Here is a 144179-nt window from a genome sequence, read left to right as displayed (position 1 = left end):
TCCAAAAAAATAAATAAATAATAATAATAATAATAAAATCAAATATAGCTGCAAGCAGCAATTCGGGGCCAATCACCAGAAAAATGTTTGGGTTGTAGCACAGTGTGGAGCAAGAAGGGCAAAAACAGCAGAAACTGAATGTACATGAGAAAAGCAGAAGTAGAGGTGAGAATGAACTCAAAATCAACAAAATAAGAAATAATAAGAAAACTGTCTGGGTTGTAACGCAATGCAGAGCAGGAAGAGCAAAAAAGAAAAACACCAGAAGCTGAGATGAAAATGAACACAAAATGAACAAAAATAGATTTATCTCTAATCAGAAGAAGAAAGACTAGTACAAAACTTACTAATACAGGAATTGAAATGACACATTTCAAACAATTTTATAAAGTTGCAGGACTCGAACCCACAGTCTCTATCAAATGCCCTGTCATGAATTATGTTGCGCCACTGGGCAGACACTTTCACACACCTGAAAGAAAAAATTTTTTTTCGGTCATTTCTGTGCGGCTTGGTCCAAAGATGGGCCAGTTGTTCAAAAGTAATCTGATCGGATTCCGGCTTTCGGATTGGATCAAATCTTGAAAATGGGTTGTTCAAAAGGAAAAAAGGATTCTGAAATCAGATTAGATCACAAAATCCTATCCTAGTTTTAATCTGGATCAAACCTTCAGTTTGTGTTGTTCAAAACTTGTCAGCAGGATTTGGATAACTTTGATCCAAAAAAAAAAAAACAGGTATTATCCCGATCCCAACAGGGGGTAGGATTTCAAGGTGGATTCCAGGAGGAAAATGTAGTAAAACTTTAAAACCGGTCAAAAAATACGACATTTATATCATGTAATATACATACACATTTTTTTATTTTGCTCTTGATTAGTTTAACTGTTAAATAAATTAGAAGTAGACATTAACCTACATATTTAGCCTTTCGGTAACCTACTGTAAAGTAAAAAAGATTTTGGTGCCATAAAACAATCCCCAAACAGCTGTAAATACCCAACAAAAATATTATATTTAATTCAAAACCTATATTCTCTCTCTCATCATGTCCCTTTAGGGGCTCCGTAGAGCACTGGGAATCCAGATTTGGTAATCTGGAAAAGTGTGTATCTGGATCATGGTGATCCAATTTCTTTGAAAAACCAGCACAAAAGTAAGATGGATTACCTGATCCTGGATAGCAAAACATGGGATTTACAAATCCAGAACATTCTGATCCAGATTCAACTTTTTGAACAACTGGCCCCATGTGATCAAAGTTTGGACAAAATTGGACAAAAATTGAAGGAGGAGCAGGAAAAAATGAAATACTGTACTTTTCAAAATGGCCGCTACTGTAATGGGTGGAGTCTTAATGTAAGATGTTGAATGGCATCAGCATGAAGAGAGGAATCAGATGTACTAAATTAGATTTATCTAGACCAAATGGTTCAAATGTTAGAACCTTTAGAAAAGCGAATTTTTGAACTGGTGGTGGCGCTAAAGAGTTGGTCATAGAGACTCCAAATTTGGTCCAATGACTTTTCATGACCATCTACAATTATGCCAAACTTGATCATTTTCTCATGTTCTGTTGATAGGGCTGCCATTGACTCCAATTCAGGAAGAATAATAAGCAAACTAACGGATACAATAGGTGCCTTAGCACCTTCAGTGCTTGGGCCCTGAAAAAAGGTTCCAAAAGGGGGTTTTCACAGTGATGCCATAGAAGAACCATTCTAGGTTCCCCAATTTAGAAAATCTTCTCTCTAATCTGAATAATCAACTATAAAGAACCCAGTTTTCTTTGTGTTCTTAATAGAACCATTGATGCCAATAAAGAACTTAATGGAAAGGTTCCATGGATGATAAAGGTTCTTAATAGAACCATTGATGCCGATAAAGAACCTAAGAGTGTACTAGAGTTAGAAAAACCTCTTTATCCTTTTCTTCTCATCAGAAACAACAGAAATGGAGCTTAAATATAAAAATACGACAAAAGAGTGATGAATGTAAATGAATAAATTAAAAAATAATACTAAAAATAAGTATTAATTGTTAGGAACACTACAGCACTCTATACGGCTGCAATTATCCATGTCATCTTTACTTTCTGACATTATCATGTCAGCGTCATGTTGATGTAATAATTGATGGATACAACAGCTGACAGATCTGTGAACGTTTTTAGAAAGCCTACATTATGGGAATTTGAAGACCAACATAAGCAGAAAAGAACATCTTAATGGAGGCCTTTTCATCATTATTATGCCCTCAGATATAGCAACGATGTTATTTTATGATTGTCTCTAATAGTAATAATAATAATAATGAAGGAATTCAGCCAAAAAAAGGTTCTCAGCCCAGAGGGCAGTGTGCCATGAAATGGAGGAGCGACTGCACATCATTCACGCCGGTAGGGGAACGTATGCTTAAGATCAAAAATATTATTTACTTTGAAGTGTAATGACCCAAGTAGGGTCCACATGCCGGCCTCTCACACTGAGGAAAGAGAGGGCTCTTTTTAATTTAAGTGAGGGGTGGGCGAAGGACACATCATGTCTTTTTTATCTACGCTTGGCTGGTTTGGTCTTAATGACGTGAAGTCAACATAACGACAACACCTACAGATGAGAGACCGCGGTAGCAGCAAAGTCATTTTGTTTTCGACACATTGAACATTTGAAGCCTGCAAAATATAAACATTTTTCAGTAAAATCAGTGGAGAAAAAGCAGTAAATGTAGAAACACATTAACCTTATCAGCCTGGCTCATGAATATTAATAAGATGACACTGTTTTTCTCCAATAGTCATAACCAAGCACCTAATATATTAATATTGAATGCCGGCAACATTCTTCTCACTGTGACCAAACAAAACAAAGCTCTTAGTATTTGCCTTAACTTTTTAGGAATTCAGAAAAACTGCAACAAACTGCATTGTTGGGATTGAAAGGGTAGGAAAATGCTGTTTTTAAGGCTAATAAAATTGGATTGAATGCATTATTGTACATTTCTAATACAATTGTTTTGGGGTGCATCTTCGTTAAAGGTGCCCTAGAATGAAAATTTGAATTTACCTCGGCATAGTTAAATAACAAGAGTTCAGTACATGGAAAAGACATACATTGAGTTTCAAACCCCATTGCTTCCTCCTTCTTATGTAAATCTCATTTGTTTAAAAGACTTCCGGAAAACACGCGGATCTCAACATAAAACCGACTGTTACGTAACAGTCGGGATCATTAATATGTATGACCCCGATATTTGCATATGCCAGCCCATGTTCAAGGCATTAGACAAGGAAAGGCAGTATTAACGTCTGGATCTGTGCACAGACAAGGTAAGCCAGCAAGAACAACAGTGAAAAATGGCAGATGGAGCAATAATAACAGACATGATCCATGATAATATGATATTTTTAGTGATATTTGTAAATTGTCTTTCTAAATGTTTCGTTAGCATGTTGCTAATGTACTGTTAAATGTGGTTAAAGTTACCATCGTTTCTTACTGTATTCACGGAGACGAGAGCTGTCGCTATTTTCATTTTTAAACACGTGCAGTCTGTATAATTCATAAATACAACTTCATTCTTTATAAATCTCTCCAACAGTGTAGCATTAGCCGTTAGCCACAGAGCACTATCAAACTCAAACAGAATCAAACGTAAACATCAAAATAAATACTTTACTCACATAATTCGAAGCATGCATGATGAACATCTTGTAAAGATCCATTTGAGGGTTATATTAGCTGTGTGAACTTTGTAAATGCACTGTAATATAGTCGAGAGCTTGTGTGGCAGGAAGCACGTGATTTAAAGGGGCGGCGCTGCCAAAATCAGTGTATAGTTAATGATGCCCCAAAATAGGCAGTTAAAAAAATTTATTAAAAAAAAATCTATGGGGTATTTTGAGCTGAAACTTCACAGAAACATTCAGGGGACACCTTAGACTTATATTACATCTTTTAAAAAAAAGTTCTAGGGCACCTTTAAACTGAGACGTTTTACAAAAAAATATGAATGTTGCAATAATGCATTTCTTCATTGTCCAGTTTAATATAATTTTATAACAGTATTTATGCATAACACAATTTTTGAAAATTTTTTTACTGTATTTTAGATCAAATAAATGCAATAAATGTAAATTTGATGCGAAAAGCAAGAACACAGTTATTTAATAAATAAATATTAGTATTCAATATTTCATTAATATTAAATAAAATAGTATTTTTTTGTTACTGAAGCTATTTTATGCACTCAAATAAAAATCTCATTGTACAAATATTCCTTCATTACAACATACTACTGAGGGTTAAAATATAATGATTCTTGTTCAAAAGTGGGATATGAACTTACAGAAAGTAATAAGTCTTTGCTAACTGGTTTAATAGCGGTCCGCTTTCTCTGTATCAAATGTCTCCGTACACAGCACACACAAAACTTGAGATGCTTTGAAGCACCATTTACTGTACAATTTAGCCATTTGAGAGTTGCTAGCTTTTGAACTAAACCATTGCCTTTTATTTCATCAAGCCCCGAGGCAGCAAATCATTGTCACTAGCCTGAAATCCTCCACAACCCACAGTGAGCGCGTTTAAGCTCTTGTGATGGATTCAGGGTAGCTATATTCCTGATCCAGCTGGACTTTTGTTTATTTAGCCGCGGGGCCTTTAGCTTGAACATAATGGTATTTAGCTACAAGCGAAGAAGTATGTTTCACCTTAAAAGACTGCAGGTTCAGTCCAAGGAGTCATTACAGTGAAGGCAATGGTTTGAATTCCACCCGTGGCCCGTCCTGTTACTTATGCATCAAATGTCTGAAGTCGGAGTCTCTCTCAGAAGACTGATGAGGTCAAATGCTGCAGACATCAATATTCAAGTTGACTGCAAATCAAAAAGTGATTCAAAGGGCATTGCTCATTCATCTAAAAGTTCAGATTGAACTTAGAAATCGCAACTTTCAACTTTATCTATTTAATTCTCCAGATTGTGTGTAACTCCTTAATCTGTGAAACTTCAATTCAAACTTCTTCAATTAATCATGTATTCAGATCTTCAGGGCTGTCTGGTATCTTCAGGGAGCTTCTTTAACCCAGTAGGGTATGAAGATGTACTCATGTACTGTTAACATTGTTCGGCTTTAAAAAAATTGGAGGGTTCGTTACGTGTGATGCAATAATGATGCAATTCAGGCTGGGAAATATTAAGATACTTAAAAATTAACCGGTTTTAACAAGTTGCCAAAGTTTCATGTGGTTATTTGAAAAATAAAACAGCTACACATGGCAAGAGAGCATGAAATCAACCATTAAGCATTATAAAAATAAAATAGACTTCATAAATAAATATTGCTAAATACACTGTAAACCCAAATAAGTTGGCAAAACTCAAAAAAATTGAGGCAATCGGTTACGTAGGTTTTAATTATTCTTAGCTTGAAAAGATCGAGTGATTCATACAACCCGAACTCTGGAAAAGTTTTGAATAAAATAAAAACTAAAAGTCTTTCATATCACATTTTATTCACAATAGAACATAGATAACATAAAATGTTTAAACTGAGAAATTTTACACTTTTATCCACTAAATGATCTCATTTCAAATTTGATGCCTGCTACAGGTCTTAAAAAAGTTGGCACGGGGGCAACGAATGGCTGAAAAATCAAGACATTTTGAAAAGATTCAGCTGGGAGAACATCTAGCAACTAATTAAGTTAATTGATATCAGATCTGTAACATGATTAGCTATAAAAGTGATGTCTTATAGCATTCTAAAGATTGGAGTCAGTAAAGCTGGGTGCACACTGTGCGATTTATAACAGTCCTTTACAATTGTTGCTTGTCAGACTGTAGGAACATGATCCTCGTGTCACAGCTGTCCTATATGTCAGACTGTACAATAGTCAAGAGGCGTTAAAAACAGACGCACGCTTCTAAACTTTACATCATCAACCCACACACATTCAGTGACAGTGAGCTGCATTACACGCGGGACTGAAATGGTGGCTAACAAAGAAGTCTCTAGCGTTAATTTTGATCATGGCTTATGTTGAAAAATGAAGACAATTTGACGTTTGTCATAGGAGAATTCACACTGCAGGACTGTGTGCCAAATCTTATGACACTGCCAGAATTTCGTCAGAGGTAAAATTTGATCACAACGGTCATTAATCGGCTGTCGATGAACATGTCAAACTAGTGATCAAAGACTACAGATTTTTAAGATAATAGGAATCTTTTAGGATTCTCAAAATTTGTCTGAGATGACCAAATTGTGGCAAAAATTACACAGTGTGAACCCGGCTTAAGAATGTTTAATGCTTTTCAAAGACAACTTTTATGCTCAGAAAGGCTTCATTTATTTGATCACAAACACTTAACAAAACAATGAAATTGTTAAAATATTTTTACAATTTCGTACTGTTTTCTAATGTATTAATATATTTTACTACGTCATTTATTCCTGTGATGGCAAAGATTCACATGATCTTTCATTTAGACCTTGTTTTGAAAGACCTATGGTCAAAATGGATACATTCATTCGATCAAAAATACTGTAAAAAATAGTAAAAATGTGAAGTATTATTTGTCACAGTTCTGTGAGAGGACCCAGACACAGAATGAGAGGGGGGATGATATTTATTAAGCAGGATATGATCAGAGAGTAAGTTGCGATGGCTACTTACATACTCTGAAAGTATCCATTTTTGGAACTAAAAAGTTGAATAAACTTGCCAAGATATGTCACGTAACCTGCTTTCTGGAATACCCCACAGGACCCTGACATTATTATTAGCATTATTATTAGTATTATTCCAGACTTCAGTATCACATGATCCTACAGAAATCATTCTAACATGATGATTTGGTGCTTAAGAAAAAAGTTATTATTATCAATAATAACAGTATTTTTTTTTTTTTTTTTTTTTTTTGATGAGTAGGATAGGAAATTCATAAAGAACAGCATTTATTTGAAATAGAAATGTTTTGTAACATTATGAATGTCTTTACTATCACTTTTGATCATCTATTATAAAATAAAGTATATATATTCAACCTAAAGTAATAATCTAGCTTTATCTGGCCTGGATTATACGTTTTATCAGCTTTAACAGCATTTGAAAAACGTAACATATTTACTTTTAGATTTTGAGTCTGTGTGAGACATATCCACAGTAAAAGCATATTTTGACAGTTCTAAGAGAAAATATAACATTTGGCAGACATTGCCAGCTAACTCTGTGTCTGCATTTGAGTCTATGTGTGTGATGTGGTCCTGGTAAACCCTACATTAATAATATAGTAATACCAGTAATTTTAGACCTTGTGGGGATATTTTTTTGGTCCCCCAGAGGAAAACTGCTTATAAATCATACTAGATGTTTTTTGAAAATGTAAAAATGCAGAAATTTTGTGATTGGTAGGTTTAGGGGTAGGGTTATAGTATAAGGGGATAGAATACAGTTTGTACAGTATAAAAACAATTACACCTATAGAGAGTCCCCATAAACCACATATGTGTGTGTGTGTGTGTGCTTTAAACCTGTCAGTGTATTAACTGAAAATGCCACGGCTGGTGCGAGTCTCCAGAGCCTTTGTGAATTGTGAATGAGAGTGAAGTGGAGGGTGACCCTGCCCTGACCACACACTGACACCGAGTCAATTAGTAGAGTGAAGTTTGTCTGCAGTCCACGAACATCCACAAACACACACTTTTCGCTCCCAGTTCGCCTGACCTGATGCCACATCACACACCACTTCTGACTAAAAGATAATGGGTCACAGAGGAAAACAAACACACCTTGTCTTCCCTTTTCTCTTTGAGAACTAAAATAGAGCACAAATCCAAGTCTTTTGCTTGGTGATTTAACATTTTCTGTAGTTTGGCACTATAATTAGTGCTAGTTCTGTCAACTTGAGATCTGAATCAGTGACCGATGGAAGTAGTTCTGCAAAAAATACTCAGTTGTTGTTTCTTATTAATTTACACACTTGTGCCATCAAATTGTTGTATAAATGCAATATTGCACTTGTAGCCGTGCTAATATAGAGTGATATCGAATGGCTACTTATGTGACTATATATATTTATATATTTATATTATATATATATATATATTTATATTATATTATATATATATATATATATATATATATATATATATATATATATATATATATACATACACTCTAAAAAATGCTGGGTTAAAAACAACCCAAGTTGGGTTGAAAATGGACAAACCCAGCAATTGGGTTGTTTTAACCCAGCAGTAGGGTTAAATGTTTGCCCAACCTGCTGGGTAGTTTTATTTAACTCCACTATTGTTTAAAAATTACTGTATTGCATAATTAAAATTAACCCAAAGTATGTTGGACATGAACATATACTAATGTTCAATGCATAATTATTAAACAATAAACATTTATTAAATTGCTTTAAGCTATTAAACTATTAAATTTATTAATAAAATATTAAAGCTTATTAAACATTCACCTTTTGTCTATTATTGTTGCCTCTAATTGCATCTGGTTTTTAATTTCCCAACTATTTTGGGTTCATTTTAAGCTAGCCATATAGCAATTTTTAAACAATAGTTGGTTTAAATAAAACTACCCAGCAGGTTGGGCAAACATTTAACCCAACCGCTGGGTTAAAACAACCCAATCGCTGGGTTTGTCCATTTTCAACCCAACTTGGGTTGTTTTTAACCCAGCATTTTTTAGAGTGTGTATATATATATATATAAATATAAATTCAAAATTTATAAAGCACAAAAAAACAACAGTAGTTGACCACTACAATAAGCATAAAAAGTAAATATAAACAATAAAGACCGCAATGCAATGAGAAAAGAGGAGTACATCAAAACACCATTAAATTATGGGGCCTGGGAGAAAAGATATGTTTTTAACTTAGATTTAAATTCAGATTCTGATTAAACTAATCTGAGGGAAGACTATTCCAAAGTTTTTTTCCCAACAACAGTAAAAGCACCGTCGCCTTTCAACTTTAATCTAGATATAGATATAGACCATCAACAATCTTTGTTCAAAAGACCTCAAAAATCTAACAGATGTATTTGGATTTAAAAGTTCAGAGATATTAAAGAGCTTTAAAACAAAAAGTAAATCAATTCTGTAACAGACCAGCAGCTAATGCAAAGAGCACAATACAGGGGTGATATGATCAAACTTCTAGGTGGCAGCTGCATTTTGAACCATCTCATGTCGATTTATATTAGATTGATTTATTCCAATATAATGAGAATTACAATAATCAAGCCAAGATTACACAAATGCATGGATCACACTCTCAAACTCTGGAAAAGATAAAAGGCTCTTAGCTTTAGATGGCAATCTTAATTGGAAAAAACTAGATTTAACTACAGAATTGATCTGTTTATCATATTTGAGTGCAGAATCGAAAATGACATCCAGATTTTTCACAGGTTTTAATCAAAGGTGTCAGAAGGCTCAAAAACCATGACCTCTGTTTTGTTCTCATTGAGATGCAAAAAAATTAAAAGAAAACAAAGACGTAAAGGATTAGGTCACCCAAAAATGAAAATAATGTCATTAATTACTCACCCTCATGTCGTTCCACACCCGTAAGACCTTCATTCATCTTCAGAACACAAATTAAGGTATTTTTGTTGAAATCCGATGGCTCCATGAGGCCTGCATAGCCAGCAATGACATTTCCTCTTTCAAGATCCATAAAGGTACTAAAAACATATTTAAATCAGTTCATGTGAGTACAGTGGTTCAATATTAATATTATAAAGCGACGAGAATATTTTTGGTGCGCCACAAAACAAAACAAAATAACGACTTATTTAGTGATGGCCGATTTCAAAACACTGCTTCATGAAGCTTCGGAGCACAAATGAATCAGCATGTCGAATCATGATTCGGATCGCGTGTCAAACTGCTGAAATCATGTGACTTTGGCGTTCTGAACCGCTGCTTCGATACGCTGATTCATAATGCTCAGAAATCGGCCATCACTATATAAGTCGTTATTTTGTTTTTTTGCCGCACCAAAAATATTCTAGTCGCTTTATAATATTAATATTGAACCACTGTACTCACATGAACTGATTTAAATATGTTTTTAGTGCATTAATGGATCTTGAGAGAGGAAATGTCATTGCTGGCTATGCAGGCCTCACAAAGTCATCAGATTTCAACAAAAATATCTTAATTTGTGTTCCGAAGATGAACAAAGGTCTTACGGGTGTGGAACAACATGAGGGTGAGTAATAAATTACAGAATTTTAATTTTTGGGTGAACACAACTAAGGAGTCTGTTTAGTCATTATGCTTCATGGGCAAATCAAATTTGGGTATCATCAGCATAGAAATGAAATAACACCCCATGCTTGGTAAAAATGGACCCCAAGGGAAGCATATATAGCGAGAACAAAACAGGTGCCAAAATGGAGCCTTGAGGAACTCCAAACTTCAAGGCAGTGCTGGATGAAGAAAAAACAAGACAAACAGAGAAAATTATATCATCAAGATAGGATTTAAACCAGTCCAGAGCACAACCTTTAATGCCCAAATATCGTTCAAGGCGTGAGATAAGGATTTTGTGGTCGGCAGTATCAAAATCTAAAAGTAGAAGCTTAAATCTAAGAGTAGAAGCATCACTGAGTCTACAAATAACAAAATATCATTTAGAACTTTGAAAAGTGCAGACTCAGTACTATGCTGCTTCCTGAACCCAGATTGAATTTTTTTCAAAAGTATTATTTGACTCTGCAAAACTCTGCAAATGTACTAAACCATCCTTCTTAAAATAAATAAAGTAAAATACTTTTTAAACTACAAAAATATAACACCAGTCGTCATGCAATTATCCGAGTTTGAAAAAGACATCTTGTCCTCAACTGTGTAACTCCAAAACAGTCACACGCTACAGCTCAAGTGTTTATTTATTCAAGCAATGAGTCAAAGACAAACACAGCAATCCACCGAGTGCTGTCTCTGACACACGTGATAAGTCATCAAAGTCTGAGACGGAAAGGAAAGAAAGGGAGCGAGAAAAAAAACAGGAAGAACCTCCACAGAATTCCCCTTCCTGACAAGCAGTCAGGCATTCAGTTATCAAAGTCAAAGGAAGAGCTTGCTAATCATGTGTGATGTTTCATAATGTGTGTGTTTTCAAAGCGAGGCAGCGCTGCCGACTCTGACAAACGGGGAGGGGGGCTCTAATTCTGTTGTTCTTTTTATGTGGTCTCCATTGCCGTAAGTCTCACATCACTCTATGACGCGTCTTTATCTGTCGTTAACGGTACTTTTTCTTCTTCTCTCATCTACCCCTCCGCCCTGAAGCACACGCTCTGAGCGCTGCTTCTAATAGAAGCATTTTTGCTTTCTCACTTTATCATTCTCCAGCTTTCTGTTACTCTCTCAAATTCTGAACGAGAACATACACACATTCACTTTACAACAGCCAAGACTACATATTTGTAGTCTGCCAAGCTCCAAAAAAGGAGAAAAAGGCAATAAATGTACCACAAAAGTAGTTCATATGACTAAAATCTTGTGCGCCATTTAGCACTTCACATTCCAGTCCAATAGGTGCCAGAAATTAACATTTTCAATATTTTGCACATTAATTATATTTTCATTTTAATCAACATGTTTATGAAATACACAGTGCAGAACTGAGACATGTCGTTGGCCAGATTCAAATCTGTAACTGGCTTTTCAGAAACTAAAATGTATGTAAAATATGCTGCATAAATAGACACACATAAATCCTGTAACAGATCTAGGCAGGTGGAGTTGGGGAGGTGGAGGGACTCTGATAATGCGCTGCAGGACTAGCCTACAACAAACACTGAACCAGACTATTTAAATGTTGAGCAAGCTATCTCATTGGCTGCAGGATCAGTAGAGGCCAATCAGCTTGTGACATACGGTAACGATGTGATTGCTTGCAGACTGCATGTAAAGGACCTATCAGCCTGTGCCATCTAGAGTTTCATGACTGAACTAGATTTAAATATAAAAAAGGTAATATTTATGTGATATGTAAACAATAAGGTACTCAAGGCTGTGCTGTATCATGAATAAGTCACGGCTGAAGGGCGTTGTTAGGCACGTCGCAAAGCGGCCTGCAACCCCTTCAGCTGTGACTTATTCACAATACAGCACTATCCTCGAATACCTTATTGCTTTTATAAAACTGTCATCACACAGTATAAATATTAAAGCCAAAAATATGTATCAATGCAACTTTCATGAAGTAAACTTTCACTAAAAGCCTTCCTTCCGCTGGAAAAAATAGTCCCCGATCGTGAACAGCAACAGAAGTTACATTATTATGCCATTAGATGGCGGCAAAGACTGTCTTTATGAGTGTGTCAGTCAGTAGCAAAGACTTTTATATTGAAAAGACTGAATTGTTGTGAACATGGAACAAGATGCAACTGACAAATGCTTTGACTAGTGCTGTCAGTCACGGGAAAACCTCTTAAATGGTAAAAGGACAAGATAATACATCGGACATTTAAACAGATGTTTTATTATGAACATAGGACTGACCTGTAGGAAAATGCTAAATCTGAATGCAGGTAATAAACTCGCTCAATTGATCTCTTTCTCACAATACTCTTCTACATAATACAATAAGCTTCAGAGGCAAATTAATGCCTTAAAGTTTTGCACAAAAATAACATTTTGCAAAACAACAACAACAAAAAAAGAATTGAGCAATAAAAAAATGTTTTGCAAACAAAAATAAAGAATTGTAAAGGAAAAATAAAGTATTGAGCAGAAACAAATAAGTTTTGCAAACAAAAATAATAAATTGCAAAATAAAATAAAGTAGTGCAAAAATAAAAATATAATCAATTATAAAAATCAGTGACAGCTGTAATCCTATTTTATCTTTGCCACATATTTTTCATGCTCAAACCAACTAAATCATTTGCAACGCTCATTTTATGCTGCGTTTCAGTCAAGCGTGCGCTCACGATACCGGTTTTCCTTTACGCTGCACTTTTCTGTGCGGATCTCTTTATGGCGCTGGTTTCACGTGGGGGTGGAGTCAAGAAATGGGGGCACGCCTCCGCGAAACACGTCATCGGCAGGAGATGCAGATCGGAACAGATCAAGCATAGAGACAGAGCGCATTTATTATAATCTGAAAACCACGCCCACCAGGGGGGAAACAATCCAACAGTCTCCATTGACTTTGTATTGCGTGAGGCTGCCTTCTTGTCTTTTCTGACTCATTACAACAATGCCTAAAGCTGCTGTGTGACAAGGTGCACAGCTAACAAGCTAAAAAACCCAGAAATAAGTTTTTATAAGCTGTCGACCCCAAAAAACGAATGTTTAAGGACACAAAAGTGGATACAGGCAGTAAAACAGAACGCAACGGGTCATATTACTATAAGAAATGCATTGGAGGGGGTCGTAATCGGCGACAACATATGCTAAACAAACCAACAAAAACAAACCATTCATTATTTTTAACCATGTCAAAGAATTATTTCACCTGTCACCTATTATTTCGCCCCAATTACGTTCCCCTCCAATGAATTTCGCGGGGGCGTGCCCCCGTTTCTTGACTCCACCCCCGCGTCAAACCAGCGCCATAAAGAGATCCGCACAGAAAAGTGCAGCGCAAAGGAAAACCGGTATCGTGAGCGCACGCTTGACTGAAACGCAGAATAAAATGAGCGTTGCAAATGATTTAGTAGGTTTGAGCATTAAAAAATATGTGGCAAAGATAAAATAGGATTACAGCTGTCACTGATTTTTGTAATTGATTATATTTTTATTTTTGCACTACTTTATTTTATTTTGCAATTCTTTATTTTTGTTTGCAAAACATTTTTTTATTGCTCAATTCTTTTTTTTGTTTTGCAAAACTTTATTTAAGCCATTAATTTGACTCCATACAGTTTACGTTGCTAAGAGTGGTTGCTAAGGGTGTTGTGTAGTGATACACAGAACCGTTGAAGCGGTCATTGCTGTGTTTTATCATGAATACGAGAGTGCGAACAGAACCACATTTTACCTCCTGCCACTTCCTGTATTCACAATGGAAGAAGAGAATGGAAGGCAACATGATGTGATGTGCTTTCCAGCACAGAACGCTTGCCCCTCATGGCCATATCTTCAGCGCAGCGGGCGGCCCCTCATCTCGCTGTAGAGCAGATATCTTTACTGGTGCTTTCTATCAGCATGTGTGGCCAGTAAGCTTGTTTTAGTGGAGCCATGGGTTTCTGCTGGGTGGAAGCAAGCAGTTACAGAAGAAATATGAAAGGAAATGTAGGCATAATATAGGTTCTCTCCATCTTCTTTCCTCTTATTATTATTTTTTTCCCCCCATTTTAACACATTTAGTATGCATGATTGAGTTAGGAAAGCACATTTACACAAACTTGTAAATTTAACATGACGGCATTAACAGGCAGTGCTATGAGGAGGGACGTTACACTGGTTAAAATTGCAAATTTCTCTGGTTTTAAACATTTTTGGAATCATTTGGGGTAATGCAAGTACACAAGTGTACAAAATATATGACGTGCTACTATTTTAATGCAAAACTCTTACGTATTGTGTCTTTGAAGACACGACTAAACTCAACTGAGATGACTTTACCTTCATAAGCAGTTGCACTGCATCTGCCCTTGAAGTTAATTTGGTTGTCGGTGGAGAACGTGTTTTGGGGTTCCTCGCAGGGGTTCTGAATGAAATTGGGAAGTTATCCAGAGCTTTGTTTTCCATAATTTTGGCAGATAAAGAAATGTAATGTAATTGCAGTTTTCTTTCTTGCCTAAAACACATGCACACAGACATTCCACATCCTTCAATCATCTGCATTTGTGTTGACTTTAGCCTTTGCTGTTGAAACTGTATAAACGTATTCATCTTCGATATTAATATCTCACATTAATCCAGCAGTTAAAAGGATCCTGGGAGGATTCAAGATCTCATTCACAGCCAACTGCAGAACCCATAAACAATACAGTTCTGTAAAGCAGAGAATGGGGGGAATATCAATTAAATATAAATTATACACAATGAAAAATACAGTAAAAACTGTGATAAAAAAATATTTTAAAGAACTGTTTTCTATTTTAATATATTATCAATTTTGAAAAAACATTACTATTATTATATATACATATATATTAGGGCCGTAACCACCATTTGATCCCCCAATATTTGAAGTTACAATTTTTTTTAGTTTGGTGACTGGTCTGCCTTAGCGGTCTAACAGCGCTTCTCAATCTCATAATGATTGAGATGGCCAATTAAATCAAAGTAGGCGGGGTTTAATGTTCACAGCCAGTGCGAAGCATCAGATTAATATTGAAAGAGTGAGGTAAGATCTAAATAATGAAACGTTTAAAACACTACGTTTTGCGATAGAAATGTTAAAAGACTGACAGTAACATCCGGCTATGCAAACGATTTTTCTTAAATATGGCCGTTTTGAATTGAAAATATGTAATTGGTAGCCTACATGTGTGCATATTTTAATGTAAATTAATATAAATATTATTTGCAAATAGTTAAAAAATGATTATTTCCCAACTAGAATTAGACCTAGAATTTCCTTCACTGTTCTGTTTAAAAATTGCTCTTTTAAGTTGCAATAATATTTCACAATATTACCGTTTTTCTGTATTTTTGAGCAAATAAATGCAGCCTTGGATAGTATAAGAGTTAAATGTTTAAAATTCTTAATTATCCCAAACTTTTGTGTCTTTATGTTCTTCAGAATCAGATACAAAGACTCGTTCTCTGGCTGCCTTTTCTTTAACATCAAACCAGGAGCCCCTAGCTCAGTGCTGAATTATAAATTAGGCTGTCAGGCGACCCACTGTTTATGAGCTTGGGGGGTCATTTAAATTTAATTTGAAATGGGATTTCTCTTTAGGGTCTGTCTGCTCAGCAGAACAGCACCAAAATAAAGGAAAAAACACACTGCAACCCCTCAACCTACAGGTCTGGATGCTCCAGAACAAGGGAGGGGGAACACATTGTGTTGTACAGGCAAAAGTAAGTGAGCTGTGTCACGGTGACTCGACTGGAGCAGAACGGGCTCGGTATTAAGTATCTGAAAAAGTGAAATAGAAATGCAGGAAAGAAACCTAGAGAAAACTTCTTTGTAGCTGCACATTGGGGGCAAATCCAATGCTTTTGATTTGGTCCATTAGGGTTCATTAGTGTGGAAGGAGAAAAAGGAAATGCGCAAAACAATGTATCAGTTTTGAATCTGGCCCAAAATGAACTTTTTTTTTTTTTTTTTTACACAATGCAAGTAAGTGAAAGCGGAGAGTATTGAGTTGTCACACAGTATGGTTTATGTCATTTGTAGCAGATAATTGTTGGAATACTATATCAAAGCTTGACATACATAGCGCAAAAATAAAAACATAGACGTTGGAACAAAATATGTTTCAACACTCACAGTTTCCCTTATGAATAAAACCGTTCTTGAGTTTGGTGCAGATTAATACATCACCCGTAACGTTGAGGAGGATTGATCTTGCATGTAAAACCTCATTATTGAAATGTCTGGTACTTACAAATTGGAATCAAGTTGGACATGAAATGTCTTCAAACAGCTGAACATTGTATGCAAATTATCCAGACATATGGCTTGTTCACATCAGGTCTTGTTCACATCAAGTCCAATGTTAAAATCTTGTAGTGATTTTGGGGAGTTTTGAAATAAAGATGAAAAATAAATGTATTTGAGTTACTTCTAAAAGTTCAGGAAAATAACTTATAGCAGATATGCAAAAACAATTAACACTAACCCAAAATTAATTAATTAAACATGGTAAAATAACCATAATAAACAGCAATATTTGCCCTACTTATTGCTTAATTGAAACATTTTGGAATGTTTAATGTGCCTATGTCAGGATGGGACCACATGATCATAATCGTAAAAGAACCACTGAATCATTGTGAACCAGTTTATTGAATCTGTTCAGAAAGGTTCCGTCAAAGACTATAGAATAACAAGACGTGTCACTCGTATTGTTTTGAATGGAAGAAAGTGTAACGTGTAATATGGCGGAATAAGTCCCGCCTTCTAAATAAGAGCCAATCGCCGACTGATAAAGTCACCGCGTCACTTCAGTGGCCGTTAGAATCACCGGTTTCTATAGAAACAGTCAGACGCGCGCCTCCGAAGAGACGCGCATTTAGGTCTGCGCATTAGATTGATCCAGCCTGAAAAATACAGTTTTTTTGTCATGATTCGAGCGTTTAAAAACTAAATTTATGAGCCGGTTGTTGTTAGATTTCATTGGTGATTTCAAATATGAAATTTAATGATAAGGTTGGCGAACAGTTTTGGAGAATTTGATGTTTTGCCCATTCAAAGAGATTGCATGATGCCCAGGATGCCCGAGAGGCGTTTCAAAGATGGCCCCCGAGTGAAATGACTTTGGGACTTTGGTTCCGTTCAATTGAGTCTTCGCCAGGAGTTTGATTGACAGGTGTTCTAACCATATCTAATCATAACACTGAATCTGCCATTTTGTCCAAAAAAGCTGCAGGGGAGTTAGCAGGTAGTTAACGTAGGTGGACTTGAACTTGAAAAATGTGTGTACTGGCATCTTTCCGCGATTGAAACAACATTCGGACCCACTTTATATTAAGTGGCCTTAACTACTATGTACTTACATTTAAATTAAGCATTCGATACAATGCACTTATTATGTACATACATGTTTTTACATTGTATTTATAGTTTAAAGCACCTGCATGTAATTACATTTGTAATTAATTTCTGTAATTACATTTATAATTATACTGTTGACCCATCCCTTAACCCTTACCCCAACCCTTAAACCTACCCATACCACCAAAGCTTTCCCTAACCTTACCTGTATCCCACCTCAATAGCAGCAAAAGTGATTTGCAATTCAATATGAACCCAATAAGTACATTGTACCTACTTTTTGATATAAGTACATAGTAGTTAAGGCCACTTAATATAAAGTGGGACCCAACATTCCTTCTGATGTTCATTCATATTTATTTGATGCTATAAATGAACTAGTAGGAAGAGATGATTGGTTCACGAGCCGCTTGAATTAAGGAGATACAGCATCTGTCACGACACATTAAAGAGCCACAAAATGGTATTTATTGTTTACATTTTTTTAAAAATGGCAAAATTTGAGACTTTGTTTCATATCAAAAGTATCCTGCTCTGTCATATCAATGGTCAGTTAACCCTTTCACATGCAAGTTTAAAATATTCTATTTGAGCCACCAGTGTGAGTTTTTCTAGGCAACTGTTATTTATAACGTATCGCTTTATTGTTTCCATGGCGACGTGTCATTGCTTGTCATGTGACACACCGCAACCACAATGACTGATGTTTTGCTTTTATTTCATTTTAACTTTTTTTATTCAAAATATTCCCAAACTTGTTAACTATAACATAAAATATGTGATATTCCGATTATCAAATATGTTTAAGTGGATGTGTTTTGTTGTTTTAACACCTTTATAGTTAGTTGAGTTACTGTATATGCACAATAGGTGCGGCCATGTTAGTTTGCGCCACAGTTCAGAGAAATCGCAATTGTTTGATTCATAACACGTGAATTCATCCACTTCTCTTGAAATGCATGAAAGTGGCTGGTGAATTCACTTCCCCCCATCTACATTTACCTGCCAGTATTGAAAATCGAACTCACAACCTGTGGGTTACCAGCCTGACTCTCTAACCATTAGGCCATGACTGCTCCTAAAAAAATGTTCTGCACTGGCTGGGAATCATCAGCCAGAAAACCTCTTGAGAACAGGTTAAAATAGGACATTTCAGTATCAAAATCTCTTTTTCAGACCAAATCCCTCCTACATATTCTGCATGTAGCATGTCCTCCTACATACCAAACAGTGACAAGTGACAAGAGCAAATAAGGTATCAGGAACTCTGGGGATGTTATAACGCTATGTAATCTGCATAAATGAACCATGACAAAATGCATAAAATGACAACTAAGAATCAGAATAAGCCAAAAACTAAATGTCTTTTTGTGCTTTTGGGACGGTTAATATATTTAAAGGCCAAACATAGGAAACTTTTTCTTTTTTTTTTAACTGGGTTCCAAAAATCTGGAGAACAAAAATTTCCCTTTCTGAAGGTCTCAAAAGGTTGCAGCTCAGAAGCCCTGCCAGCCAATCCGCCTGGAGATTTCTTGCATGTCAAATGATTGTGATGCATTTCAATAAGCACAGTGGGAAGCTTCCTTTTCATCATCCTGCCGGTGTGCACTGATTCCCAACTCTGAATGCTGCATTTCTTCTGCGTTCTTTATTCGTAGTAATCATTTATCTATGCAAAGCATTTGTGCTATGAATTTGAATATAATAAGAGTTTATTGTATTAGTCAGCACGTCCAGAGGGCTAAGAGTTTGCATCATTAATGAGATTTCGCTGCTAAAATATTACAAACAAATGTATAAGTCTGCTACAAGTAAAATTATATAATTAATATATAACTTATATTACTTTATGCTACAAGTAATATGACTTATAGCAGACTTATATGTGACAGGACCAGTCATAAGTCACACGGGTATATTTATAGCAATAGCCAACAATACATTGGTAAGGGTCAAAATTATACATTTTTCTTTTATGCCAAAAATCATTAGGATATTAAGTAAGATCATGTTCCATGAAGATAATTTGTAAACTTCCTACCATAAATATATCAAAAATGTATTTTTGTGAGTGTATATGCATTGCTAAGGACTTCATTTGGACAACTTTAAAGGCAATTTTCTCAATATTTAGATTTTTTTGCACACTCAGATTCCAGATGTTCAAATAGTTGTATCTCAGTCAAATATTGTCCTATCCTAACAAACCATACATCAATGGAATAAGCCTATTTATTCAGCTAAATAAAGAATAAATTGACCCTTATGACTGGCTTTGTGGTCCAGGGTCACATATATTTGTTTCTAATGTTTCATGTCCCATATAAAGTATATATGTATTATAATACATTATTATTATAATAATATGTATTATAATACATATTATTATTATTATAATACATATTATTGTATTATAATATGAAGTTTGAGTATATGGAATGGAAATTGGAATATATAATGAAAGACATTTATTCCATATACTCAGACTTCATTTTATAAATACAATTTCCTGAACAGCATGCCATAATATTATATATTATTATATTTTATATATATATATATTATATATATATATATATATATATATATATATATATATATATATATATATATATATATATATATATATATATATATATATATATATATATATATATATATATATATATATATTAAAAATGAATTATATTTAATTAAAATTGATTTAAAATATATTTACATATTTTACAGTATTTTTATGTTTTATACAGTACCACAGTAATATTGTGAAATATTTTTTTACATATTTTTCTATTTATTTTAAAATGTTATTTATTCCTGTGATGCAAAGACTCCAGTCTTCAGTGTCAAATGATCCTTCAGAAATCATTCTAATATGCTGATTCGGTGCTATAGAAACATTTATTGTTACAATAAATGTTAAATTATTTTGTTGTGGAAACCGGGATACATTATTTTCATGATTCTTTGATTAGCATGTTCAAAAAAACAGCATTTATTTGAGAAATAAATTTTGTAACAATGTAAAAGTACTGTCACTTTTGATGAATTTAATGCATCCTTGATGAATAAAAGTATTGCTTTATTTCTTCTATAGGCTATACGTTAGCATAAATATGGATTATAATCTGTGAGTAAAGAAAGAAACACATGGTGAGCGGTCTGTCAGCAACAGTTCAGTCTGAGTCTGTAGACCTCTGAGCCACAGTTTGAAATTACCAGCAGAGAGATGCCTGCAGGACTCAACCCCTGGCCTATGGTCACCTCTGTGGCCTGTGCAGATGTCATTTTCAAAGAGAAGCCTTTGTCCAAGAGCGCATTGACATGTGTGCCACAGAGTTAAAGATGTCGAACAAAACATGAGACATCTGTCAACAGTCAGAGTATCAAGGGGATGTCCTATTCAGAAATGTGTTGGGTTGTCGAGTGAACCTTAAAGCCGCTTCACATTCATATAAAAAAGGCGGAAAATTGGTACTGGTAAAAAAAACAAAAAAAAACAAAATGTGGAGCCTATATGAAGAAGGACAAAAAAATCATGTTTTTTGAATAGAGAAACACGCTTGTTATTTTCTCCTGTTGAGGCATAAATTAGTCCTTGCATTGAGAGGTCATTTTGACAGGGCTAATTATCTATTGTACCGGCAGAGGGCAACAACATTACCATCATCTGGAGAAACATATGGGAACTACTTACTCACACACAAATACTCTCACAGTCAAATTAACCCTGGGTGAAAACCAAGAAGGTAATACGTGCTTCCATAAATAATATTAAAATGCCTATGCTTTGATTCTCTCTGCACAGCCTACTGAATTATAAGAAGATATGTTTTATGACTCTATATTAGAAACAAAAGGAGTGAACTGTGCTTTTGCATTCACAGACGGTAATAGAACACTAGCCTCTAATATTCTGCCAAGTCGGTCTTTTATAACGAAATGCACCAATGTGATTAAGCTTGAAAAATACAGCAGGGGAGTCGTTATTTAATGGCCACTTTAATTAAGCATTATAAAAAATTACTGTTACTTACCAACCAGAATTCATAAATCAGAGAAAGTGTGGATATCTCTGTGTGATAGCAATACCTGACTGTGAGAGGGTTTTTGAACGCGGAGACTAATTACCTGGGGACAGAGGTTGGGTTATTAACACTATTTACGGATTAAGCAATTGACTTTTAAGCAGAATTTGGCCTCCGTTTTTTATTAAACGTCAGATTAACAGCCGTGCGAATGAGTCTGGGTCAGTCAGGCAGTTGCTAAATGTAGATCTTAATTTTAAGTTGCCTCTTGGAAATGTCAACACAGTGAAGGACAGCCTTATTTCGGGACAATCGAATTTCTCTGACTGTACCGCTCTTCAATGGAGAGAGTAATAAGGGAAGAAAAATACCTCCTCTCACAATAAAAACACCCGCATTAATATCAAAGACCCGCCAGAGAGAGATGTGAAATCGCTGCGGCTTTGCAGAGGAACGGTGACAAAAACTCAGTGGGGTGGATATTTAATTCCATCTCAGACCTTAGAAGTGAGAACCATCTTTCCGCTAATACATCAAGCGTGGGAATTATTGTGAAACTTCGTTCAAATTCCCATCTCCTCCCCATCAAACCGACTGTTGGCTTTATTTGTTTGTCAGCTAACACATGCTCTCGACGTTCCAGCAGCATATAGATTGGTTGGCTGGCGTCAGACCGCAGGTACAGGCATGTGGATGTGTGGTGTTTGACTGATAGCATCTATAACCACTGGCAGCACATAGACTCAATTCACACTCAGAGATGGCACGACAGCAGGCTGCAGGCAAGTTATTTCTTGAGGATGAGGAGAGCGAGCCTGTGGCACAGTAGCCAGTCGTGTCCTCGGAGACTGATGCTCCTGCCCCAAGGTCTACCTGAGATATCATACACCTCAGTCTCATACCCAAGTTCCCAATAAATCTGCTTCATGTACTTCTCTGAGCAAAATTATATATTTTTGCTTGCTAAAATAAGCTAAATCTTCCTTTATTTTGCCTGTTGTAATAAGCTTCCTAGCATTTCCATTGTTGATTAGCTACATTTTAGATGAGTATTATTTTTTAATCTACTCTGCTGTGTTAGCAGCTTGCTATCTGTTTTAAGTTATCTATTTTTCAGGTTGTTCTGTCAGCACTTCTGTTGTTGATGTTGTTATCAACAATTATCTCTATTTCAGTCTGCTTTGCTCTGTTAAAGTCCCCCTGGAGTCAATCATTTTATTCCTTAAAACTCATCACCAAAAATAGCTTAAATGCAATGCTACAGCCTTGCTTCATTTAGTACACAGAACCATGAATATGCAAATTAGCCCCGCCTCCACTCCCTCATGCCAGCTCAGAGAGCCACTTGGTCAACTTAAGTAAATTCTGTACACATAACGGTACTTAATATGATTAGCCTTTTACTGTTATCAAACAGCTAATAATGTGTTGCTAATGTTACACAAACCATGTTCCCGTCTCGAATCAGCAATTTGCACATATTGAAAACACCACATACACACAACACAACATTAAAAACTTGATTTTCACCACAGGGGGACTTTAACAATAAGTGCTAGCAGGCTGCTAACAGAGTGAAAATATTGAGTAATACTTAGCTAATATATGAAATCAAGATGTGTGAGCAAGCTGTTAATTTCAGTAGTTAGCCATTTTTCAATCTGATTTTCTGTTAGCCATGTATTTTAGATCTCTTTTGCTCTGCAGTAACTTGTTAGCGCCTCTGTTGTTTATTTTGTTTATCAATTTTCCAGTCTGCTCTGCTCTGTTAACAGCTTGCTAGCACATCTATTCTTGATTACAAATATTAGCTAAATATCACTCAATATTTACAGTCTGTTAGCAGCTTGCTAGCATTCCAGTAGCTATTTTTTAGATAAGCAGTTTGCTAGCATCTATTCTTGATTTCAGTAATTAGCAAAATGTTACTCAATGTTTTTACTCTCTGTTAGCAGCTTGCTAGCATGTATTTTTCAGTCAGATTTTCTTTTAGCAACTATCACTTCTATAGTTATGTTAGCTTAGTATTTTTTAGATCTCTTTTTCTCTTTTAGCAGCTGCAAGCACTTCTGTTGTTGATTTTATGTTACTTATCTATATTTCAATCTGCTTTGAGGTGCTATCATCCATACTTAATTTCTTATTTAGCTAAGTATTAGCCTACGTGATCTTTTTCACTCTGTTATAGTATGTGGCGACACTTTATTTTGATGGTCCCCTTTAGACATTCTGTTTACTATAAGTAATGCTGCACCTACATGCCAAATAACTCTCATTAGAGTATTAGTAGAATGTTAGAGGTAGGGTTAGGGTTAGTAGAATAAAGGGTTGGGGACCATCACAATAAAGTGTTAGCAGACATTAAGCAGACAGTCTATTAATACTCTAATGAGAGTTTATTGGCATGAAGGTGCAACATTACTTATAGTTAACAGAATGATTAAAGAGGACCATCAAAATAAGGTATAGCCAAGTATTTTTTGATACTGTCTACATTTACATTTGGGATCTCATTGTGGACAGGGCTACCCGACATGACACAACACAATTAGATGCTAACCTGCCAATGAAATGTCCTGTTGCTGGCTGAAGTCGTATTTGAATTGCAGAAAATTTCTGGAAGTAGACCTAATAGTTATAGCGTCACACATAGGACACATTTTGCATGTTCTTTGGGATTCAAATCCATGACATTGGTGTTGGCCATGAGGCTGTCAAATTTGTTTTCACCGACTGAATTATTTGCTTTAAAGGTGATAGAGAGGATTTTTTAGTTGACTGAGAATCCAAAGACTGTTAGTGAGTTTTTGAAATGATGCGTAAGAACAGCCCCCCTCCTTCACAGCTCACTTCAAAGGAACGCCTCCCAAAAATCGTGCACGAGTATTGGAACACGAGTGTTTACTACCGGCATTCTCTGTGTCGTGTTTTTTGGATTCATTATGTCGGACTCACCGCAGGTAACTCATAATCTGCAGTTGTTACTCCTGTCTCCTGACAAAAACATTGCATGCGGCGCCTGTGGTGTGTGGAAAGTTACTGGAGCGCGCAGCCGCGCTCGTCTCTCACAAGGAACGTCACGGCCACGGATTGGCTGATGTTTTTAAGGCCCTACCTCGTGCACAGATGATGTACATTAATATTATTACTTTCAGTGCACCTAATAGTCTTTTATCTGTTAGTAAAGACAGTTTCAAGTAATATTGCAAAAATGTATAAAACAAAACATCCTCTTTAGCACCTTTAATTACCAGGAAAACACAACTGAGTTGTCAAATAACTCTCAGTCACTGTTTTGGATATCAACCAAACATTTACCTTCTCAATATATAGTCCTATAAATGTATAGTAGTATTTATACTAGTACAAACTAGGTGGACAGAAAATGTATTCCAGAAATGTGACGACTTTCCAAAACAATAAAGCCTTCAGCCAAACTTTCACATAGCAACAAGTAATCCGCAGAACTGAATGCCAAATGACAGATTGCTTTGACTTGGCAGGAGATGCTTGATAGCGTAAGATTCAGATCTTCCATTTATAGAAAGAAAATCTGCGTGTGATAATACAGTCTTGTATTGTAAAAAAAAAAAAAAAAAAACACCTGTGTGCAGGGTCTATTTTGGGATTGGAGCAGTCAAGGTCATCCATGTGGAGACAAATTGTGTAGGAGGTACGGCTAACAAAGAGAATATGTTAGTGCTTTCCGCAGAGCTCGACACACAGACAGGTGGATCTAAGAAAGAGACCTGCTGGGAAGAGAGCTAAAAGACAGGAAAAGAAGTCTATCAGTTACCGAGCAGGAGCCATTACGCAATCCGGGCATGCAAACAGTCTGTGAAACAAAAACGTTTATGAGGGAAAGATGAGGCAATACTCTGTGAAGGGGTTAGGCTGTTTTGGCATTCCTGTGATAGCAAACAGTTGTTAAAGATGTGAAAGACATTGTACTAAGAAAACAGTGAAATAGAGAAGTAAAATACAAATTCTTTGTACAAGTATTTTTTTTTTACTCTGAGAAATAAGAAGCACAGTTAATGCAGGGCTGAAAGTGACTATATAATATATATATATATATATATCGACCTTAATATCGATTCAACATTATAGTTGGAAGTCATATGCTAAACAATGACCTATAAAATATATTTTGGGAAATATCTGAAGACATTTGAATATGTATCTTTAATTTTAATTAATGGTTCCCACTTCTGTTCGAATCATAACCGGAAAATGATTTGCGATTCAGTGAGGGAGTCATTTGCAAACTCATTAAAGGATTAGTTCACTTTTAAATAAAATTTTCCTGATAATTTACTCAACCCCATGTCATCCAAGATGTTCATGTTTTTCTTTCGTCAGTCGAAAAGAAATTAAGGTTTTTGATGAAAACATTCCAGGATTATTCTCCTTATAGTGGACTTCAATGGCCTCCAAACAGTTGAAGGTCAAAATTACAGTTTCAGTGCAGCTTCAAAGGGCTTTAAACGATACCAGACGAGGAATAAGGGTCTTATCTAGCGAAACGATCAGTCATTTTCGAAAAAAATACAACTGTATATGCTTTATATAAACAGATGATCGCCTTGCACGTGCTTCCGCTTTCCGCATTCTTCAAAAAACACTGTATGTCCAACACCTTGAAACTGGCGCCGTGTTCGTTCCGCAAGTAAAATAGGGAAGACACACAGCGTAGGCTTTTTGAAGAATGCGGAAAGCAGAAGCACGTGCAAGATGATAATTTGTGTTTATAAAGCATATACAGTCATATTTTTTTTGAAAATGACCGATCATTTCGTTAGATAAGACTCTTATTCCTCGTCTGGGATCATTTGAAGCTGCACTGAAACTGTAATTTTGACCTTCAACCGTTTGGTGCCCATTGAAGTCCATTATAAGGAGAATAATCCTGGAATGTTTTCATCAAAAACCTTAATTTCTTTTCATCTGAAGAAAGAAAGACATGAACATCTTGGATGACATGAGGGTAAGTAAATTATCAGGAAATTTTTATTTAAAAGTGGACTAATCCTTTAATGGCTCTAAATGATTCACTGAGTGAGTCTGATTCAAATCGCATGAGTGGATTTGAGATTACATGTGAATCGTTCTGACCGACTCGCTAAAAAGAACTGATTCATAAATCACTTGTTTGTGCTCTGTGCGTCTTGCCTTCCTTTTGTAGTAGTAGTTTTGCCTATATATATAAAACTGAATATTTAAGTAAATACCATGCTAGCCTTTCAAAGATATAAGATGCAGCCTGTCAAAGACAGATTCCACAAACCTCAATCACCAGATCTCATCACCTCATCCTCCACTCTCTCGTCTCCAGTGGCCTCATGTGACCTTGCCCGCCTCCGCCCTCTTCTTCCCACTGCTGCCCTTTTGCCGTTGGAGGCCTGTGTGGCCCCATCACTCTTAGTGCTGGTCTCTCTGCCAAACGCCAGGGCTAAAAATATCTGTGCCAACAAGGCAGAGTGGGTTCAGCCCTCGAACAGGAATAGCAGAGTAGCAGTCAACTGCTGTCTGACAGAGTCGCTGGAATTGTCAGCTTGCGAGAAGCACGATGCCCTCTCTTTCTCTTTCATTTTCTCCCTCTCTGTTTTCCTTCCATAGGTTGGACAACATCTCCTTCCTCTCGGATTCATGACATGTTTCAGACCAGACTGCTGCAGAGAGGGGGAGTTGTTTAGGCAAAGGAACGTGCAAATAAATACACCATGCTGTTCATTTCAATGGTGTCAAAATATGAGCACATACCAAGCACTTAATCCACCCACAAACGCTACATTAATCACACCATGGACCTTAATTGGGGCTAATTTGACTGATTCATTTATTAGTTGAACCCCTTGGTGTTTAACCGACAAAACATAGAAAATAAGACTTTCTGACAAAATACTACCAAAGATATCAGTTGGGAAAATCAGACATTTGCAAAAAATGTTGCAATCATCTATAATAACCTTAATTCACATAAAAAAGAGGTGTGAAAAGAATGATAATGTCTTCATTTGATTAGTACTATTTCAGCATTTAGCACCTGGTTAAACTATGTCTTCTTGTGTATTTCGCCCCTAAGACTGTACTTATTGAATGGACAGCCTGATTTTCATTCACAATAATTTACATATAGGCCTTAGTCAGAGTACAAGCGACTATATATGAGCTTGCAATGATTATTTTAGTCTATGAATGGTGTACATCAAATCTGACTTCTTGAGATAAGAAATACGTGTTTCTCTTTTTCTTCTCATATTTGTGAAATCATTGCAAGTCTGAGTCACTCTCTGTTCTACTGTGGTCATGGTGAAATATTCAAATACCGCACAAGAATTTAGAAAGCTAACTATTGCCACCTAGTGGCAAGATAAAGAAAGACAGTAACAGCCAAATTCAAGCTCATGAATAATTAATATGATTGCATAAACATAACATTGCATAAAATCACAGTGTAGTAGGTGAAATAGATGAAGATTTGTGATGTGTTAATGCTTCTGTATCACTTTGATTATGCTTCAAAAATGTTAAACAGTCAACACAACTGTTTCACTCATAAGACTGGTGTTGTGTTCTACCTGATTGCCTAATCTTAACCCCACCCCTAATCCTAAACCTAATTATCTGGAAATTCGACAACTGGCACTTCAGTCTCTAAAAACCACAAATGGTCTGGGTTTCCGTCAAACCACATGGGGGTGCTGTCATGTGGCTGAAGGCTTTTTCTTGTTTGTTGTTGTGCATCAAATAGACCTCCAGATACATATTCAAAAAAATGAGTGCTTATATAACATCCTTGAATGAGAATTTAATTCCTTTTGTTTTGGCTTCTGCTGTGTTAACATCCTAGTTTGACTCATGTGCAACGGATCTCCACACAAAAACTCTATGACTGACTACATTTAATTAAATGGTCAAACAGCAGGAACCGTGGGGATTACAGTTAATGCACATTGAGAGCCTTTGTGTTAGCGCTGTCAGGAATATTTATTTATGTGTAATTGTAGCTCCCTTCTTGCGCATTTCCAATAGACCTCATGTCAGCTTAGGAATTATTCATATTAAAGGATTTAATGCTGAATAAACTGTCTTAAGCATGTGTTTAATATTGCTGGCAAACAATAAATATTGGCTCACACTTTATTTTAAACACCACACAGAATAATGAAAAGCTAAGTATAACGAACACTGTTTTTTAATTACATCTTAACCTAAATTTCTAATTTTTTTTTATTATTATTATTATTATTTAGTAGATGTGCCACCATGCAAGTGCATTTGTAATGAAGACAACATTATAAAGCGAACACTACATAGGAAGGTAGGGTTTTTTTAGACATAAATATAAGTCAGAAAACCTGTCAAACTGCATGTGTTTTAACTAAAAATACCTGACACAGCATGGTGTTATTCTGCGTTTGAGGATAAACTCCCAGATCTCATCCTCCGGAGAAGGCTTCCCTAAAAGTAGAGCAAGAAATCAATAACTTGAATCATTAGTCTGGCTCATGTGGGGCAAATTATATAAACATTAATTGCATATGTCAGAGAAAGATTGCTTTCTGGCCAGTTCCCATAATCATATTTGGTCAAGACAAGCAGCCATTGTTGGGTTTTTACTGTAAATACAACTGTGCATAAAGATAAAAATTGTGTAAATGAATAATATCATATCATATAAAAGTATAAGCCCTTATATTCTGTTGGAATTGATTTACTGTTTTAATATTGGGGTTCCAGAGACTACAATGATGTTCATGTAAACATAATTTTTTTAAATCTCTAATTTATCTTTAAATTCTCATAATTATATCCTCTGACCTAATCAAAACTAAATAGGCAGATTTGATCAAAGCTGTGTGTATCCGCTATTTATACCAAAACTAATCATGCACTTTTTAATAACATTCTTTTTGGAGTCAATCACATTAAAAAAGAGTGGGTTTATATCATATGCTTGACAACGTATCAATATCCTGTTTGATATCCTCTGCACATTAAAGAACACCTACTGTGATCAGCACTGCCCTCATCTGGCCTTAATGGAGAAAAGCACTGCAATGTGTGCATTGACTGACGGCATAAAGTGACAAAAGACTTCACGAATCCATGGGAAATCTGCTCAGATACTCATAAAAAGAAAATTCAGGTGTTATTTTTCTTCCCTGGTTCCTTTTAAACATGATCAGCATGCCTTTATTATGAAGATCCACTTGTTCACATATGCGCACTCACCACATGGTGGCAGCACTGCACTAGTCATTCCGACTAAATGTTTTCAACCCTACTTTCCGGCACAGAGGCTCACCGGGGTAAAACCCACCTGACTCAAGGCCTATTAATACAGACAACGCTTCACTTTCATCCATAATGTGATTATGCCATCCTGGGGAGCAAAACGATACCACCGACCGCAAACTGTCAATACGAGTCTCTGTGTTCCTATTGTACCGCCGGGCACGCGTTGTGTTCTCGCCGTCCCCCGCGGCTAGGTACAGGTCACATAAAGATTAGTCGGGTCTCCTCTCATCAGTAGGGGTCCCATCAGGAGGAATACGCTTCTTCCAGGGAGGTGACTATTATAAACAGGTGCCTCGTTTTATTTTGTGTGTTGACACAAGGTGGTCTAATTTCGCCTCTGGATCTTTTGGCACCATATTGTTTTGCCTGTTCTCTTTTCGCGCCAATGTTTCTCTCACGATTTTTTCACTCGCGCGAGTTTTTTTTTTTTTTTTTTTGCTAATATTAATAGGTCTTACTCATTTTGCCTCCGCCTCTGTTTCTGTCAGATTTGTCTGCTGTGATAATTGGGCTCAATCAGAGATTATTCATGTCGCTCTCAGACATGACCGAGCAGCTTTGTTTGCCTTGTGCCTCTCTGACAGAACCAACCCACACGTTCGGCTTCGAACATACCTCAATGAGTACCGCACTCATCCTTTTTGTGGTGCTTGCATGTCCTTAATTACGACCAATTAACGCGTGGACGCAAACGAGGTAAAACATCCTACTTCTAAATGGACATACCCTGGAAAATAACATGGCAACCTCATAAAAAAGGGGGGAAAAAAGCGAAGCACATGGTGCATCGTGCAGCAAAACAACCCCCTTGAATGTTGTAGTATTTATCAAAGAAAGCAAATAGCTGATATTTGCGAGTACATCTTCTTGAAAATAATTACAGCAGTAATGACTTTTTCCCGGTAATGCCGGGAGAGGAGGGAACAGAAGCCGGAGACATGTAGGCCGATAAAATATCAGCGGCCAGGCCTCCCGGTGCGCTGCCCTCCGCAGCCCCACTACGGTCCTATGTCTACACGGCTGATAAACCATTAGCCGGAGCCATGACTCACTCGTTGATCGTAGTGAAGTGCGCTAGCGGACAGCCTGGCCCAATACTCCCAATTGTTCCCCTAATATCTGTCTAATGGCCTCCATTTAATCTAGGGAGGATGATTATTACGTATCCGTCCCCCCCTCCCTTTTCCCCTGACCGAACATGCAGACACACAAAGCAGCGGTCGTAGCAGATGAATACATCTCGGTCATCAGTGTAAAGTAAAACATAATCAGTGCATTTCCCTCCAGTGCATGAGTATGCTAATGAGTTAGCTTCGCTGCGTAATTTTAGATTATGCTCCGATAGCGACATGCAGCGAGGGTGTTTGGAGGTTTGTCTCGGGTGCGTGTTGCGCGATCGTTCTCCGCAGTTTTCTCCCCATCCACTGTGAGGGTTTTTATGGGTTTACGGATTAATTGAATGCAGATTATTATCCTACATTTAACTAGAGAAAATTTGGCAACCTTTATGGTCCAAAAATCCTACTGTACTGGTCGCTCTGCCTAGCCAACATGGTTAAGATAAGCAGTTTCTATGGTTTTAGATGGGTTTTGTTCAGGTGGTTAGGCTAGCAAAATAGCTAAAAACTAGCTTGGTTGGGATGAGAGACCGGTTAAACTAACTTTAACCAACTAAGAGCATGGTTTAAATAGTGTTTTTTTTGTTTTGTTTTGTTTTTCAGGGAAACAAGGGTTGTTATGGTCCCTCTTATTCTGTCTCCTATTCAATTCCTTTCCATTCTTTTCCCTCTTTATTGGACTTATTGCTTATTTTCCTTCCTTGCTATTTGACTTATTTTCCTTCTCCTTGCCTTCCTATTTGTTCTCCTTCCTTCCTTTCTGTTTTACCTTCCAACTTTGTTTTTCTTCCATCATCCATGCAACTTTCTTTCGTTACTTCGTCTTTCTTTCCTCCTCATGTCCCTTTCTTTTTCTCCTTCCTCCATTTTTTTCTTTCCTTCCTACTTTTTCTTCCTTCCCCTTGAAACTTTTTCTTCCTCTTCCTTGCCTTTCTTTCCTTCCACCTTCCTCCTCTGTTTTCCTTCCTTCCTACTTTTTCTTCCTTCCCCTTTGCAGCTTTCTTTGTCTTCCTACTTATTATTGCTTTCCTTACTCTTGCTCCCCCCCCCTGCTTTATTTTTTCTTCCTTCCCATTCCAATTTACTTTGTCTTCCTTTTCTCTTTGAAGCCTTTCTTTCTTTTTTCCCCTTCCTTCCCCTTTCCCCCTTACTCTTTCCTATTGGTTTTTCTTCCTTCCTACTGTCTTTTTTCTTCCTTTCCCCATGCAACTTTCTGTCTTCTCACTTTCTTCTTGACTTACTTTGTCTTGTTTTTCCCACTTTTTGTTTTCCATCCTTCCTTCCCCTTGACATGCATCTTTCTTTCTTTACAGTTCTCTCTCTCCATTGTTAACGCCAAATCAGGTGTGGCATCTGGGAAGGAAATTAAGTCAGTCCCACACTCGCTACAACACCCTGGACATGAACTAGCGTGCAGACCTTCATTCGCAATTCACAGCCGGCTTGAGCTCCCGTACAGCTTGACAAAATCCGAGGAACAGCAAGCCCTAATCAAATATGTTCTGTCAATATTTAGGCTTGTTCCACTTTTTTTCTGCCTCAACAAAAGTTTCATTTTATTGAGTGTCTTTGCAGGGTTTTCCGTCTCCTTGCAGGATTTTTGAACAATCGACCCTCGAGGTGCTCATAGAAAATGAACTGCAACTCTCAATCAATATTGGTCATATGAAGAAAAAGACTACCATGGATGATATTAAATGTTGACAGAGTGTTCAAGACATGAGGTACAAATATTGTGCCAGAATTTTGGGATAAAAAAAATGGCCAAAATATGATGCAGAGATGGATTTCATCTGTTCTCTTGGTTTAAGATACTGTTTGAGGTAGGTAAAAAAAACCTCACAGGAGCAACAAAGACAGATTTGTACGACAGAAGTACCTCTGTATACTTTTCAAAACTAGCAATATTCTCACAGCAAAATAATATTTTGAGACAAAAACAGGTTGAAAAAGCGGAAAAGAGTATGTGAGCGTAGAAAATTTCTTTCTATTCTTTCTATTTGATCAAACTCGTAGGGATATATAACTGCAACATACAGAAATATTGAGAATATAGCTATTATATAACACAAAGCAATGCAGTCCATGAATGAGTAAATATATCACAATCCTCACTCCATCATGACCCAAATATGGATATAATACCTTACCGTATGTGTATATATACCAGTTCAATTGGAGCTTAATGTATCTGGAAAACAAAACAAGAATAAAGGCAGTGTTTTGCAGATCCAAAACTATTTTTACAGGCATGTTGACTTAGCTGGACTCCAGTGTTGCTTATTTGTTTAGTTAGTTGTTCATCTATAAAAATGGAAGCACACAGCAGAAGCCGTTTGTGCTATTATCCCACTTAACCATGTTTCCAGCATTTCGAAAAAATAATATCATCCAACTCGTATGGGCTCATTAGCTCCAACTATGACCTTGTGTGCATTTTTAAAGCAGGAACAATGAAGGTAACACTTTTATAAGTGCTCTTCACTCTGCATACTCTAACAGAGAACTATCAAATTACCTTGATTTCTTGGAGCGCAAGCCTCGGTTAGCGTACCTGACACATGTCGCGGTGCATTATTGGGGCAGTTACCTTTCAGACATGTGCTGAGGAGTGAACAGGGAAAAGGTTAGAAGGTTTCATTCACCAGTTAAAAATAGTAGAGCCTTGGTAATGGGGGAATGATCATTTCCACCGTGCAGCGAGGTCTTCGATGGCTGCTGACAGCATTAAAGGCGTAGCAAGGATGTGAGGTACTTCAGAAGAACCTAATCAAGCGCGATACGTCTCACTGAAAAGGTTTCGGGTTTTGAAGAAGGCTGCAAATGGAAATGGAGAGCAGGGGAACTTATTTAGAAACATATCTAAACATTTATACAGCGACCAATGCACGTTTTGTTAAGAGGTTGGCGAAGGTTCTAGCATATGTTCGTTAATCAGAAACAAGGATAGTAATGGCATACATAAAACATTTGCAAGAACAAAGCATTTGTAAAAGTACTATGGATTTGCTTTCACAAATTAAGTGTGCACGACCAACTAAATATTCTTTTACATTAGCTTAATGGACCCAGTTTTGGCCATAACAATCTAAATTTAAAGAGACAACTGAAAGCATACATCAAAGCTGCAGTTTTAAATTGTCTGCCATACACTGAGATTCATCTTGAGTTGGTGCTGAATGCAAATGTTTCTGGATCAGAGTATGGGTGAGATATGGCTAGTTTTGATGTATGCATCTCATTATGACTGTATAAATTACTTGTATATGACACATACATGAATTCACACTGAAGAGAAAACAGTACCACAACCTCCTTACGCATATGGTTGGTTTTAAAACTCAATGTTCACTAAATGATCTCTGGAGAAGGATTTAGCTTTTCCCTAAGCTACAGTTTCTCAGAAATGTTTTCATACTAAACATAGACTTAAAGTGTGAAATGTTTATAGCATCCCATTTATATAGAACAGTAAACTTAAATGAAGAAATTTGGGCTAATTTACAAATATTGTGGGAGAACAATGAAAAAGTACAATACAGTGTTACTTGTCAAAATTGCCATACTGCATCATAATGTAAGCCTAATGATTTAATCAGTTTGTTTTAATGGGACAAAAAGAGAAAGGGACGATAGAAAAAAAAAAAAAAAATCCACCGTGTACCCTTAAACACATTGTAGCTATAGAGACAGAAATCTTTATTTTAAAGTGTTGTCAAATCGATTAATCGCATCTAACATAAACCTGTATATATGGGTCAATGACTTCAGAGTAACCAATATACTGTAAAGGGAACGTTTTGGATCAATTCATGCGGTCAATATCATGTGACAGGAGGTGACATCATTCAGACACCTGAAAAAGGCCACATGGTTGTGAAGCAAAGTAACTAACTCTCATGTTTTCACTTGCTCATACGCATGTCCCGAAACATCAAGTCATTCAATGCAATTGCTATAAAACAAGGAAAATGTTGTAATATTTTAGAAACTTGTACTAAATATAAAATTTTTAATTGTCCTTTTGCTAGCTAGCTAAATATCAGCCTGTTAGCATTGTTTGAAAATATCGTCATTTGGTATAACCAAAAGTGTCATTCGGTAAAACCGAAATTTTTGTTAAACCAAATGACTTTTTTAGTGACAAATTTTGTCCATCATGTAAAAAATATATATATATATAATAAAACTTCAAAATTAATTGTTATTTTTTTTTTACACTTTTAAAACCCTAATTTGCCAATGACCCATATATATGTGCACAAACACATTATATATTTATAAACTTTTATGTTTAATGTGATTAATCACAATTTGACAGCGTTATTTTAAAGCAGTAGTTCACCCTAAAAAAAAAAAAAAAAATTGGCATTTACTCACCCTCATGTTGTTTCGAACCTTAATGACTTCTTTCAAACACAAAAAAAATTTGTTTGAAAATTAGGCTTTTTTTTTTTTTTTTTTTTTTGATGAAAGCAAAATGAGACTAGGTCTATTAAGCTACAAAATTACTAAAAAAAAGCACCACAAAAGTATTCTAAAAGTATAAAAGTGGGGATGTTTGGGCATAAAAGTATGTGCTTTTTGTCATGGAGTGCTTATTCGCTTTCATTTTATGGAAAAGATTACATTAAATAGTATTAGCAGCTTATTAAATAATGTTGGGACCATTTTTAAATCAGCAGCATATATATATCAAGAATACATAAATACATTCATATTGTCATTTTATGCAGCAGTTTTAAGGTACAGTGGGCTAATTTTGTACATTATGCAAAGAGTTACTGCAGAATTAAATTAGGTGAATTATTGGACTAAACATGCACATTACACTCATTGTCTCCTCTGAATGATGATGTGCACATCTCACTCGGGTGAAAATCAGTGTAGGTCCTCTCTATTGAATTACACGATAACACACGATGCTACACCAGAGCAGGCCCTTTCCGTTTCATATTACACTGCTGTCTAACAGGTGGCCGGCAGCCCATAGTCGAGCTTGCGCTGAAATAAGTGTGATCTTGTAAGGTCAGGTGTGTTGTCTCATTTTATTCAAACCCCAAATACAAAGATTGAAATGTAGTCTTGTCTGCCAAAGGAACGGCTGAAGGGGGAGGCTGAATTCTTCTAATGAATACATACATTTGTTGCAGATTGTTACCCATTTTTTCCAGATTACATTGGGCACCTTGTTGCCAAGACAACAGCAATTAGCAAGAACTGGGTTACCAGGCAGACAGCAGCTGCGTCCCAATTCATAGGCTGCATCCTTTGAAGGCCACATTTGAAGGTCGATTGCGTCACAACAGCGCGACAAAAACTGTCCCAGGGCACCTTCAAATGTGGCCTCGAAATGCATCCTTCATTTTTTGGGCAATATATATATATATATATATATTGTATCTTACTAAGATGCGATTTTATATAGTTTTTACTGTTTATTATGTATTGAAATGGACCAAGGTGAACATTTAGACTGTAAAAAAGGTGGACGACGCACCTTCACTCACTTCCATTGTAATAAGTGAAGCTGCAAGTGTGCCAATATGGCGCTGACATCTTGAGTCTCGAGTCTGCGCAGTAGTGAGCGGAAAGTAGAGCTGCGATATCAAGGTCCCACCAACATTCCCGCAGAATCGGTTAATACAGTTTACAGCAGAACATTTCATTATGCTGGTGTGAAATAAACAGTTCTGGAAATGTAGAAATTAAAGTTAAAGCCCTAATCTCCTCCCGAAGAACCAGAAAAAAGTCAGTTGGTGCTTCAGTGACTACTTCGCTCAGAGAATCTGTCAATCATGACGTCAAAATCTGCGTTTTTATAGTATCAAATATCTAAAACCAAACTTATTTAAAGAACGAACACTTGAACTAACATCAGCATGATAAAAACTGCCTAAAAAGACAGAAACCATCTTTGGGAGAAAAAAAATTGATGTGTAATTTGATTGTTTATTTTGTCTTACATCCCTTTACATTAAATGTAGAGGACAGGGTTTATGACCTATACTGCCACCTGGGGGTGATCGAGACGCTTTGGCTTCACGTTTCAGGACTTGTGTTGCACGTTTGATTCAGACAGGTTAGGAACATGTTTTGTTTTCTGACAGTTGAATATAACTTTCAAAAACGTCTAGTACAAATGATGCTGTTGCTCGTCAGCTGTCACAGTTGCTAGGCGACAAGAGCAATCACCGTCCCACTTAACTCTTTTACCGCCATTGACAGAATTTTCTGACTTTTCGCGCTTTCACTGTTAAGCCGCAATCACACTAGACTTTGAAAGTGCGAAATTTTATCGGATGCTGCAACGGTCGTGATATGACGCCACAGTCTACAGCGTTTTGTTTTTGATTAACATGAATTCAACATATAGTAATACATTCAAAATGTAAAAATATACAACCTACTTGACTTTACTGCAAAAATGTCATTCTTTTAATTCAGGCAAGAGGTCATGCCATGACGAATCAATCTTCTACTGGTCGCACATGTTCACGTGATGCGAATTCGCAGGTCAGAGTTCACCAAACTTGAACTTTGAAATGCAGCGAAATGCGAAACTTTCAGTATGGGCTTGCGTTTCCGGTTTAACGAAAGTCAATGGGACGAAAAGTGCAGTGTGACCACACCTTTATATGTTAGAGTGCCTGTTACGCAACTTCTGAAGAATCTCCAAATCAAAACACAGGCAAAAAAAGTAGAAACAAGCAATAAAAGCATTGCTTAAGCACTGCTTGTAGTCTGTGAAAAAACACAATTTTCTCACCCTTTTGTTCAAAATGTTGCTTTTTTTTTAATTGAAACCTACCATTCAAGTGTTGATTAAAATAAATGCATGAAGCTAGAATAAAATGTTTTTTGTTTGATTAAAAGGAGTGGCTCTGTTCTTCCTTTTGATATATTGCATATTCAAATATTTATACAATAAAATATTCTGGGGGACATGAAACTTTTTTGTGAAAATTATCAAAAATGCTGGCAGTGGCTGGCAAAAAGACACCAGTAGGGAAAGAGTTAACACCGCTTGGTCCGAACTCCGCAGACTTCAAAGGTGTGGCCTTTGAAGTCTGCTTCCTTCAAAGTCCACAGCCTCTGAATTGGTACACAGCTGCTAGCGGCTACAACAAAGTACACATCGTAACCATAGTAACCAGGGTCAGGCCAGCAGCACAGGCTTGTCTTCACATATAGCATGTGGTAGGAAATGTATGCATTTTGCCCTCCTCATAAAGACTGATAACACAAAATGCATACTGCAAACACTAACATATGGTCCATGACCTCTCATAATTAACCTCAGGTTAATGTTTTACCATACCAACTGACTGACACATGAATTTCTGTTGCTATTTGTACTGCCCACTCACCGTTAATTCAAACATTGACCTTATTTGAAACCTTTTACCCAGTATGAAGTAAATAGATCTGCAACATTCTTTATTAACAGATACAGACAGCCATTACTAAACATGCAAGCATCTCTTCATATAACTGATATAATACTGATAGGCCTATCCATTTTTATTAAGTGATACATCCATACATGTGAGGCCCGTGTATACATGGGAATATATTTTAATATAAATATATATATATATATTTTTTTGCATTTAACATTTTTATAGCCTATATAAAAATGTATATAAGCTATGCCTTTCACTAGCAGTAATCAGTCAGTACCTAATAAATTTCACAAACCATTGCTGAAAGGGTTAGTTCAGTTCAATTCTATTCAGTGAAGGATTCGGCAAACTGATTTAAAGGTAGGGTAGGCAATTTTAGCAAGCTAGCTTTGAAAGCATAAGATCCCACCCTCCCTTCAGAAACCACGCCTCCTTCAAAAAACAGCACAGTTTGCAAAGCATCACGAGGCGTTAAACTACCTAGTGTCTCAAAGCACATAACATTACAATAATAATGAACATAACTTAAAGGGTTAGTTCACCCAAAAATGAAAATTATGTCATTAATTACTCGCCCTCATGTCGTTCCACACAAATTGAGATATTTTTGATAAAATCCAATGGCTAAGTGAGGCCTGCATCGCCAGCAATCACACTCCCTTTTTCAATGCCCAGAAAGCTACTAAAAACATATTTAAAACAGTTCATGTGACTACAGTGGTTCAACTTTAATATTATGAAAGTTACCATTTAGTAGCTTCCTGGGCATTGAAAAAAGGAGTATCATTACTGGCTATGCAGGCCTTACTGAGCCATCGGAGTTTATCAGAAATATCTTAATTTGTGTTCTGAAGTTGAACGAAGGTCTCACGGGTGTGGAACGACATGAGGGTGAGTAATAAATTACATAATTTTCATTTTTGGGTGAACTAACCCTTTAAAAAGCTCTTGTACCACCTGACTGCTGCAGATTCATATAGGGTGGCATTGATAGCGTTGCCATTGAAACGCATAAATGAGTCACAAATCGCTCACAAACATCAAACATTTTACATATCTCGCAATTCTGACTTTATTACATGCAATTGTGACTTTATATCATGAGTCAGAACTGCGAGTTTATATCACACAATTCTGAGAAAAAAAGTCAGAATTACAAGATGCGAAATCTCAATTGCAAGAATAAAAGTCAATTGAGATAAAATGTCGCAATTACCTTTTTATTTTTTATTCAGTAGCGGAAACGAGTTTCCATAGTTATACGTCACAATAGGGAAGAAAAGAGTCACAACTTCTGTGCCAATTTTAAAGAACTAGAGTAGTTTTGTTCGTAAAGGTTTCGTCATCAGACTTATTCAAACAAGTAAATTGAGACTTAAATGATTCATTCAAAAGAACTGTCTCATTAATGTAATTTTGATGATTTTTAAAAAAAAATCTTCCTAAGAGTAAATAATAGGTTGTTCAATGTGGACTACAAACTCACAAAACGATATGACAGTCTTTTCAGAGATGCGTTACCATTCAGGTGTACCACTTCCTGGAGAGATTAAAGGCTCAAAACCTAAAATCTAATTTATTTTTAAATGGTTCTGTCTAGTGAATAGAATGCATGGTTTTATAGTTTTGTGTTAGCTCAAAAAGCAAATTGCATTGTATTTTCTCCTTTTTTTTTCTTTTTTTTTTTACAATAGGGGTCAGTATACTTTTTTCTTAAACCACACATGGTTAAAGCTAGATCCCTCCCACTCTCATGTCCAGAGGCTTTCCCCAGGTGTCCAGAGGTCGTCAGAATGTGTTCAATTAGCTTGTGTAACCAGAGGCAGGGCGGACACTTAATCCCACAGCACCTGCTGCCTCTTCACAGGTTAACCCCAGTCTGCCATGTCACCGACAGAGGCAGGATATCACACGTTAGCCCAGCTCAGTGGCCCTGGATTTACTTGGCCGTCTGATTGGACGTGATCTCCAAGCTGGCCGACTGGCAAGCAGCTGGACACCTAATTAGGAGGCAGAATAAACCCAGATGAAGTTTTTCAGGTGACCCGCGCCCTCTCCGCATGCTAGGTTGCTGCCATTTGTGCAGACCTAATTAACGCAAAATAAGTGCCTGATTACAAGTTTGAAGAGTCTGTACTTATAGAAAGTGGAAAAGTGTTACAGGGCATATCAACCACTTGCCACCTGTGTCGTTTAAAGGGCTAAAGGCACAGGCAAATTCAAGACACAAAGGCAATCATAAAATTAATGTATAACTGATTAAAGATATTAAAAATTATACATAAAAAATTATACATCTTATATTAAAATTATACATATATATAAAAATTATACATCTTATATTGTACATATTAAAAATTATGTACAATATATATAGAGGAGACCGAAGCTAGGTGGATTTTTAAATGGACACATACCAAAAACACCATTAAACATCTACCATTATTAACCAAGAAAAAGAATCAGGGCATGTAGTCACACTCTAGGGGTAAGTTGTCACAACGGAACCTGCCATTTAACAGCCTATTAAACGGTTTTGAGTAAAATGTAAATAATAGTTATGAAAAACAAAATTAATTGGACAACAAAAATGTAAAACGTACAAAATCAAAACAGCTAATAAAATCCATTAAAATGACAACATATAAGACTTGCCACAATCTGACATTTATGAAAAACACCATAGTCGTGATAAGTTTTGAAAAAGACAAAACATAAAAACACCTTTCTTATGTACCTTTGAGTCTTGCCTGAATGTATGTTATTTTAACTTGTCTGATTTATCTATAAAATTAAAATAGTTTTGACTTAAGTCATAAATTAAGACTAAAAAAGTCCAACAGCTGTTTTAATTTATATAATTAGTTACAATTTAATTGCCTTAAAAAAATCTATAAAAATTAATTTAAATAGTTTTGACTTAAATCAAGTCAAATTAAGACTAAAAAAAAAAAAATCCAACAGCTGTTTTAATTTATATAATTACAATTTAAACAACTTAAAAAAAAGCAATTCATATATATATATATATATATATATATATATAAAATATTAGTACTAAAAATATTGTATTTATATAAAAATATTATATTTAAATATTAAATATATTTATATACAAAACTGTAAATGGACTATCGACTACAGACATTCCAGTTACTGAGACGTAGCCCTTGAGACAACTTCTCTATGGAGAATTTTAAGTGTGCACTAACGTTCGGCTTAGTTGATTTGTCAACATTTATATTATTACAAAGTACAAGCATGCTAAAATTAGGCTGAACTAAATTTCTAACCACCGTTATGCCATTATTAAGACTATCAGTACGTTTCACTAAAAATAAATCTTAAGTCTTTGCAGAACTAGACTTGAAATCTGCAGTTCTTATACATGTCATTCAGAAGTAAGAACCAGCCAGACATACACTGTCATTGTAAGTTTTAGACTGCAAAATACTGCAACTAACTCCAAATTAGACTAGAAGGGATTGTAATAGCTTTGTGACAAGTTAGAGGAGAATAACACCTAGGGAGGTAGACAAGTGACCTATGCAATGAGCTCTGCAACTTTACATGAGGCCAACGCCGCTATAAAAACCCCTGAAGCAAGTTGAAATGTCAAGCCGCTTTAAATGTTCCTTCTAATAAGTCACTATAGGTTGGAGGAAAAGCACAGGTTTTCAATTGACAACACACAGATATCCCATGTTTTACAAAGCGCACCCATGATGGATGGTTCGGGTTCAGTAACACCTTTTAAACCAGAGCGATAAAGACTGCAATGAAAGACGCACTGTCTCTTTCTAACAGCCACAACAATGACAGCTATTAAAGCTCGCGACGAGGTCGGACTGAAAGAGCATGGCATAACATCTCTGTCAGCAACCAATTTTGTTGTGGTAAATGTTTTAGTTCTTCTCTCTCTTTATCTAATTAATTCTCTCATACCCGGAGCAATGTGGATCATTTGCGATGGGGACAGGTCAACGCGACGCATAATAGGAACACAAAAGAAGGAAGAATGCGATGGAAAACGTTGAATAATGCAATCACAATTCACAGCATTTCACTTAATTTTCTCCTCAATCAAGTGTTCCGTGCATTTCACCTTTTTTTTCCCTCTCTTTCTCTCGCCCCTCCCCCCGCCCTTTTTTTCTCCATGCAGTGCAAAACTGAACTGATTGCGCAGGGAAATTATAACCCCGGTAAGATTTTTTTTGTTCCGTACCGCGGCAGCACCATTACAGATGAATTAAATGAGAGAGAAGCCCTACGAAGCACAGTCGACACCCTCCCACTCCCGCCCACGCCGAACCCTAGGATCACACTTTTCAATCCAGTCCGCGGCTAAAAGCATTCATTCCTGCGTTCAGGGGCCTCGCACACAACCGCGCCTGGAGCACCTACAAGAACGCGGTCATCTTGCCGGACGGGAAATTTCTGTCAGTAACTAGCGGGATATCAGGGATTCGTATTCATAAAGCCTTGAGAGAATGATTACACTTACAGTAGTTGCACTTAGGGGTCCACTCAAAAAAAAAATGGCACTCTGGGGAACTACAAGAAAAGAAAGCTTTTAGACTGGTGGGGGGAGATTTGACATACTCCTTTCCCACAGAGACAGGCGACTCCAAACATGAGTCGTCTGGGATTTACGTGTTCGATTTATTAGTTCTAATTGTAATTTTTCTTCATTATGAAGGGGGGGGGGGATCTTTCCCCTCTGTATGGAAGTTCACAAAACAGCCGTTTTAAAGCCGTCGCAATCTGCCGTATTGAAAATTGTCCTTCAATCAGCGCTGAAGTGCTTGTTAAAACAGATGCATTTTCTTCAACCTCTGCTCTATCAACTGAACAATCGTATTCCCACAGGGAAGCTTCTCACTTAGTAAACTGGCTATAATGAATCAATTTCAGAATTAGTTTTTGTTGTTATTATTGTGGCATTAATGTTGGTGTGGTGTTGTGTGTTTCGAACCCACCTCCGTTTTTTGGTTAATGCTGGTCGACTATGTGGGAGCTGACTAGGTAATGGAAGCTCAACTATTTCATTAGGCTTTTGAGGGGGGGGATCTGCTAAAAGGGGGCATTACCATATTCTATACTTTCCCTGCTATTTAAAAATGTCAGTAGATGAATGTGAACTGAGTATCTTAATGTTCAAACATCTGTTTTGACAACAACCTTTTCACTTTCAGCGAGAAAAGACAGGACAGTGGATCGAGCAATACTGTAATATAAATATTACAAGTTTTATTTTTGAACATTGCAACTTAGTAAAAAAAACATGAAAAAAATCAAAATATATATATATATAAAAAAAAACATTTAGTGTAAATGCATAAAAGACATTACATTTGTAATAAATAAAACTTTAATATAAAAAAGGATGTATAAAAAGACTCCGATTCCATGAGTCTCTCCAATCACACGTCTGTACTCACACATGCAATATCATACGCATCCGTGGCGCATGTGAAAGTTGACAACGTATTCAGCATTGGTGCGCTGCACAGAGATGGCGAAGGGCTCGAAGGGATGGAAGGTGAACGCGACCAGTCTCCTGACCGCGTGGTTAATGGGTCTGCCCAGCAGGCCTGCCTGGATCTTAAATTTCAGCAATCCCGAGTCCCTCGCGTAGAACCTGCAGGAGGAAAAAAAAAGCAGTGCCAGTTTATTATGATTGCATGGCGACAGCAAGACTCTGATGTGTATTTTACAGCATAAGCGAACTGTTGTTTGGTACATCAGAAAATTATGGTAACATAATTTTTGAGAGCTCTCAGGAAGTGTTTTAAATATCGCCTGTCACGGCATGAAATTACACTTCAGTGTTTCAAGATTTAACAAGGAAGTTGATGCAGACCTCACGCTGGGCCTCGTTTTTCACTATACTGGAAAAGTGGGCGTACATTCTGGCCTCTTCTGCAATTCACTGACTTTGACAACAATCTTTAGACTGTGTGTATCTCTACGTTTAAGGATAAAAAAACTCAATAATACTGAGGAATGCTTTAAAAGTACTTAAATAATATTTCAAGAAAAGGTACAAACAGAAGGGACTCTTAAGCTTAAAGGTACCGTATGGGATGATCGCCACAGGTCTTCGGCCGTTCCATGACAGACACCCACTTGTCATCGTAGCTGAAGAGGGACAGATCCAGATACGGGCTGCTGCTGTAGGACTGAGCACTGATGGGCAGCTGACCAAGAAGCCTCCTGACCGCCTCTGTGTGCCCTCCGTATTTGGCATTCACGATGGTGTCTTTGAACCTAAACACAAACAAAACAGTCCACAAATAATGTGCTCTGTGCAGGCCAAGTGACTCACATTAATTAAACAGAAAACCCCCTTCGGTGTGGGCGGTGCTACCAAACATGATGGCAAAGAAATAGAAACCAAGAAACAGCTGCTTAGGACAAAACCTTGGATCAAAATGGAAGAGAGATCATGTCACCTATCAAACTTTAAAAGGGATTTTTTTGTACCATTTTTATTTGTACCAAAAGTAGAGAAATTACAAGATAATGAAGATATATGTAAAACAGTGCGGAATGAGACTGACGATTTATATTTAGTCTAATAAATACTTTTGTCAGCAAAAAATTACAGTCCCCCTGTGGTAAATTTTTTTAATGTTGTTTATGTCTATGTGTTTTTTTTTTTTTTTAAATATCCTTTAGACAAACCATTGCTGACTATTTTCTCTTTAAAACTTCAGTGAACCAAAGACAGTCTCTAAAATGTGGTTTGAAATCACTGGTACGTCTGACGTCACAAACTACCTTGTAACCAATCACGTCAGAGCCAGTGGATCTCTGAGCAGGTGTGATTGAGTGCAGGCGGGGCTAATTTACATATGCACAGAACTGTGCATACTAAATGAGGCAAGCGTCTAGAGTTACATTTAAGCTTGTTTTATTTTAAGCCATGAAGAAACGTTTGAAAAAAACGTTTAAATATGTCATTTTAGTGATTAAAGATGAGTTTTAAGGGATAAAATTATTGACTACGGACTTTAAGGGAAAAAAATATATATATTTTATGATTTGGACACTATGTACACTACTGTGGGGGTTGGGTTTTTTTTTTTAAGAATTGCTATTTTTTCAGCAAGGATGCATTATATTGATCAAAAAGCTCTTTATATTGATCAAAATTGCTATTTCAAATAAATGCTGTTGAACTTTCTATTTATCAAAGAAAAACATTAAGAAGCACAACTGATTCTATCATCAATAATAATAATAAAGGTTTTTTCAACACCAAATCAACATCATATGATGATTTCTGAAGGATCATGTGACACTGAAGACTGGTATAGTGGCTGCTATCACTTGATTATGTTATATTTTAAAATATATTTTAATACAAAATGGTTATTTTAAATTGTAATAATATAAAGAATATTATAAAAGACTTCTTTCAAAAACCCACAGAAATCTTACTAACCCCACAACTTTTGTATGAACGTGTCTACCTCACTTAAGGTTTTTCTTAGAGTTTCAGAATCTTTTTTTTTTTTTTTTTTTTTTTAAAGCAGCCTGCATTTTAGAGACACAATTAGTGTTTTTAACATCAAAAGGTGTCAGCATGAGCGAGTTCTCACCCAATATGTAGAGCAGCAAATTTTATACGGAGTCATTGTGAGGGTCTTTTGTGAGAAAGTGAGGCAGACCTCCTCTGGCTCAACCATCAATTTGTGGCTTATGAATTGATTCTCTTGATTTTTATATCTCACCTGCGTTGTACCTGACGGGCAAAGTTGTTGCTGGAAGCAGAGCAGGGGAACTGCACGGCCTCGCTGTGGAGTGTGGCGTTACGGAAGAGGTCGCAGAAGTTTTCAAAAAGCTCCAGAAGTTTGTCAGAAGTGTTCTCAAAGACTGCTATAACCTCTGTGGTTAGCATATTGTAAACCACGAAGAAAGAGGGCTAAAAATCAAGAGGAGAGGATAATTGAGACGGTAGTTTACACAATGATAGTTTACTTTTGAAAGCACAACCGATCCAACAAAAATGACAACACAAATCCCACCTGTATGGAGGTTCACAACAAAACCATAACAAACATTACATCTTACACTACCTAAGATTAAGGTATGACGCCAGCAAGGGCGTATCTGATTCAGTCTCCGATTACTCCAGTGCATGCGTGTTGTGGGTGAGATGGTGTTTTTTTTTTTTTTTTTTTTACCTGCGAGGGGTCGGTGACCCTCAGCGTGACCACATCTTCACTAGTGTACTTGATGAATAGGTGATGTTCGTCCAGGAGCTGCATCTTCCACATGCGCAGCTGCCTGAGCTGATCGAAGAATTGAAAGAACCGCCGTTTGGCCGTAGCGCTGCCATCCTGCTCTGCCCTCCTCCACAGGTACACCAGCAGACGGTGCTTCAAGGAGTTGATGGTTTTCTCTTTATACAGGCGGGAGAAACCAGGCTGGCCTTCAGCCTGGGCCTCGGGGTAAACTGCAGACAGCGTCAGCAGATCATCCTCGTAACAAAAACGACCGATGGTGCGCACGTCAAGGAAGGTTCCTTCTGGTGTCACCTGGACAGGAGGAAGGAACAAAAATGAATTTCATTTAATATTTTTGTTAAATAATAATGGGTGGGGGGGAACAAAAAACAACACTTTTTTTTTTTTTGGGTCGTTTTGCCATTTTTAGTTGTGCAAACAGTAGAGAAATTACAGAAAATTATGGAAAAAAGAGAAGGAAAATTAATTGGACCAGTCAAACCTAACAAACCAGGTTGAAACCTGTCGCCCGCCTGAGCAACACTGACTAATAAACGATTATGTCAATGTTGAGAATATAATTTAAATTTAAAAATATAGGGTCTCATACGGAAGGCTGCATCCTATTGAGGCTGTGTTCTTCCCTATCCAGCCCTTCTGAGGCGTGTAGGTTTAATGCTAGAATGTAAAGTAGGGCTGCACGATATATCCCATGAGATTGTCACGCGTATTTCGTCAGTAAAGCCGGTTCCCTGATTACCGTTAAATCTCCATCACCTGCTTTCAAATGGAGTGGCATTTAATAGACAGAGCCGTAGATCACTGAAAAGCCACGCAATATCGCATTCATTATCGAAGTCGATTCATCTGCGATATGAACACGATATTGCGTGGCTTTTCAGTGATCTACGGCTATGTCTATTAAATGCCGCTGCATTTGAAAGCAGGTGATGGCGATTTAGCGGTAATCAGGGAACAGGCTTTATTGATGAAATGCGCGTGACAATCTCATGCGATATATCGTGCAGCCCTAATGTAAAGCCCAGAATACACCAAGCCAACGGTCGGCTGTCGAGGAGTTTTTGTTCGTCGGCCGACTAAGTTTTCTCAGTGTGTTCCGCACCATTGGCTGTAGTTGGTCCTGCTTTTTTTCTGGCCGATTCGACATGTTGAATCGGCGTCTGTCAGTCGGGCCATCTGATCATTCTGATTGGCTGTTCAGCTACTGCCACCTGCTGGTACGGAAAGGCATTTCTTCTTACGCAGGCTCAGAATGGATATGCTACTTGGCCGTTGGGTGTCAAGCATCGGTTTGGTGTGTCAGGGCAACTTTGGACCCAGACGCTGCCGACGTAAGCCAACCCCACAGTCTGCTTTCGTCGCCATCTGCGTCGGCTTGGTGTGTTCCATGCTTAAATGCAGTCCTAGTAAGTGTGCATGGCTATGTCACACGTTCCCACCCCCATGGTCATGGCACAAAATACTATTAAAAATTAATTTGGGAAAAATACTTTGTATTGGGAAGGCTGCCTTCCAAGGATCCTTTAAATTGAGATGGCTTTCTGCGGCTTCTTTTCTTCGAGATATGCAGCCTTACTAGGGTATAGCCTTCCATTTGAGAAACACCCATACACTCGCCAACCACTTTATTAGGCACGACTGTTCAACTGCTCATTAGCGTAAATGGCAGAAACTCAATGCATTTAGGCAAGTAGACACACGGTCAAGATGATCTGCTGAAGTTTAAACTGAGCATCAGAATGGGGAACAAATATGATTTAAGTGACTTTGAACGTGGCATGGTTGTTGGTGCCAGATGGACTGGTCTGAGTATTTCAGAAACTGCTGATCTACTGGGATTTTCATTTTTGGGTGTACAGAGAATGGTCAGAAACAAAGAAAATATCCAGTGAGCGACAGTTCTGTGGGCCAAAATGCCTTGTTGATGCCTTAGGTCAGAGGAGAATGGTTTGAGCTGATAGCAAGGTAACTCAACAGTAACTCAATCACTCGTTACAGCACAGTTCTGCAGAAGAGCATCTCTGAACACACAACACGTCAAACCTTTAAGCAGATGAACTACAGCAGCAGAACAACACACCAGTGCCACTCCTATCAGCTAAGAAAATGAATCTGAGGCTAAAATTACTGGAAGTCATTGCCTGGTCTGATGAATCTCCATTTCTGCTGCGACATTCAGATGGTAAGGTCAGAATTTGGCATAAACAGCATGAAAGCATGGATCCATCCTGCCTTGTATCTACAGTTTAGGCTAGTGGTGGTGGTTTAATGGTGTGGGGCTATTTTCTTGGCACACTTTGGGACCCTTAGGACCAACTGGGCATTGTTTAAAAGCCACAGCCTACCGGAGTATTGCTGCTGACCATGTCCATCACTTTATGACCACAGTGTACCCATCGTCTGATGGCTACTTCCAGTTCCAGCAGGATAATGAGCCATGTCACAAAGCTCAAATCATCTCAAACTGGTTTCTTGAACATGACAATGAGTTCTCTATACTCAAATGGCCTCCACAGTCTTCAGATCTCAATCCAATAGAGCACCTTCGGGATGTGGTGGAACGGGAGATTTGCATCATGGATGTGCATCTGACAAATCTGCCACAACTGCGTGAGGCTATCATGTCAATTGGGGCTTTCGCACCGAATAGATAAGAAACTCAATTATAGGAACTAGCCACTAGGATAGCTCACCGAGAACTAATTTCTCCCCCGGGCCATGTTCCTGGTTGCATTCGCACTGGGAATAGGAACTGTGAAGCGCTGTCTTTAAGCATAACATTTACCAACGCTAAAAGCCGGTGGATGGAGGATGCCGTGATCTGAGCTGTGTTTGTTGTGTGTCGTGGGTTTCGTGATAACGGAGATGGAATGTAAACGCACAATTTACGCGACTGAAATAGCAAAAATTGGGGCTAAGAGACGAAATCTCCTATGACAACTTTCAGTATCGAGGCGGAAAAGAGAACACAACCCTGCAGACAACAGGTAAATGCCATTATCGCTGTTTTCCATGTTTGTGAAATAAATACATTTACACGGCTTTTTAAAATGCCAGGTGCCGGTGTTTGACATGCGTTTGAACCAATCAACATACACTTATGTCACTGATAGTTCTTATAGTGCTGGTTTAGACCCTACTCTGAAGTAGGAGCTAATTTAGTTCCCCCAAAAGCATTTCCTAGAACTAAAATCATCCCTAGCTCCTGTGGTGCGAACACGCTAAAATCCGGGTACTTCAGCCAATAATTCTAGGTACTATGAAAAGGTTCCTCTGGTGCGAAAGCCCCTAATATGGACCAAAATCTCTGAAGAATGTCTCCAGCACCTATGTCATGAAGAATTAAGGCAGTTCTGAAGGCAAAAAAAGGGTCCAACCAGGTACTAGCAGAGTGTACTGAATAAAGTGGCTGATGATTGTAGATTTATCTCTTTATTGGCATTTCTTTAGTATTTATATTTGTCTAAAATGTACAGAAATGACAAGAAATTATGTGAATGAATGGGGTGATGGGGCTGGCAAAATGACAACCCAAATTCAAACCTGTGTCGACACCCTTGGGCACCATGGTTTGATAAAGAATCATTTCAATAAAATATTTAAAATTTTTCTTTAAGATATTTTTTAATACTTTTGTCCTAAAAAGTGGAGAAATTACAAAAAAAGATGAGTATAAAAGGGGGTAATGGGACTGGCAAATGACAAAAACCTGTGCCGCCCACCTGAGAAACATAAACGGACTAAATAAATTTAGTTGACAACCAATTGTCTATAATATTTTTTGGGAGGGGGGGTTGAATAAAAATAAGACACAAATACAACATGTAAGACACAGTTCTGGGTGATTTGTGCTGTACAGTGAAGTCTTAGACACAGTTACTCTTACCTGAAATACATGTATGGTCTGTTGCTGCACAGAAAGCACCGCCAGTATATTTCTGTACAGGTACAGTCCTTGATTGTGTGACAGAATGATTTTGTCACACTTAAAGGTGCGTGTATCACACAGTCGGCCTGTGTGAAGGTCTATGATGTGCAGTGAGTAGTCCTCAAGAGGTGAGCGAGGGTTCGGTGTCACAGATTCGTTGTTTCTGTACACCTCAAAAAAGTGCGGATGAGGTTCTTCAGGCAAGTAGGCAGCAGAGCCGACGATCACATAGCGGCAGTCGTCGGTAAAAAGACTGCACTCTCTATTCAAGTGCTCACCGTTGGAGGCCACGTTGGTGACGTGGAGCAGGGAGAAGAAGCGTTCGAAGAGTCTGCCTCTGATGTTGAGGGAGCGTTGGTCATTCCCATTGGCAAGTGTTTCTCCCTCCTGACCCTGGAGAAGATCTTCAGCGGCTTGGCATCCTTGATACTCGTAGATTTCCAAGGAAGTCTGATCAGAGGAGAATGCAATAAAGCATCGTCCGTCAGGGGAGAACTTACGCAGGAAGCAGGGCGGCTTCTCCACGTTCACCACTGTGAAGTTGGGGAACATGTTCTGGTGGAAACAGCGCACACGGTACCAATGAGCTCCGAGTGGACCTGAGCAGATCCGACGCCTTTCAAGCCTGTGGACCACATTCTGGTTCTGGATGCGTCTCGGCTTCAGAGTGGGGAAATCATCCTCTGATGTAGTGTTGCGGTGAGCAGCCATAATAACAGCTTTACCACTGTAAATGAGAAATTAAACAATCAAGTTAATAAATGCAGAGCAGATCTCCCTACAAAATTATTTTATAGGCTATATAAAACAAAAAATAACAGCTGTATCACCACAAATGAGAAATTATAACATTATTGGATGAGATTATAATAATAAAGTTAATAAATACAAAGCAGATATGATCTCACTGCAAAAGTATTTCATATAATACTTTTTATAATGCAAAAATGTAAACAAATAGGGAGACAAACACTGTTTTTGTTGCTTTTTCGCATTTATTTTATACTTAAAACATAAAAACAAGCTCGTTTCAAAAATTAATCACAATAAAACATCAGTATAAACACCAAAACACACGCAGCTGATATCTCTTACCTGCATGTTAATTTAAGTACTTCTCATGTTAATATCTGTGCAGCTTTAACTCTCTGGGAGTGCAAGCATGGACAAGAGACAACCTACACCAACATAAAATAAAAAATGAGAGCAAAAACGTTTGAAAGGGAGGTACAATGCGATTTAAAAGTTTATTCGCGAGTGTAAATAAGTTTAGAGGTCTGTTCGCTTTCCAACCGGCGGAAGTAACAGGCATCGGCGAGCTCTGCGCATAAACAGTGGACTTAGGGTGCACAGAGTGTCAGAGCGCCCCCTTCAGCAGCGGCGAAACATCGCAACTACACCACTGTGGTAAAACGAATGAGATTCTTTGAGCGATTTGGTTTGATTAGATGGCCTGTCAAATACACCGTTAAAATCATTAGCGCTGCGTGAATATGTAGGATAAGGATATCTACAATGCTAGTTTGGTTTTCTGAGGAGATTATTACTGTTAGTGACAAAAGCTACAATAAATTATTTTGGAAGAATTCCCTGCTTATAAAAACCGAACTGGTTTGCTGGTCTCTTACCCGTTTTTAAAATGGTTTGTGGCTCTTTTCAGGTGGTCAGGCTAGGAGACTAGCTTGCTGAACTAGTTTAAACTGATTTAGGATCGTCTTTCAGCATAAGTATTGGGACAAGGTATAGGAAAGGATTCAGGATTGGGCTAGTGAGAGCACTAAACCCCTGCTTAAACCATCCTAATCTGGTTTGTTCTTAAGCGGTCTATGGCTAGATTTAAAGAGGTTTTGGGAACTTTCCAAATGGTCTCATCTGGTGTTGTCCATGTTCTTTACTGTATTTTGGGAAACATAGAGAGTGTTAAGAATTAGAGTGCATAAAAACAAAATGGCCACCCACAGATAACAGCACTGAACATCATGAAATGCATTAGTATTTAGAAGGTTGTGAAGTCTCTGGTTTTTACAATCAATTAACACTGCTTTTGTCATTTTTTACAAGATGTAATAAATCATTCAAAACCAAAAAAGTAATTCGGCTGAACCAAATTAATACAATTTCGGTTTTACCAAATGACACTTGTTTATACCGAATGACGATATTTTCAAACAATGCTAACAGGCTGATATCTAGCTAGCTAGCAAAAGGACAATCGAATATTTTATATTTAGTGCAAGTTTTTAAAATATTACAACACTTTCCGTGTTTTCTAGCAGTTGTACCGAATAACCTGATGTTTTTTGACATGCGTGAAAACATTAATTTTTTGAATAGTTAAAAGAGAGTTAGTTACTTTGCTTCACAACCATGTGGTCCTTTGTAGGTGTCTGAATGATGGCACATCTTGTCACATGATATTGACCACATGACTTGATCCAAAATGGCATCCGAATGACATCAATGAAATTAATTTTTTCAGACATTCTTTCTCATAACAAAGCAACGACTTCTACACATAATTTTAATACCATTTTGCACTATGTTGATACATGATGTTATAAAATCATGCCAGAATAAAAAATATATACATTTATTACATTTTAAGATACTTTAATCACAAATTAAATGGCAGTATTGGCCTTTAGGCGGTTAAACCAAATGACCTTTTGACACTTCAAAAACTTTAACATACCTTTATTTGTAGCAAAATATAATTAAAACCTTTAAAACATTTTGGATTCAATAAGAGAAATCTAGTTCTTTTTATTATCTAGTTCTTTTTATGATCTAGATCTTTTTATTATTATTAAGTCCTTTGGACATAAAAAAAAAAAAAAAGACCTGTCACGTGATTGACCCGTATAAGATTACCTGATGATTAATAGAAGGCTTTTAGCTGAAACTTTTATTTCCCTATTGTAAATGGAATAAAGAAACGTTATTTTTAGTTATACTCACCTAAGGCATACATTAGTATGGCCAGCATTTTTTTCAGCAGGGTTATTAAATTTACTTTTCAGGTAGAAGAAATTTCTTGGTCAGGGTTTGGTTGGTGAAAGGTCTAACAAAAAGGAAATTTAGAACTGATAATTAGGGACAAAGCACTTCCCATTTATGTACCCATTAGCAGAGTACACCGAAAAGGCAAAGCAGTGACAGATGAGGTCATCTCACTCTTTTGTCTTCCCTTTCTGCCATAGAAAAAAAATGACAAATGCTCAAAATGCCTTTTCGCTTCCACGTTTTATGGAGCATTTGGACTTTGTAAATACACTTTTAATTCCGTATTCAATAGGCTGCATGCTCGTCTTCCAGAAAATGTTTAAAATTATGATATTAACAAACCATTTTTAAATGTCAATTGACAGGGTAGTTTCATAATGATTAGGACAGAGGTCAATAAATCGTTACAGAACACCACTAATGGAGGTGCTTTCCTGGTACAGTTTTAAATTATTATGGTGATTTTTATTTTTTTTATTTTTTTTTTGAAGCAATCATTCCATAAATGAAATTACACAATAAAAATTAGGGTACAAACGTTTAAAAAAAGTATATATAGTATAGGTTATATAACATATAATATATACATATATATAATTTTATATATATATAAAATTCTAGAATAAATTCAGACCCTGAGTGAGCATACATTTTTTTTTAAATGACTTGAAGTTGCAAGACAAAGATTACTGACATATGTAAACACTATTTCAGTGTTTCTACTTTAAAAGTTCATATTTTTTTCAATGTGTTACTTGCCATTTCTTTGTAATTATTTGCCAGCAATTTCTGATTGAAAACTGTAAATCCTACACCATTTTTTATCCAGTGTAAATGAATATAGTGTTACATACAGGCTGATTCCTACATACATGCGTTTGTTTGACCGAATAAGATATTAAGCTTAATCTTGCAGTACTTCTGATGTGGAGCTCCAAAAAGGAACATAAGATAAAGTCTAATTTGCCCAAATTCATTTAGTGTTCTTTCTCCAAAATGGATTATGAGGGCTGAAAAATTGAAAAAGAAAAATGAATAAGAACTGAGCACAGAAGGAAACCTGTGTGCTTGGCCTTGAGAGTATCATAATGGATTTGTACCCAATTATCCTCGACCCAAGTATGTAGAGACCCAGTTGGTAGATTATATAAGTTGTAATCTTCAGTAATGGCAGGTTGTGAGCATGAAAGGTATTCCAGTGGAAAAACATGGAAAAAGAACATTAGAGCCCTCCAAATGCTACGTGCCAGCGTTTTGAGTGCACTCTCTACCCATGGGCCAAAGCGCTTCGCTTAGGGGCCAAAAACATGGCAGCTATAACATTATGGTATAGGGTTTGCATTTGAGATTTTTCCAAATAATGGCCTTTCATTCGGCTCTTTTCTCTTTGTCAAGGGTCATCATCTTCCCTTTCAGGTTTTGTTTTTGGTTTTTTATGTCCCCCCTCCTCACTCTCTGGCAAAATGCATGAGGAAGATTCATTTCCTCTGCATCCAGAGCCCAAGTGGTAGATGGAGGGTCCTTAAGGCTTGTTTTTAGACTGATATGAGGGCCTAATGCCGAAGAAGCAAAACAAAGAGCACAGGGAAATCACAAATTCTGTAGTAATGAAACTTTCACTGTCGATTTCAAGCTAGGAAATGGCCAGGCCAGTGGAAACTCCAAGTACACTCAAACCGGTGGCATATAGCCTTAATTACGAACCTATTGCATGCTAGCCGTAATTGGAAAAAGCAGTTTTAAAAGGTTGCTTTTTGCGCAGAAGAAGTGAAGATGGTGTTTTTTTTAACATTTCTGAAAATCTACGTTGAATAGAGGCTGTGTTTGACATTTAAAAAGAAGCTTTTACCTTCTCAATATAGTTGGTACTCAGCAACATAATAGAATGTTGCCGTAATTGTAGCTTCCTTCAAACTTTAGGGGGATTTTTTTTTTTCTTTCCACAATTCCTTTTCTTGATGTCCAATTGATCGCATATTCCACAGGCACCGTGACTTATTCATTTCTCTCCAGGCAAATTCAGCAAGATTCAAATGTTGCTCGATCACTGAAAAAAAAAAAAAAGCAAAATTATTTTGCAGGAAAAAAAATCTAATAACTCAGATCAAAAAGACCACCAGGGAGCTAACAATGACCGGTTTGGGGGAAAAAAATCTAATTATGATAAGTCATGACTGTATTTCTCATTGTTTAAAGTTCTAACACATTATGACCAGATTAAGTATCTGAGATCAACAGGTTGCATTTTACTGTTTCCATATTATCATGCTTCATATCATAAAGCTCTAAAATAAAACTTTATTGTAGAGTTTCATGCCATTTTGAGTCATATTCACAGAAAAAGGCCTTTATGGACCGAGCAGAATTATGTAGATCTGCCTGCTGGCTGCTTGGTCAGTGTGTGTAAATATATTCTCCTAACACTAAACCCTCACAGATAGAAATAAAGCCGTGTGCTCCCTCATTGGCTGACCAGAATACATGGCTGCATTCAATTGGTCGTCCTGATCAGCTGACAGGATGCTGTTGCTTAGAAACATTGTTTCCTACCAAAGCCAACCCTTCTCTGCAGCCTTGCCAGTCCAATCAATGTGTCCACAGACTGGTAGCTTAAATCTCATGCTGGATTTCAAACATGTCTATGTGTTGCTTCTCATAAAATCATCTTATAATTAATTCAAGTGCCTCACTTAAATGATTAAGTGTCTTAAAATGTGATGTTTAAAAGATGATCAATACACTTCCTGCATGCAATAAACATATGTTTTGTAAGCAAATGAGTGTCGTGGTAATCAGAAATCTAGTTGTTTACATGCGATACAGACTACAGATGCTGTACAACACACATTTCAGCCTCGTCTTTAAGTATCAGGCAAATTCTAATTCTGGTTTCCGTGGAAACCTCTCAGAGCCAAACAATGGATGAAGGGTAAAGGACAAGTGCAGGATGCCGATCTTTCTTTTGTAGATGCGTGTGTGAGCGTGCATGTAAGAAGGCTTGTGTGCGTGTGTGTTATGGGGGAGGGAAACATTCTGGACAGGCATAGTTGGGTCCATAATGAGCGCGTACAGCGTGTCATGGGACTCTACGTGTAAAGATTGCTCGCATCTCCTTGTACATCAGTCCTCGTTGAGAGCCGGAGACTGCAGGGCATGCAAATCAGGAGTTATTTCAACACCCTCTGCTTCATCTCCACCACGTATTTTGCCAGATTTTAAGTTTGTTTACTCCTTGTCATATTTCGCTTTCAGCAAATATGCCCATGCGTACCTTTCTTATGAATTCAGTCTTTTTTAAAAAAGACCGTGAATGACGGTTTGTAGGCAACAAGACCCACTTGTGATTATTTCTTTATGGAATTTACTCTTAAAATAAAGGTTCTTTATTGGCATTGAAGGTTCAATGTAGAACCTTGCCACTGCACAAATGGTTTATAGCAGAAAAGCATTCTTTAAATATTAAAAGGTTCTTTTAAAGGGTTAGTTCACCCAAAAATGAAAATTCTGTAATTAATTACTCACTCTCATGTTGTTCCAAACCTGTAAGACTTTTGTTCATCTTCAGAACACAAATGAAAATATTTTTTGATGAAATCTGTGCGATTTCAGTCCCTCCATTGACTGCTGCACAACTGACACTTTGACCCTTCAAAAAGTTCATAAAGAGATTGTAAAACTAATCCATATGAATTGAGCGGTTTAGTCCAAATTTTCTAAAGAGACATGATCGCTTTATACACTGAACAGATTGAATTTAGGCTTTTATTCACATATAAACGATCAGTAAGCATAGAAGCTCAACCGAACATGCTTGACGCGTGAGAACAAACCTCTTCTGGAAGCTCAAACATGCTACGTAACACACGAGAATGAACCTCATTGGTTCTTGCAAACATCAAGCAAACATGCTTGAGCTTCTGTTTACCATAACTGATATGTGAGTTGATGAATGTTTATATGTGAATAAAAGCCTACACTGTAAAAAAAATCCCAGTAAAATTTACGGTAAAACCGGCAGCTGTGGTTGCCAGAGCTTTACCGTAAAAAAAAAATACAGTAGCAATGTAAAAAAAAAAATCTGTTAAATTTACGGTAAAATAACGTATTTCATTAACTGATATAATGTTAATTTACCAACCTAATGAAGTACTAATATCTGTTTTGTACCTTTATAATACACTGACAGCATCAAACACAGTGGTGATAAGAGTCACATGATGAATCAAAGTTTATCACAAGCAGCTTTTCCACAAGCTGAGGAGGACAATACTAACATATAGAAGGTGCACACAGTGTCATTCACACACACACACACTAAACACCATCATGGAACCATGCATTTAATTTTAAAAATGCAATAAACATTAATTTAACAACATTAGATGTAACATAAAACCCTAATTTACATAACGGATTAGAAAAAAATGAAAAAAACTAAGAAGAAACAGTTATTTCAACGAAAATATATCAAATGTGAAGTGTCACGCAGGGAATTGTGGGAATGTCAATTTACGTTTTTTCACTGTAAATTTTACAATGAATTGTTATTTTTCACTTCCAAAAACTGAATTTAACGGTATTTTACTGTAAAATTGCATTAAATGTACCGTTAGATCTATTACAGTTATTCACCGTATATGGTGCGGAAACTTTCTGTAAACCAATTGACAGTTTTTCACCGTAGCATTTTTACAGTCTTTCACTGTTAAAATCACGGTCATTTTTTACAGTGTAAATTCAATCTGTTCAGCGTATAAAGCGATCATGTCTCTTTAGAAAATTTGGAGTAAACAGCTCAATTCATATGGATTAGTTTTACAATCTCTTTATGAACTTTTTGAAGTGTCAAAGTGGTAGCTGCGTTCTGCGAACTGTTCACTGCAAGGTTCTTTTGGGAATCCAAAATGATTCTTCTATGGCATCTTTGTGAAAACACGCTTTCGGAACCTTTATTTTTAAGAGGTTGATAAACCGCAACTTCACATCCTGCAAGACCTTGAATTGGGTCACCTGAGGTTCCATGAAGACCTTGTAACATCTATTGGACCTTTCCACTGCAAAAGGTTCTTTAGAGTGGAAAAAGCTTCTTTAGATTATTCAAATGTCATTACATTGAGAAAGTTCTTTTAGAAACTGTTCTTTGGGAAACACAAAATGGTTCCTCTATATTTTAACAAATAAAAGGGTTTTCGCAGCCATGACATAGAAGAACCATTTAGGGTTCCCCAGTGAACCTTCTGGAACCTTTATTTTTATTCCAGGAAGAACCTTTCCATTTCACAAAAGGTTCTTAATAGTGGTTCCTAAATGGTTCTTTTCATTGAAATGTTCATTGGGGAACCCTAAAAGATTCTTATATAGTTTTTAAAAGTTGATACATTGATACGCCGCAACAATGCCGTAAAGTTGCAATCACCCAAGACCTTGAATTTGGTCTCCCGGTGCAAAGAAAAGGCGGGAAAGAATCACAGCAGATGATGTTGAAAATGTTTTAGGCGAGTGCCTTGAAATGCCTTTTGTCTCGCATTTCTGTAATTGCGGCCACTCTCCTTAGTACGCACTGATTGCTTTGGGAGCCCTGTTTTCTTGTTTTTTTGCTTGTATGGATCGCAAATTTTGAGCTTTTATGGGGCTCCAGGGGCCAAAGTGGAAGAGCAAGTAGGACAATATCTGCCGCTTTTCAGAGAGGACACCACTCAGTTTAGGTCAGCAGAGATGGACCAGAAGTTTGGAAAGAAATGATTTCACCATTTCATCAAAACACGCTCTTTAAAGGCAGGCAAAGAGAGGTCAAGTGCAGAAACCACACTCAAGCAGAATTACCTTCTCACCCCTTAAGAAAGCTAAGGGGGTTCTCAGCAGGGAAGCCTGGGCACCGCACCACGCCTGCGCCAAGAAAGCCGGCCATCAGTGTGCAGCGGCAATTTCTGCCACTTGGGGATCACAGGTGAAAGGAAATTGATGGGCACTTTTCTATTATTAGTGCCAGTGAAGGAAACATTAGTGTCAGAAGAACTTGTCGAGCTGCTTGTGGTTCTCTCTCCACCCATATTCCCCAAAGGACTTTATACTTTTCTTGCCAGACTTGACGCGTGGGTGCCAGAGTTTGCAAAATCCCACCCGAATGTGAATGCTGGGAAAATAATCTTCAGCGCTGAGATCATTAGCTGATTAGCACGACTACCTGGAAAGGCTGCACCTTCTGCCAGGTAATCGGGGTTTCCTCGCAGGGGCTGCCGAACAGATGCTGCTTCTCGCTAAATGCAATGAATTACTTATGGGCCGCTTAGCTAAACAAGGAATCGCTCTGTACAGGTTTGCATAACACCGATACGGACATCTGTCAATGTGACTTTTGAACTGCCTCTGCCTCGGCCTGGCAGGTAACCTGACGCTTATCACTGTGCCGTTGGGCCGCGGGGTAGATTAGGGCCACCGGCAACCATAGATCTCTTTAATGAATAATGTAAACACCCTTAGCCCAGGCTGACCCTTAAAATCAGGAGATTTCCTTCGCAGTTAGTGTATATAAATTAAGAATTATGTGTATAAATAAAAAGTCTAAAATATATGAACACATTCATTATATCACATTAGCTTTGCCCTAAAGTAACAGTATTGGTGATTACCAAAATGTCTGAATAATTTTTGGTTTGACTGTAAATTTAAGTTTAACTGTGCATGTAAATATATAATCCATTCTATTTATTTATTATTATTGACTCATTTTGGCCATAATTTTGAGCATGTGAAGCAGCTGTGTGATCTGACCCTTTTATAATTTTTAAGAAGGCACTTTCATCCCTGGAACAAATTGGATCTCAAATTGTCCCTGGTTTTCCATGCATGCAGTTTGACAATTACATTGTATACCAAATGACAATTTGTGCATATTGAGATTATTGGTTTTAATTAATTGATTGCAATCTCCATGATAAATACCCTCTTAATTTGGTCCTAATTACCCACATGTCATTTGTGTGGCGTGACAGCAAAAATACAAATTAATAGTGATTATGGAGGACACAAATCTCCAAACACTTGTGCCCTTTCAGACATGCTCTTTGTTAAGTGTTCACATCTCATATTTACTCTTAAGATCGAATGATACTGCTACAGTATTGTTTACAAACCCTCTTAACAACCGTGCACTTCAAATCTGTGATCTGCGTGCGCAAAAAGAATCAGGGATTCACGCTACACTGTTTTAAAATTGCTTCCTTGCTAAATCAAATAAACAAATGACAGTACCTACACGATGACCTCTGTCGTACAAGCAGCCTTGTGCTAAAATAGGTAGAAGAAACATGGTTGAAATACAAAAACAATCATGCAAATGCCTGATAATGTACAGTAGAATTGCACAGAAATGCACAAAGGCCTCACAAAACAACATGATGAACCAAACATTTCAGTCCCGGAGTACACCAAAATAGTGCTGGGAACACAATGGGGGGACAAATAGCACATTTGTGCCTGAAAATACACCTCTTGTGGCTTTTTCCAACCAAATTATGGAAATGTAAAATGGCTGTCTGCGCTTCCTTGCAGCTGCCGTCTCCTAAGTGGATAAAATTCATGCTAAGGTAAAAACATAATTTCCCAATTTCTTTGTTGAGCATAGACAGCACTTTAATCCCATTTATTATTGTGAAGGAGATTCTGGCATTTAAAATTGGTCCATCTTATGAAGCACACAAAGGTTCTGAGCTGAAACAAGAATGTGTTAAATTTAACGGAAAAGAGGTTCAATTTAGTTGGGGAAATATGACAAACTAAATGTTACTTAAATTTTTAGAGGAGAAGTGTACAGTCCTGCTGCATCTGTTTGAACATAAAGCCACCCAAATAAAAAGCAGGATGTACTTTCTTCATTCTAGATCAGTTGTAAGGTGATGGACACATGAACTACTGATCTAATGTCCTGTGGAATGAATCAAAGCCATTACGACTTACAACCACAAATTTGTGTAGGTTTTGTAAACGAGTGAGACTGGCATATAAATAAAGTCGAAGCAAGAACGGGGCACCTCCTCTGCGGACTCATCAGTGTCTTCTCCAATTGCGTAACATCTTCACTTCCTCGGCACACACTGAGGACTCACATCGATCTCACTTACTGAGGACAAACTGGCATTAGGTGTCCATTTAATGAGCTTGGAGATCAGCATCCTGGGTTTGTCACATCCTAAAAGAAAGTACGAATTTAGTGCATGCTTTAAATATATATATTAAAAAATGCATTTAAAAATGCAACATTTCTTGAAATAATTTCAAGCAAACAGCTTAAATATCTGAAGTTAAAAGCTCTCATGATAGAGAGTCTGATCAGGTTTACCTGAAAATTATTCAGCACCAGAAAAGAATGGTACAAACCAGATTAAAACTCAATTATTGATTTAGCCTCGTTTTGAGGGAAAATGTGGTTGGGTTTCATAAAAATAATGAATAAAAAGGCTAAGCAGAGACTGTTTATATTTGAACCTGACGATGCCTGGCCCATTTACAGTTAGTTAGCTGCTTATTACTAGCCTAAGTTACATAAAAACTATTTATATCAAAGGTCTACTTGCTTACTGTATGGTGATCCTTTTAAAATCAGCCCATCCTTGTGTGTAAATGTGGCAAAATTAGCTTGAAGGAGGCAGTATTTGCAACAAACCGAAATTAAACATTAATTCATAAATAAATATTAGCGTCCACACAAGCGGATATCGTTCTGTTTTTCAAGCTCGCATGGCAGTTAAATGCGCGAGCTCGTAAAAGCAGGATGGATTCTGATTGGCCGTCAATGTTTTAATCGTTCATAAACCGGGAAAAATCGTTCTGAAAGTGATGCCGCGTTCCAAGCAACCCGTAACCCGTGTTTTTCCAACCATCTACCCGTGAAAGTGCACTGGAACAGCAGTCAAAGCCGTTACTTCCCACCCGTGAACTCGTACTAGATCGATGTACTCCCAGTTACGGGTTCTGACGTCACATAGCCCGCAAAACAACAATGGCAGCCCCCATGGGTGCAGTGTTTATGCAAGCTAGTGCACGGTATAATAAAAGGTATAACAGCTTCTCTTGCCTTATGTGCCGTTTTCCTCCTCTGTTTCCCTCAAATAAGCAAGGAGTAAGCACCTTTGGCGATAGAAATAATTAATGAGCATAAGCCCCGTACGGTCCGCCATGTTTTGTTTAACAGTTACACTTTTATGCAGTTTGACGTGACTTTCCTGGAACGCTACAAAGTCGTGAGTCGTGATTTGAAATCGTGACTTACGGGCTCAAAAACCTGCCTGGAACGCAGCATGATTCCAACGATATCGTTTCCCTGTGTCGTTATCGTTATAGTTGCGATATGGATTCTGCTGTTCTTTTATATTTAAAACTATGTTTAGAACTATAGACCTTATTCACAACAACGCCATCTTTGTTTTTTAAAGGGAAAGAAAGCGAAGCTGTGAGGCATAGACATCTATATCTCTTCAGTGGGTTGTACTATTAAAGGAACACTCCACTTTTTTTGAAAATAGGCTCATTTTCCAACTCCCCTAAAGTTAAACAGTTGAGTTTTACCGTTTTCGAATCCATTCAGCCGATCTCCGGTTCTGGCGGTACCACTTTTAGCATAGCTTAGCATAGTTCATTGACTCTGATTAGACCGTTAGCATCGCGCTTAAAAATGACCAAAGAGTTTTGATATTTTTCATATTTAAAACTTGACTCTTCTGTAGTTAAATCGTGTACTAAGACCGACAGAAAATGAAAAGTTGCGATTTCTAGGCTGATATGGCTAGGAACTATACTCTCATTCCGGCGTAATAATCAAGGAACTTTGCTGCCGTATCATGGCTGCAGCAGTGCAATGATATTACGCAGCGTCTCTCACAAACGTCTCCATGGTTGCAAGGCACGTTCCCTGTGCAAGCAGGGGCTCACGGGTGCTGCGTAATATCATTGCACTGCTGCAGCCATGGAATGGCAGCGAAGTTCCTTGATTATTACGCCGGAATGAGAGTATAGTTCCTAGCCATATCAGCCTAGAAAATCTCAACTTTTTATTTTCCGTCGGCCTTAGTACACGATTTAACTACAGAAGAGTCAAGTTTTAAATAGGAAAAATATCAAAACTCTTTGGTCATTTTTAAGCGCGATGCTAACGGTCTAATCAGATTCAATGAACTATGCTAAGCTATGCTAAAAGTGGTACCGCCAGAACCGGAGATCGGCTGAATGGATTCGAAAACGGTAAAACTCAACTGTTTAACTCTAGGGGAGTGGGAAAATGAGCCTATTTTCAAAAAAAGTGGAGTGTTCCTTTAAGGGGGTCGCACACCGGACGCGAAGCTCGGCGCCGCACAGCGTCGCGTCTCTGACAACTCACAGGTATCGCACACCGGCCGCGCACATTATATACGTGCGAGCTCAATTTTGAATCGACTGCTGATAGAAGAGCTGCACAATGGGAGTGTTTTGTGTCAACAGGGAAACGTTACATGCCTATGCTTTAATATTTCGCACTGAGGTTAGTGTACATGGAAAAATGGCACAACATAGCAAAAGGAAAGAAAAATGCTACGTTTATTATACATGTTTAGACTTTATTCAAGCTGTTAAACTAAGAATGTGAAACTGATGTATCTTGCAGCGCAGGGTGAAGTCAGTATGTACATTAACGACGATTTGAGAGAAATATAATATACATTTAATGTAAAACAATGTACATGGCGCTCTGTGGCGCGGCAGGATTTTAAACAACTTCCTGAGTCGTTGCTGGGCGCCGCGGACAGGCGCCGAGCTACGCGTCCGGTGTGCGACCCCCTTTAGGCTATTTAAAGGGTTAGTTCACCCACAAATGAAAAATCTGTCATTTATTACTCACCTTCATGCAGTTCCACACCTGTAAGACCTTCGTTAATCTTCGGAACACAAATTAAGATATTTTTGTTGGAATCCGATGGCTCAGTGAGTCCTTCATAGCCAGCAATGACATTTCCTTTCTCAAGATCCATTAATGTACTAAAACCATATTTAAATCAGTTCATGTGAGTACAGTGGTTCAATATTAATATTATAAAGTGACGAGAATATTTTTGGTGCGGCAAAAAAACAAAATAACGACTTATATAGTGATGGCCGATTTCAAAACACTGCTTCAGGAAGCATCGGAGCATAATGAATCAGCGTGTCGAATCAGCGGTTCGGAGCACCAAAGTCACGTTATTTCAGCAGTTTGGCGGTTTGACACGCGATCTGAATCATGATTCGATGCACTGATTCATTATGCTCCAAAGCTTCCTGAAGCAGTGTTTTGAAATCGGCCATCACTAAATAAGTTGTTTTGTTTTTTTAGGCGCACCAAAAATATTCTCATCGCTTTATAATATTAATATTGAACCACTGTACTCACATGAACTGATTTAAATATGTTTTAGTACAATAATGGATCTTGAGAGAGGAATTGTAATTGCTGGCTATGGAGGCCTCACTGAGCTATCGGATTTCAACAAAAATATCTTAATTTGTGTTCCAAAGATGAACGAAGGTCTTACGGGTGTAAAACGGCACGAGGGTGAGTAATAAATGACAGAATTTTCATTTTTGGGTGAACTAACCCTTTAATGTGTTTTTGGGTTGTTCTGCTGGCGAAACACTGCAAAAATATCTTTCCACGAAATTTCAGTAAAAAACACACACACACAGAAAAACATCAACGGCTCGCTAAGTCTATCCGTCACAGCCTCGCTTTCATTCCTGTCATGGCGCTGCTCTGAATAAGGTCTATTGGCTATATCTTTATCGTTAGTTATCGTCCGTGGTATGAACGGGTGAGTGATGCATATTACATTTGCTTAATTATACACGGACAACTAGTTTCATAAAACCCCTTAAGCTGCTTGGTGCTTTTTAATGTTTTGACAATGTGCCGAAAATCTAATCAATCAAGCAAAAAAGGACAGTATATGAAATCATGGTGGGCTACTAATCAGAAGCAGATCATTAACTTGGGCCGAATCCAGTCAATAAAATCAAAGTGAAAATTGGAATGATAAAAAAATATCTCCGTTCTGTGTTTAATACATGACTCTTTGTATACGAACTGTAATTAGTTGCCCAAATAGGACCTAAGGGATTATTTTGTGCATGTCTCTTCTGCTAAAGCCACCAATGTACCTCCCCTGACACTTGTAAAGGGAACAGTGCAAGCCTAAATAAATAAATAAATGCTGCTACCCATTTGCTTCACGCAGGGCTCCGGTGCACCCAGACCAAAGTTAATCAAAGCCCTTCAATAGGACGGAACAGTTCATTGTGCATTGTGCAATTTTAGGACTGTAAAATTTGAGGTCATTGTAGCAGATAAAGGTTTCAAACAATAATCTTAAAACCTGATTTGCATCCATGCAGATATATATTGAAGTACGAAGAATTTTGTTTTAATAATTTTTTATTTACTTAAATTTTATCATTTAAACAGCTCGTAAACATACTTTATCACTAGGAAAAAAAATGAAATAACCCATTTAACAATCATTTAAGTCATTTCTCCTTTTTTGGCATAAAGAGTTCTTTAAAATTGAGTCAAGAACCCTAGTGTTCTATATAGAACCTCACTGAATCTGAAGAGTGTAAAAAAACAGTCATTTTAAAACCTAAAGGTTCTTGGATGGTTCTTATGTTACAGTACATAGCTAAGAAAACCCCATTTTGGAACCTATATACATCCATGGTTTGGATTTGTGGCTTATTTAATGCACATGATTTATATAATCAGATCATTAGAACAGGTTCCTCGACCTGGGCGTGTCAGATAAGAGAGACATCCAAAACGAGGATTGATATATAATAGTATCAATGTATGAACAGAAAGAAAATAGCCTATATATAGCCTACTGTGTTTTATACAAAGCAAATATCCTTATATTGTGGTTGTGACTAGACAAATGTACAGGTGCCAAGGAAAAGCACGATGCCAACTGACACGCTGTGTGCATCTAAATCACTCCGTGAGTGGGTGGACGCTTTACATTACAAACATTAATTGCATGTTTTTAACCTTCACATTCTTCCTGGCTGCTGATGTTGTGTCATCTATTTATGGTGGTGAGCTAATCAAGCAAACAAACAAATAAACAAACAAGTAATTAAATAAAGAATCAATTCTGGATAATCAATAAGATATATGCTACGGAGTGGGAGGGGTTAGGGTTGGGGGTATTAATTAGCCCATTTTTTTTTTATTCATTTTTTTTATTAAGATTTAAATGTTTTTTTTTCCCTTCACTTTAGTTGAATATTTAATATATATTTCATTTTAGTTTTAAAATTTATTTTTATTTAATTAATGCAATAATAGACATTATTTAAATATTTTTAATGTCATTCAATTTAGCAGACATTTACCTTATGTGGGGAAAAAAAATAAATAAAAAGTTATTAAGAGATAAATGGAGTATTAGAAAGATAAATAGCACATGAACACACTTGTGTGCTTTCCTCGTGTTTATAGAAGGTGAGTTGTAAAGGTTAAAACTGAATAGTGTTTCAAAAACAGAAACTAAATATTACTTGAAACTAAAAGTTTTTTATTTTATTTTAATACGTTTTGGAGTCATTCCTGCTAAGATAGATAGATAGATATTCGGACAAATGATAGATAGATTGATTGATTGATTTGATTTAATTTGATAAATTGATAGATAATGTTTTCATTATAATGTTTATGTTAACAATTGCTGGTCAGGCTGGTTTTTAGAATGGTTTTGGGCAATTTTAGCTGGTCACAAAAAAAAAAAAAAATTATAATAAAAAGCCAGGCAGGGTAATCTTAAATAAACTAAAACAAGCAACCCCTCTTCGGTTTATTGACTCAAATAAAACCGCGAGTGACTTTTATTATGAAAGTTGGCTTACAGCTTTTTCAGCCATGCGGTGACGTCATTCAGATCCGCTAAATTGACAGGCCACCTGCAGGGATGCAGCAAGGCTTTAAAGGGACAGGCATCAGATGCATGGGATGCTTTTGTTACAGCACATGGCGAGATGAAGACGGGCTGTCATCTCCTGCGAAGCGTCCTCCGAAGAGCATCAGCAAAGACACGTAAGATACCCTTCATTTCATATCTTTCTGTTACCGAAAAAAAAATGTTATCGAGAGATTTAGAGAAGACGATGTCAAACGAAAACAAAGTGATGAGGATAGAGTTAATTTAAGATTTAAAAACATATTTCTTGTTTAAACATACAACGCCCTTAAGCGATTCGAACGATGCATTCTGATGGATTTCTTTTACATCCAGAAAATATTGTCTTTCTGATCAAACTGTTAGGAAAATAATGATTCGAATTTGTTCCAAAATGTGTCTAGAATATAAACTACAAGAGATTGTGCTGTCGGAGCCGAATGCATTTGCTGTCAATCGCATTTTTAACACTAAAATAAAATGAGTTTTGTAGGGAAAGTTGCATCAAGTGTTGATGATCCTGATCAACAGGTGACAAGAGCATCAGCATGTCTTCTTGAAGTCACTTAGATGTAATTTGCGGTGGGATTTGCATGTCGAATGTCTGTGTAAAACATGATGAACGCCTATTGTGAAACCAGCCTATGAATGCAGCCCTTTATAAATGACTCAACAGTGTTTTTCAGTTGAAAAGGCAGATTTTTCTTCCATTGAAAAACCTCAGGGTCAGAATCGGCGATATTATTCATTATTGTTAATTCTGTTCTAGCTCCTATTCAATCAAAATAATCGCTCTCCCCCCAAGTCAATATGCTTTTGCAAAACTTCTATTGATTATAGGAGAAGAGCTCCTTCAAGATCCCTAATTCCCCAGCTGGTGTGTTGAGCGAATGACTACAATTAGATTTGAAGAGCTGTTTATTACAGTTATCCTTGGCAAATCCAATATCAGAGCAGTCCTCAACATCCTCATTTTTCTGCCGGTGCTAATCATATAGAGGTGGTCCTGGTGGCCTTCCCTCAACGTTTAGCTCCAATGTATTCCGATGGCAATTTAATGCAATGAAGTGACATGCTCTCCTGGCTGAACTCCAGCCCTCGGGGGGAATATGTGAATTCACACATCTCCAGGTGGGCTTGTGTGTGGAGTCCTTCATGTCTTGTTCAGTACGCAAAGGGGAAAAAAAGGCTTGCTTAAAGGGATAGTTCAGGCAGAGCATTAAGATTCGAGCATTTACTCAGCCTCATGTCATTCCAAGCTGACTTTCTTTATTCCGTGGAACACAAAAGCAGATATTAGGGACTGACGGCATTCGTTTTCATTCCATCTTGCTCCATACACTGACTAAGGTTGCCTAACATCTCCTTTTGTGCTTCATGGGGGGGAAAAAAGAAAATGGCTTTGGAATGACGTGAACGAGTTTTATGTTTTACAACACAAAACCCTTCTAAAACATCTGCATCAATTAGGTTAGGGGTAATCGTTTGTATATGCATTTTTAGGGCATATACAAATTGTTCACCCAGATTATATTGTGGTCCTGGGTGTGGAACACAAGCTGAATGTAAAAAAGATGGGGGTTGGGAAAAGGGAGAAGCATCAAGGAGGTGGATGAGCTCTTGTAAACATTGAAAACAACGTGCTCGAATGCCCACTCACAAAAAAAAAAAAAAAAAAAATGCAAGGAAAAGGGCACATATAATTAGCTTCCGCCGGATATGCACTAGGCGTCTGCGCTTCGATCAATTTCAGCACCACAGTGGTGGACAGTTCCCAGTGTCGCCGCACAGAACGAGGGAGTCGATGGCAATCATTTCCAACAGCACGGGATCAGCCCCCAGGACAATTTAGCAAATGAATGATTTGTTTGGAAGTAGACACACTAATGTTAAAGCCTCCCTGAGCAAATCGTAGGTTTCACCCCCAAGTATTCCTCCTGTTAGCTTTTAGTTCATGAATGCATTGTTGGTGGATATAGATAAAGGCACTATTTAGTGCACTAAAGAATTTCATCCCACTAAAATTAAAAAAATTGAATTTTTAAAGTGAAATCAAAGTGGTTCCAAAGTTTAATGCACCTTTTGGGCCACTTTTTTTACATTTACTGATGAAATCGATGTTGAAATGACTATTTAAATGGGCGAAACAAAGATGTTGTTGTGCACACAATGGAGAAAAAAAAAAAGGACAAAATAAAGCTTTTTTTCTAGACGAACATAAGATAGACTGAGGTGTAGGCTGGTTAATCTAGTCAGAATGAATTATTTCTTGCGTGGGGCTTAGTGACAAACCTCTGAAGCACTGAACAGATGTTCTGAACCACCTGTTAGATGCTGACATGTTCAAAGTACATATTGTGAGATCCTTAAAAATAATTCTACTGTTGTCCCAGTGTTCGCTCATCTCTTGGAGATGCTCTATGCAATATTGTTAACCACCTTTCATTACAAATATAATAAATAAACGGTGTTATCAGTCAGGAAATTAAATTAAGTATGCTGTATGTAATTATGGCAGGTCACCCTTGTGGTCCTGTCTGATTTACAGATATACATTATGTGTGGGAGAGAACGAGGAGTTGTAAACCTGTCCATTTTACCAATTAGAAATGATCTATAGGGGAAAAATGTGTATGTGTATATATATATATATATATATATATATATATATATATATATAAATATATATATATATATGTATATACCACCACCCTTAAGGTGAGAGTTGTAAATTGTATGTGCGAACCTTCTTTTTTTTTTTTTTAGGGCACGAAAAAAACAATTTTGAGGTAAGAAACACTGGTATCATCCAAATCAGCAGGTTTAGCATCCACATGCATGTTAAAAACTCAAAATATCATGGCAGACAAGGGGGGTTGTAACAATTTCCAGTGTACTTCAACTGGATTCACAGAATGATAAACACCACATGGACACACACAATATAGGTTAGCGTATATTTTATGGGTTTTTATATACATTTTATTTGCTTTTTTTTTTTTTTTAAAGTATATTTGACTACCTTAATTCATACACGTCCATGTTTTCTAGAGAAAGGTTGTAACAAAAGCACACTTGACATTAATTTACACCTTTTAGGGATAAGTTGTATATTTCTATACCACATTAATTAGAAACACATAAAAGTAATGGAATATTATATCAAAGTTTCAACCACAAACACTGAGGTACAGACGTTTAAACACATTTTTACACTCCCCGCTTTCATGTAGACAAAGTAAAAATCTTTAGTACTCCAATGGTCATGCCAATAAAGCTTGAATAAACCTACTAAATAAGTCTCCCAGCCTGTAAACTGACAAACAATCGCAAAAAACGCTTTAATTGAAGATGGCAAACAGCGAAATTATCGATGATTCTCCTCGCTGTTTTATACACAGAACTCATCGATCACGTGCGGATGCTGTGGATGCGCGCGAGCAGGCGGAGGTGACAGGTTGTCTGTGAGCGTCGTGATGACACATTTACATGGAAAAACACTTCCAGAAATGGCAGCCCAAATGGTTCGGTGAGTGTCGCGGTCTGTACTTCGCAAGCAAGAAAAAAAAAATCGTTTACAGCAGGTGTTCAAACAAGAGGATATGCGCAATTAATGCAATTAGATGCAGCTTGGTTACCAAAATACGGGAGTAGGTCGGAGTAAAATACAATGTGTTGACTTATCACATGTAGATAAAATCACCAGAGCCACTAAACAAAACGCTAAACGTGGCTGTCTTGTGTCTTTATCGTTTTCAACAGATGTTTTCAGTCATTTAAAGTGACAGCACGGTGATTAAACAAAACATTTTGTGTTGTTGAGGCATTACATGTCTCAAACGTGATAAATATCCATATGTGTTAGCTAAAAAATAAATTCAAGTACTTTAGAAATGTAGTTTGAACGGTCTAAATTGATATGAAGCACAAAGAGTGCTGTTGTTACTAGCAATTTGTGGAAGATTTACATTTAATTCCTCTCCCATCACCATTTTAATTTCATTTTAAGCATGACTATATGGCAAACATTTAATTATAAAATGGAGACATGCACAAATCAAGCTAACAACTCTAAAAATTAAGTTATTCGTTTTTTTTACACGAGAATGTGTGAATGTTGTACGTCAAATTAAAACCGAAACCCGAATCATATCAATCCTTTTACTTGATATAAGGTTATATTTCTTACCCCAAAGCTGTTATGTTTTTATTAGGAAGATGTGGTCATGTACGATAGTGATTTCTAATCTGACAGTGTTACGACTCCCCTCGTGTTACAGCACTCCCCGGTCCAATATCAAATAACAGCTGTGTAAATATATATAAATCTTAAGAGAGCCACTGCTTACTTAGTTCCCCAGCAGTAACAGGTTCCTCCTAGATAGTGTTTGACTTCACAGTGCTGCACATTCGAACCGTTGCTCTGAATTGGATTTGAGCTTCAAGAGGATTTGGCTCCTCTTGTTGGTGTTGATATTTCAGAGTGATATTAGACTGCAGGGTAGCCCTGTGTAATATTGTGGAATCTACTGAAGCATCATCAAGACCTCAAGGGCCTTTTAACGCAGCCGTTTTCACGTTGGCCCCTAACCTTGAAGATGGCAATCCGTTTTTCCACACGCGCATTTTCCAGAGTAGGTTGGACATCAAAACGTGAGAGAATCTGCGTACAAGCGATGGCCATTTGTGGCTGCGTTTGAAGTGTGAATCAGCCACTGCCAGTGACAGTCTAGCAGTGGGGGACGCGAGGGTGGATGTGGAGCTGTGGAGCAGCTGTCCGCTGAGGGACCGGAGGCGATGGGAGGGGTCGGTACGAGGAGCGCAAGGCCTTAAACTACACCCACTGGTACAATGGTAGCGATTAACAGCTTTTCTGTCCACTGTTATACTTTGTCTAATAGTGGAATAACTTCTTCAATATATTAAATTAATAAATTAATAGTGATCCAGAAAAACCTTCAATGAAGGATTCTGGTTTCAAAACGAATACTTATTCATGTGTCATTCGCCTCCACGGAGAGCCAAGCACACGGATCCCAAGGGTATGTAGGCTAAGAAGCTCTGCTTTCCTCTCGGTGAGAGAGTGTCTGTTCGGCCATGCAATTGAATTACAAAGCAGGAAGTGAGCAGGACTAAGATTGTGCACAACAGGGTTCGGCCGCAGTGGAGGAGACTGTGCATGTATGCTGTGCAAATCAGAGCAGGTCTCGGGAGAGATATTGCGATATGTCTTTTCCGCTCTAGTTTTAATTACAGATAAACATCGACCACAGAGACTTGAAATGAATGTAGAATGGGAGTCGATATGTGCATTTATCCATTATGTAACCATGAGATTTCTTTTTCAGGTCTTCACAAAACAACTCTGGGAAGAAGCACTGAAGTCCATTGGTGCTGTGTGAGTATGTATTTGATAATGGTTTTTTTACATTATATATAAATATATTTAAAATAAGGAGGCAAAGTCCTCACATTTTTATAATTTATGTCTGTTATTCTTATTTTTCCTGGTTAAATAAACATTACAATATATATTACTTGTGAACTAATGTTAAGCTTCTATTTTTAATAGTCAACTTATTTTCAGCAGTCATCAAGCTTGTACGCACTGGTCACAGGCATGGAAATGTACCTTTAATTTCACCAAGCTGATTGCTCACTTAAAAACCCCACAGTCATCATGTTTTCAGGCCATTTCAACTTTGATTTTGACGTGACATAAAGAGTTGTTTACTTACTTTTTAACTACTATTCGCATTAACGCCATCATAGTTTTCATTCAGGCCGATGAGAACATGCACGAAAACAACAGACGGGATTTATTGCATATCCAATCATAACCGATCATATCCAATATCCAAAGCGTGATGGACACATTGCCTCCTCCCATGTGACTTTCCCCCATTCATTGTCAATTAACCCCCACTAAACCCACCGCACGCATTAGGGTGTCTGTTTTAAGTCAATGGGAACAGAGGAGGCAAGCCTCCTGCTGTAACTTCACCTGCGGTTGTCGCTGTTGGACGTCACTTTTTAACGTCACATTTTGTAATATTTGTGTTTTATTTTTTGTAATATTTATTATTTTCTCATCCAGTTTTTTTTTTTGAGGAGACACTGCCTCCTCAGAGGAAATGCCCCTGAGATATATATATTATATATATATATCGGCCCATACCAATAATGAAATAATCTGATTTTATGTATATATTTCAACCGATATTAAATATTAATTTATACAAACTGCACAATTCCCCTATTTTTACATTTAGATTACCTTTGCTGTCATCAGTGTTTTAAACCAATAATTTAATAACACTGTTAACTGTAATATTTAACAAATCTTGAAATGACTATCCAAATTTCATACTGTACCTTATAACGTTGTGATGCCTAAATTCACTTGCAGATGATTTGAATGATTTTAGTTTAGCATTTGTAGTTTTTAGTATTTTATATACTACTATAGTGTGTGTGTGTGTGTGTGTATAAATTTTTTTTATTTTTTTTTCCTAAAAAAATACAGATAAGCTGGAAATTGTTTTTAAATACTATTAATTATCCCCCGGTTTCACAGACAAGGCTTAAGCTAGTCCTAGATTAAAATGCATGTTTGATCGGTTTTAACTAAAAGCAACTTGTACTGACAGATCTTAAAATATGTCAGTGCCATTGTTTTGTCTCAAGATGCACACCAGTAATGTTTTGTTTCTAGTGTACATTTATAAAATATACTTAAATACCCTAATTGAACTAAGACCTAATCCTGGCTTACACTAAGCCCTGTCTGTGAAACCGGACCATTATGTTATAGTCAATATTAACATTTACATTTTATATATAATATATATATTATAATATAAAATACATAAAATTTAAGTGTTAATATTGACCATCCATCAGTTATAGACCATAATATAGTAATTAAAAACAACTACCAGTTTGTCGGTATTGGCCAAATTTTTATCCTTACCCTTTTCATTTGTACTCCAATATAAATCCTGACCTATGCTGCCTACCTAAGCCCTACCTATTGAAACAATGCATTGAACCTTTTCGTCCTGGTTGCCCTGGTTACGGCCACTTATCAAGGAGAGGTCTTAAAGATCAAACAGGTGTGGTATCCAGCTGCCGCGATCCTCCCGTTGCTATGGACCTTTGTTCGGCGCCAAGCACAGGTGCTGCGGAGTGTACACAAAAACATGATGGAGGGACAAAAAGCATTTCGCCTCACCGCTGAGGTGCCATAAACTGCCCAGCGACCTATCTGTGCTTCAGAAAGAGGAATGGGGGTGGGGGGCAGGAGGATGAAGGGTGGAAAGGAAAGGAAAGGAAGGGGGTTGGAGAGGGAAAGTCAGAGTGAAATTCGACATCAGAGGTGGGCACAGCGAGGGGTCCTGACGCAGATATATCTACTGATCGCTAACACCGTCCCTAGGAAACTCCCCTCTAGCACTTCCCCCACACTGTCATGTGACTCATATTGTCATGTTGCCATTTTTAACAACCGTCACTCAATTTGAAGCAGCTGTCTTCACCATCCTTGCAGTCTCTTTAGATTTTAGCGCTAGAATCCGCTATTTCACCAAATCCATAGCGGCAGGTGGCACGTCCAGGAAACTGTGTTGTATTTCGCTTAAATCTCCTTGAATGCAGCCGAAATGTGTTAAATTAAATTTCTACCTATTGATTAACAAGATACGTGCCTGTTTCGAATCGCACAGCCATTCAGGCATATTGAATTGACGACGGTGACTATAAGAGACAATCAGATTCGATTTGAGCACAATGGCCATGAGGTCATCAGACTTCATTGCGACATTCTGCAGTTTAGAAAATGGCAGAATTGATTTTTGATGCTATAAAAGCAGGCTTGGATGGTTTGCCATGGATGCACAATCGAGGTAATCTGATTGCAGCCGAGGAAATCTTAACTGAATCAGAGGTTTTGCTACATGAAGCACATTCTGTATGCAGGTGTTTCCTTAAAAAGATCAGACCGTTTCCATACAGGAAGTTTTTGGTGTAATTTGCCATGGATGAGAAAGCAAATCTGCATGTATTCCCATCTAAAAATGGAGAATTATCACAGACGAATCAAAAAGAGTAGATATACGCACTCTCATACGACTGTCAGTTGCCTCCACCGAATATTTTTCAACATCCCTCTGACAGGCAGATTGGGGGGTGTGGAGCAAATTCACCACCTCCACATCTCTCCAATTTCAGCACTGTAAAATAAAAGGAAAAAATGGTAAAAGGTCGTTTTGACTGGGCTCCTGGGAGAGAGCATGTTCAGGTAATTAAGTGTAGCTTCACTCAGCCCCCTTGTCAAGGCAATTACCGTAAATCATATGCTCTTACCCGCGTTAATTACCGAGAAATCGGTCTGTACACCACTGACTGACAACCACACTCTGGCCTGCACATATTTACAACAATAACAATTATCCGATGTACCGTTACATCTGTAACAGCTGTGGTCAAAACAGATATTGCTTGTGAAATGTAACCAAAGCTATTTAAATTGGGGGAAAAGAGGGGAAAGTTCTGCGATTATTAATTTAACCTATTAATCGTTTATGATAGTTTCAAATTCAGATAAATAACGTATTTACTGAGGTTAGTGTTTAAAATTAAATGGTAATAGTATATACTGCATTTATTATGATATATTGAGCTAGATTACAGGCAATTAAATGAATTGCAGCTACATGGAAAACTTTGATTTATATAAATATTATAATCACCAAAAGAGTCCAAATCTGGCACTTCATTTAAACATGAAAATAAAGTTTAATTATTTTGAAAAGGTTAAAACAAAGATGGCTGGAAAAACTGACAAACTTAAAAAAAATCAAAATGGCATTTAAACTACTCGATTCCACTGTAAATAAAAAAAAAAAATGTACTCCACAAATTTTCAATTTTATTTAGTGTATTTAGTTTATTTAAAGTATTAGTTCACCCAAAAATAAATTCTGTAATTTTATTACTCGCCCTCATGTTGTTCCACACCTTGCAAGACCTTCGCTCATCTTCGGAACACAAATTAAGATATTTTTGATGAAATCCGATGGCTCAGTGAGGTCTCTTTTGCCAGCAATGTCACTGAATCTCTCAAGATCCAGAATACATATTTAAAACAGTTCATGTGACTACAGTGGTTCAACCTTACTGTTATGAAGCGACGAGAATACTTTTTGTGCGCCACAAAAACAAAATTACTTTTCAGCTATATCTAGTGATGGGTGATTTCAAAACACTGCTTTGAAGCTTTACGAACATTTTGTTTTGAATCAGTGGTTCGGATTGTGTAAACGAAGCCTCGTTTACTGAAATAACGTGACTTTGGTGCTCCGAACCACTGATTTGAAACAAAAGATTCGTAAAGCTTTGAAGCTTCATGAAGCAGTGTTTTGAAATCATCCATCACTAGATATTGTTGAAAAGTCATTATTTAGTTTTTTTGGCGCACAAAAAAATATCCTCGTCGCTTCATAACATTAAGGTTGAACCACTGTAGTCACATGAACTGTTTTAAATATGTCTTTAGTAGCTTTCTGGATATTGAGAGGTTCCGTGACATTGCTGGCAATAGAGGCCTCACACAGCCATTAGATTTCATCAAAAATATCCTAATTTGTGTTCTGAAGATGATCGAAGGTCTTACAGGTGTGTAATGACATGAGGGTGAGTAATAAATGACAGAATTTTCATTTTTGGGTGAACTAGCCCTTTAAGTCTGATTCTAGACTGTATATTTATATTGTAGATTTGTAACTACAGGAATGGTGCTGAGGAACCACAGGCACCGTTTGCAGCTCTCTCAACCCCACAAAGCTGCACTCACAGCAAATCAGTAAGAGATGGATTCAAGCATCTCTGCAGTGGTTCTTCCTCAAAGATAGAGCGAGACGGGGAGAGAGAGCGAGTAGGAAGTGGGAAGTCACCTCCGTCACTGTAAGTCACCCACCTAATCAGCTCAGCTCAGTGCCTGGGGAGAGAGAGTCAGAGAGAGGAAAAGAGTGAGAGAGGTAACAATTTTAAGGGGTGACTGAACAGCCACGTTAGGTGTTCCTGCTATGTTCCCTCAAAGGACGGGTTCAGTAGATGTGAAGTGAATCAAATTAGGAGAGGTGGCCGGCCGGGTTGGGGGCCGATGTTACTGTGGTGTTATTGCATTAAAGAAATATATCAGGTAGATTTTTTTTGATGCATAGTGTTAGCGAGCTAACAAGCGAGTTATATATGTGCTCACACAGTGAGTAATACATTTTTTGAAGTTGTTTTTTGCATTATGGTTGTCTTTTTTTTTTTTTTTGGTCAGGATTTGATTCAGAATTAATATTTAAATATATCATTTTTATAATAGTATAAATTAAATTACAAAATATATTTATATATATATATATATATATATATATATATATATATATATATATATATATATATATATTTATATATATATATATATATATATATATATTATTTCTACTATGTCCTTAATTGCTTGCAAACCCTACTTTACCCAACTTTCCCCTCCCTTTTTTTCTCTGAAGTACAAAAACAGATTGCTTATTAAACATTTAGTCTTGTCTGTTTCATGTAAACCTTCAGTATTTGCTTTAAAAGCTTTTTGAGTTTTTGTTTTCTTCAAATCGAAAACCAATTCGTACCTGAACTCTCTGAGGATTTATTAATCGCTTCAGATGGGAAAAGGTGTTTTCGTAGTTACTGGTTGAATAATTGCATTTTTTTTTTTTTTTTTTGCAATTAGTCATTATCACGCTCCACATCTGCTGTGGAACATTTTCATTTAAACATCTGAATGTGAGTCGAACACGTCTCTGACAAGATTTCGAAGCTAACTGACATCATTATCTGCCGTCTAAGCTCCATAATCGGCCGCCCTAATGCATTTTTTAATTGTTTTCTTTCCCCAATACATGTTCCACACATGAGTTGAGAAGCAAAAAAGTACTATCTATTAAATGAACATCTCGTCATCTGCCTGACCAGCTATTTCAGGTCTCTCCATTAGCGAGACGCGATGAATCCATCTGACGTCCAAACTGTCACATCCCCGAGCCTATAAAGATCCCTATAACATGCTCAACAATCCAAAAAATGGAGACAATTGATTTTCGCCTGCCAAGAATGATCGTAATAAAGTTTTACAAGCATGACGAATCCCCGAGGTTATGATCTATGCACATTCTCAAAGGAAAGAGATTTCTCTCTCTCCATCGAATCATCTTTAGACAAATGGTGGCGACAGTATAATTGGACATTAGTCTTAATTCGCATGTTACAGGAGCTGAATTGAATGCTCGCTCCTCTTGGCTGGACACCGAGCTCTTTCTCTCCACGTGGCGCGTTTGGTTTTTCTAATTGTGCCCAGTGAAAGGCGGCCATCCTAAACTGAAGAGCATAATTTAACTGGCCTTAATAAAGGATTACTATTCAACGTAGAGCCCATTATTTTCCAGCTAGACTCCCGACAGGAGATAAATAGGAACGGTACTCTCACCTTTTTTCTTTCTCTCACTTGCTCCCACTTCTCTGGAATCTTAAGTAAATGTATAAGTGCGTGCGGAAACGGGTTCGGCTACTTAAAGAAAATGAGAGGGGACCGAAAGAAAAAAGGACGGCTCGACTTTATTCATACAAAGTGAGGAGCCTATTATGGCTAATATGTTTTTTTAATGGGAAAAACCATAGTTGATCCGAGCTAATTTCCCTTGTGCGGCTTGGGCTCTGAAAGTAATCCATCACCTCAGTATGAGGCGGTGGCGGCAAGTAGCCACGTCTCTAATGAAGCTCTCCTTCAGAGGGCTAAAGAATCGCGCTGTCAGTCTCCGCTCAATGCAGTCTCCGACACAATGGCCTCCCGATTGTTGCTTTCTCTTTGTATGTGCTAACCCAAGCAGGGCCTTATACAAAATGAATGGGCCGATGTAACTTTAGCTTTGACGGTCCCCTGCCATCCCAAAACACCTGTCACTCATGCTTTTGTTGTCCGCACAGGTGAGTTTGACAGAGCACGCCGTCGTCCGCTGTACATATTTCTGCGCTAAGACTCTCGCGGTTCGTGTTACGTCGTGCGGGTGAGGAAGCTTTTTAGCTGGATTTTGTTGTTGTTTTTTGTTGTGGAGCCCTCCGCCCTCCGGACTGAAAGCAAATAGAGTGTTTCCTTCAGAGAGAAGAGGGCACAGTCCCGTCGCTCGTGTCTTCTGAGGAAGGTAGAGCTAAATGCACTCAGCTGTCCTTCTTCAAATGTCACTATCAAAAGGTCTAGGATGTGTGTGTGTGTGTGTGTGTGTGTGTGGAGAGAGAGGTTTTAGCGAAATGATGTGCAAGCTATAAGAAAAGGCCAGCTCGCTGCACCTTTCCTGCCTCGCCTTTGCTGTCGCTCTCTCTTCCGTGCATTGATCTGTCATTTAAAACTGATCACTTCATTATCTCCTGAACGGTGGGCGTTACGTGGGAGTCGTGAGCATGCTTAACTGAGTGCTTTCTCGTTTATGACCAGCTTTTATACCCAAGGGTAACTACTTCGGTGGCTAATGGGAATTTGGGGAACATAGGATTGATGGGACCATAGTTTAATGCTTAGAAATACCAAGTTTCGAGGAAAATGTTTAACAGGATTTTGGACCACTGAGATTTGGTGGGCGGGGCTATGCGGTGCTTACATGGCTGCACTAAATAAAATGAAATAGTTATACAAGGGGTTAAAATTAACATTCAACAAACAGCAGATGCGCATAAATTGGCTTTAGCTATTTTTTTTTTTTATCTAATATAAATGATTTGAATTATTTGTAAAGCAAGGATATAGATGTTTATTAAAATATTGGCTAAGTGACAGCTTTGATTGTGGAAAATTTCTCGCAATAAACAAATGCAAGAGAAAATCAAATGAATAATCGCAATATAATAGCAAAAATATAATATTTTTAACATATACTAAAATACATTTTGAAAATATAATAATAAATGTAAAAATATCTTATAATATAGGTAACACTTGGTTTCATTAGTTAACAACTTTAACATGAATTAAGAATGACCAATACTTCCACAGCATTTATTAATCTTAATGTTAATTTCAACATTTACTAATGCATTATTAAAATCAAAAGTTGTATTTGTTAACAAATGCACTGTGAACTAACATGAACAAAAAATGAACGATGGTATTTTTATTAACTAACATTAACAAAGAATAATAAATACTGTAACTAATGTATTGTTAGTTCATGTTAACAAATGAGACCTTATTGTAAAGTGCAACCTATATATTTTATATTTATGTATAGAGAAATAAATATTTACTTGTGTGGCAATCATGCACAAGACTTTGACTTTTAATTCTGCGTATTGCATTTGTAATGCATGCATTTCTTAAAGGTTTCTACTTGTTAACCCCTCATTGTGTGATTCGCACCTAAAGCTTTTTTTCTAGGACTTTTCGAGCAGACCTGTTATTCGAACTAGGGGATTGTTGGCTGAATCATCTTTCATTTTGATCCTCATCAGACCGAACACGAGGACACAAGGTTGCCACAGTAGCCTTCAGATACGGGCGACATTTTGCAGGGTGTATGAAGTCTTCTCAATGGAAAGGGCAGGTATGCTTCAAGTAATACCACATTATGAGCTCCCATCAGTCTTGGATTTCTCCGGATTCACACTCTGGGTCTCTGGGGAGCTTTAGCTCGTGTTTCTTCAGAAGCTGAAAGCACACATATAGAAGAGCTCTTAATAAATATTCATCTTCATAGGCAGTAAATCAATTCCATCTCCTTTAAAATGTGTTGGGCATGCTGCTGGTTTTATCCCTCCACTGATATTGCAGAACATACATCCAATATATTGAAAAAGATTACAGAAAGCCCTTTCCCCAAAGATATTGAAGTAAATCTCAACGCCTTCCACTAACGACGACTTCGGTTTCAGCAGATGTTGGCTTGGGCCGCTGTGGAAGACTAGTGATTTTGTTGTTGTTCCTTCTGCTTTCTGACAACAAGTCACAGTCTACCTCAGCGACCGGGTGCTTTGGCTAATGGTGTGGATACACTGAAGCCTTCTGACCATGCCCTCTGCCAAATGAGAGGCTCATCTGTGACCGGATGCGTTGGTTTTCCCCTTCATTAGACAGGTAAGTCGTGTCTGATTGTTGCTTGTAGCTAATGCTCATAATTAACCATGTTTTGGACCCATGAACATGCTGCCTAACAATGCGCCTGATTAACTGGCTTTGGTTACGAAAAATGTCATTTTGAATATTCAAAAAGCGCTGTTAGCCATGTCTTTTGTTTTGTATGTGTAAATGCGCAAATAAATTCAGCAGAGAGTTGGATGTTATTTCTGTTGTTGCAAACGTAGCCCTGTAGGACGCGATTGCGCGGACCAACTTAAGGTGAATGTGTTTGTGTAGGAGGGTATGTTTCAAGGCCTCGAGCTCTGAGTTGATCTTTTATTCATGCAAACCTTGTACACTTCTGATGAAGCAATTATCTCAGTAGCAAATCGCTTTTGTGCTGTCTGTTAAACGATATGCAATCGCATCAATATTTGTCTTTCAAACTGATTAAAAACGTCATCCTGATACCTGCCTGAGTTGCCTCCTTTTTTCTTCTCTACACAAGTTTGTCAGAATGCAAACGGCGTAGAAAATGTAATCGTGCTTCCACACAAATCAGATACACTCCTGTTGCTTTATTAATCACATCACCCGAGGTTATTAATCTAGTCCCTCTTAATTAAGAGGCCATAGATAGGTGAATTGCAGCATTTGTAATGGTATTGTGCAGCTGATGGATACACAGACCAATAAAAGCCTTCGGTAATGGCTTCGCTGTGTCTATGAATATGCATTAGCCCAGCGAACGATGAACAATGAGAGTGGGTGTTACCTTCAACTCTCAGCAAATGGTGTAGGATGTTTCCATGGTGACCACCATGGCAACGCTGCGCTGAATTACTAGCCTCGGCCTTGAGAGGGGCTGTTGTCGACAATACTCGCCGCCTGCTTTTATCATGCTAAAACTATAGAGTGCACTAGGTTATTACGACTCCATTACTTTAAGAGTAATTCATTTAATAAGATATTGCTCCTCCCAAAAAAACCATTCAGGGTCATCCACGGATTGATCTGAATGAACTCGTTCAGTGTTATTCAAGGGGAAAAAATGGGTTGGAGATTGAAAGAGAGCACCATTTTCATTTGCAATGATGCTTCACATTATGATCAAATCTTTCCCTCGGTCCTCCAACCCTGGTGACGGGTCAAAGGATTTCAATTACTGCCGCACAAGCTCTCAACATCCTGGTCTACAGAACAAGGTTCAACAGGTTCATCAGCTTTTCATTTCCGATTGCACCTATAAGACCTTGGTTAAATATTTTAGGAAGTAAATAGCATTTTCATTCTGAAACATACTGCATTGGACATAAGATGACCCTAAAGGTTTATTAGAAATTATTAAATCACAAAGGGGGAAAAAAGACCTTTTATGATCCTTTTTACTTCACAACGATAATGGATATATATATAAATATATACACACACACACACACACAAACTTTTATATTAGATGCGATTAATCGTGAGTGATTTGACAGCATTAATTTTTATATATGTATGTGACCCTGGACCACAAAACCAGTCATAAGTCACATGGGTATATTTGTAGCAATAGCCAACAATACATTGTTTGGGTCAAAATTAGCGATTTTTCTTTTATGCCAAAAATCATTAGGATATTATAGTAAATATCATGTTCCATGAAGATATTTTTGTAAATTTTCTACCGTAAATCTATCCAAAATGTATTTTTGTGAGTGGATATGCATTGTTAAGGACTTCATTTGGACAACTTTAAAGGTGATTTTCTCAATATTTTTAATTTTTTCACCCTCAGATTCCAGATTTTCAAATAGTTGTATCTTAGCCAAATCCTAACAAACCATACATCAATGGAAAGCTTATTTATTCGGCTTTTAGATGATGTCTAAATCTCAATTTCAAAAAAATTGACCCTTATGACTAGTTTTGTGGTCCAGGGTCTCTCTCTCTCTCACACACACACACACACATATATACAATATTTTATATATATATATATATATATATATATATATATTAGTGTGTGTGAGACCCTGGACCACAAAACTAGTCATAAGGGTCAAAATATATATATATATATATATTATATATATATATATATATACACACACTTGTGAGAGTTTCACTTCTGTCGACTGCAATAGAAAATAGTTCCATCACCACGTTCATCAAAAACTTTGAATGCATAAAAAATGAAAGGGAAAAAAAAAAAAAGCATAAATAAAAAATTAAAAAATAACGACATAAAGACGTTGGTTTTAAAGTAAAATCACACTGTTTTACAGCGCACGTGTAACACTGCATTAAGAAAATCTAATGCAACAAGTGCTTTTTTTTCCCTTTATAAAATCAAAGTTATAAATGCTAATAAAATCAGATTGTATAATTAAGAACAAGATGCACAATGCAAATAGAGAAATTATACTGAAATATGACACTGAATTATGCAAGAGATTTTCATGAACGATTCTACGTGATGCGTTCAGGATCATAATGTTGGATTAACAGGATTAAATCTTTTGTTTTGCAGCTTTAGTGTTTCTGAAAGCCGAAAGCAGGCTTGTTTGAGAGGACGTGTCAGAAATAGCAGGCTGCCTCTCACACAGTCCCTTGAGAAGCTCGACTGTAATCATGATGGGCAGCGATTGTGCAAGAGCGCCACCTGCTGTACACTCACAAATCCTACAGCTCGCGCATGATGTCATTTCATGCAGACGCCCAAGCATCTTATGGACAATATGGACTTCTCTATGAGGCTAATTGCGATTTTATAATGAATACAATTACGAAACACCTTATTATGCTGCGATTTAACAAGATTCTACGCATTTTTTGGATCAACCCGAAGTTGAGACTCTAAAAACTGAGATCCGAAATATTGAATATTTATACCATGACACAATGCCAACGCGAGATAACGGAGAGACATCGCAGATAAACCCGTGCCAACTGCACTTCCTACAGGACAGCTGCCATCAGTTGAGTGCCCAGCCGTGAGTGAGCCTGCCCACCATCTGATGGCTGGGAGAATGACAGGAACACAAAGTGTGACTGGGAGTGATCCATAACACACACACACACACACAGAGAGACAGATCAATGCACATCTCTTTACATCAATGTCATGTGGTTGGTAAGAAAATTGAGATGTGAATATAAATGAACTGTCCTTCTTGGATGTACTTGCAGTTTGCTTTACTGTCATGTTAGTCTCTGTCAAGTTTTATATGGAGATCGTTGGCTGTATACTTAGTGGAACAGATTTTGGTTCAGAATACTTAAAGGGTTAGTTCACCCAAAAATGAAAATTCTGTCATTAATTACTCACCCTCATGTCTTGCCACACCTTCATTCATCTTCGGAACGCAAATTAAGATATTTTTGATGAAATCCGAGAGCTTAGACAGCAATGCAACTATCATTTTCAAGGCCCAGAAAGGTAGTAAAGACATTGTTAAAATAGTCAATGTAACTAACCTTAATTTTATGAAACGACAAGAATACTTTTTGTGCGCAAAAACAAAAATAACGACTTTATTCAACAATTTCTTCTCTTCCGTGACACTGTTCATGTATGCACCATGACACATGCTTGTGATGCTGGCCAATAATGAGTCTGCATTCTGACGTAGAACCTGGAAGTGCAGCACTGTGTTTACAATGTAACAGCATCAGAGACTGACACGGAAAAGAAGAAATTGTTGAAGAAAGTAGTTATTTTTGTTTTGTATTTTTTGCACACAAAAAGTATTCTTGTCGCTTCATAACATTAAGGGGCCGTTCACATATCGCATCTAAAAAATGAGATGAGAAATAAAAACCTGACATGTACAGCTATGATCAGCTGTTTGGCTGAGCTTTCAGTGTTGTTACAGAAAGGCTGAAGCTGATTGGTTGGTTCTTGTCACGTGACCTGCGGTGTGCTTGTGGCATTCTGAAAAGTTGAGACATAGGCGTGCCTGGATAAAACGTGCGCACCGCATGTGCGTTGCGACCATTTTGAGTGTGCTAGCCGCGCGCCTACATTTGAAATAACTAACTTGCGCGCACAAAAGACACGATATGTGAACGGCGCCTAAGGTTGAACCACTGTAGTCATGTGGACTATTTTAACGATGTCTTTACTACCTTTTTGGGCCTGGAAAGTGAAGTAATTGCATTGCTGTCTATGAAGGAGTCATATATGTGAGATTTCATTAAAAACACCTTAATTTGTGTTCCGAAGATGAACAACAGTCTTACGGGTTTGGAACGGCATGAGGGTGAGAAATTAATGACAGATATTTCATTTTTGGGTGAACTAACCCTTTAATATTCTATATTATATAAAGTCTTTAATATTTTTTCTTGATTATGATATACTGATTTTTAAGTCGAACCATCAAACAAGTATGTTAATTCGAATAATTCTGTTTTTTCCAGGCCTAAACTGGAGGGGGAAAAATGGTTTTGTGGTGCCCCATTCACCCTGTTGAATAATTAGGGCATTGTTTGACTGTTTGCCACTTTAAAGGGTTAGTTTACCCAAAAATGAAAATTCTGTCATTTATTACTCACCCTCATGCCGTTCCACACCCGTAAGACCTTTGTCAATCTTCAGAACGCAAATTGAGATATTTTTGTTGAAATCCGATGGCTCCGTGAGGCCTCCATAGGGAGCATGACATTTCCTCTCTAAAGATCCATAAAGGTACTAAAAACATATTTAAATCAGTTCATGTGAGTACAGTGGTTCAATGTTAATATTATAAAGCGACAAGAATATTTAATAATAATAACAAATTATTTAGTGATGGCCTATTTCAAAACACACCTTCATGAAGCTTCTGAGCGTTATGAATCAGTGTGTCGAATAAGCTGTTCGGAGCTCCAAAGTCACGTGATTTCAGCTGTTGGCAGTTTGACACGCAATCCGAATCTTGATTCTACACACTGATTCATTGTGCTCCAAATCTTCCTGAAGCAGTGTTTTGAAATCGGCCATCACTAAATAAGTCGTTATTTTGTTTTTATGGCGCACCAAAAATATTCTCGTCACTTTATAATATTAATATTGAACCATTGTACTCACATGAACTGATTTAAATATGTTTTAGTACATTAATGGATCTTGAGAGAGGAAGTTTCATTGCTGGCTATGGAGGCCTCATGGAGCCATCGGATTTCAACTAAATATCTTAATTTGTGTTCTGAAGATTAAAGAAGGTCTTATGGGTGTGAAACGGCATGAGGGTGAGTAATAAATGACAGAATTTTCATTTTTGGGTGAACTAACTCTTTAATTTACACATGTTAATTTTGTCATCACGTTTTGCTAACATGTGTGATGTCAGAATGGGTTTTTCCTTAATACAATCATACATTATAGGTTGTGGGTTTCAAACATTTCAGTAAAGATGAATATAAGTTAGTCTATATTAAAGGTTAGCTAGCGCATATTTTAACCTGTCACCACAGGCAGACAATAGTCCTGGTTTCACAAACAAGTCTTAAACCTAGTCCCAGAAATGCATTATTGATCTGTTTTAACTGAAAGCAACTTGCACTGACACTGACATAAAATATGTCAGTGCCATTGTTTTGTCTCAAGATGCACACCAGTACTGTTTTTTCTAAGGCATGTTTATTAAATTTCCTATTTTAACTAAGGCCTAATCCTGGCTTAATCTAAGCCCTGTCTGTGAAACCAGGCCTAGAAGTCCGTAACTTGTGCATTTTATTTTAAATGTCTTTGTTATATAATTGGTTTTAGTACTTGATACATTGTGCCCTGCAAATGACTTTTTCATTTACATTAAACTACCAATTCCTGAGGTTTTTGTTTGGCATGTTAATGTTTTAAACATACATGTTTTGTCTCATAAGCCCCTAATCGAAAACCTGAGACTGAGATTAAGAACATAATTTAGAAAAAAACATAAAGAAAAAATTTAAATTAAAGAAATTAAAAATAGTTTAGTGTATGGTGCTGAATCTGAATAAGTATTTTTACACAGAAGTTGCAAGATATTATTTTCCAGAGGAATGTATACTGAACATCTGGATGGTTTTAATTTGAGTTCAAACCTCCAAGGAAACAGATTTTTACTGCGGAAATACTCATGGAATATGGATGACAATGTGTTGGATGGGATTTTTTCCAAGACATATCTCACAGATGCATCTGCTGTGCAAATAATAACATAATAATTATAATAATACTTTTTATGTACTGTCTATTTATGCATCTTAAAGTCTCCAAATAACCAGTACTTTGAACTGGGGTATGAAATATAGTTTAAAAATAAATAAATTAAAAGCCAGTTAAGTCTCCAAATAAGATTAGGTGAATTCATATTTATTTTCAAACTAATAGCATAAACACATATTTAAGATCTTACTTTTTCGTGAGCCTGCAAAAATGTCTAAAAGAAAAACATATGCTAATGTGCAATTATAGCACAGATGTTTCAGTTGCAAGTGAACCGCATCCAACAAACCAGAAGGTTAATGGGAAAATCTGTTTGAGAGGGGAAAAAACATTCATATGTTTACCTATTAATAGCCTGTAGGATTAATTATCTTGTCTACTATGCAAAATGATAGGGCACTGATGTCATTTGAATCATAAAATGTAAAAATAATAAAATGTAGCCTATTATGTGACTCATATGGCAAGTTCAAAACAACTACAAAAAACATTGTTGAGTTGGCCAAATTCCCCTCAAAATGTTTTTTTTGTATTTTTCACCTCATAATGCTCTGCTGTTATTAATATTCTGCTGCAATTCATACAATCCATTTAGTATTCAAGAGGTTCAACTTGATAAAATTAGAAGCCTAGCGGCTAACAATGCTGAACTGTCAATATTGTTTTCACTTACATGATCCCTGCTCACCTAACAACAGAGATAAACATACAAAACAGGCCTTATCAAGCCCAGTAACTTTATCACATATCTAGTTACTTTTGATCACATGGGCCCTTTTTACATCTGTACTACATCTCAACAAAACAAAACAAAAGTTAAAGTAATTGTATAAAGCAATTTTGGCTTTGTGTCCATGTGTGTGTTTAGGTATCAGATTGCTTTTAAAATTGTCATAAGTTACATTGATAGTGGCTTCATGGCTTTAGTTTGTCTACACTAATTCTGTATTGCTTGATATTGCTACAGTATTGTTGTTATGCAAATGTTTACAGTAGCAACAAAACATAACATATGGCATTATAAGCTTAGCTATAATCTTATCTATTCTGAAACATTTATGAAAGACAATCCAATAAAGTGGCTGCTTGCATACAAACAAACAAAAAATACATAAATAAAAGTCACAAATCTATTTTCTTGAAATTATTCATTACTCAATCTCAACCCCATGACCATTCTGACTCATCTCTGCACTACTTAAGGGGATTATTTAAGGACTTAGGTTTTGAGTCATCTGGAAAAGCATAATAGCTTGTGTGAACTGCAAAATCTATGCAAAACCATAACTGTTTTGCTGTTTAAATACTTTCTGAAATGCATGTGCCCATTCATGTAGCAAACTCACCACATATAGTGTGACTGCATGCCTCAACATGTGTTGAGTGACTGTTAACTTATCCTGTGAGTGAGAAATATCAAAGTCAATTTATGACAAGTCATCGGCGGCCATCTTTGAAACGCCTCTCGGGCATTCAAGTGCAGCTCCTAACTCTTTGAATGGGGAAACACCAAATTCTCCAAAGCTATTTGCCAAGCTTTCAATTAAATTTCATATTTGAAATCACCAATGAAATCTGACAACAACTGTGGCATAAATTTTGTTTCTAAATGCTCGAATCATGACAAAAAAAATGTATTTTTATGCTGGATCAAGCTAATGCGCATGCGCAGTCCTAAATGCGCGTCTCTTGTGCCTCATTTCGGAGGCGCGCGTCTGACTGTTTCTATAGGAACCGGAGCTTCTAACAGCCGCTGCAGTGACGTGATGACTTTACCAGCTTTCAACAGGCCATGAAAAAGTTTGATTCTTTCCACAGCAATAACGGACGGATTAAATAACTATAGTGATATATATCTGCATTATGTAATATAAGCTGCCTTAATAAAAAATGTTCATGAACTTAAGCATTGCGTGATCTCAAAGTGATTTCCGTCATTTTGACAGATAATAAATTGTATTTACCTGTGAAAACAAACCTGGAAAGAGGCTTTGAGGAGAAAAATTAGAGATTATTCGTGCATTCCAGTGAATTATTAATGGGATATTAAATTATATCGGGAGACAGACCACAAATGTGCAGAATATGTTGTCTTTTTTCATATTACAGTGGTATGCAAAGGGACAAAAGAAAATAATCACATAAAGCAACGGCTGAAAAGAGCTCATGCCATAAATATTCTTCTTGTTACGTTACGTTAAAATACCAAGCGTTACGTCTTATGATGTCTGAAAATAAAACACGAAAGAAAAATTGCCAGCTCATTCAGCCAAACTGACGGATAAGCTATATTTGTAGGGCAACCAAGATTTTGAATGAAACGATTCGTTTCAATCTTTTTAACGGAAGTTCCCCAAACCGGAAGTGCAACCCATAATTCGAAACGCAGTAGGCTAGTCAGGAATAAGGTGGATAGTCTTTGGAAACATTCAGTTAGCATACAAAAATGATTATTTTTCAATAAATACTTGTGTTTGCCAAGCTTTTTACAAAACCCTATTTGTTTTCAAATATTATGAATTCAGTAAGTATATATAAAATAAAAAGGAACTGGCAAAGACACAAAATATCCTAAAAAATGCCCCGGTGAGGGGTCAGAGAGTGACTAACCTCAAGCTCTTCCCCTTTCCCTTATGTCCACAGCATACGCGCCATGACGTCACAAGTCAGCTGACTGGTTTGTTTTGCTGGGGTAAGACAGACTTCACAGGACGAAGCAACGACACGCAACTGAAACATACGATTTCGCATTATAAAACACATAACAGATTAAGATTTGTTCAGGGACAGAAAAGAAACGAAACTAGGCAGGTTTGCCTAAAGAAAACGGTGTCTAATTTGATTTTAAACATGCCTTCGGAAAAGACATTTAAACAAAGGAGGACATTTGGTAAGTTCATCGAGTTCATATCATCATAGTTTCGCTTTTCTACTGTATTTCTTATATAAAAACCCTCAGTATTGATTTCACAGCATGACACTTTACATTAGACTATATTCTGGGAAAGTTAATGGCTGTCCTTCATTTATGAACGTGTATACCACTAGTTATTGTATTGAAGTACATGTAATACACGTCTTCTATTATAATTGTACACTGCGTTATAGAAAAATATGTCTTGTCTTGTTGCTCTAGAAAACAATTTAGTCAAACTGGGTTATAAGGGTGTCGGCCGTGTATAGTCGCTATCTTAATGTTCAGACTGTACAATCATCGAGACTGCAGACTCATAACAGTGTGTATTTATATATATATATATATATATATATATATATATATATATATATATATATATATATATATATATATATATATAAATACTCTTATTATTTTTAACGTATTAAAACCAAAATCTATGTCGCAATGTCTTTGTTTGTGGGCAGATGTTAGCGAAACACTGCGCTGCAGGATTGGGGGATGGGACTCGTCGTTTAAGGTTATTTGGAAGGACTCGAGTAAACAAACAACGATGCCGAACTGAATATTAGGAATATTTCATTTAGCAACATCGACCGTTTAAAAATAATATTACGGGTATTGTCATCGTTGCGCTCGGTTGCAGGCCTGTTTGAAGGCGAAGTGACGATGTTTAGCCTAATTGTTTCCTTTTTCATAACCGTCACACTCTTATTTCCATCCCGTTTTGGGACTGAAGTGGAAAATAGAGGATAACATAGTCAGAGACTTGCTCAGACAACATATTAGGCTTTGTATTCATCACATAGCCTACTTATTCGACCGAGTTTTTTACAAAGGCCACTGTTTCTTGATGTAAATATTAAATAAATAATTTATCAGCCCGTAAATGACCCAGTTAATCTTCAACCAATGTTGTGATAATATTAGTTTTAATAATGAATCGATTCACAAAACCGTTCTAAATGATTCGTTCACAAACCGAACCGAACGTTGATGAATCGGACTCTGGTTCTCGAGTCGAACATGTTTATGACTTAATTGTATTAGAGTTTTATGAACACACATACCAAACATGTCATTTTACCTGAGTAATTGTATGAAGGTTTTTACTTTGTTTTTATAAGAACTGAAGAATCATGACTTGAACTGGTCCACATTAATCTACCTCTTGTTAATGAAACGCCATAAAAAAGCATGAACAAGGTCTTTAAAACGAAACTAAAGAAACGTTGTACGGAAATGACTGTGGTTAGTTAGTTGTCAGCCACCGAAATTACCACAGTTGCACAATATGCACGTGTTAAACATAAGTAACGTGCTCAAGTTTATGAACATCACTCGCCCTTTTCCTAAAATATCAATGCATTAGTGCTTTCTACAATCGTTGTTTATTGTTTTATGATTGCTGTAGATATTGTCTTGTCATCTCATGCTGAGTCATGTCTTTCAAAGTCTAGTTAGAATGGTACACAAAGTGCTTCCTTGTTTCTTCTTCATTTCTGTTCATTAACTCTTTAAGAGAAAATGATGTGGAACAAATGTTTATACAACAAAGAAATAAACTAATATTCCAAGCAATTTAACTTGGAAGAACAGACATAAACACTGAAGTTCTTAAAGGGAGAGCTGACCAAAAATGAATATTTTGTCATTATTTACACACTCCCAAACTTGGCTCGTATGCCAACAGAACAATTTCATCTTCATTGCATCAATGCCTTTCCTTGTTTGGTTGAAACTGAACCACAGAATAGAGCTGACAAGTTTAACATGGACCTGTTAAACACAATTAAACTTGGTCCTTAAGAGAATTGATTGATACTTGAGACCCATATCCAGCCCAGTAAAATGTCTATGGTTTAATGCATCCTGTATTGTGATCCGCCTGTATCTAATATCCGTTCCCACTTCCTTTCTACAGAGCAGCGGGTGGAGGATGTACGGCTGATCCGGGAACAGCATCCAAACAAGATCCCGGTAAGAAGATGTGTGTGTCTGTGGAGCTGGAGATGAAAATTAAAATTGATAATCAATTACAAAAGGCTTAGTATGAAAGACGTTTTTTACCAGTACAGACCCTTGAAATGGTAAATAAGTAAATGTAAATATTGTTATTAGAATATGGTCATATGTTTCATGTTTGTTCTAGGTGTGCCTTTTGTGAGGAAGTAACACAGAATTGCTCATTTGCATCTAAAACACTGGATTTAAGGGATAGTTCACTCACTCGGAAATGAAATAATGCTGTTTCAAACCTGTATGATTTTCCTTTTCTGTAGAACACAAAAAAGATATGTATATTTGAAGAACTATTTTCGTTCTTACAGTTAAAGTCAATGACATTCATTTGTTAAATTATCTTTCTTTTGTGTTCTACAGAAGAAAGAAAGTCATACTGGTTTGAAACGAGCACAAGGACGAGTAAATGATGACAGATTTTCATTTTTGGAAAATTAAAGAAATAAAGTAAATGGCCCAAAAGCAGATGGCCTTTGGATCAAGACTGTTATGTAAAAGTTTCAAACGTGTGTGTTGAAACTGGGCATAATAGGTTAATCTTATGGATAATCTCAAAAGGATAGACCTAGTTAAACAACTAGCATATGAATGCCTGCATTTGCATGTATGTATGGGGTCTTTATCAGGCTCTTAAAGACCTGTCATTGGTATTGTAGCCAGGTGTCACCTCTATTGACAGTGCCTCAGGGTTACCAGAATCAATTGTTATTCAAGCTGACCAGGATAGAGTGGTCAACTTCCCATCTGCTGAACAGACACAAAACATCACCCAGAGCAGGTCTTTTGAATGGGAATGTCTGGACACATAAATGTTAAACTTTAAATGAAATGTTTCTTAAATGGACTGGAAAGTGGTGTACTAATCTAATCTAATTAAAATTGAAACTGTCATTTAAAAATGACATATATATCGTTTAAAAGTTTGAGGGACAGTTTATTTTAAATAAATGAACACTTTTATTCAGCATGGATGCATTAAATTGATAAAGCAACAGTAAAAACTTTTATAAAGTTACTAAAGATTTCTATATTAAAGGGTTAGTTCACCCAAAAATGTAATTTCTGTCATTAATTACTCACCCTCATGTCGTTCCAAACTCGTAAGACCTTTGTTCATTTTCAGAATACAAACTAATGCTGGGTACACACCACAAGTTAATTGTGCCGATTTCTCCCCTTCCGACAATCCTAGGTATTGTCCCGATTATCTTGATGGTTCTACAGATTATTTTATCAGATTTTATTGTGGTGTGAGGTGTCAACATGTTGAATATTTACGATCAGAAATCCTGATGTGTGGGGGGAACCCCGAGGACAAACGCGCAGACGCTCTGGAGTTTATCACGTGAAATGAAACAATATCCAATCGGAAAGCGAGCTGACAGAAGACGGAAGCATAACAAACACAGTCATGGCGCAGCACAAATTAAAGACCATGTTCCTGCCATCTCTACGAGATTTCCAGTGTCCACAGTCGGGACTTGGGTTGAAAATCTGTTCGTGTGTTGTGTGCGGTCTTTGTCTCATCACGGCACACTACACATTATAGGAGAAAAATGGTTAAATCTATGATTTTTTTTGTCCTCATGTTTTTGGAAAATCTTTTAAGTTTTCAAAAATCTTTTAGTGTGTACCCAGCATTAGATATTTTTGATGAAAGAGCTTCGCCCCCATAGACTGCAATGTTATTACCACTTTCAAGGCCGAGAAAGGTAGTAAGACATTGTTAAAATAGTCAATGTGACTACAGAGGTTCAACCTTAATGTTATGAAGCGACGAGAATACTTTTTTTATGCACAAAAAAAAAAAAAAAAAATGACATTATTCAACAATTTCTTCTCTTCCGTGCCAGTCTCTGACACTGTTCACATTGTAAACACAGTGCAGCACTTCCGGGTTGTAATTTTAATATATTAAATGTATACTGATACTGACAGTATCAGTATACATTTAATATATTAAAATAATATATTATAATAATATCTCATAGTATGATGTTTTACTAAATTTTGGATCAAATGAATGCAGTCATGCTAAGCATGAGACATTAGTTTAACACATTAAAGGTGCCCTAGATTGCATAGTTGAATAACAAGAGTTCAGTACATGGAAATGACATACAGTGAGTCTCAAACTCCATTGTTTACTCCTTCTTATATAAATCTCATTTGTTTAAAAGACCTCAGAAGAACAGGCGAATCTCAACATAACACCGACTGTTACGTAACAGTCGGGATCATTAATATGTACGCCCCCAATATTTGCATATGCCAGCCCATGTTCAAGGCATTACACAAGCCAGAATTAACGTATGGATCTGTGCACAGCTGAATCATCAGACTAGGTAAGCAAGCAAGAACAACAGCGGAAAATGGCAGATGGAGCAATAATAACTGACATGATCCATGATATCATGATATTTTTAGTGATATTTGTAAATTGTATTTCTAAATGTTTTGTTAGCATGTTGCTAATGTACTGTTAAATGTAGTTAAAGTTACCATCGTTTCTTACTGTATTCACAGAGACAAGAGCCGTCGCTATTTTCATTTTTTAAACACTTGCAGTCTGTATAATTCATAAACACAACTTCATTCTTTATAAATCTCTCCAACAGTGTAGCATTAGCCGTTAGCCACGGAGCACAAACAAACTCATGCAGAATCAAAAGTAAACGTCCAAATAAATACCATACTTACGCGATTAGACATGCTGCATGACGAACACTTTGTAAAGATCCATTTTGAGGGTTATATTAGCTGTGTGAACTTTGTTTATGCTGGTTAAGGCAAGCGCAAGCTCCGTGGGCGGAGAGCATGAGAATTTAAAGGGGCCGCGCTGCATAAATCGGCGCGTTTATAATGATGCCCAAAAATAGGCAGTTAAAAAAAATTAATAAAAAAAAAATATATGGGGTATTTTGAGCTGAAACTTCACAGACACATTCAGGGGACACCTTAGACTTATATTACATCTTTTGAAAACATGTTCTTGGGCACCTTTAAAAATCTTACTGACCCCAAACTTTTGAAAAGTGTATATATACATATGCATAGCATATATGTGTATATTCCTTCACTATTTGGTCCAACGTATCAGCTTAAAGTAAATTATACTTATGCATATATGCTAAAATTTTACTTGATTCTGTTTCAGGTCATCATTGAGAGATACAAGGGAGAGAAGCAACTGCCAATTCTTGACAAAACTAAGTTTTTAGTTCCTGACCACGTAAACATGAGTGAACTTATTAAGATAATCAGGTAAAGTCTTTTTCCCTCTTGCCTGTCTCTTATCTCTTTTAGTATTGTTTTTGAAAAAACAAAACAAACCAAAAAAAAAAACAAAACACTTTGCTAATGCATTTCTGGTTTTAATAGGAGACGCCTCCAGCTCAACTCCAACCAGGCTTTCTTCCTGCTTGTCAACGGTCACAGCATGGTATCTGTGTCCACTGCCATTTCTGAGGTCTACGAGCGCGAGAGAGATGAAGACGGCTTCCTGTACATGGTCTACGCATCCCAGGAGACATTTGGATCTGCGTGTCCTCAGTAAAAAAAAAAAATGGCAAAACGATTGGCATTCACTCTCGGACAATGATACACCCTACCCTGAACTCTAGACCTTTCCTCTACATATATCCCTATCAACTTTCCCGTCCCCATCCAGACAGGAACCAACTGAACTTTTAGTCATTTGGCTCAAATTCTTCACCAATTCCAGACATTATCCAAAGCTCAATCCTAACTTCCTATGTCTCAGCCCTTTAACCTCGACTTCCTTCCATTAATTTGTGATTTCATAATGGATTAGGAGTCATTTGTGTTTAGCCAGTAGGACAGGTTAAGGTAAGTTGGACTAATGCTCCAGGTTTACTCAACAAAAAGCTTGAACGAAAGAGTTCTTAGCGGTTGAATTTCCGAAATGGCATCTAGTGTAACATTAGGTGGCCAAATAGCTTTGGAGGTTATTCGTTAGGTCCATTTCAGCTTGGAGGGGTCCTGTTGCTGCCAGCACACTCTGGTGAACTTTAACCCCTCCTGTTGCCCGTTGAATATCTTTATTTTTAGAGTTTGACAGGCTTTCCTTACCCGTAGGAGTGTTTTCTGCTGTTCCATTTTCCTGTTAGAAGCAATTCAGTCTTTTCACCTCCCCCTCGAGCTTTTTGCTAATTGGGTCATGAGCGTTGAGGTTCTTGGATTTCACAACTCATTGGCTAAGTCAAGGTTCAAAACGACGTCCTACTTAACTTGACATTTGAAGTATGATCCGGTGGGACGTACCTGAGGAAATAAATAGTAAGCAATTTAAAATACAAGAAATTCGCCTTTGATTGTAGTGTGAAGCTTTAAAAGTGCAAGCTTAGGAAGAAAAATAGAGTTATAATCAATGGTACATTGAGCGAATGAATGTGGCTTTAGCGATTGTTGCCTCAATCCATGGACACGGGTGCTTTCTGAACATCCTTGCTCTTGTAGATGCACGCTTTTAGACTTTCAATTTTATTAGAGGATTATTTACACCTTTATAAATACATAACCGTGAGCTGTCGTAATCTTTCCATCTGTATGTCTTACAGTAATCTGTACAAATAAGTGTAGATGCCTGAGCATTTATTTGCTCTTATTTAAAGAGGTTTTTTTTGTATTCATGTAATAAACATTCATGTGTGATACTATTGTGCAATTTACAAAAGTGACTGTTTGAATGAGAGTTTAACTCATTATCGAACTAAGATCATTTCTGTGTTTCTCCTGCTCAGATTTACAGCAATATCACACTTCTATTTCTGTTATTTTAAAAATAAAAGAGGAATATGCATCCTGTTTGGCCTTTTCTTTGAAACTTTCCCCTTAAAAATGTTAAATTATTTTATATACTTAAAAAAAAAAAAAACTTTTATTCAGCAAGGACACATTAAATTGATCAAAAGTGACAGTAAAGACATTTATAATGTTACATAAGATTTTAGTTTTGAATAATTGTTGAAAAAAATACTGAATCATGTGACACTGAAGACTGGAGTAATGATGCTAAAAATTCAGCTTTGAATCACAGGAATAAATTACATTTTAAAAATATATTCAGATAGAAAAGAGCTATTTTAAATTATAATAATATTATAACAATGTTATTACATAACCCTTATCAGTTAAAACAATCCACTTAAACAGGAATTCTCAAAAACTTTTTTAATTCATTTTAAAAAGTGTCAAATTGATACATTATACAAAAATTCAACAATCAATCTTCAATAAACATTCACCTCTGAATACAAAATGGCTGCGTCAGCATTGTCGTTTTAGCTCAAAAGCTTTCCTGCGATAATAATACTACACATAATACATACAGCCTGTAGTATTTCATGATCAGGCAACATGCATATCCAGCAACTGCAAGATCTATAATTAAAAACAAATGTTCTGTAAAAGGCAGCTAGACACTGAAAAACACAGATCATAAATATCACCATTTGCTTTGAAACAGCAACAATGGAATGGCATCTATTGGCTAAATGGGTCTTGTGTAAGTCCGACTTTTTCAACACTGGAAAAAGTATATGCCCATGTAATTGAGAAACATCATGGAAAAACCCACTGTTTTGACCTTTTTAGTGTTTACTCTAGTGTTCAGTTCTCAGTTCAGAAGCTGAAATTCATAAATCTGGGAAACAATTTCTTCTTTTTCATTACAGTTTTAATAATGCTAGTAAATTAAAAAGTTCTACTTCAACGGTCTCGAGTGCTTTGACTGTATAAATGTCTTTTATTGGAGTGTCACCCTGACATGACACCTTTATGGCAAAGAGAACATTGAACATGTAATAAAAAATATAATGCAAATGTAGCAAAAACCAGAACATTAACAAATATACCATGAGAACAACAAACAGGAACATAACACATGATGATTAAGAAGACTTCCGGTACTCAAAAAGCTAAAAAATGACCTCTTGAGATGGAATACAACATTTCCACTTCCTCAATTGTCAGTTTTTCCTTTCCCATATGAATTTCCAGAAAGAAAAAAAAAAATAACTGCCAGTATTTTATTCCCAAAGGTTGACTTGTCACACCAAGAGCAAAAAGTCTTGGTCATAATTGCACGTTATTTGGCAAGCAAACTCTGTCAGTTTACCTCGTTGTTTTGCTTCCAAGAATGACATGTGCGATCAATGTTCACTGATACACTGCTGGCTGCTCCATAGTGACTTGCTCAAGCGAGTCTCAAGTGAAACGAACGGAGTGAAGAGTAATGAAGAACACAAAAAAAAGAGTTCTTCCTTGAACATCCCTTTACAAAGATCCACTGTGAAGTGATTCTTTGGCACAAGGCTTTCATCGAAGCCATAACTGATCAAACTCGATCACTCAATCTTCCTTTGAAGAGATACTGTAGTGTCTTTGCTCAGCGGGGGTCTCACATCAAGTGTCTTTACACACTGAGGAAGGTGCAGGTCCAAATCTGTCCATACACATCATTTAGTCCCCTGAGTCCTGGCTGTCTGACTGCGGAGAATATTTCAGACGAAACGTCCCTGCAAAAACAAAACATGTTTTTGTTTGTTTGTTTGTTTTTTGTGTACACACAAACACAAAAAGTGGTGTCAAAACGATAAATCACAATTAATCGCATCTAACAAAAGTTTGTATATATAATATATATATATATATCATCATGATTAATCGCATCTAACAAAAGTTTTTGTATATCGTGATTAACACAAAAGTTTGTAAATATATATATATCGTGATTAATCGCATCTATCATAAAAGTTTGTAAATATAGTGATTAATCGCATCTAACTAAAGTTTGTGTATATATATATCATGATTAATCTAACACAAAAGTTTGTAAATATATATATCGTGATTAATCGCATCTATCATAAAAGTTTGTAAATATATATATATATATATTTACAAACTTTTATGATTATTTTGAAGTGGATCAAAACCTTTCATCAAAGCCGTCCTAAAACCTTCTTCTTAGGACAACTTTTTTGATCCACTTCAAATGTTGACTACTGTATATTGTGATTAATCACATCTAACATAAAAGTTTGAAAATATATATTGCAATAAATCGCAACTAACATAAGTTTGTAAATATATATTGCAATTAATCGCAACTAACATAAAAGTTTGTAAATATATATTGTGATTAATCGCATCTAACAAAAGTTTGTAAATATATATTGCAATTAATCGCATCTAACATAAAAGTTTGGAAATAAATATATCATCATAATTAATCGCATCTAACAAAAGTTTGTGTGTGTGTGTATATATATATATATAATCGTGATTAATCACATCCAACATAAAAGTTTGTAAATATATATTGTTATTAATCGCATCTAACAAAAGTTTGTACATATATATATCGTGATTAATCGCATCTAACATAAAAGTTTGTAAATATATATATTGCAATTAATCACATCCAACGTAAAAGTTTGTAAATATATATTGTTATTAATCGCATCTAACAAAAGTTTGTATATATATATATATATATATATATATATATATATATATATCGTGATTAATCGCATCTAACATAAAAGTTTGTAAATATATATATATATTGCAATTAATCACATCCAACATAAAAGTTTGTAAATATATTTTGTTATTAATCGCATCTAACAAAAGTTTGTACATATATATCATGATTAATCACATCTAACATAAAAGTTTGTAAATATATATATATTGCAATTAATCACATCCAACATAAAAGTTTGTAAATATATATTGTTATTAAACGCATCTAACAATAGTTTGTAAATATATAGTGATTAATCGCATCTAACATAAAAGTTTGTAAATATATATTTCATGATTAATGTCAGCGCATTTTTAACACATTTCTCTGCATTTGTTAGAATGGTGTGAGTGGTTTCCAGGTTGTTTCTATGGGGTGGTTAATGATTTATGGGTGTTGTTTTGTTAACGCTGCTCTATGCTTGTTGGAGTGTACTGAGTGGTTGCTAGGGTTATTGTAGACAAGGTGCAAGGTGTTCTGGGCAGTTGCTTGGGCATTGCTAATTTGTTGCAAGGGTATTCTGGATGGCTGCTAGGGTGTTCTGGAGCATTTCAAGGGCTTATGTGCTTGCTTGGGTCTTGTTGAGTGGTTTGTAGTACACTGCTCTATTGTTCGATATGGTGTACTGTATGGTTGTTATGGTGGTTCCTGAGGTTTGTGGAATGGTTTACAACACATTTTTCAATTTTTGTAGGCGGTGCAATAAGTCTATGGTTTTTAGAGTGTTTTGGGTGGTTGCTTGAGCGTTGCTAATTTGATGTTAGGCCGTGTGTCCAACACATTTTTTTTTTTCAATGGGAGCGCTGCGTTTTTAAAACACCAGGAGTGTAACGAGGTGCTGAGCGTCTATTTCACGCCATTTTTTACCATTCGCCGAGAGTTGAAGAATGGTCATCTTTGGGTTAAACGCAGCGATCATCACTGTCACTTTGTACCCAGCCATCCAATCACAGAGGAGGAGAGGCGGGACAAATAGAACACAGACCAACCACCACATTCTACTTGTACAACATCAACAGATGACAACAACAAGCATAATAACGGATCAAAATAATTTAAAACAAGAGCCAGAGCAAATATTTAAATTGTATCGACATTTTTATATGGAAACAGTACAGAAACAAACTATCTGTGAAATGAGATACAAGTAACACTCCTGCGGATATTCCATATTATAGCAAGCAAAGTGTCTCAACTAAAAAAAGTATGCGCTTAGGAAGATTTTCACACATTTTCAGCTGGCTAAAAATGCTTTGCTGGACACACGGCCTTAGGGTGTCAATTAGCGAGTATTACTAATAAACAATGCTGTTACCTTGTTGTGCAGAGTCCATTGCTGGTTGCTTGCAGTCTTGTGCACGATGCCCACTCAGCCCACAGTTATAGCAGGACAAATTCCCTGTTTTCTTATGCCCAGAGCTTCCGTTTCCCATGATTCCATGGGGCTGGTACACACCGCCCCCTCCCCCAAGAAAACCCTGCACTGAGGGAAGCACAAGATTCTGTTGTGAGTCATGTGATAGGCTGCTGTTGTAGATAGGTGGGGCTACCAGGGGGTAGGAAAAAGGGGAGGCGGTACCACTTCCTGTGAGGAGCGGGCTGAAATGAAGCAAAGGACCTAACGTGAACACTGATGTTCCTGAGAACGGATGTGGAAAGTAGCCAGCGTAGCTTGCCGGAAGTGCCCCATAGGAGCCACAATTACGGCTACACCCGCAAGAGCTACAAACGCATAATGAGGAACTGGAGTTAATGCTGTTTGCTTGCACAGAGGCGTAGCCACTATTCTCTGTGGACGCTGGGCTAGAACTGGGTGTGACCACGGGTGTACTGTTTATGCAGTACGTATTGCCGGGTACTGCCGCCATGGGAACGCTGCTGGCCGTTCCTATGGGTACTCCACTGACAGGTGAGAAAGAGGGTCTGGTGGAGGAACATGATGACGGGCAGGAGGACGGGGTAGAAAAAGGGTACGATCCTGTGCGTGGTACAGAAGAAGACACTTGTAAGTGTAAGGGTGGGTGGGAGACATGGTGGAGGGTGTTAGATGTGGCAGTGAGAGCAGTGCTGGTCTCCACCATGAGACCTGGAGGGGAACGAAGCACCGCAAGGGGCCCGCGGGGGGCCGACATGTCTTGGTGTCCCGGGGTACCGTCAAGACACAACCCAGGAAACATGTTCTCAAGTCGGACACCCACAGCAACCCCAGACCCCACTGGTTTGGGACGTTCTTCTGAACAGAGAGGGGGTGGGCGAGGTTTGCGGGGAGAGTTGAGAACCCGGCCTGGGGAGAGAAGGGGCAGGGAGGGAGGGGGCAAACTCATTTGGGAGGGACAGAGGGAGGGATCATTCTGGACTGGGAGGACTTGGGCAGTGGGACGGCTAGGACCGGTGGATACCACAGGATTGAGGAGAAAGCATGACCGCTCTTTCTCGCCAGAATCCAAACCAGACTCCAAACCTGAAAGAAGATATAGACTAGAAAAAGTGAAATATGCAGTAATTTAATTAACAATTTATATTTATTTAAAAAATATATGATGATAATAATAATAATAATACAATTTAAAAAATATTTAAAGTTTTAATTTTAATATATGTATTAATAAATAATAATATAGATTTATTTATTATTATTTAGTTGATTTATTTAATTATTAATAATTTAATTTAATTAATTTCACAGCATGCTAATTTTCGATATACTTTGAAATACACAAATTACCAACTACTAGTGGTGTGAAAATGAGCTTTTATTTATTTTTTATTTTTTTCCAGTTTAACGTGTTAAAAATATTTAATGCAATTAACGCAGCATCCATTTTTTTCCGTCATAATTTGGCTTGCGTTACATTAAAACATCACTCTCTTATTCACGCAAATGCTTTTAAGCCATTCAAGCACCACAAGACAAATGAGAATGCGCTGTCTGTGAATGTCGTGTGCACGGAAAGAGAGATCTCTTTCACGCTTGAACAGACAATAGCGCACATCATTAGGCCAAAATGCCCATTTTGTCAAGTATCCTCATAGGAGCAGTCATACATGAGTTAAATAACATCATAAATGAACTTAAAGAGTTGTAAGAAAATGAGATGCGCATCAGATCCGCGTCATGTTCGGCAGGTCTTAAAGTGACAGCAGCCTAAAAAACCAGACGTCTGTCATTAATTTTAATCAAAGAACAAATGTAACAGAATAAATTGTAGCTTCAATAAGGATTAATCTATATTTAATTTAAAATTTATGCAGTGAAGAATGTAAAGTGTTTAATAACTTTATTCAATGTTTGTATATGGAAGGCCATAGGTAATATGACATTTCTTATAATGGGTTTATGCGAAGATTGTTTGAAGTTCAGTTTGTATCATAGTGTACTATATGTATTGTAGACAATTTAATATCCATTATAAAAATATGTATGGTTAAAAAAAAGGTTCTTACGTCTATGAGGGTCTTTGACACGGTCGAAGGAAGTGTCACGTGAAAAAGGGGTCATTGGACTGGAAGGAGCACTGGAATAGCCAGAGGAGGAACTGCTGTCCCGTGGAATAGGCAACGAGCTGTTCTCGACGTCTACCCGTAGCTCTTAACACACACACACAAAAAAACATTATAATCTCTTGCAGTGTATTGCACTTCAAAAAATTAGGTGGCAATACTTTAATGTTTTGGATATTTTAATTTAAATGCAAAAAAAATAAAAAATTTAATTAGTATGATTTTTCAGGAGTGTGTGTACCAGTGCCACTTCCAGGGTGTATGTGTGTCAGGGGTCCGATGTGACTGGAAGGGGTCACTCTGGCAACCCCACCACAGGAAACAGGAAACTGAGACACCACATATCTCTTCTCCAGCTTCTCTCTGACAGACAAACAAAAAATAAAAGTTTATTATATATATATCTTTTATAATAAACAATGACTGGATCCTAAATGTCAAAGATTTTTAATAGAACATGATTTCCCTGCAATGGCGCCTAGATGGCGCTGTGTACAAAAACATCCCAGCACTCAGTGCATGTGCATAATTCTGCCAGAAAACTGATCATCTTTGTGGATACAGACAGCTTTGCTTCAAGAGTGATTTTAGAAACAAAGTTGTCTGATTAGCAAGACTAAATATTTTAAAATATAGTCAAAGTCTGTAAAATTAGGCTGGTTCAGGACTGGACACATTTCTTACAGGGCTTTTCAGTTTAGAAACATTACCATGTGGAGTAAAAATAAACACTAAGTCTCAGTAAGTGAGAACCGTTTAATTAAGAATGAGACCCGTGAACCAGTATAACCTTGCATTTGTTGTTGTTTCCATGCATGGAAAACCTTCTGAGGATTATTTCCTGTTATCTGTTTGATATCTTCGCTCCCACAGCTCTACCTGAGCAATGGAAACTTGCTGATGTGAGAAATGGAAAAAGAATTAGAATAGTGTGTTTTCACCAAGGAATAGTGGTTTGCTCCGCTTCCGTGCTCATAGTGAACTCTCAACGCCAAACTCTTATCTGAAGGAAGCGATCTGCTCTGCAATAGTGTAATTGGCCATTTACCAACATGCTCTGTTAATAGCTTGAAAATTCACAAATTGGTAAAATGCTACAAATACGAGTCAACAAATATGTTAAAGAAATAGTTTGGTAAAAGTATCATACCTTGACAGGCTACTAGCCGAAGAATTGGTGAATAAATACTCAGCCTATGCTTCAGCGAGTTTGCAGTTGTTTCCCTTTTACTATACTGCATTTTTCTTCAACTTGCACCTCTTTAGATGTGCGTTTGTACGGAAGAGGATTAGGGCCAAGCAATAATAAAAAAATAAAACCATCTTGAGATTAAAGTTGTTACATTTCGAGAAAAAAGTCGTTAAATTTCGAGAAAAAAAGTCGTTTAATTTCGAGAAAAAAAGTTGAGATAAAATGTTGAGAATAAAGTCATTAAATTACGAGAAAAAAGTTGTTAAATTAGGAGAACAAATTCGTAATTTAACGACTTTTTTCTCATAATTTAATGAGTTTATTCTCAACATTTTATCTTGACTTTTTTTTCTCGAAATTTAACATCATTTTTCTCATAATTTAACGAATTTGTTCTCGTAATTTAACGACTTTTCTCGTAATTTAATGACTTTATTCTCAACATTTTATCTCGACTTTTTTTCTCGAAATTCAACGTAATTTTTCTCATAATTTAACAAATTTGTGCTCGTAATTTAACAAGTTTTTTCTCGTAATTTAACGAGTTTATTCTCAACATTTTATCTTGACCTTTTTCTCGTAATTTAACAACTTTTTTCTCGTGATTTAACGAGTTTATTCTCAATATTTTATCTAGACTTTTTTCTTGAAATTTAACAACTTTAATCTCGAGATGGTTTTATTTTTTTATTATTGCTTGGCCCTAATCCTCTTCCGTACGTTTGCTATGCCTTATTCGCCCTACTAAAGAAATAGTTTGACCAAAAAATAACTAAAATTACCATCACGTCGTTCCAAACTTACATGCTGTTATTTTTTCTAACTAGGAAAAAGTAACTATTAACAGAAATGGGCTGAATAAAAGTATTAATTTCTTAAAAAGAAAAAAAAAATCTTACAGACCCCAAACTTTTGAATGGCAGTCTATGTATAGACAGTATATTTTAAAATATTTTTTTTAATTCTGAGTAAAACAATGACAATCCAGAGTCATTTGGCACTTTTGCATAAAAGAATAAAAGAATCATTTCTCGTAATCAACATGTTGGATGCTAGAGAAATGGGCAGGAATAAAGATCTGAGCGACTTTGACAAGGGCCGAGGCGACTGGGTCAGAGTATCTCTGAAACGGCAAGGCTTGTGGGTTTCTCCCGGTCAGCAGTGGTGAGAATTTACCAACAGTGTTCTGAGAAGGGACAAACCGGGGACAGTGTGTTGGGCGCCCAGTGCTCATTGATGCACAAGGGCAATGAAGGTTATCCCATCTGGTCCGAACTATGTCACTGTGTCACAACTCAAGTCACACAAAACTTAAATGATGGTCACTGCTGCGTATGGGCTGCATTGCCACAGTCCAATCAGAGTGTCTATGATGACCCCTATCCTCCATCGAAAGCAACTACAATAGGCATGTGATTATATATATATATATATATATATATATAGTTTAATAAGGTGCTAAATGTGCTAACTGCTTGTGTTTTATACACCCATGAAAAGCAGACGTAAAAGAGACATTTGTGTATATTGAATGAATGTTTCTATGGAGGTTTGTCGCACTATACACTATACATTTAAATGTATCGGTGTCATATTATGAGCACAAACCACACTCACTTCTGAAGCTCTAGCTGAGTCTTCAGTTTCTTCTTGGCCCCCTGAGTGAGGTCGTACTTGTTGAGATCCTCTTCTGTGAGAGCGAGGAACTGAGAAAGTGAATAAAGAGATCATAATTTAGATAAGTTGTAGTGGGAGAGAAATGTTAGGAAGGAAAGATGTATTTCTTGGCTGCAATATCCAAAATCTGTTCTCTAAACATCTTTTCCAATAAATTTAATCTCTTATCTGAGAGATGATTCTCATAACTCTAAGGGAAAGAGCCACTTTAATCACGTACCTCCTCCATGGTTAGCTGTTTGAAGACAGGGTAATATTTATGCAACCGCAGTTTACGAAGCCAGTCCAGGATGCCGTTCTGCTCCGGGTTGGGCTGCTGGGATTGGGCTCCAGGGTTTGTGAGGTGTGTCTGTGGTGGACTGCCCTCCCCCATGGGTACAGCAGTGCCGGGGAGGATGGCCACTGCTGTCTGAGGGGGAAGAGGGGGCAGGTGGGCAGGGGAGCTCTGCGGGAGGGGGGAATGGACGCTTAGAACAGGCTGGATGCTGGCGACACCACAAATGGGCCTGGAAAGAGTGAAAGAGGATTATGGATGGAGAGAAGAGAGATGTGTTAGTGTTTGGGATGAGGGGTTGTTAAACTCACCTGCTCACTCCCCTATACTGAAGCAAACAGCCCAGATCTGAAAAACATGGTGAAAAAGTGTGATTAAGACTCATTTGACATGGAAAAAATTCAATTGAATGAATTATATATATATATATAGTACAGTCCAAAAGTTTGGAACCACTAAGATTTTTAATGTTTTTAAAAGAAGTTTCGTCTGCTCACCAAGGCTACATTTATTTAATTAAAAATACAGTAAAAAACAGTAATATTGTGAAATATTAATACAATTTAAAATAACTGTTTTCTATTTGAATATATTTCACAAAGTAATTTATTCCTGTGATGCAAAGCTGAATTTTCACCATCATTACTCCAGTCTTCAGTGTCACATGATCCTTCAGAAATCATTCTAATATGCTGATTTGCTGCTCAATACACATTTATGATTATTTTCAATGTTGAAAACAGTTGTGTACTTTTTTTTTTTTTCAGGATTCCTTGATGAATAGAAAGTTCAAAAGAACAGCATTTATCTGAAATACAAAGCTTCTTTAGCATTATACACTACCGCTCAAAAGTTTGGGGTCAGTAAGAATTTTTATTTTTATTTTTTTGAAAAGAAATGAATACTTTTATTCAGCAAGGATGCATTAAATCAATCAAAAGTGGCAGTAAAGACATTTATAATGTTACAAAAGATTAGATTTCAGATAAACACTGTTCTTTTGAACTTTCTATTCATCAAAGAATCCTGAAAAAAAATATTGTACACAAATATTTTGTACAATTGTACACATTAAATGTTTCTTGAGCAGCAGATCAGCATATTAGAATGATTTCTGAAGGATCATGTGACACTGAAGACTGGAGTAATGATGCTGAAAATTCAGCTTTGCATCACAGGAATAAATTACTTTGTGAAATATATTCAAATAGAAAACTGTTATTTTAAAAATTGTAATAATATTTCACAATATTACTGTTTTTTACTGTATTTTTAATTAAATAAATGTAGCCTTGGTGAGCAGACAAAACTTTTAAAAACATTAAAAATCTTAGTGGTTCCAAACTTTGGACTGTACTGTACATTTTATTTATTTATTTATTTTTTTTGTAATAAAATAATGTCTATTCAGGACCATTAAAATGTAAAAAATTTGAAAGCATTAATTAAGCACATTTTACCCCCAAATACTATAATGCACCCAACTGTTTTTAAATTGATTCGATTAGAATTTTTCAAATATTAAAATAGTTTTTGCCGGGATTCGTGAGCTTTCGTTCAATCTCAGTATGAAAGTGTTTAGTCAAAGGACCAGACTTATTTATTCCCCTCTTCTACACTTAATTTTTGAGCTTTTTTCTCCCCATGAGCCCAATTCAAGGGTAAGGCTACAAAACCAATGTTTTAAAGCTATAAAAGCAGTACAGGCCCAGCTCTGCACCAAATGGACCATTTGCACTTATATTATTCCAACTACAGGCTATTGAGATGTAAACAGTTGTAATAATTATAGTTCCCATAATGATTTGTTTGTTTCTTATTGTATTTAATGGCTAATATAGGTGAAAAATACATCTGCAATGACTATTCTACAATACACATAATAAAGAAATAAGAATTTTGCACTTATTTCTATGCAAGGGGGTTTCCGTTTCCCTTCCCCCACCACTAAAAATAACATCACAGACACACATCTAGGTTCTAGTGGCCTTTCGTCCTATTAATAGTTTCCCAAGATGAGGTCACTTCTGAAGCATCTCAGCACAAGCAGGTCAAATCAAATTCCATCTTAGCTGAAACAAACTCCAACCCCGTTTCCCCAAGACATGGTGTGGTCCTGAAACAAACCTCTATGGCGACGTGGGAGGGATGAACCATTGCGAGTGGGGAGTAAGGGGCTTACTTGTGCTAGTAGGGAGCTGCGGTGCGGACGAAGTGCTGAAGAAGAAACGGACTTTGTCGTGTTTGAGAACATGAGGCGGAAAAGAGGTCAAGCATCTGTGGGATTGAGGAAAAATCCACAAATTTAATAAACTTTTTATTAGGTTTTAATATAGCAAAAACCAAGTCTGGACAAATACAAATAATATACAAATATACAAATGATATATTTACTTTATTTAAGGGGTCTTTAACTATGTACTAACATTTCGATACAATGCACTTATTGTGTACAGAAATGTTTGCATTGTACTTATATTTAAAAAATACCTGCATGTAATTACAGCAGTAATTAATTTCTCTATAATTACACTGTTGAGCCTTTCCTTACAACTTAACCCACCCTTAAACAAACCCATACCACCAAACCTGTTCCTAACCTTACCCGTATTGCACCTCGATAGCAGAACAATTGTTTTGCAATACAACATCAACACAATAAGTACATTGTACTTATTTGTTTATAAGTACATAGTAGTTAAAGACACCTAATATAAAGTATGACCTACACACACACCTGGGCAAAACACTAAGCATTTAATTGTCTTAACCACAAATTATTGGTCAGGAATTAGCAAAATTTAAGCAAATGCACCACATAAAGTGCCATTGCGGTCTCTGAAAAACATCAGGCAGAATGAAGTTTTTGGCAGAATATGGCAATTTTGATTCATAGTGGATCAGCAGAGTTGTGTGGAATGATGAATCAATGAAACACAAGTCGGATGGTGATGCTCCACGTGGTGTCTTCGGAAATCTGGTGAGAAATATAATAATAAATGCATCTCTACCACAGCGAAGCATTGAGGAAGAGGTGTTATTGTGCGGGGAGCCTTCTTATCTGCTGGTATTGGTGAACTACTTCACTGTGAAAAGTCATTTAATGCTTTGGAGCACAGGAAAATATTGCAGAATGGCTTGCTTTCCACACATGAAATGTTGTTTTTCAAAGAGGAATGATGTTATTTTTAATCACACTGCAAAGACAACAAAGAAGTTGCCTGAGAACAGGTCCATCAGGCTCATGTTTTGGCCTGGTCATTTGGTCTCACATTAAACTAACTGGGAGACATTTTTTAAACAACTCATACACTATTTGAAGCCATTAACATTGAGTGGAACACCACCGACTCTTCTTCCAGTAAGATGCTGTCTGCAAGTTTTATACCCGCACGGCTTAAACATTTCTAGAAAACAAAGGGGAAGGCTATTTCGTGCTAATTTGCTTTATCTATAGTTTTTGTGCAATGCTTGCTAATTTCCTGACCAGTGATTTGTGGTGTGTGTGTGTATGTGTTCAAGAAACATTTTCATATCATCAATGAAAGTAGTGCTATTTAATATTTTTGTAGAAACACATTTTTGTCAGGATTCTTTGATCAATATAAAGTAAATAAAAAACAGCATTTATTTAATTTTATACAAATATTCTTGAGTTATTTTTGATTAATTTAAAGCTGCAGTCTGTAAGTTTTGCCTCTGTCGCCATCTCTGTTTGAAACCTGCAATTGCAGTTATTTGTGGTCATCTTTACGTGGGTTGTGCGTCAGCACGGCTCCTCAGAGCGGATGAATCGAATGTTTCCGTCGAAGTCGAATGTCACCGAAAATGTCATCTGAACAAGTAATAACATGTCTGCAACTTTTGTTCTGACCAACTGAGAAAAAAAGCATTACAATAATTCACGCTGCCAATGGTGATTAAATCTAACGATCGCTTAGCTCGAATCACATCAAACCGTGCATTATTATAGTTATACTTTGTTCTCAAATTGTTAATATTAACAACATCAGCATTGTGTGACTATTTGTACTTTGTGTGTATTAGTGTTACCTGTAGATTTCAATTTCTGTAGCCACTCTGCAGTCCGAAGTCTTTTGCTTTTGACTACGGGTGAATCTCCAGTTGTCACTGATGATTGTCATTTGGACCTTTCTGGATTACAATCCGCCATCAAATTGATAAATTTAATTATTCCAGCTGCTCTGAGAAAAGGCTATAAATTATCCGCCGCCGGCAGTATCCTCACATGCCATATAGCCTACTAGCTGGGACTCCTTCTTTATGTAAACAGACGTGACGTAATGACGCAAAGACGAACGGCTGCATGCTCGAATTTCCTGTGAAAACCCACCAGTACCGATTTTATTATAAAACATTATACAAACAAACCGTTGTGAATCATGCTAAGGTAGGAAGATAGATTTGAACACTGGCTGGTTATGTACTTGCTTAAAAACTGATTTTGGATCATTTTAACCAAAAAAGTTACGGACTGCAGCTTTGAAAAAAAACTGAATTTTAAATATATTTTAAATATTAAATTTATAACCCATCCCTGGTTAGAAAAAACAAACAAAAAACAAACAAACATGAGAATAGGTGTATCTGTTTGTGCATGTTAGGATTCAGAAGCAGAAATACCGAGGATCTAGGTCATGAGTGGAATCAAGTCCAGGCATCTGAGGCAGAAGTTTCTCCAGACATTCATCAGGAAAGAGCTGAGAGAGCTGAAGAGAGAGAACAGAGACACAATCACACTGTTTCCCACTGTTCATTGTTGAGTGCTGACAGGTTGTAAAGATTCAATTGCTTCCACTTTCCAGCACTGATTATTCTTCAAAGTCAAAGCACATTGCGACTATGCAACTTTCTTCAGGAACAGGAATGCTAATGTTTTATTTTTAAGACATTTTGTCTTAGCTCAACTTTTCTCACACGCATGTAACGACACACACATGACTGTCACTCACCTGGGAGATGAACTCCAGCACTTCCTGAGGGGTTTTGCTGACAGTCGACAAAGTGGAGTCGGACCACAAGGCCTTCAACCAAGAGAAAAGTATGACAAACATGACATGCCAATTACATTTTGGCAACAGTAATTCTCTAAAAATATGACACAACTATAGAAAGGACCTCTTTTTGCCGGAGATACAATATCAAGAACATGCAGGAGATTTTGATCAAACTTTCAATGGTTTAAACAACGTTTTTTACATCTGTACTAGAAACTGACACAAAACTCACCTCCAGGATGTATTCTGTTGTTTTGTCTGATTTGTGTGTAACTCCTCTTAGTTCAATTCTTTCAACATAAACTGAAAAAAGACAAGCAAAAAAGACAAGCGCCATGGGTATAAAGTTCAAATCTGTTTGTTTACAGAAGACTTTTACATTGTTGCATATGTGAGAAAATCCTCCAGAACTTAAAGGGATAGTTCACCCAAAAATCATTTACTCGCCCAGAATACTCAAAACATTTGAGGAAACTTATTACCTCAAAACATTTAAGTAAACTAACTCATTTTTTTTAAAGTTGGTAGAACTTAAAATATTTGTGACAAGTGGGGCGGGGCTGAGAGCCATGGAAGCGGATCAGTGTGGTGCACAGGTGTCTCTCACAAACAATCCCGTCACCAGCATCCCTTTCCCAACTCATCATAATGTTAATTACATACAGTTAATTTACATAAACATCACATTCAGATCTTGGTTAAATGTTACATAGCAAATAACACACGCTATATAACTATCAGAGAGACATTATCAGAGAGTCATTACATACTTGCATGTATGTAATCAAACAACATATGTGGTCTTAAATGATTTGCAGATCATCCTCAACCTAACCACAGGCTCTACTCTTCACCACAGTACAAAACTAACATAACAGAAGCCCCCTGAATCCCAACATAACACAACATTAAACATTAACTTATATCTCCATATGTTAATCTTGTGCAAAAACACACAAAGTAACACTTAATTTCAACAGTTATTTATATGGTCTGACGCAAAGCATGCTGGGAATTAGAAATCTGCTTCAGCTCAACTCAATCATATTAAGTTCAGCTTACTACAATGAAATTTTGAGTTCATGCAACTTTTGTCTATTAAGTACAATGAACTTTCACTATTATTTGAGGGAAACAAACTCATTTAATTTAATTAATTTCACTGTTCGGTTTTACAGTGTAGCCTTTGACTGCCAGAGTATTATTTTCCTATGGAATTCAATGGCTATCGTCAACTGTTTGGTTACCAACATTCTTCAAAATATCATCTTTTGTGTTCAACAGAAGAAAGAAACTCATAGAGGTCTGGAACAACATGAGAGTGAGTAAATGATGACAGAATTTTCATTTTTGGGTGAACTATCCCTTTAAATGCTGTTCTTTTGAACTTTCTATTCTTCATAGAGTCTTTTAAAAAATGCATCATGGTTTCTACAAAAACATGAATCAGCGCATTGATAATAATAAGAAATGTTTCTTGAATACCAAATTAGCACATTACTTTTCAATACTGAGTATATTTAGCATGAAATCCCTCTGAAATTGGAAATTATTTTTTAAGAGGAAACTAAGCAATATCTTGCTCTAGCTTGCTAGTATATAAAAATCATATTCACTACAAAATTGAGATTTGTCTTGAAGTGCTGGATTGTTTTCACTCTTGCATTCCACGCAACAAAATATAGTTACATTTGCCCCAGATAACTGAATGAGTTACATTCACTCCTCAAGCATTGAATAAGAATTAGACACATACTCTCCGAAATGTATTATGGTAGTATTATCACAGATTGTTTGGATTCTATTAGAGGAGAGGAGTATGTGAGAAAATCCTCCAGAACTTAATAACCTCTCAGATGGTTTCTGACAGGTTGGAACTCATTTGAGCATATTTAGCTAAGAAGGAAGAACCTGAGAGGTGAGAATTCAAGCCTCCAGGCAGTTCATTTCACAACATATTGTGATGGCAAACCAGGAAATTTATAGCTTTGAGATGAAGTTCTGATGTGAGCATCAGAGAGTGAAAATAAGGAGGGACAGAAGACAATAGATATTGTTTCATAACTTTGCTATCTTTAAAGGGTTAGTTCACCCAAAATTTACTCACCCTCATGTCATTCCAAACCCATAAGACCTTTCAAATTAAGATATTTTTGATGAAATCTCAGTTTTTTTATTTTATCCCCCATAGAAAGCAACATAATTACCGTCATTCAAGGTCCAGAAAAGTAGGAAAGACATCATTAAAATGGTCAACGTGACTACAGTGGTTCAACCTTAATGTTATGAAACGACGAGAATACTTTTTGTGCCTAACAAAACAAAATAACAACTTTATTCAACAAATTCGTCTCTCCCGTCATTCTCCTACGCTGTTTATGTTCAGCGCTTCCAGGTTCTACGTCAAAAAAGTATTCTTGTCACTTTATAACATTAAGATTGAACCACTGCAGTCACATGAACTATTTTAACTAAAGTCTTCACTACTTTTCTGGACATTATATGACAGTAATTACATTGCTTTCCATGGGGGATAAAAAAAAAATCATCAAAAATATCTCATTTGTGTTCCGAAGATTAATGAAGGTCTTACGGGTGTGGAACGGCATGAGGGTGAGTAATTAATGACATTATTTTCATTTTTGGGTGAACTAACCCTTTAAATGGTTTGATTTTTGCTATATACCACTGTTCAAAAGTTTGGGGTCAGTCAGAGTTTTTTTTCAGTAAGGATGCATTAAATTGATCAAAAGTGACAGAAAATACATTTAAAATGTTACAAAAGATTTCTTATTCAAACAAATGTTGTTCTTTTGAACTTTCTATTCATCAAAAAATGGATCAACATTCAGCTTTACAATCACAGGAATAAATTACATTTTAAAATATATTCAAATACAAAACAACTATTTTAAAGGTGCCCTCGAATGAAAAATTTAATTTATCTTGGCATAGTTAAATAACAAGAGTTCAGTACATGGAAATGACATACAGTGAGTCCCAAACTCCATTGTTTCCTCCTTCTTATATAAATCTCATTTGTTTAAAAGACCTCCGAAGAACAGGCGAATCTCAACATAACACTGACTGTTATGTAACAGTCGGGGTGTACGCCCCCAATATTTGCATATGCCAGCTCATGTTCCAACATTATGAAAGGCATTAGACAAGTGCAGAACGTCTGGATCTGTGCAGAGCTGAATCATCAGACTAGGTAAGCAAAGAAGGACAATAGCAAAAAATGGCAGATGGAGCAATAATAACTGACATGATCCATGATATCATGATATTTTAAGTGATATTTGTAAATTGTCTTTCTAAATGTTTCGTTAGCATGTTGCTAATGTACTGTTAAATGTGGTTAAAGTTACCATCGTTTCTTACTGTATTCACGGAGACAAGAGCCGTCGCTATTTTCATTTTTAAACACTTGCAGTCTGTATAATTCATAAACACAACTTCATTCTTTATAAATCTGTCCAACAGTGTAGCATTAGCCGTTAGCCACGGAGCACAGCCTCAAATTCATTCAGAATCAATATACAATCAGTATACAATACTCACGTAATCCGACGCATGCATGACGAACACTTTGTAAAGATCCATTTTGAGGGTTATATTAGCTGTGTAAACTTTGTTTAGGCACTGTTCAAGGCAAGCGTGAGCTCCGTGGGCGTGGAGCGCGAGCATTTAAAGGGGCAGCAGCATAAAATGAACTCATATTTAGTGATGCCCCAAAATAGGCAGTTAAAAAAATTAATTTAAAAAAATCTATGGGATATTTTGAGCTGAAACTTCACAGACACATTCAGGGGACACCTTAGACTTATATTACATCTTGTAAAAAAACATGCGATGGCACCTTTAAATTGTGATAATATTTCACAATATTACTGTAATAATACACTGTTTTTCTTTTTCTTTGTTTTTTAAAGCAGCCTTGGTGAGCATAAGAGACTTCTTTCAAAAACATTAAAAAACCTTACCAACTCCAAACTTCAGAATGGTAGTTTATGTGATATTCATATATTACAACTGTGCCTCTCAAGTGTCCAGCTTAAGTGTGTACATATGCACACACAGACACACACACATGCAAGCAGGAACACATCCGGAGTCTGCTCACCGTAAACATGGGCAAGCATGTTAAATATACCCTGCAGTGTCAGCACTTCCTGTAGTGTGTGTGTGTGTGTGTGTGTGTGTGTGTGTGTGTGTGTGTGTGGACAGAGAGCTGAATGTTATCCTGTGAGTTCTATGTATCATGTCAAAAGATCCGAGAGCAGTAGATCGCCTTCAATTCTCTTATTCTGAGATTAGCCATTTCTAAATATAAGATCGAGCAACTAGCACAAGAAAAACATGTGGTCCTCAAAAAAGACAGTAAGTCATAGAGATTTGGAATGACATGAGGGTTGGTAATCGATCACAGAGCTTTCTTTGTTGCTGCACCGACACACTGACGTTTAGAGCTTTTTCATGGTCTCATCTCATTCCGCATCTCCGGCAGGCGAGTGTGAGCTCATCTGGAATGTTCCGGAGAGTAGGAGGCTTTTCCCTTCGGCAACGAGAGATGCCTGTCTGCTCCTCCCAAACCACCCACCAAACCCCTCATTACACTGTGTGTTTTTATATGTATGTGTGCGCCATGGAGTGAAAGTGAACCACAAACCAAGAGAGAGGTCACTGTCAGAGGAGGAAGAGGTTTCTGAAGTGGTTTGAGACGACACACACACACTGCAGACGGACAAATGCGAATGTGTGAAGTACAAAGCGTTTTTCATCTCGAAGAAAATAAATCATTTTAAGAGTGTTTGCTCAACTGCACCAGCACTAAAACATGTCGGATGTTACAATTATATTGAGATGTTTTAATGCTGTTTACGATTAAGATTGCATGTGAATCAAACGATTACACACAAATATGATTAAAATAGAATGTGATTTTTTTTTTTTTTTTAATTTATAAAGTATTTGCTTTAAAACACTCTTCTATCACACTAAAAATTTAAAGGTGCCCCAGAGCAGTGGTTCTCAACTCCAGTCCTCGGGACCCACTGCTCTGCACATTTTGTATGTTTCTCTTATCTGACACACTCAGTTCAGTTCATGCAGTCTCTCCTAACGAGCTGATGATCTAAATCAGGTGTGTTAAATAAGGGATACATACAAAATGTGCAGAGCAGTGGGTCCCGAGGACTGGAGTTGAGAAACACTGCCCTAGAACCAGTTTTAACAAGATGTAATATAAGTCTAAGGTGTCCCCTGAATGTGTCTGTGAAGTTTCAGCTCAAAATACCCCATAGTTTTTTTTGTTTTTTTTTAACTGCCTATTTTGAGCCATAATTAACTATGCACCGATTCAGTGCGCGGCCCCTTTAAATCTCACGCTCACCCGCCCCCGAGCTCTTGACTGCCTTAACCAGCATAAACAAAGTTCACACAGCTAATATAACCCTCAAAATGGATCTTTACAAAGTGTTCGTCATGCATACTGCATGCATGCGTCGAATTATGTGAGTATTGTATTTATTTTGATGTTTACATTTGATTCTGAATGAGTTTGAGGCTATGCTCTGTGGCTAACGGCTAATGCTACACTGTTGGAGAGATTTATAAAGAATGAAGTTGTTTATGAATTATACAGACTGCAAGTGTTTAATAATGAAAATAGCGACGACTCTTGTCTCTGTGAATACAGTAAGAAACGATGGTAACTTTAACCACATTTAACAGTACATTAGCAACATGCTAACGAAACATTTAGAAAAACAATTTACAAATATCACTAAAAATATCATGATATAATGGATGTGGCGACCAGGGCCCTAGTCGCCACAATGGATCATGTCAGTTATTATTGCTCCATCTGCCATTTTTCACTATTGTTCTTGCTTGCTTACCTAGTCTGATGATTCAGCTGTGCACAGATCCAGACGTTAATACTGGCTGACCTTGTCTAATGCCTTGAACATGGGCTGGCATATGCAAATATTGGGGCGTACACCCCGACTGTTACGTAACAGTCGGTGTTATGTTGATATTCACCTGTTCTTCGGAGGTCTTTTAAACAAATGAGATTTATATATTGAGGAGGAAACAATGGAGTTTGAGACTCACTGTATGTCATTTCCATGTACTGAACTCTTGTTATTCATCTATGCCGAGGTTTACTTTTAACCACATCAATTCTCCTGTTGGCTATGCATTTTTACACTATTGTTGTAACAAAGCAAACTATAAACAATTTAAATAATTCATGAAACACAAACAGCCTAAAAGAAGCAGCACATAAAGCATGAAAATCCAGTAAAACAGAAAGGCAAAATCGTTTAAATATTACACATTATTTTATATTATTTTTTTAAAATATTAATAATAATAATAATAACAATAATAATGTTGTTTTATAATATATATATATATATATATATATATATATATATAAAGCATATATTACAATAATGCATGTTATAAATTATCAACGTACCAATATATCAATAAAGTATTAATATATATTATATATAATGTATACATATTAATATATATTATTATTACTACTAATAATAATTTTTATTATCGGTATATAAAAATTGGTGTAACATTAAGAGAGTGAGAACTACAGCAATAATATTCGAGGACACAGCACAAACACATTATTCATTATCCTCCCCCTCCCTCTGACCTTTCACAGCAGGCATCATTGCACTTTTCAACCTTCGCTCACTGCGCAGGGGCATTATGGGTACACACCTGCCATCTCTCCTGTCCTCCCACGTGAGCTTTCAGCACTGGGCTCTAATAATACATGGATATGCACAGGTGCAGCTGACCTGAACAAGTGTTTTCTTTCATCTGTCACTTTTTGCTTCTTTCTTTCTTTCTTTCTTTCTTTCTTTCTTTCTTTCTTTCTTTCTTTCTTTCTTTCTTTCTTTCTTTCTTTCTTTCTTTCTTTCTTTCTTTCTTTCTTTCTTTCTTTCTTTCTTTCTTTCTTTCTTTCTTTCTTTACCTGTCCTGTCTGAACCTTCTGAAATGATAGAGGTTGATTGTCTATAAGGCTACGTTATACTGCTTTGAATGTTTTAAATAACATTATGGAAACGTTTCTTGATAACTACCATTCAATGGTTTGGGGACAGTACGATTTTTTTTTTTAAAGAAATGTACATTAAATTTATATATATATATATTGTTACGGTTGTACTGGTTTGAAGAGATGAGGCAGGTACGGATTTCCACACTACACAATACTTTAATCCAAAAGGCTAGGAGAACCAAACATACAACATAAACATAACATTAAGACGGACGAGGAGTGAAGGGAGTGAGTGCAATATAAAGGGAGTGCAGATAATAGAGTCCAGGTGCAGGTGATCCGTGATGATGAGGAACTGACGAGGGAAGTGAGTGCAGGTGTGGAGAACAGGAGGATCATGGGAAATGGAGTCCAGGGGAACAAGGGATCTGTGACAGTACCTCCCCCTCCCGGTAGGCGCGTCCTCGCGCCGTAAATAGAATAACCGGGAGGGGGGGCGGGCGCCCTGGAGACCTCATGCAGGTGCCGGGGGATGAGTGGACTGGAGTGGAGGTCTCCAGGGCGGATCCATGAGCCACGGCGGGTCAGGAGCCTTGGCAGGCCACGGCGGGTCAGGAGCCTTGGCAGGCCACGGCGGGTCAGGAGCCTTGGCAGGCCACGGCGGGTCAGGAGCCTTGGCAGGCCACGGCGGGTCAGGAGCCTTGGCAGGCCACGGCGGGTCAGGAGCCTTGGCAGGCCACGGCGGGTCAGGAGCCTTGGCAGGCCACGGCGGGTCAGGAGCCTTGGCAGGCCACGTCAGAGGCCCACCCACATGTGTGGCGCCCACATGTCCCCCACCCACGGGTACTTGGCCCCCCCCCAAAAAATACTTCGAGAGGTTAAGGATCATATAGAGGAGTCCAAGGAATAAAGTCAATGTGTGGGTGGAGGAGCATGGAGCTGGTTTGGCGGCGGAGACTGGAGAACTTGGCTCGGCGGCGGAGACTGGAGAACTTGGCTCGGCGGCGGAGACTGGAGAACTTGGCTCGGCGGCGGAGACTGGAGAACTTGGCTCGGCGGCGGAGACTGGAGAACTTGGCTCGGCGGCGGAGACTGGAGAACTTGGCTCGGCGGCGGAGACTGGAGAACTTGGCTCGGCGGCGGAGACTGGAGAACTTGGCTCGGCGGCGGAGACTGGAGAACTTGGCTCGGCGGCGGAGACTGGAGAACTTGGCTCGGCGGCGGAGACTGGAGAACTTGGCTCGGCGGCGGAGACTGGAGAACTTGGCTCGGCGGCGGAGACTGGAGAACTTGGCTCGGCGGCGGAGACTGGAGAACTTGGCTCGGCGGCGGAGACTGGAGAACTTGGCTCGGCGGCGGAGACTGGAGAACTTGGCTCGGCGGCGGAGACTGGAGAACTTGGCTCGGCGGCGGAGACTGGAGAACTTGGCTCGGCGGCGGAGACTGGAGAACTTTGCTCGGCGGCGGAGACTGGAGAACTTGGCTCGGCGGCGGAGACTGGAGAACTTGGCTCGGCGGCGGAGACTGGAGAACTTGGCTCGGCGGCGGAGACTGGAGAACTTTGCTCGGCGGCGGAGACTGGAGAACTTTGCTCGGCGGCGGAGACTGGAGAACTTTGCTCGGCGGCGGAGACTGGAGAACTTTGCTCGGCGGCGGAGACTGGAGAACTTTGCTCGGCGGCGGAGACTGGAGAACTTTGCTCGGCGGCGGCGGCTGGAGCGGCAGGCTCGGCGGCGGCTGGAGCGGCAGGCTCGGCGGCGGCTGGAGCTGAGGGCTCGGCGGCGGCTGGAGCTGAGGGCTCGTAGGCGGCGGCTGAAGCTGAGGGCTCGTAGGCGGCGGCTGGAGCTGAGGGCTCGTAGGCGGCGGCTGGAGCTGAGGGCTCGTAGGCGGCGGCTGGAGCTGAGGGCTCGTAGGCGGCGGCTGGAGCTGAGGGCTCGTAGGCGGCGGCTGGAGCTGAGGGCTCGTAGGCGGCGGCTGGAGCTGAGGGCTCGTAGGCGGCGGCTGGAGCTGAGGGCTCGTAGGCGGCGGCTGGAGCTGAGGGCTCGTAGGCGGCGGCTGGAGCTGAGGGCTCGTAGGCGGCGGCTGGAGCTGAGGGCTCGTAGGCGGCGGCTGGAGCTGAGGGCTCGTAGGCGGCGGCTGGAGCTGAGGGCTCGTAGGCGGCGGCTGGAGCTGAGGGCTCGTAGGCGGCGGCTGGAGCTGAGGGCTCGTAGGCGGCGGCTGGAGCTGAGGGCTCGTTCATTCCCTCAAATACAATTAAGATCCCCACAGGCACTGGAGCTGGCTCTGTGGGGACTGGAACGGGCTCTGGAGAGACTGGAGCGGGCTCTGGAGAGACTGGAGTGGACTGTTTCCTCCTCCTCCGCTTTCGGGACCCAGTTGAGGAGTGTGGGTTCCGTGTGGGACAGGAAGGACGTTCACTGGAGGGGTAAGCGGAGGAATACGGAGACTGACTAACTGGCCCGGCTGACCGTGTTTCTGGACGGACTGAAGACCAACACTCATCCACATAGAATTGGGAATTATTCAAAAACAAAATAAAATTGATAGTTTCGCTTAAGGAGAGACGATAATCAGGTTCATGGAAACGGAGAGTGTTGTCATCCAGACCGTCCAAAAACAGGGCGATTAAATTAGCTTCGGACCAGTCAGACAGATAAGCCAGCTCAACGAACTCCTCCACATACCTCTCCAGTGAACGACCAACCTGAAGAAGCCCGATGAGGCGATCGCCGGCTGACAGATGAGAGAGAGGCGTAGGAGGAGCAGGAGCCAGGGAGCCGGTGGAAGTCTCCATTATTCTGTGGAAATCCAGCATAATGGGTCCGTCTTTCTGTTACGGTTGTACTGGTTTGAAGAGATGAGGCAGGTACGGATTTCCACACTACACAATACTTTAATCCAAAAGGCTAGGAGAACCAAACATACAACATAAACATAACATTAAGACGGACGAGGAGTGAAGGGAGTGAGTGCAATATAAAGGGAGTGCAGATAATAGAGTCCAGGTGCAGGTGATCCGTGATGATGAGGAACTGACGAGGGAAGTGAGTGCAGGTGTGGAGAACAGGAGGATCATGGGAAATGGAGTCCAGGGGAACAAGGGATCTGTGACATATATATATATATATATATATATATATATATATATATATATATATATATATATATATATATATATATATATATATATATATATATATATATAAACAGGAATAAATTACATTTTATAATATTTTAATGTTTACTGTATTTTTGATCAAATAAATGCAGCCTGTGCATATAAGAGACTTCTTTCAAAAACATTAAAAAATATTATTGACCCAAAATGTTTTGAATTGTTGTATACATCATGCCAACAACACCATCAAAAAAAAATCCTTACAAATGTAGTTTTTAAATTATATATTTTAGAATACATTAAATGTTATTATACACAAAACATACATATGATTATATAAATATTAAATGATAGTAATAATTAATGTTTGAAATGTCACCTATAAACATTTTATCATACAGTTCATTATTTTCCAAATAATTAACCTTTATTCTATGAGTAAACATTTAATTTCCCCCCCCAAAAAAATTACCCCAAATTTCTTTGTCAGTATTGATTTTAATAAAGTTTAAAAACAGTGTGATCTGTTATAAATTTTTTGATGTGATTGAACTTAGTTTAGAGAGAAATATGTATAATATGTTGAGAAAAAAGTATAAATGATCAAGAAAAAAACAATAATATAAAAAAATTAAGAATAATTGGTTTAAAACTTATGATGTGATGATCATTTGTTTAGTCACAAAACTTTTGAGTGACTCTGTTGAATTTCTTTGAAATGCAATTCAGTAATTTCCTTTTCTCCTTTCATTCCAGTTCAAAGTCAACATCCTGTCAGGCCAATCCAATCACTCATGAAAGGTCTGTTCATGACTCAGAAAGAGGAACTTGAGTCTCCGTAATACTTCTGCACTCAGTCGTACCACACAAAATAACTACTCTTTTTTTTTTTTTTTTTTTTTTTTTAGATAATGGACTGGGATCTCAATAGTTCTAAATCACTTTTTAAATAGCACAAAATGCCTGCAGTACTTCAACCAATCTGTTATTTGATCTTGAAAGTCTAAGTCCATAATGAAAGGTGCACCAGGTAATGAGACAACAAATTTAGCTTTAGTTTCTGTATTCAACAAATGTCAAAATAAATGTGAAACATAATTTTTTTTTAAAAAGTCAAAGTGCATTTGTCAAGCTGCCCTAAAAGTTCCTGTCAACAGCCCACAGCATTTGAGCATACATAGGATTGTCACGATACAAATATTTCGGTATCAATACCAGTAAAATTTCTGGGTTCTCTGTACCAATTTCAGTACCAGAGCAAAAGCGGTTAAATTAAATACTTTTAGAAAATTTGTCTCATCCATTGGCTATTACAGTCAATCATCGTAGTTTCTGATTTAATCATACATTTAAATATGGTTGTCAATCCAATACAATGACTGGGTAATAAACAAAAAGCAAGAGAAGAGACTCCCTTTATAATCACTAAGACTGTCATTCTCTAAAGCACAAGCTCACTCAACTCTGCACTCTCACGAAAACTCTAGTTATAAAGAAGCTTTCTTAATTGCACAAAGAATCTCTTATTTACATTGTTTACACTCTTCGTTGGTTATAATGAAAGGATTCGTGAGTATGGAGCTTGCATTAAACAAAACAAAATGTGCATTTTCAGCAGTGTTAAAGGGTTAGTTCACCCACAAATTAAAATTCTGTCATTTATTACTCACCCTCATGCTGTTCCACACCTGTAAGATGTTTGGAGCGCAAATTAAGATATTTTAGTTGAAATCCGATGGCTATGCATTTTGCAGAATGCATAGCTGACATTAAAAACTGGATGACAAGAAATTTCTTATTATTAAATTCAGAAAAAACTGATTTCCTAATCTTTGGACCAAAAACTTCCTCACGAAAAAACCTTGAATACTCTCTAACACTTGACGGGTGCTCCATTAAACCTTCGTCCTCAGTTAGGAACCTGGGTGTGCTCTTTGATACCAATCTTTCATTTGAAAGTCATGTTTCTAGTATCTGTAAAACCGCCTTCTTCCATCTAAAAAATATATCTAAATTACGACATATGCTCTCAATGACAAATGCGGAACAGTTGGTTCATGCATTCATGACCTCAAGACTAGATTATTGTAACGCTCTACTGGGTGGTTGTTCTGCTCGGCTTTTAAACAAACTACAGTTGGTTCAAAATGCGGCAGCTAGAGTTCTTACTAGAACCAGAAAGTATGACCATATTAGCCCAGTTCTGTCAACATTACATTGGCTCCCTATTAAACATTGTATAGATTTTAAAATCTTGCTACTTACTTATAAAGCTCTAAATGGTTTAGCTCCCCAGTACCTAAGTGAGCTCTTAATGCATTATAGTCCTTCACGTTTATTGCAATCTCAGAATTTAGGCCAGTTGATAATACCCAGAATATCAAAATCAACTGAAGGCGGCAGATCATTTTCCTATTTAGCACCTAAACTCTGGAACAATCTTCCTAGCATTGTTCGGGAAGCAGACACACTCTGTCAGTTTAAATCTAGACTAAAAACACATCTCTTTGCTCTTGCATACACATAACACATTATCAATACATTAACATTTTTCAAATCCGTTAAAGGATTGTTACGCTGCAATAATTAGGTCGGCCGGAACCGAGAACATTTCCTATAACACTAGATATACCTGTACATCAGAACAAGAATGGCATCTACGCTAATATCTGTCTCTCTGCTTATCCTGAGGTTTGCCGGGTGCTGGATCCAGGCCGTATCCAGGTCAGATGGAGAACCTGCGTCTGGACCTGACTACAACGTAGCCCAGGATCCCCGTATCCGCTTACATATATTTATATATAATCGATTTTTAAACTCTATAATAAAAATGTACAATTCAGATTTTGATCTCCATATACATTTACATATATATATATCTTCCAAGGGGTTTTTTCCCTCCTAGGACTTTTTTCCCAGTGCTAGCACGCTGGGTTTTTCTCCTAGGGGGTTTTTTCCACCCCTGGAAGTCAGCCGACATTGGCTTAATGTAGCACCATCTTGTATATGTTACATATTACCACGCTTGTTTGTACAGTTTTAACCACTTCCCTTTTTTTTTTCTGTGCTTCTAATATGTAAAGCTGCTTTGAAACAATTACCAATTGTAAAAGCGCTATATAAATAAATTTGACTTGACTTTTTTTGACTTTGTGCGGCCTTCATAGGGAGCAATGACATTTCCTCTCTCAGGATCCATAAAGGTACTAAAACCATATTTAAATCAGTTCATGTGAGTACAGTGGTTCAATATTAATATTATAAAGTGACGAGAATATTTTTGGAGCACCAAAAAACCCAAAATAACGACTTATATAGTGATGGCCGATTTCAAAACACTGCTTCAGGAAGCTTCGGAGCATAATGAATCTGCTGTTCGGAGCGCCAAAGTCACATGATTTCAGCCGTTGGCAGTTTGACACGCAATCCGAATCATGGTTTGATACACTGATTCATTATGCTCCGAAGCTTCCTGAAGCAGTGTTTTCACTATATATATCACTAATTAAGTCGTTATTTTGGTTTTTTTTGGCGTACCAAAAATATTCTTGTCAATTTATAATATTAATATTGAACCACTGTACTCACATGAACTGATTTAAATATGTTTTTAGTATATTTATGGATCTTGACAGAGGAAATGTCATTGCTGGCTATGGAGGCCTCACTGAGTCATTGGATTTCAACTAAAATATTGTGTTCCGAAGATTAACGAAGGTCTTACGGGTGTGGAACAGCATGAGGGTGAGTAATAAATGACAGAATTGTAATTTTTGGGTGAACTAATCCTTTAAGCAGATTCTGACTAATTTAATGACTAGCACCTCTGATTGGCCATTGTGTTCACGCACTCAACAGATATGATTGGGATTGGAACATGTCTTACTTTAAACAAAATTTAACCGAAATCAAGCTCAAATGGAGTTACAAGATTTCTGACCAGCAAATTTCGGAGAATTTCAGACATAAGTGTTTCATCTGTCATTAGAGTGACAGCATCTGAGGCATTACATTTTCATCAACTTACAGGTTTTAAAGGTGCCATCAAATTGAAAATTAAATTTACCTCAGCATAGTTGAATAACAAGAGTTCGGTACATGGAAATGACATACAGTGAGTCTCAAACTCCATTGTTTCCTCCTTCTTATATAAATCTCATTTGTTTAAAAGACCTCCGAAGAACAGGCGAATCTCAACATAACACCGACTGTTACGTAACAGTTGGGGTGTACGCCCCAATATTTGCATATGCCAGCTCATGATCGAGGCATTACACAAGGGTTCATATCTGTTGTGTTCACACACTCAACGGATATGATTGGGATTGGCTCCAATGCTCAACGCTTGTAAAAACACACTGTACATATAAACCTTTGACGCTCAGAGACCATTCAAACAAACACGAACAAGAACGTTAAAAGGCAACGTGTACCAAATATACGCATCAGTAGCCTACTGGTACAGGTACCGGTATGTTTGACAATCCCAAAATGGTCACAGTGATTTTGCCAAGTAAGACATGTTCCTGGATCAACATTGCTGTCTGAAAATTTAGCTCTTACCATTTCCCTACCCCTAAATCTTACCCTACCCATAACTTATCCCTAAAATTAGAGGGAAATGATAGGTGCATAAGAATGGTGCAGAAGGTCATAACCCTAGTTGTGCGCCTAAACTTGACAATTAGCCTGTAAACTTGTCCCTGAAATCTGACTGGTTGATTGAAATGTTGTTCTAGGATCAACAAAGATTGTGATCCAGCAACATCTTGTACTTGATGAAATCATGTTCACCACCCTAAAACATCTCTCTCTGTCTCTCTCTCTCAAACACACACATTTCTATACTTTTTTAATACACTCCCAACACACATACCTTACTCTCTATGCTTTGTATACTTTAGATGCCCTAGGGGCTTGCAGTTGCTGCATACCTGATGCCAGGCCAGCTAATCCGAGGCATTCTCCCATTCTTACAGCTCTAGTTACCCAGCAAGCATTACGCTGTAATACACACATACTGTACGGACGCAATGAAAACTCCACAATCAGACAAACGTACAAGAACGGACAAGCAGATCTGGAGTCATGGACGCAAGCACATCCCAAAATTACACAACAAAACAGCAGATCATGGTAGAACTTCTGGGAATTTCCAAGGATCCTGAAAATATCTTTGTTATCATTGTGAGATCCTGTGAAGAACAGCTATTTGGACTGTCTTGATCCGACTCTTGTACATTTAACCCTCAAAAGTTTTAACAAAGTCAATATCCAGAATCACAGTTGAGTATGTTCAATTAAAGACGATAAATATTTCTCACATTTGTAAATGAAGCCTTGTGAAACATTAGCGATTTGTTTGGTCACTGAACGCATGTGTGTGTGACGGTGTTGACGGATGGCTACGGCTCGTGCTGAAGGCATGCGGTGAAGCCATGAGGTAATGCAGCAGAGAAGCATTAAATTACCAGCAGACAAAACAAGTCTGTCTCTGCTCTGTTCGATTCGAATGACCAGTGCCTCCAGCACACCCGCAGAGCACAAAAGCCTTCCTGAACTGACATTACCATTATGTTATGGTATAGATATGCAATGAATGGAGCAATATGATCCCAGGTCATAAGAATATACACAACTGACCATATATTTTAGCTTCAGGCATGTATATATATATATACATACACACACACACACACATGGTTCTACATGGTCAAGCGTCACTGACATTTTCTTTTGAAAATGTAAAAATCTAGAAATATATTATGCTGATGATATAAGAGTTAAACACTGAGATAAACTGAGAATATGCACGACATGCTGCAACAGTTAAACAAAAATTAAGATCAAAATATAAATAAATAGGTATACTGCATGATTCTACACATAAATTGTATTATTTCCACCAAAAACCACCTTTCTGCTGGGATCAGGATAATGTTGATTTTTTTGGATCAAAGTCATCCAAATCCTTCTAAAGAAGTTTTGACCAACACATACTGAAGGTTTGATCCAGATCAAAACCAAGATTGGATTCCGTGACCTAATCCGATTTCAGAATCCTTTTTTTTCTTCTGACCAACTCATTTTCAAGATTTAATCCAATCCGATAGCTGAAGGACGATCAGATTACTTTTGAACAACTGGGCTCTAGTGCCATTGCTGAGCCAACAGTGAGACAAAATAGGACCAAAAATGTACACTTATGCTCACAACAGAGCGTAATTCAAGAAATGACAGCACACATCCCAGCAAAACTTGTATGGACATGTGAGTCTATGTAAGATATAGTAGGCTGTGTCTCTAATATTCTCCTCAGGATTAAAATAAGAAAAGTGCCTGACCAAGATATTACTTCAAACATGAGGCAAACTCTCTTAGTTACACTAGTTAAGAATGCAAACTCTGGGGACTCATAACCATGTGTATTTACAGTCCGTCCACGATAAGACCCAAAAGTTCACACAGAGTGCACCAAAGTCCAAATGATCAAAAATCTCATAACTACAGCTAAAGAAGCCATTAAACCTGATAAGCACACCCTTATGAGCGAGGCTCAATCTTCAACCAGATATGAAATTCATAATAAGTGGATTTCATGTAGCTTGCATTTCAGTTTTAATAAAAAACAGAAAAACTTTGCATGCCAAACCTCTGGAAATGAATTATATTGGAGAAACCTTGTATCAGCAAAACCTGTACTTTTCAAGAAATGGAAAAAAAACTATGTAATTTTTTTAAATAATTAAACACTGTGTTGTCAAAGTTGATATTATGGCTTATGGATAATTATGTCCAGACACTTACATATGTGTCATTATATTACTAAATTTAACCGAAATCAAGCTCAAATGGAGTTACAAGATTTCTGACCAGCAAATTTCTGAGATTTTCAGACATAAGTGTTTCATCTGTCATTAGAGCGAGAGCATCTGAGGCATTACATTTTCATCAACTTACAGGTTTTAAAGGTGCCATCGAATTGAAAATTGAATTTATCTCGGCATAGAGTTCAGTACATGGAAAAGACATACAGTGAGTCTCAAACTCCATTGTTTCCTCCTTCTTATATAAATCTCATTTGTTTAAAAGACCTCCGAAGAACAGGCGAATCTCAACATAACACCGACTGTTACGTAACAGTTGGGGTGTACGCCCCAATATTTGCATATGCCAGCTCATGATTGAGGCATTACACAAGGACAGCCAGTATTAACGTCTGGATGTGCACAGCTGAATCATCAGACTAGGTAAGCAAGCAAGGACAACAGCGAAAAATGGCAGATGGAGCAATAATAACTGACATGATCCATGATAACATGATATTTTTAGTGATATTTGTAAATTGTCTTTCTAAATGTTTTGTTAGCATGTTGCTAATGTACTGTTAAATGTGGTTAAAGTTACCATCATTTATTACTGTATTCACGGAGACAAGACTGTCGTTATTTTCATGTTTAAACACTTGCAGTCTGTATAATTCATAAACACAACTTCATTCTTTATAAATATCTCCAACATTGTAGCATTAGCAGTTAGCCACAGAGCACTATCAAACTAATTCAGAATCAAATGTAAACATCCAAATAAATACCATACTTAGGCATTAGCATGACGAACACTTTGTAAAGATCCATTTTGAGGGTTATATTAGCTGTGTGAACTTTGTTTATGCAATGATAGAGTTGAGAGCTTGGGAGGGGGCGGAGAGCGCGAGCAATTAAAGGGGCCAAGCCTGAATCGGCGCATTTCTAATTATGCCTCAAAATAGGTAGTTAAAAAAATTAATTTAAAAAAATCTATGGGGTATTTTGAGCTGCAACTTCATAGACACATTCAGGGGACACCTTAGACTTATATTACATCTTGTAAAAAAAACGTTCGATTGCACCTTTAAAGGTTATTGTAGCTATGTGGGCGCTCAGTTTTTTCTATCATTTGGCCAAAATGTGAGGCAAAAAAAAATAAAAATTAAAAATACAACAATATGTCCATACTCTGTCAGAAATGTAAGTAATTCAGTATTATTTAATATTAACTTCTATATTCAGTACAACAGAACTCTTGCCTGTGAGATACTGCTTATTTAGTCTTTGTAGATCTGTGTGTGTGTGTGTGTATCAACTTGCGCACTGTTTGTGCACCTGATACAATCTGAGACCCGCTGTTTCATGTGTAGGGTGCTGAGCTTGGCAAAACAAAATCCTACGCTTGATTTCTGCCGAAAGCTTCACCCATCTAATTATGTGATTAGGGAGAGGAATAAGATAAAAGTATGTAAATTGTCTTGTAGGGATTGCCTTAAGTCAGCGACCCAAGTATTTGAGATGTGTTAACTGAATAAAAAGACCACACATTTAGTAATTATGGTTGATACATTACACTTTGCACACATGTTCTGTTTACGGTTTTAAAATAAATGCATTTTTTTTTTAGAAACCGTAAACAGAACATGTGTGCAAAGTGTTTTTTAACAACAGATTCAGTGGCAAAATATAATATGTAATGCAGTTGACAAAACTCCTATATGCTTTGAAAACCAGTGTTGTTATTGTTAACTAAAACCATTAAAAATCCTTTTTGGTAATAAAATAAAATATAAATAACAGATAAAAAACTTTTAAAAATTAAATGAAAATGAAGAAATGTAGCCTAACTGAAATAAGTTGTACTAAAACTAAAACTAATACAGATAAAAATAAGCACAATTCAGTAAAACGAAGGAACAAATTATTATATAATGCGCTCAATTTACTTAAAATGAGGGACTGAATTAGTAAAATGTGCTGACATTTTGGGAACGAATTGTTAATCCATGGCCACGATTTACATATTTTTTTCCTGGATGTCATGTGGGCTCCATATAATAGCACAAAGGATACAAAAAATAAACTTCTGTCTACTACATTTGGACATCGCAAGAGTTCCACTCATGGTTGTTCTTGGCTGGTCAAATAAAAACACTAACAACTTCAGGTCAAAAACCGGCTACTGGCTAGATATACCAGATCCTGGATTACCACCTAAAACTTATCTCTTTCTGCAAACTAACTGTCACTCAGATTCATTTATCCTCCTTTGTTGGAACAGGCCTGCAGGGAGGGGAGACAATATTTTCCACCAGCTGTCTCACATGAATGAAACTTTGGTTTAAAAGATTTCAGCCTGTGCATTCTTGTTCCAACAACATTGTGGAGTGCATTTGTGGATTTGATTGCATCTAAAGTTGTGGAACTCACCTTTGCTGGGTTTTCGGACGTGGACTTTGAGTGGCATTTCCTGACACAAGAGCGACGGACTTGGCGGCACGATCTCAGGACCTAAGCCTTCATCCGTCTGACCTCCTGTGACCTCCCGTTGCACAGTCTGAAAAAGAAGTCAAAGGTTAAACATAGGTCAGAACTAAACATGGACAGGCGTATTGTCCTGTCAGAGCGATCACACTTGGGTGGTTGGGTCTTATTTAATTCACTTTGACGGCCTGCTTCTTTTGTTCACTCCATTTGGATTTACTATTGGTTAAAGGGTTAGTTCACCCAAAAATGAAAATTCTGTCATTAATGACTCTCCCTCATGTCATTCCACACCCGTAAGACCTTCGTTCATCTTCAGAACACATATTAAGATATTTCTGATCAAATCTGATGGCTCAGTGAGGCCTGCATTGCCAACAAGATAATTAAAACCTTCAGACGCACAGGAAACTACTAAAAACGTATTTAAAACATTCATGTGACTACATTGGTTCAACCTTAATGTTATGAAGCAACGAGAATACTTTTTGTGCACCAAAAAAACAAAATAACATCTTTATTCAACAATACCTAGTGATGGGTGATTTCAAAACACTGCTTCATTAAGCTTCGAAGCTTTACAAATCTTTTGTTTCGAATCAGTGGTTCGGAGCGTACACGTATCAAACTGCCAAAGTCACGTGATTTCTGAATTTGTGTTCCGAAGATGAACAAAGGTCTTACGGGTGTGGAACAACATGAGGGTGAGTAATTAATGACAGAATTTTCATTTTTGGGTGAACTAACCCTTTAAAAGATATAAAGTTGCAATTATAAGAAATAAAGTCGTTAACTTTTTTTTTACTCTATGTTGCTAAACAGTTTTGTTACTTTGTTGTTGGCTAACATCTTCACACAACTGACTAAAAAGTGAGTCATGGACTTCCTGGTAGTACATGACTGTTCTATAATTACTCATCCTGTTAATCAAGCCAACTCAAAGCACATGTGCCATTATGTCATTACTTCTGAGCAGAACATCTAAGAATTAAAAATAAAACATATAAATGCAAAAAAAAAAAAAAAAAAAAAAAAAAACATATAAATGCAAATATTTCCCATTGTAGCTTTGCTTTTTTAGATGATCAGATTACAAGCCCACAACCTATTCTGATTGGCAGAGTCAATAGTTCAATATTTCAGCTCCTCCCCCTTCCTGTTCTGAGGTTACATCTTCCAGCTTGCTAAAGCAGAGTAGGAGGCCGGTACCAAATATGCTAAGCACAGCAGCTAGTAAAAGGCAGCTCTGAAACCAATTAGGACTGCCGTACAGTCCACTGCTGCCACATCCACATCCCATGCTGCCAAATCTCTGTTCCTCTCTTCCTCTCTTTGAAAAACATGCTCTTCTGTTAAAGACTCAGCTGAAGTGTGGATCATAAGACAAAGGAAAGTAGTCCTTTGAAAAGTACGGCTGAGTTAATCTGTCCATAGCAGACAAAGAAGAGCAAGGCGATGGACAAAAAGTGAATTAGCCTTTATTATTACTAAGGATTACAACCAGAATTTTTTGAAAAAGACGTTTTTTAAATTTGAATAAAATGAAAACCAAACGTTTTTCAAATCACATGAGCCAATATTTTATTCACAATAGACCCCTTAATCGACAACGTCAATGTGACGTCACCACTCTAGCTGGAGGCAAAACATAAATAAGAACTCATAGCAGGCGCGCTAAAAGTTTGAGGTTTTGACTTTAAAATGTCGTCTTGTTGTGTTTTTGGCTGCCAGAATAGAAGGAACAGGACTGAACGTACAGACTGGACGGAGACGATCATAAATAATGCTCGTGTTTGCAGTGCACGCTTCATATCAGGTAAAATAATCGATGCATATGTAATGGTGTGTTGGTTTTATCTACTCCAAATCAGCAAGTTTCTGTTTTATAGGTAAAAAGTCGCCAACTTTCAGCGCACTAGCTAGCTTAAATGTTAAACAAACATACAGCGATAGATGTGTGTGCCATCCTTTGAATGGTCTCTTAAAATAATCCACATTACTAGCCATAATCATAGTTAGCCCAGTGTTAGGTTACATTAGACAATAAGCCTTGACAAAATTCCCCGAACCACCCGAAAGTAATGTCCCGCAGAGTCAGTGACTGTACATATTCGGACAGTTCTGAACCTTGTTCTGCATCTATGTTTAATAAATCCCTCCTAAAACATGCTAGCTTAGGCTTGTCAACATTGAGTCCCGCGTCTCTTTGTGCCTCCAGCTAAGCCCCGCCCACCAGGAAATGTTGCAATGTTTACAAACTTTTAAGGGGTCTATAGAACATAGATAACATAAATGTTTAAAGGGAGACATTTTATTTACACTTTTATCCACTAAATGAGCTCATTTCAAATTTGATGCCTGCTACAGGTCTCAAAAAAGTTAGGACGGGGCATGTTTACCATGGTGTAGCATCTCCTCTTCTTTCCAAAACTGCCCATACCGTATGCACGTATGCACCCCCATACCATCAGAGATACTGGCTTTTGAACTGAACATTGATAACACGTTGGAAGGTCTCCCTCCTCTTTAGCCCAGAGGACACAGCGTCCGTGATTTCCAACAAGAATGTCAAATTTAGACTTTTCTGACCATAGAACACTTTTCCACTTTGAAACAGTACATTTTAAATGAGCCTTGGCCCACAGGACACGACGGACCATGTTCACATATGGCTTCCTTTTTGCATGATATAGCTTTAATTGGCATCTGCAGATGGCACGCGGATTGTTTACCGACAGTGGTTTCTGGAAATATTCCTGGGCCCATTTAGTAATGTCATCGACACATGCCGTTGAGTGCTAAATACCGCGGGCATCAAATAAAGGTCTTCGGCTTTGTCCTTTACGCACAGAGATTTCTCCAGTTTCTCAGAATCTTTTGATGATGTTCTGCACTGTAGATAATGAAATTTGCAAAGCCTTTGCGATTTGACATTGAGGAACATTGTTTTTAAAGTATCCCACAATCTTTTTACGCACTCTATCACAGAGTGGAGAGCCTCTGCCTATCTTTACTTCTGAGAGACTCTGCCTCTCTAAGACATCCCTTTGATAGCTAATCATGTCACAGACCTGATATCAATTAACTTAATTAGTTGTTAGATGTTTCCCAGCTGAATCTTTTCAAAATTTCTTGCTTTTCAGCCATTTGTTGCCAACTTTTTTGAGACCTGTAGCAGGCATCAAATTTGGAATGAGCCCATTTAGTGGATAAAAGTGTATAATTTCTCTCTTTAAACATTTGTTATGTTATCTATGTTCTATTGTGAATAAAATAGTGGCTCATGTGATTTGAAAGTCTTTTAGTTTTTATTTTTTCTTCAAATTGAAAAAATGTCCCAACATTTCCAGACTTCGGTTTGTATTTGAATAGCTGTGTTTGGTGTAAAAATCCTACAATATTGTTTCTGCGGCAATTTAAAGTCACCATGATATGGCCTTCACTACTCCTTTTAATTTCACAATCTGAAAGACTGAAAGAATTTAGGGTGAAATACAAGTTTGGGGTCAGTAAGACTTCCTAAGTTTTTGAAAGGAATCTCTGATGCTTACCAAGGCCAAATATCTTTTTTAATTTATTTATTTAATTTTTTTTTAAATATACAGTTCATTTCAGCAATTGTTATGTTTGTTGTTATGTTTTTACTATGGTTAATTTAAATAGTCTGATATCATATATCATATAACTGTTTTCTATTTTAATATATTTCAAGCTAATTAATTCCTGTGATGGCAAAGCTGTCAGCAACCATTACTTCAGTCTTCAGGGTCACATACAACAGTCTTTACAATGGTATGTACTCTATAGATCCTAAATCATGTAGATTTCAAAACTCACAACTTTCAAAATGTTCTTGTGTAGTATTTGTCTACTGACAGTGTTTCTTGTTTGTCAGCTGAACAACTGGCATGTTGTTAAACTTCAGTGCATTCCATTGCACAAACTGTACTTCTATCCCTCAAAGCCTCGTTTTCATTTCTGTCAAACATTATATATGGTGCTACCCTGACTAAGGTCTATTGGTGCTTCTGTTGCTTTAAAAACTTTAAAAATGAGCCCAATTTGGATTCCACAGCCTCTTTAAACAGTGCTATCATTCAAATAAATGTGGCAATTACAATCAAAAGTATCACAAAAAGATGCTCGAGACAAGAGCATGCGTTTCTGTTGTTGTTTAGGCTAGTATAGAGGTCTCTTGAACAAGCGTGCAGTCTGTGCTTCCTGATGAATCACAGGAGAGTTACACAGAGGGCTGATTTAAGCGTGGAGAAATGTGCTGAGCTTCGGTTCATGAAAGCCAAAACCAACAAATCACTAAATAGAACCGCCTTCTCTGCCTTCACAGGGTACTTTCCCACTACACCCGCTGAAGCTCAGGTTTTGGCTGCATGTGTGTCTCATGAGCCCATGTCAGCACAGATAACACTCCAGTGGAGACATTTAGATCTGACAACACTGGGATACGCCAATGAGAGACTCAATATACATCAGGAAGTGTTTCATATCACATTTTGTCAACATGCATTTTTAGCGTTTTCATTGTAGTTATTACAGAAACCAATATCACATAAACAAAGTTTGTATCTCAGTCCCACACTGAAGGTGCTGTGGAGGCATTTAGACATGTCAAGAAAGAAGACATGAAGACAACAAGATGTCATAAAGACAGACAGTCTTGTGGTGTGGATTTAATAAGAGGGAAAAACAGATATTCCATAGCAGCTGCTATGCAATACTCTTCAGAACCATGTGTGCATCATGTCAGCACATATAATGTCATTTTTACATCTATTTATTCTGGAACTGCTGTATAATATCATATTCTATAATGAAAGGGTTTTGCTGCTTCTGTCACTGTTTTCAAAGCCTGTTTGTTGACTCACCAAGCTGACATTTTTGAGTTACAACATAATTATACATTTGCGATATTACATTACACGCTGGGTTTAAGAAAGTGTAAGTATGAGTGTTACGTAATTGTAAAGACATTGATTCGTTGAGCTCACTCCTGGACTTGGAACCCCCAGGAGAGGAGATTCAAGACAGTAAACACTCCTTTGTAGTGAGCTGTGTGAGATCTCATGGCTGAATTGTTTGTCTTAGCCAGATGACCCCAGTTCATTATTGTTGCTCTTGGTGTTCCCCATAGATACTGTTGAATAAATCAGGTCTGACCTGTATATCTTGGGGTATTTGGCCTAGTTTGGTGTAAAAATTGAGGCTAGTAAGCAAAAGGTTGCGGGTTCAAACCCCAAAAGGGGTTCTATGAACCATCAGCATTGTTGAACTGAGACACTTAACCCCAGGTTGCTCTAAGGGAATAGTCCCTGCTGCTTTGGATAAAAATGTCTGCCCTATAAGAAATTAGTTATAGGCTAAATTAACCACACTAACATTATTCAGCATACATTTACAAACTCCACCTTAAAGGGGTGGTTGATTATTATTTCACATTTTTAGCTTTAGTTAGTGTGTAATGTCGCTGTTTGAGCATAAACAATATCTGCAAAATTACGACGCTCAAAGTTCAATGCAAAGGGAGATATTTTCTTTTAAAGAATTTTCTGTTTAAGGACTACAACAAGCTTCTTCCTGGGTTGGTGGCATCACAAACCCCAAAATTTACATAAACCCTGCCTCCGGGAACATGTACCAAAGGGGCTGAGGCCATGTTGGGCTGCTTTAGAGAAGAGGAAGAGTTGTTGTAGTAGAGTGTTGTTGACATGTCGTCATTTTACGCTGGACTGCTTCACAAACAAGGTTCAATTCAATGCTGGATTTGCACAAAAGATTAACATGGCGGCACATGCTAGTTGATGAGTTGAATTAACTCCACAGCAACTACATAAATGTATCCACTAACCATTCAGAAATGTCCAGTTTCATTCTAAAAGTTGTAACTTCTTCCTGAGTCTCTCCATCGGTGACCAACTCCGGTTTGAACAATGTAAGGCTGAACACCGTTATTGACAATCGTCATTTTGGCTGCGTGAGATTCTCCAGCTTTGTTGTTGTTGAGCAACCAGAGTGAAAGCTATTAAAGCTCCGCCCTCTTCTAAAAGAGGGCGGGGCTTTAAAAAATATATTTATTTAGATCATCAATCAATTAATTAGTCAACATTGTGACCCATTTACTTTATGACATTCAGCAAAACATTTCCTTTTGTGTTATAAGGATGAAAGTCAGTTACACAGGTTTGGAAGTCGCAATGAAACGGAAGTAGTGGCATACATTTTCTTCCGTATTGTGATGTAAATTCAAGTGTAACAAATTATCAAAAAAGAAAAATGTAAGGCGGGTATCGGTTCGATGCATCGGTTGCTGATTGGCTGAATGATTGGAGAAATCCTTCATACATCATCAGCTTCAGTTGTTTTCGCTGGGAGATGAAATTGAGACATATTGAGTAAATATTTTTTTTTTTCTAAAATGAAACAGTTGCATGGATGATTGGTTCACCATAAGATCTATAAAATTAATGTGAGGAAAATATGCAGGGCGAATTTCATTACATTACATGCTTCCCACCTTGCAGCACGGACATCCGGCCTGGCAGGAGTTGAAGGTGGAAGCGGTGATGTAGGAAGGGAAGGTCGGGGTCGCGCTCACGTTTGGAAGCGCAGCAGCGCAGGCCCCGCCCCCGTGTGACGTCGACGACGCCTCACCAACTGTCACCTGTAGGATCTCCTGGATCTGCGTCAACTCTTGCCTCAGCACCTGCTTTTGATGAAAACTAAAGGCGGGATGGTTCGAAGCCATGGTGAAGAGGAGCAAAAACTGCTCTCCCGTCTGGCCATCGTTAAGCTGAAGTCCGTAGTTATTAATGATGGTGTCGATGTGAGTGAGGGTGCGAAACAAAACTCCAGCCGCTACGCGGTTGTCCGAGCTGAGGAGCGCGAGTGAGACGAGCAGCTTGCTCCTCACGACCTCATCCGTGATGTTGGTAAGGTTGGCGAGGTCAGCCGGGTTGTTGGCTTTGATTTCGGCATCCCTCAGGGAGTGGTAGTCTTTTCGGGCTAGGTCTTCCAAACACGAGCCGAGGAACCGTAGCTCAATGGGAACGCATAGGTCCAAAAGGCCGCAGAAGAACTCAGCCCTCTGCGCCGAACTCAACACGGAGAACCAGCGGTAAACCTCCTCTCTCTGAACAAAGCATCTGTTCTCAACCATCTTAGACAGCACTCATAAAATGCGTCAGGTATTAAAAACAAAGTTCATACAGCAGTGATCGATGGCTTTTACGAACTTTACAAACTTCCAAATCATTCACTGACGTAAACATCCATGAACTTATAGGCAGTGGTCAGTCTGAGCGTCTCAGAACCCCAACAACAAGACATGCTACATGGTTTCCTTCGCGTTTTATATGCCAGCTTTTGCATTATCTCGTCAAACCCTATCAAGTTATTGAAGAAACAAATAGTGTTTACTGTAATCCCAGACGCGCCACGGCGTAGCCCCTCTGCCCGCCTGTGTCTCTCCTTTTTCGGCCAGCCCCCCTGCGTGATCCCCACGTCAGCCAGTTATTCAATAGACTCCAGGACACATTATAAAATAAGCACATTTCTTTCAGATGTTATAGTATCCGTTAGACCGATTTGTCCAGATGAAATTATCGGCATTGCTGTGCACGCGCAAAGGAACCCTCGTCGGGCAATAAACATTTTGTGTGGAAAACTCCCCAATTTTAACAGTTTCACTGGTCGAATGGACGTCAGTATATCCGTATATATTCCTTCGTCGGACGCTGAAGAACTGTTTTTTTATATTTTAGAAAAACGTGTCACTGCTTTTGTTTGCACTTCACGCGAGTGAATTAATCAGCGCTTTCGTTGCCTATCATTATCCTGTCGTGAAGTCGAGTAAGGAAAACAGAGTGTAGTTCACTATCCCGAACTTCACGCAAACCCCGCCCACGGCTGACTTTCATTGGACGAACAGGTTGTCAGTAATAACATTCTGCGCCATGATTGGCCAAAACGCCATTCTCTTATATCTCTAAAGCGGCTGCAGTCAGATTTGATGTGGACAGTAAAATTGTATTATTTAAAGAGATAGGGTACATTCACTTAACATAAATGCTTAACTGAATTTTTTATATAAAGTATATTTATTTAAATTGATAAAATAATATATCATTTACTTCTGTGGTGGTCTTAATACAGGAAAACCCCTTTTCTGAAGTATGCCATTTCTAGCCACTAGGCATATATATTGGAAATATCTGGTTTTGTCATTTAATGATGTCAACTTTCCCGAAGATGGCGCCAATTGTCCCAGGGCTCCATCAAGCAAAAAGTCGTATATATATCCTCACCTAGTCTAATGGATACTATATTTTCTTAAATACTTTCCACTCTGTCCTGTTTTTCTTTGTATACAACCTAGCAAAATAGTAACGGTTAATATTTTCTTTTCCCTGGCGCCTTGTTTGTTATATTTTTGTGTTTCAGTTTTGGAACACAATACTGCTTCATACACTGGCTTATAATCACAACTAGTGATTTTTCAATACTCTGTAAATTGAATGAGGTTTAATACACAGATAATGGCAGAGAATTAAACAATATAATTGTGTCTCTGGATACTCTAGTTGTTCTATGTAGATAATTCATTTGCGGCCATCTAGGAGCCCTCATTGGATTTCCAAAGGTTCTGTGAGATGTGATAAATTAAATGATGCTGTATTTAAATAATTTAAACTAAAATGCAAAATGTTCTAAAAATATGCATCTTAATTCTTTCTCTAGAGAAAAAAGTTTTACATGTATGGGTGCAACTCTGGTCTGACAAGTGGAGTGACCAAAATGGAGTGTTGTTAAATCAAGGGAGAAACCCAAAATGTGTATTTGTTGTGGGGCCTCCAGGAAAAGGATTGGATTTTAGTTATTCCTAAATTTCTACATACACTGATTACATTTTTAACATTTCAGATTCTATAAATTAACATTAATGTTGATTTGTATACATTACAATATGACAACAAATTAACAACGAATAATAGTATATTTATAAATGAACATTAACAGATTAATAAATGCTGTAAAAAATGTTTTTCATTTTTAGTTTATGGCATCTAATTTAGAACCACTGACAGAATATGAGAAGACCCTATTGGTAAATTGTTATAATCAAATACAAATGTAGAAGATTGTTATGATCAAATACAAATGTAGAAGATTAAACTTTAGTATAACCTAATGTACAGTGCTGGCAAATGAAACTGTTGATTATAAATGAACACTAGAGGGAGCAGTTGGCTCTCACTTTGTGACTGAACTTTGAAAGCTTTTTTGTGTTCAAGCAAAGATGATAGGTGTTCAAATTGAAAGCTTTGGAAATATATAAATCCAGTACAACTCAAAAGAAAAAAAAACAAAAAACATTAAAACAGTTCACACCATGTTTAGATGTAGAAATGAACCTGATACAAATTAAAGGTGCTAAAGAGGATGTTTTTTGCAATATTTCTTGAAACTGTCTTTACTAATTGTAAATTACTAACTAATACTAAAAGAGACTATTTATTAGGTCACTGAAAGGAATAACATTAATATACATAATCTGTGCATGAGGTAGGGCCTTAAAAACATCAGCCAATCATTGACGCGATCATCGCGTAAACGATGTAAAAAACGTGTGTGTGTGGGGGGGGGGGGGTTATATTAGGATGAGCATGTTAAATCAACTCAAATACTTGAGTACATAGGGCCACGAATAGAATGTGAATTGTGAATTGCATCCCATTCACTAGCCAACTCCATAGTAGAGAGAAGAAACAAAGACTCACGAAAGCGTGCCTCTTTGCTTTTCCTGCTGATTACCGTAATTATCTTAATAAATAGTGTGCACCACTATTTTTGTTGCGGCTAGCTTGACCTTCTGTTGTCTGATGAATTGGCCCACAAAGTAGAGAAAATGATACTATGACACTAAATTAAAAATTACACCCCTATTTGATGTTTAGGTATCTAATTGTCAATCACTGCCATGACGTTCCTTGTGAGAGACATGCGCGGATTGGCCCTCTGGCTTGTCAATCGCTGCCATGACGTTCCTTGTGAGAGACATGCGTGACTGCGCACTCCACTAACGTTCCACACTCCACAGGCGCTGCATGCAATGTTTTTGTCAGGAGACAGGAGTAACAACTGCAGATTATGAGTTACCTGCGGTGAGTCCGACATAATGAATCCACTAACATGACACAGCGAATGCCGGTGGTAAACACTCGTGTTCCAATACTCGTGCACAAGTTTTGGGAGGCGTTCCCTCGAAATGAGCTGTGAAGGAGGGGGGTTGTTCTTACGCATGCGCTCATTTCAAAAACTCACTAACAGTCTTTGGTTTCTCAGTAGACGAAAAGATCCTCTTTAGCACCTTTAAGGATGGGAACGAGTACTCAAGGAAAAGCCATTCATTATCGATCATAAAAACAAGGATTGGTCATGATCATGCATGACGTAACTTTTACTGAATTCAAAGTTATACCTAAACATCAAATAGGGGTGTAATTTTTAATTTAGTGTCATAGTATCATTCTCTGCTTTGTGGGCCAATTCATCAGACAACAGAAGGTCAAGCTAGCCGCAACAAAAATAGTGGTGCACACTATTTATTAAGATAATTACGGTAATCAGCAGGAAAAGCAAAGAGGCACGCTTTCGTGAGTCTTTGTTTCTTCTCTCTCCTATGGAGTTGGCTAGTGAATGGGATGCAATACACAATTCACATTCTATTCGTGGCCCTATGTACTCAAGTATTTGAGTTGATTTAACATGCTCATCCTAATACCCCCCCCCCCAAAAAAAAAAAAAAAAACCTGAGTTAGCAAATGTCCCTGTTTCTGCTATTTCTGCCCTGTGGTTAAACAAGTAAGGGAAGCTAATTTAATAACTCCAAATTTTCAATAACAGCCTTGATGTTTTCAGTTGTGCTGCAGGGGTGCGTGAGTCATCACGGCCTGTTTTGCTAACAAGTCTGAGTGATGTTGTGTCTCGGGGCTTAAACTCATAGTAATGCTCCTCAGGCCTCAACCAGCCACAGCCATAGTATGTCCGCATCAAACCCTCCATAGTACAGCAGACACTACACACAATTACATTTTCAAAATGTACGATTTGTGGATCAGAACAGGATTACGCCCATGAAGTTACAGGTAATGACTTTTTTTTTTTTTTTTTGGTCAAAATGTTATTTTAATGGTTAACATGGGAATATTGTTAATATTGTTTGCCTTTTGATGTCTAATTGTCAAATTATTATTTTTTTTTTGTAGGTTTTTCAAGAAAGGCTTTAGTTGTTTGTAAGAACAACCTTGCAAAAACGGTCAATCTGAGAAGAATGTACACACTTTCCCTGCAATCTCTATCTTACACACACATACACACACTCCCACACTCTGCCTGCTGATCCCACTTCATAAAATCCCCCTCTCCTTCTCTAATGCTAATCAAGCCAACAGCAGGCTTTTACTAAAGTAGCCTGATAAGTTAAACCACCAGAAGCAATGAGTTAGCATTGCTCAGTCAAACACATGTAGTCAAATACATGAATCTTCTTGATTCAAACTGTAGGTGACCTGTTTACTGCATGAAACTTGGTTCTCTGTACCTGCTGAGCCAAAGCAGCATGTCAGAGTATTTTTACCCAGCTCCGTCAGAGTTGATCCCCTGTAATTGAGAGGATAAATATCCCTCCTCCTCTTTACAAACAGACTGTTACACACAATTGCAATTTAAAACTAATAATATGATAAAGTGTATTCGCCAAGTCCCTTGTCTACATTCTATATTTTGATGTCTCCATGTATCCTCTTGAATCCTCATGGGCTTTTTTCATTGCAGGATACTTCTAAGGAAAAGTTGTTTAAGAAGGAAGGAGGAGACATACTGTAAAGCATGGTGTTCTCAGTAATCTGAAACTGTGTTGTATGTTGTATGTTGTAAGTGATATGTCTTCAATTATAACATACTTTGTTTATGAATGATATGAGTCTCCAAAGTAAAAGAAACCCTTGTGCCTTACAGATTCCATGAAATACAGTGAAAAATAGTCAGGATGATCAAGAGCGAAGGTCAACAGAGCAGATTTCATATTATCTCACCTGCAACAAAGAGATTTAATGCACCATCTCAAGCCATATCATTAACTGACAAATGCTCTAATTATTCTATGAGGGCAGAGCAATGGAGATTTAGCGGGAGGGTAGGGGGAGGACTAAGCCGGGCAATTAGGAAAAGCAATCTTTGCTCCCTGAGGTGGATGGATAGAGAGAGAGAGAGGTGAGTATTAACGCAGTACATGTCTCTTTAAATGAAGGGAGAGCGAGGGAGAGAGAGCATGTGCAAGGGGGAGGGGGAGTTGGCTGCGTTGGAACAGTCCGCCTCTAATGAGCAGATTTGAGAGACACCAGTGTAAGAGAGAGAGAGAGACATCCAAGCATATGGGGGAATAAGATGACGACGGAGAAAAAGACCATCAGCGTCACATGAAAATCATTCCAACAATGTGATTGAGTCAAGGAAGAACAGAAGAAGGTAAATCAGAAACAATGAATCTGGTTTTCCCACCTGCAAGCAAACCGGAGCACAGGATTT

The 144179-nt window shown here is 37.4% G+C and overlaps 3 protein-coding genes across 7 annotated transcripts; 1 reads left to right on the top strand and 2 right to left on the bottom strand.

Moving 5' to 3' along the window:
* Positions 1-33865: 33865 nt before the first annotated feature.
* det1 (DET1 partner of COP1 E3 ubiquitin ligase) lies at positions 33866-51982 on the bottom strand. Of its 3 annotated transcripts, none has more exons than XM_067379543.1 (7): positions 51793-51982; positions 50656-51424; positions 46707-47060; positions 46254-46444; positions 44593-44784; positions 43956-44155; positions 33866-33925 (listed from the first exon to the last, which is right to left on the bottom strand). In XM_067379543.1, exons 2-6 carry the CDS (start codon positions 51406-51408, stop codon positions 43966-43968), a joined length of 1680 nt encoding a protein of 559 aa, XP_067235644.1. In that variant the 5' UTR covers positions 51409-51424; positions 51793-51982; the 3' UTR covers positions 33866-33925; positions 43956-43965. The 3 variants fall into 3 exon arrangements, with proteins under 3 accessions (XP_067235644.1, XP_067235645.1, XP_067235643.1); XM_067379544.1 differs by lacking the exon at positions 33866-33925 and adding an exon at positions 39784-40514; XM_067379542.1 differs by lacking the exon at positions 33866-33925 and having other exon boundaries at positions 43740-44155.
* Positions 51983-90639: 38657 nt separating this feature from the next.
* On the top strand, positions 90640-97739 carry map1lc3b (microtubule-associated protein 1 light chain 3 beta). The gene is made up of 4 exons (XM_067379726.1): positions 90640-90869; positions 92821-92876; positions 96076-96182; positions 96300-97739. The coding sequence occupies exons 1-4, from the start codon at positions 90830-90832 to the stop codon at positions 96472-96474; spliced, it is 378 nt and encodes a 125-aa protein (XP_067235827.1). The 5' UTR covers positions 90640-90829; the 3' UTR covers positions 96475-97739.
* Positions 97740-97887: 148 nt separating this feature from the next.
* zcchc14 (zinc finger, CCHC domain containing 14) lies at positions 97888-139452 on the bottom strand. Of its 3 annotated transcripts, XR_010893879.1 has the most exons (14): positions 138109-139452; positions 131526-131652; positions 112365-112435; positions 112088-112159; positions 111759-111844; positions 109297-109391; positions 107426-107462; positions 107061-107346; positions 106781-106869; positions 104213-104334; positions 103915-104058; positions 101786-102931; positions 101338-101468; positions 97888-99457 (listed from the first exon to the last, which is right to left on the bottom strand). XR_010893879.1 is itself a non-coding variant. In XM_067379054.1 (13 exons), exons 1-13 carry the CDS (start codon positions 138748-138750, stop codon positions 99402-99404), a joined length of 2973 nt encoding a protein of 990 aa, XP_067235155.1. In that variant the 5' UTR covers positions 138751-139452; the 3' UTR covers positions 97888-99401. The 3 variants fall into 3 exon arrangements, 2 of the variants coding, with proteins under 2 accessions (XP_067235155.1, XP_067235153.1); XM_067379054.1 differs by lacking the exon at positions 101338-101468; XM_067379052.1 differs by lacking the exon at positions 97888-99457 and having other exon boundaries at positions 100691-101468.
* Between the last annotated feature and the right edge of the window lie 4727 nt (positions 139453-144179).

This window comes from Chanodichthys erythropterus, chromosome 24, assembly GCF_024489055.1.
Source record: "Chanodichthys erythropterus isolate Z2021 chromosome 24, ASM2448905v1, whole genome shotgun sequence".
In the NCBI taxonomy this organism is placed as follows: Eukaryota; Metazoa; Chordata; class Actinopteri; order Cypriniformes; family Xenocyprididae; genus Chanodichthys; species Chanodichthys erythropterus.
The sequence above is the reverse complement of the archived record's forward strand: the minus strand, read 5'-3'. Positions and strand labels throughout refer to the sequence as shown.

What these genes read in the sequence shown, in the direction of transcription:
- zcchc14 (XM_067379052.1), bottom strand. Translation starts at nt 138,750, where the DNA reads ATGGTTGAGAACAGATGCTTTGTTCAGAGAGAGGAGGTTTACCGCTGG. An exon ending in CAACAGAATACATCCTGGAG is followed by an intron (nt 112,160 to 112,364) that starts GTGAGTTTTGTG and finishes TCTTGGTTGAAG; the next exon opens with GCCTTGTGGTCCGACTCCAC. An exon ending in TGTCAAAGACCCTCATAGAC is followed by an intron (nt 102,932 to 103,914) that starts GTAAGAACCTTT and finishes ATCTTCTTTCAG; the next exon opens with GTTTGGAGTCTGGTTTGGAT.
- det1 (XM_067379543.1), bottom strand. Translation starts at nt 51,408, where the DNA reads ATGGCTGCTCACCGCAACACTACATCAGAGGATGATTTCCCCACTCTG. An exon ending in GGGTCACCGACCCCTCGCAG is followed by an intron (nt 46,445 to 46,706) that starts GTAAAAAAAAAA and finishes CTTGATTTTTAG; the next exon opens with CCCTCTTTCTTCGTGGTTTA. An exon ending in TGTGGCGATCATCCCATACG is followed by an intron (nt 44,156 to 44,592) that starts GTACCTTTAAGC and finishes TTCCTCCTGCAG; the next exon opens with GTTCTACGCGAGGGACTCGG.
- map1lc3b (XM_067379726.1), top strand. Translation starts at nt 90,830, where the DNA reads ATGCCTTCGGAAAAGACATTTAAACAAAGGAGGACATTTG. An exon ending in AGCATCCAAACAAGATCCCG is followed by an intron (nt 92,877 to 96,075) that starts GTAAGAAGATGT and finishes ATTCTGTTTCAG; the next exon opens with GTCATCATTGAGAGATACAA. An exon ending in GAACTTATTAAGATAATCAG is followed by an intron (nt 96,183 to 96,299) that starts GTAAAGTCTTTT and finishes TGGTTTTAATAG; the next exon opens with GAGACGCCTCCAGCTCAACT.